This window comes from Schistocerca serialis, chromosome 2, assembly GCF_023864345.2.
Source record: "Schistocerca serialis cubense isolate TAMUIC-IGC-003099 chromosome 2, iqSchSeri2.2, whole genome shotgun sequence".
Classification (NCBI taxonomy): domain Eukaryota; kingdom Metazoa; phylum Arthropoda; class Insecta; order Orthoptera; family Acrididae; genus Schistocerca; species Schistocerca serialis.
In genome coordinates this window covers 705,565,707-705,709,885 of record NC_064639.1, presented here as the reverse complement: position 1 = coordinate 705,709,885, position 144,179 = coordinate 705,565,707, and the positions used below count along the sequence as shown (strand labels likewise).

At 40.4% G+C, this 144,179-nt stretch overlaps 1 protein-coding gene across 1 annotated transcript; it reads left to right on the top strand.

Moving 5' to 3' along the window:
• The first annotated feature begins 49,894 nt into the window (after positions 1–49,894).
• LOC126457859 (uncharacterized) lies at positions 49,895–143,335 on the top strand. The gene is made up of 8 exons (XM_050094505.1): positions 49,895–50,052; positions 77,634–79,024; positions 79,433–79,672; positions 104,688–104,819; positions 117,307–117,499; positions 125,718–125,944; positions 137,160–137,381; positions 141,520–143,335. Exons 1-8 carry the CDS (start codon positions 49,962–49,964, stop codon positions 141,811–141,813), a joined length of 2,790 nt encoding a protein of 929 aa, XP_049950462.1. The 5' UTR covers positions 49,895–49,961; the 3' UTR covers positions 141,814–143,335.
• The last annotated feature ends 844 nt before the right edge of the window (positions 143,336–144,179 follow it).

Genomic DNA, 144,179 nt, shown 5'->3' with positions numbered 1-144,179 from the left:
TGGACATGTGATATGTGCAACAGTCCTCATGTAAACAAAAAGTTATTAGGTAAAATGAAAAATGAATGCTACACTTAAGTAACTGAAGAATTTTGTGTGTCCGATAAAAAATTTTTTGAGGAGAAAAAAATCGAAAGGAGTTAAGAAATAGTTTGCAAAAACTAAAATAAGCTAACGAGATAATAAAGACTGTTCATTTAATAATACTGAACAATATGGAACTATGAATTCTATTTGAAGCAATAAAATAGGAACTTATTCTATTGCTTTTCAATGCGATAGGGTCCACAGCTGAGATTAATGTTTGTGAAAGATTTCTTGATACCTTCAGCTTCCATTCTCTTTATTTTATGTATGATTGTTCAATTTCGGCCTATGGCATTTTCAAGTATTTTATGGTCTATATTTTAATAATAGATTATATCATGTGTGTCGTTACTCCTATGACATCATGTTGCACTCATAAAATAAATCCGAGATGTTCAGGCTACTGACTTATGGTATAATAGGAGCAGAGACACACATGACATAATCTGCTACCAAAAAATCATCCATAAAATACTTGAAAATGGCCTAAGGCCGAAATTATACAATTATTGTGTTGAGGTTAATAAAAAACAATTCGTCTATGTAATGATTAAAGGTATGATTTGTACAATAATATAGGTACATTATCATATGAACAGTGCATAATTAAATAATCCACATACAGTTATAAGATTTAATGCATTTTTATTTTTATAAAATTCACATTTAATATATTTATATTTTCCATTGAAAAGTATATCAATTCTGTGTTCTTTGATTCCTGAACTATGTTTCCAGCCATAATAATCATCTTTTAAACCTGTAACATAATAAAAATTTGAAAAATTTTCGTATCACAGTTGTTGTAAGTCATTGATTTATCAAATAACACCTTTGATGTTTGTTTTAAAATATATTTAATGTTAAAATTTTCTGTCTCTTCTAAAACATTGTAGAGACCCATTAATATTGAAAAATATATTTTAATACAAAATTTTTGATACAGTAAATTAGAGAGAAGTAAAAAAACTTGTTAGTTATTTTGCGAGTTTTCTTATCCACATTTTCAAGAAAAATAAGGTGAATATGAGGAAATGATTCAACATTTTATTTCTTGATGTACTACTCGAAATTTCACACTTTTTCTTTGAAATGTATGAAACATATTTCCACTTGAAAACCCTTTGGAGAAATGATGCAAACATTCAAAATAATTGGTGAAAATACTTAACAAATAATGAAAAAACGGTTAAAATACTTGAAAACTGTTTTTAGTGCACATCATTTAACTTTTTTGTTATCAAAATCTGAATTTTGGTAAAATTGTGTTTCTTGATGGATTTTAGATATTTTTGTGAAATTTTGCTGAGATTTCGTACTTTTTAAAAATTTGTGAAAATTTCTTCTGAAACCCACATTTATATATTTTCCTATTACAAGCATTTGCATCACTGATGACTGATTTTTGAATTCCAACTTGCCCTGTGAACCTCTGCTTCTGGAGCTCCCTTAGTGTTATCTTAAGGTTCTAAGGAATCATGAATGTGACATTCAGTTCTGCAGGGACTATTGCAGCTGTTGTTCTCTTATATTTTGTCACAAATCACTTCAATGACCATCAATCATGATCACTCAACACAAACTTTCGTCTGTGTTGTGACTTAGTGGATGACGTTTTTCGACTTTTTTTGTATGCAGTATAAATCTTCGATATGGTGCCTCTTTAAATACCAAACACTTCGGCTCGCCAACTCATGGAAGCACCAACAATAAGAGCACCCAACAATTTGCCCACATTCTAATTCACTGAGCTCTGGATAATGCACTCACTAGTACACAGAACACTCTTTTGACCACAACTAATACTTGCAACGTATTGAGAACATTACATAGGTGCTGTTAATGGTCAAATATAACAGTGAAAGCAAGAACCTGCATTTATTTTTGAGTGTAAATTTCTCACAGAGTTTCCATATTTTTGCTCGACACCCCCAAATGCTTGCATTAACAGAAGAGCTGTTCTAACAGACAGGTGTACAGAGGTGTTAGGTGATAGCAATAGGTGAAACATACTGTACCAGTGGACAAAACAGTTCCTAAAGTTATAATCAATTAAGTACATGTGTGCTCAGTGCATGATCTGAAGCCACCAGATTCTGTAATTCATGTAAGTCAATTTCTGGCAGAAAATACCTTGTATTTAGAAATATCTGGATATTGTGTCATGTAATTATTTTCATAAGCAAAACAGAATGGATTTTATTGAAGAAGTAACTGGAAAAGAAGGAGACAAACAAGAATAACCAGACAAATTCAGTAGCTCTCCACTGACGTGTGTCAAGAATCTTGTAATGTAAATTCAAATCTGTTCCATTCCAGAGAAAACAAAATGCATAATTTGTGGTGGTTGCAAATATGATTATTAACTTTATACTGCACAAATGTGATTTAAAGTTTATGCATGTCCATGTATATCACAAATCCTTAAGCAGTACAAGTATAAATACCTAGAACACGTTTTTGAACGCTTAAATGGCAATGAATACTTCACGTTTTCTAATTAGTAGCCATTATTGTGTGCTTAGCTGTTATTTGTGCTTGTGAGCGCCCCCTCTGTTTTCGAAATACTACAGTACATTTGATTCGAACGTAGTCAGATATTTTGAAGAGAGACAAGTTGCAAGAACATCACACTGCGCATGTGATGAAACTATGTGCCTACTGTCCATGACATGACTGTAATTAATTGCCACACAAAATTGATAACCATGGATGACTTGGATGCCCTGCAAGGAAATACATGTAAACTGACATATTTTTTTAACCTTCAAACAAAAGAACATATACATGTCCTGTTCATTGACACTGATGTAATTCACAAACCCAAGGCCGTTTATTCATTCACTGATTGTAAATATAGTAAGCTTGCTTGCAATTTATTTCACCTGCCGTTGTCAACGTGAATGACAGGTATTTCAATGAATCGCATAAGTTGAATCTGGTCCTGTAAATTTAATTCTGCTCAACATGAAACATTCTCGAATTTACACCTTCTCATTAACCTTTATGTATCAAATAATACAAGTGCTTAAACACTTCACACTTTAACTTTTAACATGGTCATTTCCTGCAACTCTGTCCTCAGATGTTAACTCAGCCAGCCCAAAACAATAGATTCTGTAAGCTCACTATTGCAAGGATTGCTGGCGTGACACAATGCACTACCAGCCACAAAAAGATACATAACAATAAGACAGTTGAAGCTAAGACTCACAGGGAACCTGAGCTCAAAGCCTGTGCAGCTGTGAAAGGTGTAGACTCGGAAGTGATATCAAAATGACATGTACATGTCTAGCAGCACATTTCGATCAAGCTGAACGTCGATAGCAGATCCAAAGGGAGTCTATGGGACTCAAGCTGCCCTCCAAGAGTATCTGGGTCCACTCCTCACAAATTTCAAATTAAACTCGATTTTAACCTACTTCCTTAGTACTATATTACCTAAAAACAGTTTTCTTCACTTATCCTTACTCAGTCCTTTGGGAATAACTACAGCATATTTCCAAATTTTAAATTTCTATAAGAATATATAAAGGTGACGAGCTTTTAATCTGCTCACCACTCCCTCACAATGGAGCCACACCCACATCACCACCAGCTATGTGAGCGCACCACGGTCTCGCATGGTACTTGAGACCCAAATGTATGGTTTGCGAGTGCATGCATCTCGCTCCTATACATACGAGGTGCGACAATAAAGTATTGAGACTGATGTGAAAAAAGTTGCTTACCGTTTTAGTCAAGTTTGCTGTAGTCTCCTTCAAAGTAATTTCCTTCTGATTGCACACACTTCTTCCAGCGCTTCTGTCATTGATGGTAACACATCTTCTGTAATATCCTCCAAGACCCTCATCACAGCTTTTTGGGCATCTTGTGTTGTTTGAAAATGGTGTCCCTTGACCACCATTTTGACTCTTGGAAACAGAGAAAATCGCACGGAGCGATATCTGGTGAATAAGGTGGCTGTGGTAGTACTGAAATTTGTTTTGAGTTTAAAAATTTCTGTACTGACAGAACAGTATGTGATGGCACATTATCGTGATACAGAATCCAACTATCAGCAATGTTGGCATGGACACGAAGAACTCTTTTACAAAGTCTTTCTAAAATTTCTTAGTAGAAATATTGGTTAACTGTTTGTCCAGGTGGCACCCTGGTCAAGTTGACATCCATCCATGAGGTTGATGGTCGTTCAGTGCACTCTTCGTCTTCAGCATTCGTTCTGCCTTCACTAAATATTTTATGCCAATGAAAAACTTGAGCTCTTGACATAACCTCCTCTCCAAAAGCGTTTGAAGCTTACTGTAAGTTGTCGTCCCGTTTTCACCCAATTTAATGCAAAAAGAAATGGCATACCGTTGCACAATATTATGCGGTTCCATTTTCGTGATGAGAGACACAACCATGTGTTAATTTATTACAGCACAACTCATGACTGAGCAGTTGCATCTGTGTGTCGCTTGGACAACAAGCACCTTATAGACCAAGGTCAAAATATTGTGCCTACGCAAGCCTGCAGGATTGCCACATCTTGCAAAGAAAATCAGTCTCATTACTTTATTGTCACACCTCGTGTGTGCCTGTCGTGTTTGTTCTGTTGAATTGAACACAATAGAATGCGTTATTCGAGTACCTTTTTAGTTGTTATAGCACCAGGTTTTTTGTTAATGATGGGATACCAACATTACTATCACCCACCATACAGCTTGACAGCCAGGATTGATGGTCTGGGGTGCCATGTGTTTTCATAGCAGGACCCCATTGATTGTTATCCGCGGCATCCACGCAGCACAGCGACATGTTGGCGATATTCTACACCCCGTTTTATTGCACTTCATGGCAAACCATCCTTGGACAAAATTTTAGCAAAATAATGTCCTCCCTTATACGACGAGTGTTTCTACCACTTTTCTTCATGCTTGCAAATTCCTACACTGGCCAGCAAGGTCGCCAGATTTCTCCCAGAGCGAAACATTTGGAACATAATGGGCATGGGCAGCCTACCAGCACTGGGACCAGTAGTGGGACAGAATTTGGTACATCCAGCTACTCTGTCAATCAGTGCCAAGCCGAATAACTGCTTACATAAGGGTCAGAGGCGAACCAAAGTGTTACTGACTTGTTCAATTTGTGTAGATCTTTTCTCTTGAATAAATCGTGCTATTTTTCTTAAACTGTAATCATTTGTTTGTCTATATATGTACATCACATCTACCCACGTATGTTCGATTCAAATAATTACTTTGTGGTGCGTCATCTTTCTTTTTTTCTTACATTGTATATACACACGCTTTTTGCTTGATTCAGCATCTCTTTCTTTTCTTTTATGTTCTTTTAGCTCAAGATTAATGTCATGTTTGTTTCAGACTGAATGTATTACTTCCTTTCATCGAGTTTATATTGGTACGGTTGAGTAGCCGCTTTTCTAGTGCAGAGCGCCCTTCAGCTCTAGATATGTCCACCCTTATGCCAAGTGCCATGGCAAAAACAGAAAGTCTGAACTCGGTAATGGCAGCTGCACGTTTTTACAGCAGCTTCTTGCCTCATCCTCTCTCATACTTGGAGAAATAACTCTTAGAAAGCAGTTTTGGAGGGGCAGGGAACATCTCCACCAAACAGCAGCAGAGGCACATCAAGACACAGAGTTTTTTCGCAAATATAAAAAATTACTTTAGAAATTCTCTTTACGTTACCAGTGTGGTGGCAATCGACAGTGCATCGCCTATCGACCTCACCATCTCGAGCGATCTCAATGAGGCTGACAGCCTTTGGACAATGCTTCCTTGACCTGCTTTCTGTGTGCATAATGTTTACTCTCTGGCGTAAGCTATCGTCAATAAAACTTGTTATATGAACTTGCGGTATATCAGTCATGTGTAGCTTCAGAATACCCACACTGATGAGCCCGAGTAGTTCATTTCACACAATTCATTCCAATCCTGCATCCGTGTTGGTTCATGTTAACAATGGTTTATCAGCAGTGGAGTGATTGAACACACGTTTCCGAGTTTCATGCCTGGATATGACTGAGAAAACATGTGCCATCATAGACTCACCTGACAGACACACATTATGCTTTTTTTAATTCCACAAGAACTTCCTACGGCACAACCAATCTCCACGATCTCGCCATGGCACGAAACATTTCACTGGCAGCTGCCACTAATTATGAGACAACAGCCATTAACTGTGCACCAAAACTACAGATTTTAAAAACAATTAACAGTCACTGAATAAACAGCTACAGTTAACAAAAATTCACTCAACATATTTTCAGCAAATGACTTATAAACAGCTGCCATGAATTATGAATCCACTGTCATTCAGTAGACAGCAAAATAGAGATTTTTTTTTTAAAAAAACGAATTAACAACCAGTGGATAAGCAGCTACAGTTAGCCAAAATTTACGAGTCAGATTTTAACTGCATGACTTTTAAACAGCTGCTATTAATTATGAGTGGTGATTGCATAAACCCCACCGCGAAGGCGGGCGGGGGAAGAGGGAGAGTACATGGTACATGGAAGTACATAACTTTGACAGGATGGCCCCTGTCCTTCCACTCCTTAAGCGTGAAAGAGACTAAACCACCTTTACTAGTGTCAAACCAGGCAAATAACCTCCAAGTCGTTGGTGTGTTTTTCAAAATATCATGCCCACTCACAGGAATCGCTTTTCAGGGCAGGAGATAACTGACAGTCGCTCAACCACTTCACAAGAGCCGATTCATTCTCTCATGTGCAATCTACAACGCCAAACATCTTGTGGCCCCGGCTGACTCGCTCCTCATACTGCCATTCACTCTCCAAAACCTTCCTGCTTCTCGGCTTTTGTCCCCACCAATGGCTCCACCAGTGCAAATGGTTCAAATGGCTCTGAGCACAATGGGACTTAACATCTATGGTCATCAGTCCCCTAGAACTTAGAACTACTTAAACCTAACTAACCTAAGGACATCACAGACATCCATGCCCGAGGCAGGATTCGAACCTGCGACCGTAGCAGTCGCGTGGTTCCGGACTGAGCGCCTAGAACAGCTAGACCACCGCGGCCGGCCCACCAGTGCACTTCTGAAGTTATTCACACACAGATCGTCAATGGGAGGCGAAACTGATAGAAGGCCAAGTCTGCACAGCTCAACCTCCTCACTGAAACTCAAAGGCAGAAGGTAAAAATGGGGCTAGCTACCCTCCTTAACCTGGCTAACATGTGCTCTAGAGATCTTCCCATTCAATTCATTATGGACCAAAGTATTAACTGAAAGAAATCTTAAAATTTTATAGGTCTCTATAAAGTACTGAACCAGTTTACTATAAGGATTTGTTCTAGCCATGGTTCCATCGTTAAACCTAGTTACTAATACATGGTCTCTGACCTACCACTTGAATTCACATCTCCCACAGCTGCATCTGTGTGCCTGATCCCTATGTGTTTGGATTGGGGGATTTGGTCAGGGAGCAGCTTGTCAATGGTCCAAAGAATACTCAAGAGAGATTTTATTCGATAGGCCAGGATCTATGAGGCCTTGATGAGCCCATGCTGAAGAGTATTAAAAACAAGATTTATCTACAGGATAGAAAGTTCCAACCATGTTTAGGACCTAGCATGAAATATTATTAATGCAGCTTCAAATTCTTATCCTATTCACGAGCTCAGTAAAGCATGGCTGGGGGTAGTAAGCAGTAGTGGTAACATGCCTCACTCCATGACTGAAACAAAATCTGATGCCAGAATTTAGTTACTTACTAAGGTGCTTGGTGGTCCAAATACAGCAAAGATTTTGGTAAGATGCTGTACAGGTTGGCCACTAGTGACAGACAAGTGGGATTAACTATCTAAAACGGGAAAACCCATCCACCACCACCAAGAGGTAACAGTTCCCACCTGGGTACATGGAAAGAGTTCTATGTAGTCCAAAAAGCGGATGTCCATGGGTATACTCTCACTAGTAGACTCGCAAAGACCCTTGCGTGAGATATAATTGGGTTTTCCTTGTTTGCACAACTGACACCGACCCACTAACCGACACATATCCTTAGACATAGGGGGCAAACCACATGTTGTCTAATTTTGGTCAAGATGTTATAGAACCCTAGATAACCGCCCTCCATGAAGCTACGAAGATACCTAAAAACAATGGGAACTGTTGTGTCGGTAGCTGGGCCGACACCGTGAAGTTGAGATGGCTGAAAATGAACTCTAGACTAACGCTGTAGCCGATAGGGCACGCACGGCTAAAGCAGACGGGCGTGAAGTCTGGAACATGAGAACTTATAAATGAATAAGAAGAAAAGTATGTAGATGCTTATTACTTATCTTTTTATTAGTCCTTGGAATACATCTCTCTTGAATACTCGTAAGCTATAGGCACTGATACCAATGGCGCCTTGCTAGTTGTAGCCATTAACTTAGCTGATGGCTATTCTGTCTCTCGGCTAATGAGAGAGAAAGGCTTCGTACATCTGGTCGGTAGCTAGGTTCTCGTACAACTGGGCGGTAGCTAGGTTCTCGTACAACTGGTCGGTAGCTTGGTTCTCGTACAACTGGTCGGTAGCTTGGTTCTCGTACAACTGGGGCGAGTCCACACTCGTATCACGAGACCTGCCTTGGTGGTGGCGCTAGGTCTGCGATCACAGTGGCGACACGCGGGTCCGACATGTACTACATGGACCGCGGCCGATTTAAGCTACCACCTAGCCAGTGTGGTGTCTGGCGGTGACACCACATTCCTCCCCCGCAAATCGGCGAACGGTCGTGTGATAAGGCTTCCGCCCGCCGTGGGGAGGACCACATGTTGACGTATGCGATGAGGTGGGGAGCCTAACAACAGGCGAGGCTGTGCCACCCGCACCCGGCCATTCGGTCCGAGGGGAGCTAGGAAACGCCTGAAAAACTAGTCCAGGGTGCACGTCAACATGCGGTGTATGCGCCCGTAGAGAGACAGGAGGTACCGAAGGGTCGACCTCCATTGCGTCGGGGTAGCCGACGCGCGATGACGTCATGTGGTCCGGAGCGGGCGGGAGTTCCATGGCGGAGGACAGCTGGTAACGGGAAGTGATCGGCGGCGCGTGACCCTGGGAGGCGCTTGGCGGCTGCAACGAAGCGTCGAATGCGGGCGGCGCCGGCGGGAAAACAAGCGGCGGCGGCGGCGGCGGCTGCTGCTACTGCGGCGGCGGCGGCGCGTCGCCATGGGGCAAAATGGAAGGCATCGTCGGTAACACCTGGGGATGAGGCGAGCCAGTAGATGGGTCCCCAGGGCGCTGACCGGACGGCACCGTCGCTGAAAGCAGACGGGGAGCGGCAGAACCCGAGCGACGACAGAGGCGCAGCTGATTGAGATGCCGACGCACCTCACCAGAGGCCCCCAAAACCAACTACATCGCGCGGCCGAGGCAGCGAAGAATGCGCCCTGCGAGCCAACGCCGTGAACCTCGATAGTTGCGATAAAATACAACGTCGCCTGGAGCAAAAGCATGAGTCTGCCGCTGCACAGGAACCTGATGCGGCGGATGCAGCAAAGACATCAAGGTGCGATGAGGACGACCGTGGAGCAACTCAGCCGGCGAGCGACCATCTCGGGGCTGAGAGCGATACGAAGACAAAAAGAGCAACAATGCGTCCTCCCGAGAATGCGACTCTTTCAATTTCAACATCTGTGACTTGAAAGTCCGGACCAATCGTTCAGCGGCACCGTTGGACTGAGGCGAAAACGGCGCGGATGTCAGATGTTGAATACCATTGGCCTGGCAGAATGACTGAAATTCTGCGGACATGAATTGTGGGCCATTGTCGGAAACAATAGTCTGCGGAAGACCTTCAATGCAAAAGGTAGCAGACAACGCTTGGATGGTGGCGGAGGACGTCGTGGAAGACATCCGGACAACAAAAGGAAAATTACTGAAGGCGTCGACCAGAACCAACCATCGAGCATTCCAGAATGGACCAGCAAAATCAATGTGCAAGCGTTGCCAAGGGGAAGTGGCTTTTGGCCACGCAAAGACTTTCCGCGGCGGTGCGGACTGTTGTTCGGCACACGCCGGGCACGAAGAACACATATTCGTAATCGCAGCATCGATTCCGAACCAAGTACAGTGCTGACGAGCAAGTTGTTTCGTTCGCACTATGCCCCAATGTCCTTGGTGAAGAAGCCGTAAAACAGAGGACTGTAACGAACGTGGGACCACGACTCTGGACTGATCATTATCAGAACGCAACAACAAAACACCACGTCGAACAAAAAGTCTCTCCTTGTGAGCAAAAAATCGGCGAACCAACGGATCCTCGATCCGAGACTTTGACAAAGGCCATTGCGTAGCAACAAAACGTAAAACAGTAGCAAGGACAGGGTCAGCAGCTGTGGCTGTAGCGACACGACAAAAATCAATCGGAAACGATTCGACCACTTCATCGGTTTCCGAATCAATGAACATGCAAGCAAGTTCGGAAGAATCGAATGCTTTATCCTCAGCAACAGGCAAACGGGACAACGCATCGGCGTTTCCGTGCTTAGCAGTGGACCGATACAAGATATCGTAGCGGTACTGCGAGAGGAAAATAGACCAGCGAATGAATTTCTGCGCTGTACGTGGAGGTACAGGCTTGGTCGGATGAAAAAGCGATGTCAAAGGTTTGTGGTCTGTGATGATGGTAAAGTGACGACCATACAAGAAATCATGGAACTTAGTAACACCAAACACGAGAGCCAAAGCTTCTTTCTCTATCTGTGAATAATTTCTTTGCGCAGACGAGAGCAATTTGGACGCAAAGGCAATAGGGCGATCATGGGAGCCAACTTTGTGCGCAAGCACAGCACCGATCCCGAAATCCGATGCATCTACCATCAACAAAAGGGGTTTCTGGGGATCGAATGGCGTAAGGCAAGTATTAGAAAGCAACGCCGATTTCAACTGGCGAAAGGCGCGTTCACATTCCGTCGTCCAGACGAACGGAACACCTTTACGGCGTAAGCGATGAAGCGGAGCTGAAATAGAAGAGGCATTGCGCAGAAAGCGATGATAATAATTAATTTTACCCAACACACTCTGTAGCTGTTTCACATTTTGAGGGGAAGGCAATTCTTGTATGGCACGGAGGTGCTCTGGACTCGGATGTATGCCTTGGGCATTAATGACATGTCCCAGGTATGGTAAGTCACGAGCAAAAAACACACATTTGTCCTTCCTCAAGCAAAGACCATTTTGCCGCAAGACCTGAAATAATGTTCGTAAGTTCGCAAGATGATCTTCTTCTGTCTGTCCGGAGATCACTATATCGTCCAGATAGTTTGCTGCAGTAGGGACCGACGCACAAATAGTTTGTAAATATTGCTGAAACAAGGCAGGGGCGGATGCACACCCGAATGGCAGTCGTTTGAAGCGGTACAATCCAAGATGCGTGTTAACCACCAATACGCGCTGGGATTCGTCGTCCACCGGTATTTGCAAGTACGCATCGGCTAGGTCCAACTTTGAAAAATATTTTCCCGGGCACAGTTTAGCAAAAAGATCGTCCGGGCGGGGCAAAGGAAAAGTAGCAGTCACTAGCTGTGGATTCACTGTGGCCTGGAAGTCCACGCAAAGTCTCAATTTTCCGGAAGGTTGTGGCAAAATTACTAAGGGTGAGGCCCAGAGAGAAGCTTGCACACGTTCAATTACACCCTGTGATTCGAGATCGTGTAACGTTCTTGCGACCTCATCACGCAATGCGTGGGGAACATTGCGCGCCCTGAAAAATTTCGGTTGCGCGTTTACCTTCAGTTCTAAATGTGCTTCATAGTTTTTAGCGCAACCTAAGCCCGGTGCAAAAATGTCTGCAAATTCGTCACACAGCCGAGAAACACTGTCTGTAGGCACAGTCTGATTCACTGATAGGACCTGATTTACAATAGACATGTTAAACAACTGAAATAAATCGAGACCAAACAAATTCACTGCAGAAGAAGAACGAAGAACGTAAAATGACACAAGTTTTGTTTGTCCCTTGTATGTCGCAAGAAGGCTGCACTGTCCTAACACAGGAATTTTCTGTCCGGAATATGTAGTTAGCTTAACATTTGCGGAACGCAACGGAGGTTTGCCCAGTTGTTTGTACGTGTCATGATTGAGCAATGAAACTGCAGCTCCGGTATCGAGCTGGAATGGTATCACTTTGCCTTCAAAGTCTAAGTCCACAAAAAGTTTATTGTCCTGCTGACGACAAGAGCGACTGTTTTGTGCAATTGGAACAGACACTGGTACAGAATCACTTGCTAATTGACGTGACTTCCGGCGACGTCGACGCACAGTTTTTGTGGGACGAACACAGTCACTGTTAGAGAAAGTGTCACTGGACGAAGCGGAATTAACGACATGAATGTCCATAGGCGAAGGTCCACGAGCCTGAGTGTCCTTGGTTCGATTCCAGCGCGAAGCAAAGGGCCTGGAATGATTGTGATTGTCTGATCTGAGCTTTTTCTGGCAAACACTTTGAACATGTCCTTTCTTATTGCAGAAAAAGCAAATAGCTTGGCGTGACGGGCAATGTTCACGCGAATGTCTAGTAGCACACCGCGGGCATGATTTCACTGCATTTGTGGGCTGGCGCGGCACACCTGGCTTAGCACGCGGCGGTCGCTGTGTCGACGTGCGCAAGGCCCGGTTACCGGGCCGCGCAGCGCGTCCAGCGGGCCGGTTAATGTTACACACGGCTGGCGAAGTTTCAAAAGATTCCTGAGCACAGTCAAGTGTGTCCTGTCTATCCAATATGTCTATCACTTGTTGAAGGGAGGGATTAACTAGTTTCAAAATGTGCTCCCGTATGCGAACATCAGAAACGTTCTGTGCAATTGCATCACGCACCATTGTATCGGAATAAGAAAGACCACAGTCACATTCAAAGGCACAGTCTCTAGTAAGTCCTTGCAATGTTGCTACCCACTCCCTATTAGTTTGACCGGCCGTACGTTTTGTACGAAAAAACGTATACCGTTTTGCAACCACATTAACTGTTTCTTTGAAATAGACATCTAATGCAGACAAAATTTCCTCGTAGGACAGAGTTGCTACGTCGCGTCGGGGAAACAATTTCACTATCACACGGTATGTGGACACACCGACACAAGAAAGCAAAAACGGCTGCCGCTCATTACCTTGAATTCTGTAGGCAGCAAGGTGGAAGGTGAACTGGCGAGACCACTCTTGCCACGTCTCATCGGCTGCCACGTATGGTCGAAAGGGAGGTGCAACAGCGTTTAGTGGCAGCGGTAGCGAAGAAGCGGCGGCGGCCGCATCGGTTTGAATGGTACGTTGACCCTGGACGAGCTGTCCAAGGGCATCCAGTAACGCCTGCGTCTGCTGATTCTGCAAGCGATAAAATTCGGACAGTACATCTGGAGAATGTGGCGAAGCCATGACACAATTAAATGTAAGCAATCAGAACACTTTAAATCGTCGCCAATGTTGCAAACGAATTAATACAAACTCTTTTGCTCGTCGCCAATAAATGTTGTGTCGGTAGCTGGGCCGACACCGTGAAGTTGAGATGGCTGAAAATGAACTCTAGACTAACGCTGTAGCCGATAGGGCACGCACGGCTAAAGCAGACGGGCGTGAAGTCTGGAACATGAGAACTTATAAATGAATAAGAAGAAAAGTATGTAGATGCTTATTACTTATCTTTTTATTAGTCCTTGGAATACATCTCTCTTGAATACTCGTAAGCTATAGGCACTGATACCAATGGCGCCTTGCTAGTTGTAGCCATTAACTTAGCTGATGGCTATTCTGTCTCTCGGCTAAAGAGAGAGAAAGGCTTCGTACATCTGGTCGGTAGCTAGGTTCTCGTACAACTGGGCGGTAGCTAGGTTCTCGTACAACTGGTCGGTAGCTTGGTTCTCGTACAACTGGTCGGTAGCTTGGTTCTCGTACAACTGGGGCGAGTCCACACTCGTATCACGAGACCTGCCTTGGTGGTGGCGCTAGGTCTGCGATCACAGTGGCGACACGCGGGTCCGACATGTACTACATGGACCGCGGCCGATTTAAGCTACCACCTAGCCAGTGTGGTGTCTGGCGGTGACACCACAGGAACAATAACTGAGACAAACTAATTTTGAATGTGTGGACGACCTTCCCCTTTTGACACACAATGCCTTTATTGAGAACATACCTGTCTATGTGTTCGCCATTTGAAAGGTTTTCTTTGTGTGGAAAATGCGGGAATCTTCTTCCTGTCTCCCCTTGAGATCGCAAAAGAGTTAAAGAACTTCAGTCATTACAACGCCACCCAAGGCAAGTTGGCCATTTTCCTCCACACATTGCGGGGAGTTGCAAGCTTCATACATGCAACGTAAAACATCGGCCACACTGCTGTCTGGACACCTGATACAATGAACGTTAAAACGAAATGCTTGGATGCGGATTGCTCAACAAGCAACCCTACCAGATTTTCAAGGGCAAGTCAATACCCAGCTCAATGCCAGATTATCAGTCTCGAGCACAAATTCTCTTTGCTCTAGGTAGAATTTAAACTTCTCCAAGGTGAAAAGAACTGCTAAATCTTCCCCTCATACACTGAATTAATTCAATGGGGGATAAGCAGCACAATGCATAGGCGATGGGATGCCATTCTCTCTGGTGTTCTTGGAGGAGTACCGCTGCTACTGCTGCTGAGTACATGGACGAAGGGATAACCAACACAGGAGAGTTGACAAGGGCCGTTTTAATTGCCTCAAAGAAAGCTTGATGACTCCCCGCCCCCCCCCCCCCACCCCCCGTAATGAAGGCATCGCCTTTCATGCACAATTTCAACTGCGCCACCAATTGATCGAAATTGGGAACACAATTCCAAAGAAATCCGCCATTCCACATTCCAATAAATCTTTCCATTCCCTCCTTCTTGCTCTCGAGGGGGGAGGGGGGGGGCGAGGGGAGTCATGGAAGGAATGTGTCTGATCCTGATCGGTGCTAACCCCTTGAGCCAAAACCAGGTGAACCAAGAAGGAGATACAAGTATAAGCCAAGGTAATCTTAGAAGGCTTGTAAGTAAACCTGGCCCCACTAAGACATAAAAAACTTCTTTGAGGTGGTTCAAATGACCAGTGAATGTGGCACTGTAAACCAACACATCATCAAGATGAACATAAGATCTCCCAAAACATGGTCCATGGTCAAAAGACAAAACAATACGGTTGCTCCCATAGACAGTCTGAAAGAAACACGATTAAACTTGCAAAGGTTCCAATCATTACAAAAGGCAGTAACTGGTTTGGGATCTTTGATGGAGAGTATCTGATGGTAGGCTTGATTGAGGTCCAGTACAGAGAACCAATGGGCTCCTGCAAGCCAAGTGAAGCAATTGTGAAGGTCGGGCAACAAAAATGACTCCAAGATGACCTTGTGGTTGAGTGCCCTATAGTCGACAGGTGGCCAATAATTGCCACTCTGTCCTACAGGAACAAGAAAAATGGGTGAAGCGTAGGGAGGAGTTGGAGGTCTAATACACCATCCCAGAGCATGTTATTAATTATCTCTCACAAAATCTTCATCTCAGGTGGGGATAGTCTATAAGGCAGCTAATGAACAGGAATATTGTCAACCAAGCGAATCTTATACTGGATCTTACTAGTGACGCCAAATTTATTGATGAGGACATCGTGAAATTGGTATAACACCCTCAACTGTTGCCTAGCCTCTCCAGAATACAAATGGTCAGTGGCAAACACAGACGACCCTGACTGCACATTACTAAATGGTTGAGAGAGCTGACACAAACACAGTGCTATCCTTCCATTCGGGCAAAATTTGAAATAAAAGGCATGGGCTTGATAATTAAGAACCAGACTGGTACACTCGATGAAATCACAGCCAAGTACCAAGTAAACTGACAAATTCTTAGAAACGACAAGATTGACAGGCGTTACGCAATACGGAGAGGTTTATTATCGAAATTACGAGAGAGCACATTCCGGGAAGAGATGGGCAACATATTACTACCGCCCACATATATCTCGCGTAATGATCACAACGAAAAGATCCGAGAAATTAGAGCAAATACGGAGACTTACAAGCAGTCGTTCTTCCCACGCACAATTCGTGAATGGAACAGGGAAGGGGGGATCAGATAGTGGTACAATAAGTACCCTCCGCCACACACCGTAAGGTGGCTCGCGGAGTATAGATGTAGATGTAGATGTAGATGTAGACAGGCCATGTAAAATCCAGTATACCTAACTTGCCCTGAAACTCCCTTACAAAAGGTAACTCTTGTCCATTAACCACATAATATCGCTGAAAGGGGGACACAGAGGAGGCATTCTACATAAATCCCAAATGCAAGGTACAAATTACAATCAAGTAGTGAAACAGAACCCCCAGAATCCAAAAGAGAGCACATGGACTCATTATTCAAATGGGCACACACATAAGAAAGCATCAAATTTCCCACTTTTCTAATGTGGGAGCAATTCTTAACAGAAAGATGGGAACCTCTTCCCACCGGTGTCCTATGGCGCCAGATATTCAGATGTGGGCCCCGCTTCACCAGACAGGACAGTATAAACTATAAAACATCAACTACCACCACACCTGAAACAGACCTTAGCTTTAACCTTACCGAGCGCAATACCCACAGTCTCTTGCTGATTCCCCTCAGTTGGAGCAACTAGGCAACCGTTTGCCTCCCGTAGCTCATCAGCAAATCTTAATCCTTCCCTCTCAGCAACCAAGGTATCTAATTCCACGAAGGTGGTAGGTTTCCTATAAAAAGCCTCTGGTTCTCTGGGACATTCTTTTTATCGTACGCCCACTCACACTGGTTTGTACTTACCTTTTTCAAGTCGTCATCACCCATCCCAAGACATGAGGGTGCTTAAAACCCTTGTAAACAGGGCCCATTCAGTGTTGGATGCAGATAATTTGCCTAAAGATCTTGCACATTTAAGAATAGTGTTCAGAGACAATGGATACTCGGTCCGGCAAATTAATAGGGCTTTCTCAGCTAAAACCAAGAACCGGGAAGTGGACAAAGAAGAGAACATGCCAGTAAAGTTCTTAGCTTGTCTTCTCTTCGCTGAAAATATTACCTTCAAAATAGTAAGAATCCTTAGTAATTTTGCGGTGAAAGTGCTTTTCCACCCACCATTTAAGATTTCGGGCCTGCGGGGATATAAAAAGGATTATTTGTTATTGCAGTAGGAGGGAATTTATAAAATACCTCGCCAGCGTGGTATGGCCTACAGTATATAGAGCAAACAACATATGCAGTAGAAGGACGTTGCACAGAACATGAACGTTGCCTTCTGCAACCCAGCAAGTTTGCAATTGCAGACCATTGTATCTCCAATGAACATTCAATGGAGTATGACAAAACATTAATTTTTGCCACCATGATGAATGGGAAAGCCTCTGGGTTTGATGATATTTGCGTGGAACAGATTAAAACTTCGGCCTTGGCGTCAGGGACTGGATATTTGGACTTTTTAACGTGTGCCATGAAACCTTTTAAATCCCAAAACCGTGGAGGAAGTCAAAAGTGGTGGTTCTCCTTAAACCTGGTAAGGGCCCAGAGTCTCCGAAGAGGTATCGACCCATAACCCTTCTCTGCCACCTGTTTAAGCTCTATGAAAGATTGATCCTCAACAGAATAGAGAAGATCGTTGACTCGAAGGTAATTCCACACCAAGCAGGTTTTAGACCTGGAAAGTCCTGCACCAGTCAAATTCTGGCATTGATGGAACATATCGAGGATGGGTTTGAGAATAAACTAATCACCGGGCTGGCGCTAGTCGACCTAAGTTCCGCCTGTGATACAGTAGATCACCGGAGACTACTGCATGAAACCTGCGAGACTCTGAAAGACTACCACCTAGTCAAGATAATCGAATCCCTGCTCCAAAATAGACAGTTCTTTGTAATGCTTGAGGGGAAAAAGAGTCGATGGCGGAATCAGAAAAATGGGCTCGCCCAAGGGAGCGTGTTGGCGCCAATCCTATTCAACATATATACAAATGACCAACCAAACTTTTGTATAGGCAGACGACCTGGCAATAACAGTTCAAGGCAACAGGTTTGAAGCCATCGAGGAGAAACTAGAAACCGCTCTTTCTACAATGTCAACCTACTACAAAAAGATTTCTTTAAAACCCAATCCCTCCAAAACTCAAGTGAGTGCATTCCATCTGAACTCGAGGCAGGCAGAGTACAGGCTCAGTGTTACCTGGGGTGGGACACTACTAGAGCACACAGATACTCCCACCTACCTTGGCGTCGTGCTGGACAGAACACTGACATACAAATATCATTTCGAAAAAACATGCAAAAAAGTAGAAGCACGAAATTCGCTAATAAGAAAGCTGTCCAATAGCAAATGGGGTGCCAAACCTACCGTGGTCAGAGCTTCAGCCCAAGCTTTGTGCTTCTCAACTGCCAAATATGCCTGCCCGGTATGAAGCAGATCCGCCCACGTAAAAAAGGTAGATATTAGCTTGAATGAAACATGCAGGATAGTGACAAGCTGCATGAAACCAACCCCCATAGAAAATCTTCACAGGGCCGCAGGTTTCACAAACCCTGACTCACGTAGGAAAGCCCATGAACATACCGAGAAGCTAAAACAAACCTTTGATGCCCGTCACTCAATATTTGGCCTAGAGTGTGGCCCCAGCAGACTCAAATCCAGACGCCGTTTCCTACGTTGCGCCTTAGATGAGCCCCCCATCTACTATCCAGTAATAGATGACCCACTAAGCGGCGTTTCTGGTGATTGGAAAACCTGGAGAATGCTTAACCGCATCAGAACTGGCGTGGCTCCTGTGAAATCTAATCTGATCAAATGGGGTTTGTTGGACGAAAATGACGACAAATGCGACTGCGGCACTCGACAGGACATGGAACATCTCCTACAATTCCCTGCCTGCCCCCACGGATTCACTCTCGACGATCTATGGCTGGCTAAAGAAGAAGCATTGGACATTGCCCAATACTGGGCAAACAAATTGTAGTTTCCAGACACGAAAAAGAAAAAGTAGATTAATTTTTGCCACAGCACCATCTTTTCGCGACAACATTTCAAAAGGATCCGTTTAAATACGCATCGTGGAAAATCTAATGAACCGTTACAGTGGCTACCAGTTGGATAACGGGTGGAATCCCGTCACACGAAGACACCCGAATGCTCCTATGAATGTGGCGGGAGGCAACGCCTAAGACAGCTGATCTTTGCAGTTCCACTAGCGAGGGCGCAGCCGCCAGGCGGTGTAGACCTTCTGTCACCGTCACTCTGACGTATGCGCGGCAACACTCTCAGTGCGCTTTATAAGTTGGAGTGTAGAACGTCTTCCTCAGTCTTCGATGTCTCACTTGGAGATGACTAGCAGGTGTCCAGTTGAACTATCATGGAGTGAAGTTTACGACTTCCACCTGCAATCCCTAAATCTCTTCGAACATTTAATTCACCGTGAAAATTTTAAATTTTACACGAAAGGAATCTTCACTCTGCATAATTTCAGAGAAAATCTTTCTTAAAACCCCACGAGTTAACGGATAAAGAAGCTGAAGAACAATGGCATGCACAATGCACAATGCATCAGTATGAATTTAAAACTGAACTGTTAACCATAACATAAATTCAACCTGTTCAACTTGTTCGATAGAAATCTCGTCAATCCCTTGTAGCAGATGCAAAGTGGGGTCTGCAAGCCTAGCTAAAGCATTAGAGATCACACTTACTGATCCCTTGGTTTCTCTCCTGTTCTCCTGATGGTACATATTACCATCTACACCATCCCTCTCGCTTGTACTAGTTAGGTCATCTAACGCAAAAAGGCTCATATCTACCTGTAGCTCCCTAAATTAACTAATAAAGCTATCAGCGGTAGCACTTTCGTCAGGCTTCTGGGATGCCTGCTTTAAATCGCCAAGACGATTCACCCAATGTGTGGCCTGCACTTGTTTGCACGTACACTGACTGTCCTATAAGAAGTTCACCGAAAGCCACCAAAACATCTATGAGCACAGCACCTACCTCACAGGAGAGTTGAGGCTGACGTCTAAGGCTTTCCCCACGGCACAGCACAAACTAGCAGCCAATTCAGGCGCTGCACCTTCACCCAATTGCTGGCTAATTCATAATACAAAAGTGGTCTTTCTAGAGGTAACCTATCCCTGGGCACAGCCTGGCTTTCATGCTGATGATTGCTACCTGGAAAACAGTACGTAATTAACCTAATACAGTTTACAGTTAACATAAGTAAGGTAGTAACTGAAACGCTGTTGCAATAAGGAAAAGGATGGCCACTCCCCCTCTTCTGGGTCTTTCCAGAAAAGGAAAATAAGCACGCCCTGATACCAGTTGATTACTAGTAATTCAGGCGGGAAGATTTAGGATTGGATCACCGTAATGGAAGGACTGGGGTCCCCACATAACTGCTTCAGCATTCATCATCTATAATACATAACTTGCCTTCATTAAAGTCAAACGTGTTTTAAAAACAATCAACAGTGAAACTGACTGAGCAGAGTTCCGAAAAGTAACTTTTAAACAGCTGTCACTAATTATGAGCCACCAGCCTTTAACTGTACACCAAAAGTACAGAATTTTAAAAACAAGTAAAGTCACTGAATAGGCAGCTACGGTAAGCCAAATTTCAATGATCATATTTTAAGCAAATGACTCTTAAACAGCTGCTGTCAATTACGAACCCATTGTAATACAGAATTTTAGGAACAATTAAAGTCGCTAAATAAGCAGCTACAGTTAGCTAAGATGCACTGATAAGATTTTGAGCAAATGACCTATAAACAATTTCAGTCAATTATGAAGCCACCGTCAATCAGTACACACAAAGTACAGAATTATAAAAGCAAGTGACAGTCACGAACAGGCAGCTACAGTTAGCCAAAAGTCACCGATCAGTTTTTAACCAAATTACTTTTATACAGCTGCTGTTAATTATGAATGGTGGTTGCATAAGGAAGCCGGGGGGCGGGGAATAGCAAAAGAGTGAGAGGTAAGAACATACAGACCCAACTCGCCTTATTTGTTCATGAGACCCAGAAAATATTAGATACAGGCTCCCAGGTAGATGCTATTTTTCTTGACTTCCGGAAGGCGTTCGATACAGTTCCGCACTGTCGCCTGATAAACAAAGTAAGAGCCTACGGAATATCAGACCAGCTGTGTGGCTGGATTGAAGAGTTTTTAGCAAACAGAACGCAGCATGTTGTTATCAATGGAGAGACGTCTACAGACGTTAAAGTAACCTCTGGCGTGCCACAGGGGAGTGTTATGGGACCATTGCTTTTCACAATATATATAAATGACCTAGTAGATAGTGTCGGAAGTTCCATGCGGCTTTTCGCGGATGATGCTGTAGTATACAGAGAAGTTGCTGCATTAGAAAATTGTAGCGAAATACAGGAAGATCTGCTGCGGATAGGCACTTGGTGCAGGGAGTGGCAACTGACCCTTAACATAGACAAATGTAATGTATTGCGAATACATAGAAAGAAGGATCCTTTATTGTATGATTATATGATAGCGGGACAAACACTGGTAGCAGTTACTTCTGTAAAATATCTGGGAGTGTGCGTACGGAACGATTTGAAGTGGAATGATCATATAAAATTAATTGTTGGTAAGGCGGGTACCAGGTTGAGATTCATTGGGAGAGTCCTTAGAAAATGTAGTCCATCAACAAAGGAGGTGGCTTACAAAACACTCGTTCGACCTATACTTGAGTATTGCTCATCAGTGTGGGATCCGTACCAGGTCGGGTTGACGGAGGAGATAGAGAAGATCCAAAGAAGAGCGGCGCGTTTCGTCACCGGGTTATTTGGTAACCGTGATAGCGTTACGGAGATGTTTAATAAACTCAAGTGGCAGACTCTGCAAGAGAGGCGCTCTGCATCGCGGTGTAGCTTGCTCGCCAGGTTTCGAGACGGTGCGTTTCTGGATGAGGTATCGAATATATTGCTTCCCCCTACTTATACCTCCCGAGGAGATCACGAATGTAAAATTAGAGAGATTAGAGCGCGCACGGAGGCTTTCAGACAGTCGTTCTTCCCGCGAACCATACGCGACTGGAACAGGAAAGGGAGGTAATGACAGTGGCACGTAAAGTGCCCTCCGCCACACACCGTTGGGTGGCTTGCGGAGTATCAATGTAGATGTAGATGTAGACAGAGAAGCTAGAAGTTACTTAACTTGGACAGAACGACTGCCGTCCGTCCACTCCTCAAGCCTACAAGAGACTGAACCACCTTCAAACTGGCCAAATAACCTCCAAGTCAATGGTGTGTTTTCCAAAATATGACGCCCACTCACAAGAGCCACTTTGCAAGGCAGGTCATAACCGATATTCAAAACGAGGCTCGGCATCTTTACAGAGCCAATTCATGCTCTTGTGTACCGGCCAGAACGCCAAACCATTCGCACCCCCACCCAGGTCACTCTGCACACCAAACACTCGCTGCCCAAAACTTTCCTGCTTCATTGCCTTTTTCATCATCGATGGTGCCACTAGCTAACCTCCAAAGTTATCCACACGAAGATCGTTAATGAGGCGCGAAATAGTTAGAGGGCTGAGCCTGCACAGTTCAGCGTATGTTTGAGACTGCCCCTTGCCTTTCGATCATGTTCCGTTCTGCAATCAGGCAATGTCGGTCGTTTCGTCTGTGCTGGTAAATATCGCGCCAGCCCCTATTCCGTAGTGCGACTATAACCTTACACAGAGCAACGAGACGTCGGGTGACAGCCGTCACAGCCGGCCGGTGTGACCGAGCGGTTCTAGGCGCTTCAGTCTGGAACCGCGCGACTGCTACGGTCGCAGGTTCGAATCCTGCCTCGGACATGGATGTGTGTGATGTCCTTAGGTTAGTTAGGTTTACGTAGTTCTAAGTTCTAGGGGACTGATGACCTCAGATGTTAAGTCCCATAGTGCTCAGAGCCATTTGAACCATTTTGGACAGCCCTCACATCACTCCTGCTCCACACTTCCTCTTCGATCGATATCTCAAGCCTAGGGTTGCAATTTCTTCACAACAACACCCATCCACGACGCCATGCATGTGATCAAGACTATCTGCACTCCCTACGAATATTCAATAAGTACAGGCAGGCAAATTCCCCAGGCTTCTGCAATTACAAAAGTCCAACACCAAGAGCCAGTTAATTTTAGTCGACAACCTTCTCAGTTTACATGGCGTCCTGGATGACAATGCTCCGTTTATTTGCCTGATCGGTCTCCCACATGGCTTACAGATATAACCAACGATCTGAAACTATCACAGCCAGTGCATCACGAGTATGAAACGGTTAAATCAGCCAGCATAGAGCCCCTGTTGCACCCTCAGGCTGAAACCATTAACAACATCATCCAAGACGAGTACCTCAGATCCAGGACAGGCTGCCAGCTCTTGCATCAACTCTGAGCTCTCATTGATCCTGAACACATGCCAGACATTGCATTGTAAATTCTGTGGTTAGTTAAGCTCTTCCATGAACGGCAGCTCATTTGAGCCTGTCAAGATGAACCCCCGTTTGGATAAACAGGCCCTCGAGATTACATGACACCAGCAGCTTCTTGTGCGCGACAAGATCGATAGAGGCCAAAGACAGACTCGTCGCCGACTCCTTCTCGGCCACCAGTATTTAGATCGCCGCCGCGGACCGTAGCGCCCAGTTACTCAGTCATCAAGCGGATCAACGAGTTGTTTTTTCAGTCGCAGCCACAGTTAGCTCAGCCTCTAGCTCAGAATCAGGCAGCACATAGCGACCAAAGTAGTGTGCATTGCGGGCTGTGTACTTCTCCAGCAGTGAGGCTAACGTGGACTATTACAGAAGAGCTTGTACCACACCACCTGGACTATCTTATGTAACTTCTTCACCTTATGAATAAAGAACCCTGATAATAAATGTGTGCACTTGTGTTATAGAACAAGGATACCGGCCACCGAACAACACCCTCTCCTTGCTTTCCATGGCAAAAGTCTCCAGTGACAACGAGACGACTCAAAAACTGACGACGAGTATTATTCAGTGCAGGTTTTGCTTGCTTCTTTTGGGTTTTAGCTGCAGGGGTGCTCGTTTCTAATTGCTGATTCCTTGTGTTCTTGCATGTATTCCATGAGGGGAGCCGCAGAACTACTCAAAGTCTCTGTTGAGACGATTTGCTTGCTTTTTTGCTATAACGTATTTGTGTAAGCCATGGCTACCCGGGCCCCCTCAGTGCCCTGCTCCCGCGCCTATGCTGCAGACGGCCAAGGTGATGGACCTAACACAAGCTTTTCACTTTCAGAACTAACAAATTGCTGATTTTCTAACGAAGGTACAACAACTTCCGGCGGCACAAGCCGCGTCGGCCACACAACAACAACCGTTCGACCGACTAGCCAAACAAGTGTCACCGACCAGCATACCAACGTTCCACCAGTTTAACGACACCGAAGAGGAATAGCGTGAATACCTGACTCAGTTCCAAGAACATTGTCCAGCTCATCGTGTACAGGGTACTGTGACGATAGAATACCTTTATTGGATTACAGGATCCCCAGTGTTCAGATTAACACAAAAACTAATCCCAACTGCGTCTCCCAACGCACTCACCTTTGACGAAGTAATTGCTGTATTAACTCAATATTATGACCAACAGGTCCAAGTAGCTCCAGCCAGATATTAGTTCTTTCGAGTACAGAAAAAGCCGGAACAGACATACCGTCATTGGTACACAGAATTAACGCAAACGTGTAAACAGACCTATGAACTCAGTGAAGTCTTGCCCTAGATGTTTTGCTCGCCGTAAACGACAGGATTGCCCATCACGTAACGCAACGTGTTACACGTGTGGAAAAAACGACCATGTCCAAGCAGTTTGCAGCGTCACAAAAACGCCAATTTTGCCCGTTCTCAGAAAAAAACAGTCTCGTGCAAATGCAGTGAACGTTGTGTTTTCTAAACCTACAACAGGTACTGACAAAAGTAAGATTTAGATTCTGTCTCCTTCTCGCCCTGCTGCTGTGCACCGACGTTCTAACAAACTATTTGTCTCGTTACGAATTGCCGGCAGTCGTGTGAACTTCCAGTAAGACGCTTTGCTTAATCATACCACGTACGAACATTAGGCTCACCACGCCTTTATAAATCTAACAAACACACCACTGCCTACAACGGACAGGAAATTCCAGTGCTTGGACAATGTAGTTTGCCTGCCACTTACAAATCTCACATTAGGACAGTGAATTTTGCTGTGTTGCAATCCAGATACAGTGAGAACATATTCAGGCTAGACGCCTTTGATTTCTTTGGACCTAGCACCCACGAGGACGTGCTTTCCATATCGGCTTGTGATCCAGAAGACAATGTAGCTAGCTTGCTTAAATAATTTCCTGAACTATTTTCAGAAGAAATGGGAAAAGCTAATAACTTTGTAGCGCATGTTACATTGAAAGACAATGCACAACCTAAGTTTTTTTGGGCCCGCCCCGTTCCAATTGCTTTACGAGACATTGTAGCCTGTCAATTGAAAGAATTGCAAGATAATGGTGCAATAGCTACCATTCAAGCCAGTCAATGGCCAAGTCCTCTAGTTTTGTTGCCTAAGCCTTCTGATCGCATTCGCATTTGTGTTGACTTCGTCTACAGTCAACCCACAAACAGTAGTTGTCACTTATCCGTTATCTCGCCCTGAAGAACTTATGGATAGGATTAGTACAGGACGTTACTTTTCTAAGATAGATTGCGTGATGCTTACTTGAAAATTCCATTGGATGAAGAATCAAAGAAAGTGTTTGCATTTGCCCTCCGGCGGTGTTTCCGCTCACGCCATTGTTCAACGTTACTTGGAACATCTGACTGCAAAAGTGCCATTTTGTTCAAACTACCTTGACGATATTGTTGTCTCTGGCCATACACCAGAGAAACACATTACGTATTTGCGTTCTCTTTTTTTAGTGTTGTCAGAAGCAGGACTCAAGTGCCGTTTGGAAAAGTGTGACTTTTTTCAAACTGAATTACAGTACTTAGGTCATGTAATAAACAGTCAGGGTGTACACGCCCTGCAATCTGTGACCTGCCTGTTCCTCGCAATGTGTCTGAACTGCAGTCAGTACTAGACAAGATGACATACTACTTTCGGTTCATCCCGAATGCCGCCTCAGATCGCGGCTCCATTGCATCGCATGGGTCGCAAAAATGTGCCTTTTGTATGGACTAAAGACTGCCAAGACACATTTCAGAAACTCAAAACTGCTTTTCCTAGTGACAGATGTTAAGTGCGTTTTGACCCTGCCAAGCCGCTAGTTTTGCAAGTCAACGCTTCCTCCTAAGGAATCAGCGCTGTGCTTTCGCACAGAATTGGTGCACAACACAGACCTACTGCTTTTGGCTCAAAATTATTGTGCAATTATTCTCAAATAGAAAAAGAGGCTCTCGCTATTGTGCATGGTGTGACAAAATTCCATCACTATTTGTATGGTCTTAAATTCTATTTAGTGACTGATCACAAGCCTTTGCAGTCCTTGTTTCATCCGTCAAATCCGGTTCCTACACGCACTGCTCAATAGTTGCAACGCTGGGCTTTGTTGCTTTCGCAGTATCAGTATGAAGTTGTGCACAGGCCTACGGCAAAACATGTCAATGCAGATGCCCTATCTCGCCTTCCGATTGCCCCAGGCTCTGGTTTTGATGCATCGGCCGCATCTTGTTGTGAAATCGATGAGCAGGAGTCTGAATTGCTGGAATCTTTTCCCTTGCACTACAGAAAAATAGCACAGGCCACGAAAGCAGACCCCGACCTCAAGATTTTGTTGCATTACATTCGCACGTCTTGGCCTCGTTCGTTGAATGGTATCCAGAACTAAGTTGTGCACCGATATTTTGCACGTCGCTATAACCTTTCAGTTCAACAAGGTGTGATTCTAGTTCAAAATGACAGTGGACAATGACGTGTGCTTATTCCCAAAGTATTGCAGAAGGATGTGTTGCGATTGCTCCACCAAGGACATTGGGTAATTGTGCGCATTAATCAGTTAGTGCGACGGTACTGTACTTGACAGTGCATGGACGCCCACATTGAACAGATGACGTCGCAGTGTCGTGTATGCGCGGAGAATCAATCAGCTCGGCCAGAGACATTCTCAGCTTGGCCTAAGACTCAATCGCTATGGCAACGAGTGCACATAGACTTTGCAGGACCATTTTTGAACACCCGTTGGCTCATAGTGGTACGTTCTTTTAGCAAATTTCCATTTGCCGCGCCTACGGTTTCTAGCACATCACGGAGCACAATTCCTCCATATTTTGCATCGAAGGTTTGCCAGAACAACTTGTGTCAGACTACGGACCACACTTCACTTCACGAGAGTCTGAATAGTTTTGTGAACGCAATGGCGTTTGTCATCTAACAAGTGCCCCACCTCACCTGCAGTCCAATGGAGAAGCAGAACGCTTCATATGTACTTTCAGACAACTCTTTCTCGCCTCCTACCGCTCCCACCCACGAGACGGACCATCTCCGGCGGAAATTCTGCGTGGCCACCGCCATCGGACGCCGCTACACTTGCTACACCCACTGCAGCATCCGGCGCCGCCAATGGTCCGCAAGTATCGCTGTTCGCCACGTGAGCTTGTTCTTTTCAGGGTTTATGGCAACCGTGGGCGCTGAGAAAAAGGCGTGATCCAGGAACTCATTGGCTCTTCTATGTATTTGATTACAGGTCCCGATGGTTTGCAGCACCGCTACCAGAACCAAATTCGACCCTGTCATTTGCCCCGTGATTCTGCTACCTTTCTTCCCCCAGATTCACAGCTTCACGGACCGCGCGGCCTTCACAGCCGCCCGCTGGTGCCACCAGGGCACTGCAGGAGAAGCGGGTGGACGATGCGCCCCCCACCCCCCGGCCCGGCTCGCCGACCCAATGGACCTGGATCTGCCATAGATGTCGCTGTTGCCGTCATCGCCCCACAGCGCGCCCTCAGACGTGGATGTGTGCCCTCACAGCAGTTTTCTGGAGGATGTTCCTGTCGCTTCACAAGCCAGATGATGGGGTACGCTAGGGAGTATGGCGACCTCCACAGCAACCCTCCCGGCTCATCTCTATGTCCAGCGTCCTGCGTCCCTCCCTATTGTCTTTTGGAGCCTCACTACACGACAACAGTGCGGCATTTTGGGGCAGAGGAATGTGCTGGCGTAAGCTGGCCCCAGCACGCTGGGTAGGAAAGAGGTTGTGAGAAGATCGATAGAGGCCAAAGACAGACTCGCAAGAAACGCGCTGCCAATGCCCTCTCGCCAGTAATTAGATCGGCGCTGTGGACCAGGGAGCCCAGTCAGGCAGTCATCCAGTGAGTCAACGAGTTGAGTCATCAGTCGCAGCCCTGTGGGAGCCGCTGTCATGGTTAGCTCAGCCTCTACCTCAGAGTCAGGCAGCACATAGCGACCAGAGTAGTGTAAAACTTCTCCAGCAGTCAGGCTAATATGGACTATTACAGATGAGCTTGTACCACAACACCTGGACTATCTTAAGTTAAGTGACTTCTTGTTCTTATGAATAAAGAACCCTGTTAATAAATGCGTGCAGTTGTCTTACAGAAGGAGGATCCCGGCCACCAAACAACATCCCCTCCTTGCTTCCCGTGGTACAAGCCTACAGTGACAACGACACGACACGAAACTTTTACCGGCTGTCATTCTGAGGCTGGGGAGCAGGGCTGACAACAGCGAGCACCTTTTCCTCCACTCCCTTGCTCCAGTGGCAGGGGTTGTGCAAGGTCAGCCACTCAACAACAAGACAGTGCACTGCCACCTTGCAGCTGCCAGTTCACACTAACAGGGCTGGAACCCCAACCGCCATTGGTCGCTAGGAGAGGTGAGGAGAACTACACTGTGGCCACACCATGTGCTCTGCACCCATCATGTTTGTTTCACATGACGTTTGGAGACAAAACAATAAACTGTTGACTGACATATGCAAACCCAAATGGTGTGCACAAGTCGACTTAGTCGATTTAGTTGCCATAGCTCACAGTGATTCCTCAAGATGCTTTCATCATCAACAGTCTGATAATAAATCCAGCATACCCAGTGGTGGTTCAAAAAATGTTCAAATGGCTCTGAGCACTATGGGGTTTCACATCTCAGGTCATCAGTCCCCTAGAACTACTTAAATCTAACTAACCTAAGGACATCACATACATCCATTCCCGAGGCAGGATTCGAACCTGCGACCGTAGTAGTCCCGCGGTTCCGGACTGAAGCACCTGGAACCGCACGGCCACCGCGACCTGCCCCAGTGGTGGACTTTTATGTTCAGGACCTCGCATGGAGTAGGTACTTCTTCATCGATACTGTGCAGATGCAAGTGTTATTCCAACTGATCTCACACCTTCAGAACCTCTACCTGCTAGACTGTCTTTATACCTGATACAGCTCTCATCCACATGCCCAGTGCTACTGACCTTTGCGTTCACTTTGCATCTGATAAAATGTTTGAGTGGATATTCCAAGTGGCCAATGTCGAAGAACCGGACATAGGTATCGACTTCCTTAAAAACTTTGGTCTATCTGTGAATCTACGAACTGTTACCCTAGTACACCAAGACACTAGTTCCTTTACATCTGGTCCCTTTGAATACTATTCCTTCACGTTGTGACACATTCTTTTCCATGCTTTCTGAATGCTCCTCGTTGATCATCACTTGGCTTCCCTACTTGTGAAGCTACCCTATAATCTATCGGAGGTCGATGCCTTGTGAGCTCACACAGATGATTCTATTTGTGTCAGAGCTATAACTGATTGAATGCCTGCACTATTATTGATATTTACCATATGCCTCATACTCAGGATTTTGCACAAATCCTTAACAGGCCACAAGTGTTCAGTGTACTCGACTGTCAGAAGGCATTCTTACAAATCCTTGTGTATAGCAATGAAATTCCCAAAACAACGCTCATTACTCCGTTTGGAATCTTCGAATTATGTTTTATGCCATATGGTTAGAAGAACGTGACCCAAACCTGGCGACACTTCATTGATTCCATCTTGCTGAACTTTTCACACTGTTATGCCTATCTCGATGGCGTCCTTATATTCTCTTCCTCAATTGAGGAGGTTAAACAACATGTCGATTAGGTGCAAGTTGTCCTATTTGCCAAAAGAGTCGCATAAACACTGTCAAGTCTCAGCCTGGTCGCACAAGCGTTACTTTCCTTGGACACACCATAACGCCCGATTGGAGCAATTCGATCTCTGACCATGTTGATCTCATTAAGGATCTACCACTACCCATTACATATTTTAGTTGCGATCGGCAATTCTTACCATAAACAACTATTACAAGCCTCGTCCATTCAGATGTTCCTCACTGAGCAGGCAAGAACATTTCAGCAAAGCGCAAGCTGCCATGGTTCAGGCGTTCGACACTCTCAGTGCAGCACTAACAATTGCCATCACGCACGTGCAGACGTTACTGGATACGTGCAGTTCCATCAGAGCCAATTCGAGCGACGCTTTGATGAATGCTGTGGTTCAACAACACGTGGTCGACTTTATTCAGTCCCTGAACTTCTTTTTAAAGAAACTTCCTTCTTCTCAGCATAATTGGCCAGCGTAAAGCGTTATGAAAATGAATGCTCCAAACCAGCTGCAATAAGGTAATGTGTTTTTTTAATTTTTTTCACCACAGGCCTGTTTCGTAAAGTCTAATTGGAAGTGACGACTGTGTTGCATCCACGGTAAAGTCTTTCTGTCATGTTTCGGTATGTACAGCAGTTCTTCTAATTACGAAACGTAAAAATACGTTTCTGTCAGATATTTTTGACATTTTAGTTTTGACAGTTCTTTACTATGTTGCTATATCATGATACAGAATCGACCTCCGTTAGCTCACGGGATAGCTTGCCAAGCAGAGAAGCCAAGTGATGGTTCAAAGAGGAGCACTCTGAAGGTATGGACAGAAATGTGTCACAATGTGAAGGAACAGTACTCAAAAGAGCCGGATGTACAGGAATTGGCGTCATGGTGTAGTAGGATAACAGTTCATAGATCCATATCATGGTAAGAACTGTCAAAACTGAACTGTCAAAATATCTGACAAAAACGTGTTTTTACGTTTCGTAAATGCAAAAACTATTATACTTACCGAGGCATGACAGAAATACTTAACTATCGGTGCAATATGGTCGTCACCTCCGACTAGACGTCACAAGATAATGACTATAAGCCGAAACAGGTCTGTCGTACAAAATATTTAAAAAAATTATTACCTTATTGCAGCTGGTTTGGAGCATTCATTTACATAATGTCTTATACCGACGTGTTCTATGCTGCAGGCCCAGCATAACGTAAAACAAGTGGACAGTATTCGGCAGAGAGTTGCTTGCAGTACATAAGGGAGCGAGGTACTTCCGTGACGACGTTGAGGAACGTACTGTCATAATTTATATGGATAATAAGCCACTCGCCGATACAATCAAAAACCCTCCACAGTGTCTTCCTCCCCATAGATTTTTCATCTGTCAATATTCTATAGACATTAGACTTATACATGAGGCAGACAACGTGGTAATGACTTATCTCTCCAGCGTCAAGGCAATCACTAGAACACTCGAGAATGAGATTTTCACTCTGCAGCGGAGTGTGCGCTGATATGAAACTTCATGGCAGATTAAAACTGTGTGCCGGACTTTCAGGAGTGCTAGTTCTGCAAGGTTCGCAGGAGAGCTTCTGTAAAGTTTGGAAAGCAGAACATGAGATAATGGCAGAAGTAAAGCTGTGAGGACGGGGCGTGAGTCGTGCTTGGGTAGCTCAGATGGTAGGCACTTGCCCGCGAAAGGCAAAAGTCCCGCGCTCGAGTCTCGGTCCGGCACACAGTTTTAATCTCCGAGGAGGTTTCAGTAGAACACTCGACCTGGACGGGTTGCGTAAATTACAAGTTAACGACGCCGAACTTCAAACTTTACACCAAGATGTTAATTTAGCATTACGCTTCATTTCTCGTCGGCTTCCTGGCTCTGTCTCCCTGTTTGGTACCAGTAACCTCCTCCTTTTCCTCCCAGGCCCCCTACACCAGACTGTTTCTACAGCTCTATGCGACCTTGAGCACACTGGTATCAAGGCCACTATATCGCCGAACGTTTCATTTGATTTGGGGTATTTCTGTCGTCTTTGGCTAGGGCTTGCATTCCGTGCCAATGTAGTAAAGTCAGACGTCACACACAACCACCGTTGGGCACTTTTTGCATTCTGAAGGGCTGCCTACGACAGGTACACTGAAATTTAATTGGGTCACTTCCTCTTTCAGATGGCTAGAAGTACATTCTGTCAGCGATCAATCGTACTGTCAGGTGGATTGAAGCTGCTCCTCTGGCAGAAGTCACTATGGTCTCAATCGGCCAAACCTTCATTTCTAGACGGATTGTGCACTTTGGCTGTCGCTATTCCCTTATGACGGTCCAAGGATATCAATTTGAACCTCTACTCTTCTCTAAGTTGTGCACTTTATACGGCATGGACAGATTCCATACCATGGCTTATCACCCACAAAGCAACGGGCTAGTCGAAGAAGGGCATCATACACTTAAAGTAACCCTAATGTGCCATGAGGGGGTCAGAGGCTTTGTCCTGCGCTTACCAGGAATTCGCGTAGTCCATGAAGAACATTTAAATTCTTCCCTCGCCGAAATACGTTAGGCGAGCTGCTCGTTTTAAGCACCGAATTCGTTAAAGAAACCTGTAATTGAGAGGTGTGTCTGCTCTCACATTTCAAACATCTGCATGTTGGTCCTGTATGAACATAATATACTCCAATGACTGTTTCTTCATAGTGACTTAGTGCATTGCGAATATATCATGCTGTGTGGTGACACACAGCCATTCAACCTTCCTCTTAAGCTCCATACAAGGTTCTCAGCTGCTTGGGCAACACTTTGGGCTTCAAATGTTGCATTTGTGAGGATCCACTTCCTCCAGATGCTTATTAAACGTAAACATGGTCCATAGAAGGGTGTAATGCGATGTTTAACTAATCGTGTCATTAGCTACTTTCTACTAAATGTCATTGTCAAGCACATTCGTAAATGTGGTCGTAAAATGACGGAGTATGGCTACTTTTTACTAGTAATTAAGAGTGATTTGGAGATGACATGAAATACAAATGTTACAATTGTGCTTGACAATGACACTCAGTCGAAATTAGCTAATTGCATGATTAAATAAACATCGCATTGCAGCTTACTATGGACCATATTTACATTTATTAAACTTTAAACATTCTTCTAGAAGGAATGAGTAAAACTGTTTCACTCAGCAGAGTTAAACTTGTGTAGACATTGGATGATGAATCACCTCTGCCCATAGACACTGCTCTGGAGGGGCTGGCCAAAGACTATGCGAACTCTTGTGCAGTCCCATACTCTCCCAGTGATACCCCATCCAGTGCATGAGTCGAGATCGCCCATACATGTAGTACTCACCTCCCAAAGGAAGATGTACATCAGTGCGAGCGCCTTTCAACCACTTCCCCCTATAGTGCTACAATCTACATGGTTGACTTACCGGATTTCTGCCTCAAGGACATCTCGCTACGATTATGTCATGGTATGCTACTGGTGTACATCGATTCTCCTTCTGCATTGAGGGCTGTACCATCCCTCTAGGACCACCCACTGCACTCTCACCAGCTTCCTACCAACGCTGATGAAGGCAGCGCCGCAGTTCACATCACTAAGGATGGCCACCTTCACATCATCGTCTCATCACAGGCGACTGCACACACACGAGGTACCTCGATGGACTTCCCATCCTCTTACTTGGGCCGATGTTTACGTGTGCCTCTTTGGCTGCAGAATTTCGTGCTGATGGGTATACACACCCCAGACAACCTCCAGTCTCTGAGAAATGGTACAGTTGTGTCTGCAAGTGTCTACCCCAGGACGACTGGCCATACGTACCTGCGCACCGACTCATCAAGAAATGGTCGAGCCGTGCATTCCTTCAGGACTTGCCATGGCATGGCTGGTCAGGCAAACTTGCCTCACCACCTAATCAATACCGTTCCACCACCAGCTCCTTCTACATGGTCTCACTTCAGTCCAGGTGGTACATCCTTTTGCACATTCTCTGCACTACTAGGAAATGGGGTAAGTGGGGGGGAAGGTAGGTGGTGAGGAGGGAGAGCTCTGTGGCGACGATCAGCAGTGGACTGACTATCAGATCACCAGCTCTGGCCATCTTTCCAAGGCCGATGGTCTATGAACAGTGTTTCCTTGACTTTCTGTGTATGTACACACTGTTTATTCTGTTCTGTCATCTATTGTTAATAAAAACTGTTTATGTGAAGTGTGGTATTCTTGTTGTAGATCAGTCGCGTATAGTTCCAGAATACCCACATCAGTAACCATCTATAGGGTGGACTGTAGCCTCTCTTTACATAAACTATTAAAATCGTACCTTTGTACGAAAATGACAAAAGACAGGTTGAATTGCTTTGCTACCATGTATACTCACCCATATATATCTGATAGCCTACAGCCTATCAAAGTCATCGAAGAATTGGGAAAAAATTATAGAAGTAGACTAGTTATGCGTTTAGTGAGCAAAATAAAATCTTGCGTTTCAGTATTTACCTTGATACTGCCTACTTTCAGCTGAATCAGGCCCTTTCCAAACCAAAATCCTGGTTTCTCCACTGCTGTGCATGAAATTGACACTTCTTGGCATGTGAGTGCGTGGTCCCTCAGAAATCACAGAGACAACTGAAATATTTCACTCACAGCAATGTGATGTAAGAAAGAACGAATTTATTTCATTATATATGCTTGCACCAGGCAGAAATGGAATAAATAAGCACAAGATTTTATTAAAAAATAAATGCACAATAACTTTCATTGAAAGTTGAAAGTCATATATATATATATATATATATATATATATATATATATATATATATATATATATATGTGTGTGTGTGTGTGTGTGTGTGTGTGTGTGTGTGTGTGTGTGTGTGTGTGTGCGTGTGTGTGTGTGTGTGCGTGTGTGTGTGTGTGTGTGTGTGTGTGTGTGTGTGTGTATGTACATATAATACTGATTAAAATTAAAAATATACAAAAGACCTGATAATTAGAGTTACATATGTTCATGCTATTTGTAATTATATGGCTTATGTATCACTGTTACAGTAGTGATTTTTGATGAGAAATAAAAATCATTTACCCAGGATCACACTATCTGTCCTCTGATAAACTATATAGCAGATTTTATCAAGTAACCGATGTGACAGGTCATATGTGTATTTCATATTTCATTAATTATATTTTATTGATGTAAGTCATGCAGACATGCACTCATACTATCTCATACATATAGCAGTTACTGAAATACAACACAGTCACTAATGTAATGTCTGCAGGTGCTAGTAATAAGTGTCATAATGCTAGTTTTGTTTGGGTTATATTGGTCGTCAGTAACTGATATTCTGCTTTTAAATTTCCTCCTCAGTTGTAATGAGAAGCCAGCAAAAAGTGGCATCTCAAATAAATTATGTTCATTGTTAAACTGGAACTGCAGTTTGGTGCTAGGTGCATTACCTCCACGTATTTCACATTTATGTGCATTTCTTGACACAGAACAAACCATGATAAAAAATGACAAGTTTTGGAGAGATCTGTAATGCAGTGTATCACTAAAACTGCGTATTTTCGTAATATGCACATGTAAATTCGGAGACCACCAAATATGGCATTTTAGCTTACCACAGGCACAAATATAAATGTGATTCTTGGTCCCAGAATCTGTCAAAAGGGCGAAGATAAAGAAAAAAGAAAAAATTAGCTTACAGTTGGATATGAATCTACTTCCTTCGAGGTCATAACTCAACATCTCTCATCACTCAGCCATGGTGAATATGTGTGATGATAAACATTACTAGTGATCTTACGGACTCCTGAAGACATTTATTGCTGGTGTGTCATTAATTGACAATTATAAGAAATTGTGCCAATGGTGACATGTTTGTGATGCACCATTCACTCCAAATGGCATACTGCAAAGTATAATACAAAAAAGCAAAACTATAAAGAAATAAAGAATATAAAATGGTATTGATCACAAATACATTATGAAACTATTACCATACATGACATGTGGTCTATTCAATACTATTGTATTTGGGTCTGTATGTGATATTAGGAATAGGTGTACTGCAACTCACGAATTATTATTATGGAATCGTTGAATGGAATGAATAATTCTCTTCAAAATTATATACTGATTGAACTATTTATTTACTTTTGTTTATCTATAGTAATTGAAGATATTGTGGCCACAACTGTGTGATTATTTAGTAGGATCTATTGTTAGGTCACAACAAATGTCTCAGTCAAATATGTTTTGTTATTGCTTAACAAGAGCTTCCATGTCTAAAATTAACAGACTTTCATGTACTTTCGTCAGCACCATTCATACTAAATGGTTTTGTTACATGTGGATACCTGAGTCAGCTACCCAAGGAATATGAGCAGAGCAGGACTGCATTAAATAATTTCATGTACTTTCGTCAGCACCATTCATACTAAATGGTTTTGTTACATGTGGATACCTGAGTCATCTACCCAAGCAATATGAGCAGAGCAGGACTGCATTAAATAATTTCGGCCTAATACTTGTATGTCACAACTCTATGCTCTTCACACATTGCTAGTTCCTTTTACACATGTCAGTCATAAGGTGCATGATGACATATGTAAGTAGCATCGAATATTGCCAAACATAATTGTATTACATTCATAGGAAAGTCCCAGAATGTATTAAAAACATTAAGATGGAAATGAAAAGTCCACACATGGGAGGATATGAACTCACTTCCTTCCATTCAGTATTTCATGTCCTTACCCACAGTAGTGCACTGAAGTCATTATAGTTTCAACTTCAGTATTGCTGATGATAATATCTCTTGAAGACTTTTACTGCTTATGAGGTTTATTTGTAACTAATTTTACCAAGCATGACATGTTTGTGATAAATCTTCATTGCACCATTGCCTTGAAACATAATACCACCCATGGTACTACAACAACAACGAAATAGGCAAATAATCAAGCATTTTGAGTGACCCGTGATTTCAATATTACTTCCGAGTAAGATGAGCACATTGCTAGCCTCTATCTCTGGAGTGGGGGAAGAGTGGTATTCGATGGGTGAGACGAGCTGCACAGATGTTAGCAGAGTGAAGAGTGGGGGGTGGGGAAGACGGGGGAACTGGATAGGGTGGGCTGGACAGGGTTTAACGTTTGCTCTAGCTGTATGGTATAAATGTGTACTCTACGGCTCTGGTGCATGCTAAGCCAAAGAGTACAAGTGTCAAAAAACTGCATCTACAGAAAACTTCTGGAACAATTAATTGATATAAAGCTAATGTAGGAGGAAGGCTGAAAAATTATTTGCTTTACCTCATTCCATTCGGTACTGAACTATGAATTAAGTTCCTTATGAAAGCTTGGTATTTTTTATGTAACTGCACAAACATTAAATTTCTATTCTTGGAACTACCTTTAATTTTAGATAGAATGTGAGATGACTGAGTCATCTGAACACCATGTGACCACTGGTATAGGAACTAGGCCTAAGCACAATGAGAAACTCAGACAGGAGAGTACTGCAAATGTTAGAATAAGGAAAGGTTCTCATAAAAGTATAATTAAAAATAATGTAAGTATATTTCATCAAAATATTGGGAGTTTAAAGAATAAAGTAGATGAGCTTCTGGTTTGTTTAGAAGATTTAGAAGCTGAGAATGAAATAGATATACTATGCCTGTCTGAGCATCACATTGTTACTGATATGGATAAGGTAAATGTAAGTGGTTATAAGCTCTCTGCACATGTAATGAGAGAAAATATGGAGAAAGGAGGAGTTGCCATATATGTCAAAAGTTATCATTGTGCAAAAAGTACAGAAACAAAAAAGTTTTGTGTAGAGAAACATATAGAAGCATGTGCCTGTGAGCTTAAATTAAATAAAGGCACATTTATAATTGTAACTGTATATAGGTCCCCATCAGGAAATTTTCATCTATTTCTGAAAAATTTGGACTCCTTGTTGTGCTATCTGTCAGACAGGGGGAAGCAAATTATTATTTGTGGGGACTTCAATGTAGATTCTCTGAAAGAGGGTAATAGGAAAAATGACCTTGAAGTATTACTTGGTTCTTTCAATTTGACACCCGTTATTGATTTTCCTACTCGGGTGGTAAAGGATAGCAGCTCACTGATAGATAACTTCTGTATAGACCAAGATAAGTTTAACCAGATAAATGCTCAGCCTGTTGAGAATGGTCTTTCTGATCATGGTGCACAGCTGGTTACAATATATGACATAGCTCCATTCAGCAATACTAAACAGTCCTCCAAAGTAGTACGTTCAGTCAATGTTTTAACAATTGCAAATTTCAGGGAAAGCCTACAGCAGTTAGACTGGGATGAGGTGTACCGTGAACCTGATGCCAATTTAAAATATAATTTATTTCATGACATTTTTGTAAATGCATTTGAAAACTGCTTCCCCAAGAAAATAGTTAAATATACTCGTAAGAAACCTTGTAACAAACCATGGCTTACTAAGGGTATAGAAATATCTTGTAACCGGAAAAGGGAAATGTATCTGACAGCAAGAAAGAGTAGTGACCCAGAAACTATCAAAAATTATAAAAACTACTGTGTTATATTAAGAAAAGTTATTAAAAAATCCAGGAGTATGTGTGTCATGTCTGAAATCAGCAACTCTGATAATAAAATTAAAACAATTTGGAATATTATTAAAAGAGAAACAGGTCAACCAAGAGCAGAGGAAGACAGTATTACCATCAAATTGAATGAAAACTTTACGAACAAAGAGTCAGAAGTTGAAAATATTTTTAATAATCATTTTCTAAATGTTGTGGATCCAGGTGTTCATTAGAAGATGCTAGGCTGTTAATGGAAGAGGCCATACCTATGCAATTTGATACAATTGAAATCTCACCCACTTCTCCCTCTGAAATTAGGAAAATAATAAACTTGCTTAAAAGCAAAAACTCACATGGAATTGATGACATTTCCAGCAAAATACTAAAAGCTTGTTCTCAACAGATAAGTAAGATTCTCAGCCACCTGTGTAATAGCTCTCTGGAACAGGGCATTTTCCCTGATAGACTGAAATATGCTATTGTTATACCTTTGCATAAAAAGGGGGATAGATCTGATGTCAACAATTACCGTCCAATCTCCCTTCTAACAGCTTTATCCAAAATTTTTGAGAAAGTAATGTATTCAAGAGTAGCTTCACATATCTGTAAAAATGAAATACTAACAAAATGTCAGTTTGGTTTCCAGAAAGGTTTTTCAACAGAAAATGCCATATATGCTTTCACCAGTCAAATTTTGAATGATCTGAATAACCGAACACCTCCCATTGGGATTTTTTGTGATCTCTCAAAGGCTTTTGATTGTGTAAATCATGAAATTCTGCTACACAAGCTCAAGTATTGTGGCATGAGTGGGACAGTGCACAAATGGTTTAATTCATACCTAATCGGAAGAGTGCAGAAAGTTGAAATAAGTAGTTCTCGTAACATGCAAAGATCAGCACATTCCTCAAACTGGGGAACTATCAAGAATGGGGTTCCACAAGGGTCAGTCTTGGGTCCTTTGTTGTTCTTATTATATATTAATGACTTGCCATTCAATATTCATGAAGAGGCAAAGTTAGTTCTCTTTGCTGATGATACAAGTATAGTAATCACACCTGAGAAACAAGAATTAACTGATGAAATTGTCAATACTGTCTTTCAGAAAATTACTAAGTGGTTCCTTGTAAACGGACTCTCACTGAATTTTGATAAGACACAGTACATACAGTTCCGTACAGTGAATGGTATGACGCCATTAATAAATATAGACCTTAATCAGAAGCATATAGCTAAGGTAGAATATTCCAAATTTTTAGGTATGTCCATTGATGAGAGATTAAATTGGAAGAAACACATTGATGATCTTCTGAAACGTTTGAGTTCAGCTACTTATGCAATAAGGGTCATTGCAAATTTTGGTGATAAACATCTTAGTAAATTAGCTTACTACGCATATTTTCACTCATTGCTTTCATATGGCATCATATTTTGGGGTAATTCATCACTGAGGAATAAAGTATTTATTGCACAGAAGCGTGTAATCAGAATAATAGCTGGAGTCCACCCAAGATCATCCTGCAGACATTTATTTAAGGATCTAGGGATATTCACAGTAGCTTCTCAGTATATATACTCTCTTATGAAATTTGTTATTAACAACCAAACACAATTCAAAAGTAATAGCAGTGTGCATAACTACAATACTAGGAGAAAGGACGATCTTCACTATTCAAGATTAAATCTAACTTTGGCACAGAAAGGGGTGAATTATACTGCCACTAAAGTCTTTGGTCACTTACCAAATAGTATCAAAAGTCTGACAGATAACCAACAAGTATTTAAGAAGAAATTAAAAGAATTTCTGAATGACAACTCCTCCTACTCCATAGAGGAATTTTTAGATATAAATTAAGAATAAAAATATTAAAAAAAATAAAAAAAATAAAAAATAAAAATAAAAAAAACAAAAAAAAGTAGTTATATTAACTTAAGTATGTTGTTAAATTAACCTAATTATGTCATATATTGGAAAATTCGTCTCGTTCCACATCATTACGAAATATCGTATTCATGATCCATGGAACTAGTATTAATCTAATCTAATCTAATCTAGTCACAAAAAAGTTTCGCATCTGTAGAGCTACAGGACATCATGAAATTTATGTTTCTCAAGGGGAACTTTGCAAAGGCAAGGACACTCAGAATCATAAACACTAGTGATGAAATTTCATTACTATAGCACTGTCAAAACCTGATTGCCTCAATTCACATTTGAAAACGATCCTGCAGTGTGTGCGCCATGACAGAACAGCTCTGATAATAAGTGATACTTCCCATAAACTCTTCTTGAGCGCTAGTGAATAGCTACAAAAAGACGATAGCTAAGGCTCCGCACTTCTCCTGGACATGTGTTGATTTCGTTGTTAGCAATATACTATATGAGACAAATTCAGAGGAATAGGTACCGAAATGTTTGACCAGTGAGCAAAAGAATGTATGATCTTTGACACCCAAAGTTATTTGGTCCCAATTTAATGTTACAATGCACTTTTTGCCAACATTAGCGATTGAGGATGGAACCTGAAAACTACATTTACAATCCTGAAAACTTAAAACAGTAAATAAATAGCGTAACAGTCGGTCCTTCTGCCCAAAGAAGTTCAACATCCAGAAATCAGCCATGGCGTCCAGTCTTTTGGGAGAAAGATGGTATTGTGTCGGTTGAAGACCTATCTTAGGGCTGTAGTATAAATGGAAATCTGACCAAAGGGATCCTTTTTTCCAAAGACTATGTATCTTCATACACTTCCCAATTTGTTGCTGCCAAATTGAAGGCCCTGTGTTTCTAATTCATTGATTGATTGTCCCCTCCATTCATCTGATTTGCCACCTCAAACTTTCATCTGTTTCCTAACTCTCAAAACACTTCTAGAGGCGCCATTTTGACGATATTGAAGATTCCAAACATGCTTTTTATCCCATGACTGCTTTTTGAATGGTCTAAAAGAGATGTTATAGCAATGTTGAAACTGCAATAGTCTGGTAAGGAGTGGAGACTTTATTCAATAAACCTGAATTGTCAAAACCAAATTGAGGAACTTCTTAGACACCCCCTCTCCCACCCTCCCACCATCTCATACTTGGTTTTTTTCAAAAAGACTAATTGTAATTGTTTATTTGTGTCAAACACATAGCAAAATTATGAACTGAGTAATGAAAGATAATGGTAATGTAATTGCTGTTTTCAGGCAGGATGAGGGTAATTTAAAGTATATTGAGCCATTATATTAATATTTACTTTACATTTAATGATTCCTCAAAGTGTGTAAACAAGTATGTATTGTGATTGCATTCTTTTATTTTCGTTATAATTAAAGAGGATGAACCATGTAACATCATTATTAATTAATTTTGATAAGTAGATTTATATTCACATCACCACATCATAGCTGAGAGAGGCACAGAAAATGGAAATGCAAATGACCAGAATAATCATAAGCCATCATGCATTTCATATGAGCCATTTAATTATCATGTGAAATAAATACAGTCATTATTTTTGTAATCATAATTGAAAAAGCAGCAGTCTACAAACGACATATAATAAAAATTAAAAAGCAGTTTTGAATACACAAATACTAAAAATTGTGACTAGTTTCCATCTGTTTTAGACCATCATCAGACAAAACTCTGCAATAAGAGTAAATTTAGGTTTTAACTACAAAATGTATAATTCATAGTGTATTGACAACAGAATTTACTGATGTACCAAGTAGTTCACCAAAAAGGTTATTGTTAACAGAAGAAATTTCTTAAAGGTCTGAAAAAAAAGATTTTGTTTTTAGTTCAGCCTTTCCACAACAAGCTGCTTCTTGATATCGTCATCAGTAGCAGGTTTAAAACGAACTTCGAATGCTAGGAAGCCATTGCAGGTGTCCTGTTTTGTGGTGCCAAGCCTCTGATTGAATTTGGTGACGAAAAACTCAAGAAAATAAAAAAAGGTAATTAGACACTGCCTTTTAGTACGCAGTGGTTTTAACATAAATTTTGCACATAATATGAATCTAATTTTATACTGGCAGTTCATTGAACCATATCTACTAGATAATTACATTATTGCTCACTGTATAATAAACTGCATAAGTAGCTTTGTTGAAGCTCTACTGTCAGTTGCACTCTCCTCATAAAATAAATTCCATGTGTTATGTATAAGGTGCACTTAGCCCTTATGATGCAAATTAAAGAGCTACTGGATTGAGAAGTAGAAGCTCCGTCACGAAAACTGTCAATGGCTGTGAGAATGGTATGTTGAGCATATGCCCTTCCATATCTGCATCTAGTGGCGCCTATATGCTGAGAATGACAAAACAGTCAGTCAGTAACGTTGCGCCATCCAAGGCCTGTTCTGACAGAGTTTACATATAGGTAATTCTGAGACAAGTATTTTCTTAACGGCATCTTTTTCCTCCCCCACTACTGTTCTCTGCTTTTAAACTTCCGTATGTGAGTGATACTTTCAGCCTGTAGTTTCTTCATATCATCACCAAGCCTTGCACCACCTCTTCTTTCAGAAATTGCTGCTCCACTATTCATTTTCTCATCAACTGCATGCCCAACCTTCCTTCTCTGAACATTAAAAATATTGAGGAACGTAGATCTACAAATGGGGACCTTCTTCTGAAGAGCAGTTTGTATGCTGTAACTTATAGTTTTCTTTTTGCTTAAACATTCTTTCTTACTTTGATTAAACTGTCTTCTTTCAGGATAGTACACAGTAATATACCTCTTTAAAACTTTTCTTTCACTCACAGCATCTGTATTGTTCCAATATCTGTTACTTTCACTTATAATGTTGTCTCCTGATATGCTTAATGCCTTGCAAAAGCTTTCATTATGTTTACACATGATTTGAAGTTTTGCACTTGCAGAGGCATTCGGTTTTTTGTGTTCTAAACACTCCACTTCCATGTATTTACACATATTATACGTTTCCTTGGATTTTCATGTAAATTATGGCACATTAGCATATTAATTGGACATATCAGAAATCAATTAAATTGCTTAACATAAACAAACGCAACAGAAAACACAAGAATATTGCATTAAATAACACACTAACAAACTGAATGTAGCCCTTAATGAAACATAATCATGTGATCGCATAGGCACTCTATATTGCCTCACTACATTTGTGATGTCACAGCAGTCAGCCTGATCAGTGCAAGAGGATTTGATAATTCTTGCTATGAAAGTTCAAAGGGGTTTGGTACGTTTTGGTGTAAAATGCTGGATCTGACGACCTTTATGTAAGAGGTTTGGTACTTTTTGTAAGAAAATATTTACTTGTTATATCTAGAAAGCTACAAGGTAGAGACTGCCGTCTCTAACTAATTTTTTGAATATTTTGGGTTTGGTATTTTTTTGAAATAAGCGCTACAAATACTTTTGGGTTAATGAATTTAAACATGGTCGTATAAACACCAAAGACAAAGCATACTCTGCCCATCCAGCTGATACCACCACAAAGGAAACCATTGACAAAATCCATGATATGATAATGAAAGACCGCTGAATATAAATTCATGGTATTTCTGAGACTGTACACATCTTAACAGAGAGAGTGAATAATACCCTGCACAGAGAATTGACTATAAAATGACTGTGTATGATTTGGGCTCCACACTTACTCACAGCTGACCACAAGCGCTTCTGGCACAACATTTCAGCACAATCTCTCGTCATGTTTAATCGCAGTCTGCACGACTTTTTTAACCCATTTGTGACTGTTGATGAAACCCAAATCCAACATTACACACCAAAGTCAAACGGAAGTCAAATCAAGGAATAAACGCGAGTGGAATTGCACCAGTAAAGGAAAAAAACATTTTATCAGATAGTAAGCTGATATTCACTGCTTTTTGGAATTCCCAAGAAATAATTCTCACAGATTACTTAAAAAAAGGCAGGACCATAACTGGACCCTATTATGCTTCGTTGTTGGATCGTTTGAAACTTGTGTTGGCTGAAAAAAGCAAGATTAGCATGCAAAAAGTCCTCATCAGCGATAACAATGGCGAAAGTGCATGAACTGGCCTTTAATTGGTTCCTCAACCACCTTGTTCACCAGACTTACCCCAAATCACTTTTTCCTGTTCTCTAAATTCAAATTTTGGCTTGCTGGGGAGAAATTTTCACCAAACGAGGAAGTGATAGTTGAAGTCAATGACTGTTTTGTGGAGTTTGACAGCACCAAGTTTTTCGCTAGTGTGAAAAATCTGGAAGATCCCTGGAAAAAGTGTATATCTCGCAAAGGAGATAATATTGAGAAATGAGGCACATTGTTTACGAAACAGTTTTTATTGCTTTTTCATCAGACTTATCAAACAACCCTCATGTCTGCTGTATTCTTAGACCTCACAAAAGCTTTTGGTGTTAGGAAACAAAAAAATACAATCATACCTGGTAACCAAGCAACCGTACCGCAAATGAGTATAAAATTGGCAGATGGCACCAACATTCTGATGAGGATAGACTGTAAAAGGACTGGACAATTAAATCAAATTATTTGTGTCACATAGCACTGATTGGTTCTCCATACTGCTTTATCATGTATGCAAAAAAGACAGTAACCATGCACTTGCATACTGCACAAAGTCCTGCTGTAATACTATCCTGTGAAGAATTAGGAGCTCTAAACAACACTAAATTTCTTGGACTATATATCCAAGAAAACGTGAAGTAAGTTAAATATTGAAAGGTTCATCAGTAAAAAAGTAAGGACTATCTGCTACTGTATGAAATTTTGTAGTGGATGCATGGCATAGTATATGATAAAAAAGGTATATTATGCACATGTGGAATCCCTATCAAGGTACAAAGTCATTTTTGGAGCAACTCATCTACCAGCGGAAACTTCTTTATTGTCCAAGAACGAATTATACAGCCTATAGGAAGTGTAACTTCTAGAAGTTCATGCAAGCCACTATTTAAGAACTTGCAGGTTCTACCATTATATTGTTTATATATTCTGCAAGTTACAAGATGCATTAAGAAAATAATGGACACTTATGACCATGTACAGTATAAAAATGAAACACTTCATAAATATTACACATGACAGAAAATGATTATTAAAACAGAACACATAAAAACAAACAGAGACTAGATGGGCCACTGCTAGTAGGTAAAGGGTTTACAACAATTTAAGATATTACATTAAAATAGAAAAAGTTTGAAGTTTTAAATTGTCTCTAAAATCGTATCTCTTAAATAACATGTACCACAGTGTCTATGAAAATATACTACCCTAAACTGTATAATGATGAAATAGATAAGCTTTTCATCTGTAGATATTCCAATCTGCAAATTTTTTGTTACATGCTGTAACACAGCTTGGACCATCAAATACTAGACTATTGCAAAGTATGTAGCTGTTCCAGTACTGTCTTAATGTCACATTGTCTTATTATTTCATCATCTTATTCCTCTGTTGTATGTACACTGTTTATTGCTGTAATTTTGTAATGTATTTAATAGTCATATCGTCTTATTATTTTATCATCTTATTCCTCTGTTGCTGTACACTGTTTAATGCTATAATTTTGTAATGTATTTAATGGTTTTATTGTTATATTACCAGACACTGACAATATCATCTAAAACATGTTCTTATAGTGAAACGTCCCCTTAACAAACTTAATGAATTACTGTGCTGATAAACCTCTTACATTATTTGATTTTCAAACAACTGAGCAGAACTGAATGTACTCAGACATTTCTCCCTTTACTTATTCTGATCATAATTAAACTGACACACAATATTTTTAGCGCAACGCAAACTGACTACAAAAGAATGGCCCTGACTAACAATAACCTATACCTTTCATGAATCACTTACCTCACAAAAATCTTCATTACTCAAACTACTGCAATACAGCGAGCGCCAATACTGTCATCTAAATAAAAGATTCTAACCACTGAAGGCACTAACTACTGATAGGCATAGTTAGCAAATGAAAAATTTTGATAGAGAACAAACAATGTATTTACCTTAATAGTGTTCAAAAGTCATAATATATATATCAGTTCATGACCTCCAGTCTTACAAATTTACTCTCTCGGATGAACACACGTCCAGATCATCCGCTCTCAAAACTCTGCCATCTCTCTCCCAACATCCACCACTACTGGCGGCTCACCTCCAACTGCGCAACGCTACGTGCTGTTAACAGCCAACTGCCCAACACTACAATAGCAAATTCCAACAATGCCACCCAGCCACAGACTGCACACAGCACAGCCAGTGATTTTCCTACAGAGCACTACGTGGCGTTACCAACATAAGAACCTAAACAGCCTACTTCCAATAGTATCATTCAAATTGCTAGTTAACTTCATGTATATCTAATACTACTCCTGTACAGAAAAGATGACAAGGACCAATAAACAAAAAAAACCTTGGTATAGGTTAGATTTACATTTACAGTTACAATACTAAAAATTGCTGTATGTAGACTACACAGAATTATAGAGATGAAAGCTATTATTTTACTTAATTTATGAGATTATTTATGTTGATATTCAAAATGTCATAAACAGGATTTTTCTGTTAAGCCAATATTTTAACACCTTTTCTAATTTTATAATTTGCAACAGCCTCATATTATACAATAGTTTTTAAGGAATATGCTTGCAAGAGGCAAAAGGTATTTTGTGTTAAATTTAATTTACTCCATGGATTATTTAACTGATTTTTTCGTATTGATTCCATTTAATCTTAGCATGCTTAAAGGCCTGACGATACAGAGTCTTTAGATAGTCTTATCACTATTGGTGATTTGTGACCTATAGACAATCTCGTTTCTTGTTTGCATAGATTGTGGCCATTTCTTTTCTGTTGGTTAAGTAAAGTATTAATAATACCAGCCTTATCTTCATTAGCAGGCTCAGTGTTGACTTTGTATAGAGAGCTGCATGACGGAAATACTACATTCTGTGTTACTAAATGGCTAATCCAGCTCATGCCACCCCTTGCAGTTGCAGTTTGCCTAGGTAATGGCTTCCAGGAGCAATAAAATTTTGATTTTTCACTATTTCATATAATTTTTGATGGAATTAGAAAAATTAAATGCTGTTATTATCTTCTCAGTAACCATAATTTAAAAGTTTAACACAGTAAGATGTAGATTTTAGTTAGACAGTGTATATATGTCTTGACGCACAGAAGCACTCCAACTGTCTTCACCGAGTATTTGAAAACGAGCGCAATTAGTGACCAGCAACAAATTTTACAAATAACTTCTACCTTTTATGAAACTTTTTCTTGCTGACACGGTCCCGAAAATGCTGAAAGAAAAAGTTGATTGCTTGCTACATTTTCACAGTTAATGGAGTAAAACTGGCATATCTAGCACGATATTTTGATTTATTACTACTATATTCGCAATACGTTTTGCAGACAGTGTTCACATACATCACTAAATGTACCTGCAAAACAATATCACTGCAACGTACAGCACATAGTTCAGGAGATGTGGCGTCATAAGCATTGAGATTTGTGAATAACTAGCTTTTGCTTAAAAAAAGGAGCATAAATTACACAGACTATACATATGTTTGATAATGAGAGCACTTGGCGACTTTCAACCAACTTTAAACATAAAATATTTTGTCAAACTTAACTATACTTGCCAAATATTAGACCATGTACGGTGCAGTTTGACGTGTTTGTCAAGCATAGATCGTGTTTGACGTGTTTGAGAGACGTTATTGACGGGAAGTTTGACAAGATAGCAGACTTAGTTTATGTTGACGTTTCCCTGCACATTTGTAGTGGACAGTCTGTGTTGAAGTTACCCTGCACATGTGTAGTGTAAAATTATTTTATTACGGTTTATCTCATTGTATCGTGAGTTTCCACTACCATGGAACTACTGTCACGTATAAAAACAAAATTGCACTAACAGTTACCAAAAGGCATAGTTACCATATCTTTCGCAACCATATACTACGTATGACGAGATTATGAACAAAATCGATATTACACGCGTACAGTGACGTACAAGCGGATTGGAATGAAATAAAAGAAATCGAAGTTCTCCGGTTCTTCAACCGACGATGTGGGCTATATGTTGCGGTATTTAAATGACCTGTCATTAGACGACGAGTAGAAGAGAATAACTCTTCTCGTACTTGTGTCGTCTTTTTCAATGTGAGTTTGGAATAACGCTAAACAAGTTGTTAAAATTTTCACTGTCCATCCGCAGAAGGTTGATACAATCATCAGCTTCTGAGTAAAACATTTCCATTAACGGGTTTCCAGTTGCATATTTCTCATTTTAAAACATTCCCGTGACCAGCGTCTTGTTTTCTTCTTCTTTAAACACAGTTCCAGAGTCAATGTTAGAAATACTTTTTCCTACTAGTGTCAAAATACAGTATACATGAAAAGTGTCTGCTTCCGAAAAGGTTAAATTTACAAGCTTTCTTAGTAGGTGTACGGGCTTGTTTGACACATCAGTGGCTAGATAAGGGCGAATTTGACAGCCAAGTTTGCTCTTTTAGGAGGGATTTAATAAGTTCTAAAAAGGGTCATTGTCCGTTCGGAGAAAGTTGAAGTAATCATCGGGTTGTTGCAGTAATATTTCCTTTAGCATATTTTCATGGGTAAATGTCTCATTTTATGCCATTTCCTATACCATAATATTGTTTTCTTCTTCTTCTTTAAACACAATGCCAAAGTCAGTGCCAGGACTGCTTTGTCTGCATTTGCGGCGGTACTCACTACGCCCAAAATACACGTGAACACGAATAGCGCCCGCTTCATCGTGAGATTAAACTGACAAACATTGTTTGGACTTGTACGGCCTTGCTTGATAAATCCGTGGCTAGATAAGTCGATTTTGTCAAACACGTTTGATCGTTTATGGGGGGGCCTTAATTTCAAAACCTTTCTAAACCTTCTCTCCCGTACATGCTTCACGACAGATATTAAGTCATTTTTAAAGAATCAGAAGTTTGAAGCTGTTTTATAGACGAGAGTGGGAATCTTCAAAGATTCTGGGGTTTACTGGCAGAATAGAAAAGGTTATGTGAGGTCGCCTTCGTATCGTTGTGTTAGACGATGGCGCCAACAAATCTTTAAGCGGTTTGTATCTTTGCAATGTAATTTCAAACTTGAACGTCTTTGGGTCTGTACCTTATATATTTGAAAGTGTGAAGCGGGAATTTATGTAATCATAGGGAAATATGGAATTCAACGAAGATTTTGTCAATATCCAAAGAGCGCTTAATAGCGCTCAAAATAAATATGGTTCTCTGTGCGATGCATCTATCACTGGTAATTATGTTTTGCTAAACCTTCGTGCTTGTCATAGACGTATTTCATAACTTTGCCAGGCTGTAAACAATCACCTGTACGCACGTTGACACTTCTTAAACAATTTAAAACTTTAAGAAAAATTATTTACATTTTGATTTGACATGTGGAAATGTAATAAAAAGTATCGCAGGAATTTAGAGTGTATAAAATACTTCTTGACAACTGCCATTTCGGTTAATTTTTGAGACATGAAATAGTAATATTTACAGAGACTCTGTCCATTGTACAAATCCGCGAGAAAGAGCCATGCTGTGACATTGTTTTCTGACCGATTGTGGTTCCATACATACTTGCTCGTCTTTTAAAGCATCAGTCCGCCAATCCACTCTATATGCATTTGACTCACTCCTGTGCCTTGTACTGATAAATCACACTGTACGAAGGTAATTTAAGAAATATTTAGTGGCTACAGTTTTCTGAAAGCGTATACCTTAATCTTTACATTGTAACAGAGAGAGTGTAGAACGTTTTGTGTTATAAAAACATTCCAGCCTTAGTCACGCCCTTGTACAAAAACTAGTTTTTCGTATGCTATCATGTGTTTGTCACAGCATACAATTTTGGAGTATGCAGCCATCATAATGGGCTTATTATTACTTCCTAACACTGTTTGAAGTAAAACATTAAATTTATTCCTCAACTTCTGTACTTTTTGCTGACTGTTGCAAATTCTTGAACACATTTTGTCCAGCGTTTAAGAACCTGATGTATTATGTCTATCTTCCACTGTTTCTATTTCTTCCTTTCTTCTTGCATTAACATTCTGGAACATACGAATCTTTTCTGTCTTTCGTTCTTCATATATATGCCATCACTTGTCAATGATTTGGGCAATGTTAAAAGTGAGTTCACGCACTTATTTTGGAAATATTCTTGAAAGTGGCCCTTCTCCCTGAAACTAGCTGTTTTCTTGAGTGTTGTGAGTAGTTTTGTGCAATGTGCCTTTAGTTCCTCATTTATGTCAGCCTCTTCACCTCAGAGTAGCTTTAACATCCTACATCCTCATTTATTTGTTGCATGTATTCCAGTCTCTGTCTTCCCCTGCACGTTTTTACCCATTGCATCTACTTCCAGTACTCCCTGATGTCTTAACACATGTCCATCTTCCTGTCAATGTTTTCCACATGTTCCTTTCTTCATTAATTCTGTTGACAACCTTATCAGACGTATCTGGTGTCCCACAGATAAGTGATTCAATACCGTACCACTCTTTGCTCCAAACGTACATTCTCAGTAACTTCTTCCTGAGAGTAAGGCCTGTGGTTTTTTTTTTTTTTTTTTTTTTTTTTTTTTTACATGTCTAGTTCCATAGGACTGAATTGAGGAGCAAATCTCCAGTGTCTTGGAACATACCAGTACATTAAATCACAACATAAAAGCAATAACAGATAAAATAAAATATTTATATAAAAAAGCTATAAGTTTATGTAAACACAATCAACAGTATAACACTGGAATCAGTTTAATTTTTCAAAGAACTACTCCTACAAAATACTAGGAGGGACCCATGGGGAAACTCTTCAGTTCCGATTTGAAAATGTGTGGATTACTGCTAAGATCTTTGAATTCTTGTGGTATTGTATTGAAAATGGATGCAGCAGTATACTGCTCACCTTTCTGTACAAGAGTCAAGGAAGTGTGATCCAAATGCAGATTGGATTTCTTCCTAGCATTAACTGAGTGAAAGCTGCTAATTCTTGGGAATAAGCTGAGAGAGGCCAATGTCAGAACACCCAGACTAATGAACAGGGGTCGGCAAGAGGTTCTCGAATTTACGCCTGGAACCACCTGTTTGTGAGCAAAAAATATCCTTTGAGAATGGGAAGAGTTATTCCAAAATATGATAGCATATGTCGTCAGCAAATGAAACTAAGCAAAGCAGATTACTTTTCGTGTCAAACTATCATGTTTCTCGAAATTTGCAAACTGTGTGTGACACAATGGTCTACTCAATACAGCACTGAACGACAGCTAAAGGTATACAAGAATGAAACTTCCGGCAGTTAAAAGTTAAACACAGGAATTTGCAAGGATGCCAACCACATTTTGTTCCAATGCACCATTGGTGCAAAATTATGAATGGTGTGGAATTTTCTGAACAATCCTTGTATGCTTTACATGCCTCACTGGTCAGGAACAACATTTGCTGCCGGGAATGTGTGTAGTTTTTATGGTGGAATTGATAGCCATTATCGGAGTCCTACATTTTATTAAACAGAGCTCCCTTGATCCCATTTTAATTTGTAGTGAGTAAATGAGTGTCTCCAGGCCATTGATTGGTATTACTGTTATCATTCTATAAAATATGCTATTGATGATCTGGGTCATTCCATGCTAACTCACGTTACAAAGTGATGTTTGTATTATAAGTTTTGGACAATTAACAGAAGAAAATGTTTCTATTAAATATTTTTATACCTCAAAGCATAGTTTATACAGAATGCTCTGTAAACCTTTATCACAATAATTGTTACATTACTATATTCATAAAACCAAATCTTATAATTATTTTTGGTAACTCACATTACATTTCCAAGAAATGCCTTTTGCATATGATAAAGAAAATACAAAAATCTGCTCTGTTTTATGTGAACGTTTCTTATAAGTTTTACATACAATTCCAGAAGATCTGATAATTATTTTAACAAAGTTCCAAACATTTAATCTCCAATAAAATAAAGATTAAAACAATGAACAGGTAACTCGTGTTACAACATACAGTAACTCACGTTACATTGTCACAGATCGCAGTCAAACTTGAAGTAAGCACAGGAATTTACAACACTTGGAGGGTTCACTTTTCTGACAACCTTGTCTTTAGTGTAGTATATCTCATCTTTAATTTCAGGCCACTTCCAAAATTTCCCATCTTTCATCATAACATCAACTTTAAGCTCACCATTTTCAATTTTAGTAACATTACCAGGAAAATATGAATTGTCATATTTTACCACCACCCAGTCATCTACTTGTATGTCTAGTGATTTTTCTGTTCTGTTAGTGTTTTCCTCTGCAACTGATGAAGTGGTGTGTCCCACAACTTCATTATTATAGAGTTCCAAGTGATGAATTTTAGAAATGTTCAAGAAAGTCTTGCAGTTCTTGATTAAGGCTGAGAGATGTAGTTTTTTGCTTCTTTGGCTAAAGTCTTCTTCACCCATAAGAACTGCTGTCACATTAGAAGAAGAATTTAACAATGCTTTTACAAAATCTGTTGCACTGTTTACAACAAATTTCTGGCTTTTCACAAGATACCAAACTTAGCATTTGACAGCCCCACCAATTCCATCCACTGGCCCCTTCCCATGAGAAGTTGCAAAGTACTTCCATGTAATTCTTTTGGCATGACTCTTACTTAGAACTTTTATAGCCTCTGCATTATATCTGTTTTTAAACTGGGAAGCAGGACCATCTGACCAGATTGTAACTTCTCTAATATCTTTTGGTAGTTCTTCAAGAAGCCTATCAACATAGGGAACGACAGTGTTTTTTTGTGTGATCCAGATTATCAGATACCAACACGTAGGGGTGAGAAGTACCTGAATGCCAAATCATGGCAGTAAAAATACTAATTTGATTGTGCTGCCAATGTGCACTTTGAATTTCGTCTTGATTTTCACATGTAAAATTTTCAGAAAAATCGATTTGCATCATAGCAGTTAGCATCACAGAAGATAGTGATTCTTTATTGCTCTGATAGTTCTTTGATTGTTCTCTCTTAAAGTAGCAGTGCTCCAAAAATTTAGGTCCTATGGTAAGAATATGATCAATAAGATTCTGTAGTGTACCTTCTTCCTCTGCTTTCAAAATTCTGCCATCACTCTCTTGCCACACATACCATTTCACGCCGTACTCTTGTACACCAGTACATAAATAAAGAAGTTTAACTGCCAATAAATCTTTACATTTCACGCACTTTCCCAACCAACAATCAGCTGTAGGCACTGCACATAGAAAAAATTCTGGCCGGTTACTGGTGTACTTGGGTATTTGAGGTACTATGCTATGAAGAGAGTTAATAGCACAGATGAAATTCTCGTGATATCTGCAGAGACACACGTTTTGTGGAAGTTTATTGGCAAGCATCACATGTTTGGGTCATAATTTTGCGAATATATTTTTACCAATCACTTTGCCATTTTCTTCACAAAACATTGCATAGGCTTCTTTCAAAGAAAACATCAAGTGTCGCATTTGCAACTTACTCTTACCTTTCTCATCTTTTACAGTCACAACGTCTTTGTGTCCAGGGGCCTGTCTGCTAATGTTATCCCTTTCATAGAATTTGCTCACTGCAGTTATTATTTCATCACCTATTTTTTGTTTAGAGATTCTTTCTACTTCTAGAGGTTCAACATATGTATGATACAATCTCCTAATAACACATTTTTGTTTTCTGGGTGATTCTGGAAGTACGCATTTCACTTTTGATATGGCTTTTCCCAATGAAGACCTATTTTTATATGGTGGAGAGGCAGAACTACTTGGTGTAGCCGAAGATGCTTCCTTTAGCCGCTTCCTGTACTTGGCAACTCTTTCTCTAACATTCCATTTCCTGTTTGCAGCAATCCTTTCTTGTTCTCTTTTACTCAAACATTTTTCCTGTTCCTGCTTCTTTTTCCTGAATATTTTCATAGTTTCCTTGTGTTTGATTTTATACTCTTCATATCTGCCTTCATCTTTAATTTCTGCCTTCTTCGTCTCATTTTTTCAGCTGCACTTAAAGGTGTTCTCAAAAATTGCAAATTGTTATAAAATAGAAATAGATATTCCCTATGGGATTTTATGTGGCATATGGAGATAAATATACATTAAAATTGTTGAAATATATTGTTTGTTGTGTTGTATGTAATTCAGAACCAATGTGACTGATCAAAATTATAACTAATCCTACAAAAATTATGGTAACTCACATTACATAAATAATGGTAACTCACGTTACATGAATTAAATATCCTATACCAGGAGAAGGCTTCCAGGAGGAAATTTATTTGAGACACCAAATTATCAAGTACACTTATGTGAAGAACAGCATGGAATATAAGTTTCTGTACTTTAATATATTTTGTGAAAATCTTAAAAAATTGGCATTTGGTAACTCATGTTACACATTTTGGGTTAGCTTATATAAATGTTTTTGTGTTTATCATGCTTAAATTGTTTGCTTCTAAAAATATACCAAAAAGAAGTTATGCACTTTAAAGTGATGTACAAACCACAAAGAATTATTATAAATTTCATGATTTTTTTTCTTACCTTGAAATTGATCAAATCTTCTGCATGAACAAACTCAACAATATAATCTTCAAAACAATGGCTCTCACAAGTAAACAATAGGTTTTGGAGGGAAAAATCAATCTTGCCAACAAAATTCAATGCCCAACCTACATAAGTAACGGGGAGAAATATTCCCACAGAAAAATTATTTTTTTATAATGATTCCTCATTTACATGGAATGACCATCTCATTGACCTTAGTCATGCTTCCTGCTCAGTTGTCTTTCTCTGTGTCTCAAGTTGTGTAAGCATCCCAGGGAGTGAACTTACTAATCATTCAGCTAGAGGAGAGATTACTCATCCAACGTTCGCTTTATCAATCACAGGTGCTAATTTATGTTTGCAAATAACACCTCTCTTTACTCAGAGATGGAATGTCGTCTCGTGGGTTAATGTAACCTGTAACAAATTTTGCACTTTCAAGAAGACCACTGCTCTATGGCGTTCTTCCATACATCCCCCCCTCCCGCTCGAGTGGGTCCGGGGGTTAGAATGAGGTATTCCTGCCTGTTGTAAGAGGTGACTAAAAGGAATTTCACACGTTTTGGCCTTTATGTAATGGTCCCCTGTTGAGTTTGACCTCCATTCCTCTAAATTTTTGTGAAGAGCAAGCCAATTGGGGAAGGGTGCCGTACATGATGCATCGTGTCCATCACCATCATGTGCTGAGACTTCTCGCATCCATCATTGACATGGATCTGCACATCCGCTCATTCTCCAGCTGTTGGGCGAGGTCACCCTCCTGGGTGCATTTCCCTCCATCCACTGTGCGGTATCGTTTTCTGTGCTGACGATAATGGACGTGTTTGCTTGTTTGCACCTGATATCCATCACAGTAACCAGTCTGTTGTGGTGGGGCTGCCATGTACCCTGTTGGTTGTAGCCCCGTCTACACAGGGATCGCTCTGCTGATGCCTGCGCCATTAAGTCCCCATGTATGCCAAGGAGCAGATGCCCATCACCCGGGGGCATCGAGACGATGGCAATGGCCATCCTGCCAGGTGGCTTTGCTGCGGCTGGGTGGCCCCATGGGGAGGGCCCCTGGTCAGAGTGGATGGCATCAGGGTGGATGACACACAGTGAAGCATAGTACGTCATCTCTTGCTGATGGTCCAATCCAGGAGTCTCTAAGTGGTTGACGTCTAACTACAATGTGAAGAAGTATGACCCCAAATTGTTCCCTTCCCTAGCCACATCATGGGAGGAATGCCAGGCTAAGGGTGGTAGCGAAACTTACTCCCCCCGTACTTCGTATGTATGAGATCTGATGTGACACACTTCATGTTGACAAAGTGAAGCATTTAGAGTACAAGTTTGGGGAGGTGGAGGGATTGTCCAGAATGCAGTCGGGGTCAGTCTTGGTAAAAACAGCATCCGCTGCCCAATCACGGACAGTACTCAGCTGGGACAATCTGGGGGATGTTTGTGTTTCCATCACGTCCCATAAGAGCTTAAATATGGTCCAGGGTATTACATTTCACAGGGATCTTCTTTTGCAGTCTGATGATGAGCTGTGCGCCAACGTAGAGCGACGAGGAGTTAATTTCATCCGACGTGTCCATAGGAGTCCAGAGGATAATCGGGTAGCCACCGGTGCCGTCATCTTGGTCTTTGAGGGTGATACATTACCCAAGAAGGTCATTGTGATGGTATACCGGTGTAATGTCAAGCAATATATCCCTCCCCCGATGCAGTGCTAAGTGCTGGAAGTTCGGGCGTGTCTTCCTGCTGCACTTCCAGCGTCATATGTTGTGACAGTGGATGTCCATCCCAATACTTCATGTGCCCTGCCTCCCATGTGTGTCAGCTGTTGAGAGCACCATTTCCTTGCTTACCAGACTGCAGGATTCTCCAGAAGGATTGTAAAATCATGGAATACAAGACCATGGACTGACTGACCTACACTGAGGTTAAGAGGAAATTTGACTGCCTACATCCTGTACCTCTGACATCTTATGCCGCTGCTACGAGAACAGTTCTAGCCCCATCCATTCAGTCAATTCCAGTTGGCTCTCAGAGCCGTAAGACTACACCTGCCCCCTTAATGGTGGGGGGCACTTCCCTCCCTGTTGTTCCTGCACCACCTACCTTGGGAGTACTGCCCCCCCCCCCCCCCCTCTCAACCATCGGGGACATCAGTTCTTATCCAGAGAAGTGTAAGAGCAAGTCTTCTTCGGATCCTCTCGCTGGGAAGAGGTCCCTTGGGTCCCTCCCTTCCCAGGTTTCTACTAGTGGGAAAGATGACACCTGCCAGTGGCTGAAGTGCCCAAAAGCAGCTGGTCTTAGGGCTTCATGATCTCCTCAGTCCCGGAGACTGAGTCAAAGAAGCCCTCCCAGCCAGAGAAACCCAAGGAACAATAAGAGAAATCCAAAAAGAAGACCCTCACAAACAAGACCCTCAAAAACAAGGAAATTATGGTGGCACCCACACCAGTGCTACCTACAAGCTCTGCATATGAGGGTGAGGCGGAGATTCTGGTGTCCGCTGAACCCTCGGACACAATCGATATAGACTGCTCAGGAACTAAGTCGGTGGCAGCTGTGGCCCTGAGGCGTTAACTGCCTCATTGAGCATTTCATGCCTTCCCTGCCTCACGATAACGTTATCCTCCAGTGGAATTGCTGCAGTTTTTTCCTCCACCTGTCTGAACTACGGCAGCTGTTAAGCTTTATACCTACTTTCTGCATTGCCCTCCAGGAAACCTGGTTCCCGGCAATGCTGACCCCTGCCCTCCGCAGCTGTAGGGCATATTACAAGAACCGTAGTGCATATAATAGAGCGTCAGGTGGAGTTTGCATCTATGTCCTGAACTCGGTGTGTAGTGAACCTGTGCACCTTCACATACCTCTTGAAGCTGTGGCTGTCAGGATAAGGACGACACAAGAAATAACTGTCTGCAATGTATATCTCTGTCCAGATGGTGTGGTACCCTGAACGTCTTGGCTACACTGATTCATCAACTCCCTAACTCTTTCCTACTTTTGGGAGATTTTAAAGCCCATAACTCCTTGTGGGGTGGCATCATGCTTGCTGGCCGAGATAGAAAGGTCGAAAATTTACTGTCTCAGCTCAACCTCTGCCTCCTAAATACTGGGGCTCCCACACATTTCAGTGTGGTTTATGGCACCTATTTGGCCATTGATTTATCAATTTGCAGCCCAGGACTTTCCCCATCTGTCAACTGGAGAGTCCACGATGACTTGTGTAGTAGTGACCACTTCTCCATCATCCTCACTCCCCCCGGTGTCATGCCCATAGACGCCTACCCACATGGACTCTAAACAAGGCAGACTGGGAAGCTTTCATCTCTGCTGTCATTGTTGAATCACCCCCACATGGTACCATCAATGTGATGGTAGAGCGGGTCACTAGAATGATCGTTGCTGCGGCGGAAAACACGATCCTTGGTTCCTTAGTGTGCCCCCAGTGAAAGACAGTACCTTGGTGGTCACTGGAAATTGCTGAGGCCATTGAAGAGTGTAGGCGGGCTCTACAGCGGCATAAGCGGCACCCATCTCTGGAGCACCTAATAGCATTTAAATGGCTCTGTGCCTGCGTTCACCACCTTATAAACAGACTGAAACAGGAGTGTTGGGAGAGATATGTCTCGACCATTGGGTGCCATGTGTCACCTTCCCAAGTCTGGGTGAAGGTCAGACGTATTTTTGGGTACCAGACCCCAACAGGAATCCCTGGCATTACCATCAATGGCGTGTTCTCTACTGATGCAAATGCGATAGCCAAGGACTTTGTTGAGCACTATGCTCAAGCCTCTGCATCAGAGAATTATCTCCCAGCCTTTCACAGCGGATTGAAGGGAAAGTCCTCTCATTCACTACACGCCACAGTGAACACTATAACTCCCCATTTACAGAGTGGGAGCTCCTCAGCGTCCTCGCACATTGCCGTGACAAAGCTCCTGGGCCAGATCGGATCCACAGTCGGATGATTAAACAGCTCTCGTCTACAAGCGACATCTCCTCATCATCTTCAACGGGATCTGGCGTGATGGTGCTTTTCCATCGCAATGGTGGGAGAGCACAATCATTCCAGTGCTCAAAACTGGTAAAAACCCGCTTGATGTGGATAGCTATCAGCCCATCAGCCTCACCATCGTTCTTTGTAAGCTGCTGGAATGTATGGTGTGTCAGCGGTTGGGTTGGGTCCTGGAGTCACGTGGCCTACTGGCTCCATGTCAGGGCGGTTTCCGCCAGGGTTGCTCTACCATTGATAAACTTGTGTCCCTTGAGTCTGCCATCCAAACAGCCTTTTCCAGACGCCAACACCTTGTTGGTGTCTTTTTTTTTATTTACGAAAAGCTTACAACACGACCTGGCGACATCATATCCTTGCCACATTTTATGAGTGGGGTCCAGGTTGGTGTCTCCCATAGTTCCTCCCATATCCAGGCGAATGGGGTCTCGCGGGGCTCTGTATTGAGTGTATCTCTATTTTTAGTGGCCATTAATGGCCTAGCAGCAGCTGTAGGGCCGTTCATCTCATCTTCTTTGTATGCAGACAATTTCTGCATTTCGTACTGCTGCTCCGGTGCTGGTGTTGCTGAGAGGCGCCTACAGGGAGCCATTCACAAGGTGCAGTCATGAGCTCTAGACCACGGCTTCCAGTTTTCAGCCTCAGGGTTGTGTGTCATGCACTTCTGTCGGAGTCGTACTGTTCATTTGGAACCAGAACTGTACCTTAATGATGATCCACTCCCTGTAGTAGAGACACATTGATTCTTAGGACTAGTTTTTGATGCCCGATTGACATGGTTTCCTCATCTTCATCAGCTGAAGTGGAAATGCTGGCAGCAATGCCCTCTGCTGCCTGAGCAACACCAACTGGGGTGCAGATCACACTACACTGCTGCAGCTGTACAGAGCCCATGTTCAATGCCGCCTTGACTATGGGAGTCTGGTTTATGGTTTGGCGGCGCCCTCAGTGTTGTATTTACTCGACCCAGTGCACCACTGTGGCGTTCGACTAGTGACGGGCGTTTAGGACGAGTTCGGTGACCAGCGTCCTGGTAGAGGCTGGAGTCCCTCCATTGGAGGTTAGGCATGCACAACTGCTCTCCATTTACGCTGCACACATTGATTGTTCTCCTGAGCATCTGAATTACTGTCTCATTTTCCCAACCACTGTGCTCCCGGATTTGCAGCCCAGGTCAGGGCTCACAATTGTGGTTTGCATCTGATCGCTTCTGTCTGAACTGGATTCCTTCCCTTTACCACCTCTACTCGAGGTCCATTCATGTACACCTCCATGGTGTAAACCTCAGCCGAAGCTTTGCCTGGACCTTTCACATGGCCGTAAGGACTCAGTTACTCCCACGACTCTCTGCTGTCACTCCCTCTCGTTCTTGACTTATTCCAGGGCTCTGAAGTGGTTTACACCGACAGCTCGATGGCTGATGGTCACGTTGGCTTAATCTACTTTCACAGAGGCCATATTGAACAGCATTCCTTGCCCGATAGCTGCAGTATTTTCACTGCAGAGCTGGTGGCTATATCTCGTGTTCTTGAGCACATCCATTCATGCCCTGGGGAGTCGTTTCTTATGTTTACTGACTCCTTGAACAGCCTACAAGCTATCGACCAGTGCTACCCTTATCATCCTTTGGTAGTGACCATCCAGGAGTCCTTCTTTGACCTGGAACGATCCAGTTGTTCAATGATGTGTGTCTGGACCCCAGGTCACGTCGGAATCCCAGTCAACGAACATGCTGACAGGCTGGTGAAACAGGCTACACGGAAACTGCTTATGGAGATTGCCATTCCAATAGCTGACCTGCATTCATTATTATGCTGCAAGATTTTTTGGCTTTAGGAGACGGAATGGCATAGTCTCAGTACGCACTATGAACTGCATGCCATTAAGGAGACTACGAATGTGTGGAAGTCCTCCATGTGGGCCTCTCAAGGGACTCTGTGATTCTCTGCCGGTTCCGCATTGGTCATGCTTGGGTAACCCAAGGCTACCTCCTGCGCCGTGAAGACCCACCCCAGTGTCAGTGTGGTGTCCACTTGACAGTGGCCCATTTTCTTTTGCACTGTCCTAGTTTGGCTGCCCTGAGATATCATCTTCAGTTACCAGACTCATTATCATTAATTTTAGCAGACAACACCTCATTAGCTGATTTGGTTTTACGTTTGGTACGTGAAGGTGGGTTTTATTATGTGATCTAAGTTTTAGCGCATGTCCTTTGTCCCTCAGTGTCCTCCACCCTTGTGCTTTTAAGGTGGAGGTTTTAATGTGTTACAGAGTGGCTGGCTTATCCTTTTATTTTCTTGTGTCTGTGTTTTTCTTTTCCTATTTTGTTCCTAGTAGTGTTCGTTGCTCTTGTGTCATTTTTGTGGTTTTTCCTTCCTCTCAGTATTGTGCTGTATGTCTAGTTTGTTTTATTCTTTCCTTTGTTGAATTGTTACAGTAGGAACAAGGGAATGATGACTAAGCAGTTTGGTCCCTTTCTCCCCTTGTAAACCAACCAACCAACCAACCATACATTCCTCCTGGGAGAAATCCAGCATCCTGTCGCCTCCATATTGCACATACCAGATTAACACACAATTTTATTTTACATGAAACACAATCCCCACATTGTGGTTTCTGAGCAATACAAACAGTAGCTCTCATCCTGATGGAACGACGTCTCCTTCTGGCTCTCTATGAACGTGGTATTCCCAGATTCCTTGTCTCTAGTATTGGTGGATGACTGACAGATAGTTGAACTGATTCTCCATTTTTTGATGCTAGGGTAAAGTTTTTAACTAATTTCAAGGCAGGAGCAGGGACTTAGCATTAGGGCATCTCCGCCATTTGCTGGGTTTGGGGGACCATTGACACTACCTCCTATGCCAGCTCTCTTTGTCATCTCTGTTTTAAATGCTATTAGATGTGGTTAGCCCCATTTTTCTGCTGCTCCTTTTTTTCCATTTTAGGGGTAGCACTCCGATCTATAGTGTTTGCTGTTCTCTTATTTGACTGTATTTTTTTTACTTTAATGGATCGGGACAGAATGCAGTGCTCTGCAGGATGCTTGCCTGGCACCATCCCCCTACTGATCCTTTTATTTCGCTCACTTCATTACTGTCAGTCCAACTGATGTCCATCACATTTTTAGCCTTGTGACATCCTCACATATCCCTAGACTCCCTATCACACCCAAGAACCAGCTGCCCAGGAGAACCCCTCTTCCTCAGCCAGTATCATCTCAGGCTGGAACAACTAGGAAATGGGGAATGTCCTTACCTGCAACTTTTACCACACATCCCAAAGTGGTATCTGCAATATCTTGGTCTATATTTATGCCACAATCAGTCTCAATCCAATATTGCATGGGTCATATACCTGTGGAAGACCTAGGTGCAAGATTTGCCCAATACTCCCACTTGGCACATCCTACTCCAGCTCCATCATAGTCTTATTCTATCTCATCAGAGGCAGAGCCACCTGTGAAAGCAGTCACTTTATGTACTAGCTCTGCTGCAATTTCTGCACAGCATTTTATGTGGGCATGATGTCCAACCACCAGACCACCAAAGTGAATTATTGCTGCTAAATTGTGATTGAAAGCAGAGTTGACTAACCATCAGTGGAACAGACTGCTGCGCATAACATGCTGAACCTCAATGGCTGCTTCACAATATTTGCCATATGGATCCTTCATTCCATTGCCAACTTCTGTGAACTATGTAGATGGGATGTGTCCTTGCAACACATCCTCCATTCCTGTAATCTTTTTGGCCCCATTCTCCATTAGCCTCCAGCCATGTGTTCACCTCCACCCTGAACACAACTCATCCATCATCCACACTGTCTTCTGCACACTCTCTCCTCCCTCTGCTCTGTAACCCCCTCCCAGTCCACTCCTACCCCACATCATCATCATCATCATCATCATCATCATCATCATCATCATCTACTTCTTCATGCACTGCACAAGCTTACCTGTGTCAATGCTCATGTTGCATTCTTATCCTGTGCACCTGTTGCCACTCCCTCTTGCTTTCCAATCTCATGTGAGTGCAGTTGCTATCTCCCTCTCAGTCATTAGCCACCTTTCCCCAACTACCTCTTCCCCTTCCCTTCCCCCTCTCCCCCCTCCCTCCCTCCCTCCTCTCTCTCTCCCCCTCTCTCTTCACCCCTCCCCCCCCCCCCCCTCTCTCTCTCTCTCTCTCTCTCTCTCTCTCTCTCTCTCTCTCTCTCTCTCTCTCTCTCTCTCTGTGTGTGTGTGTGTGTGTGTGTGTGTGTGTGTGTGTGTGTGTGTGTGTGGGGTCACCTTTCAACTGCTCTCAATGCTTCTACTATTCAGTGAGTTGTTACCTTCATTCCATAACATATTTTTTTTTCTTTATTTTCTTCTTCCATTCCTTTCTTTCTCATCTTTGCTGTCCGTCTGTAGCCCATGTAAAAGGAGCTATAGTTTTCATACATTTAAGGTTCGTTGCCATTTTGTCCACTTCGCTGCATCTTCAATTGTGGAGCTTATGTCTGAAAGGCATTACTTTTTAACATTGTTTGCAACAGTTTATAGTCTGTAGAACAAAGAAAGGAAAGTCAGGGTTTAATGAATAATTGAAGACGAACTCATTACTAATGATTTTTTTTGTGTTTAAAGTGGAGCTTCATTTGATGATAGTATTTGGGTAAGCCAGTTAATCGGAGGTGGTCAAGTGCATTTGACTTTCTTTAAATTTATATTGAACAGATCATTGTAGTTTTTGGCTTTCAGTACCTCCTTCATTTTATTTCTCCACTAGTGACCAGCCATATTAATATGTAGTGGTGCACAGAAACTTCCCTCTTGGATTGGTGTAGATATTAATGAAAACGGTATCAAAATCACTACAGTTGTGTATGAGATTAGCCATATGAGGCAGACAAAAACTTTGCAGAGGACTTTAGTTTATAATATCAACTGATTACAGTGCTTCACTGCACCCTAGAGTTGCAGTGGTTCTTTACTTCACTGTTTTTCCCAACAGATAAGGCCTCATCTCTGACAATGGATCAATCAGTATAATTATGCATACATCAGGGGGTAGCTGGGCATGGTGCATAAGGATACATCCAAAGGTGCCAAGTCACATTGCAAATGCACACAGCTGATCTAAAGGCTGGCACAGAGGCCTTTATTGGCCAAGAGTATCCACCTCCAGAAGTTTCCTGTTTTGTGTATTTCCAGAAGAGTTAGCAACTTTTACTTTTTGTGATTTATTTGCACATAATTTGTGCTTAATAAAATCTGTGTTGTTGAAGAAGCAGATTTACAAGAATGGTGGTGATGATTTTTCTGAATTGCAACCTACCCCATGCCAGAATGGGACTGTTCAGACCATTTTACTTAGTTTTTCAACCATGATGAACAAACAAGTTTCTTGAGCTCTTGGAAACAACTCAACTGGCAGCATGAGCTTGTACAGAAGTTGACAGATCTGACATGTCTGCTTCTGACAGTCCCAACTTTCCAGCAATTTAGTGAAGTTCAAGAGGGTTGGGAAGTGTATCAAAAGCATTTGCACTTCATTTCCAGGCAAGTGACTTTAAGTGCCCTGAGCAAAAATGGGTCTTTGTATTGTCTACGAACCACAGCTCTAGTGTGCCTACATTAGCCCATTTATCTCACTCGTCACTGCTACCCCTCACCACTATTCACTCACTTTTAAGTGAACATTTTGCTACAAAAATGCATCGGTGACTGCTCATTTAGAGTTCCTTTCTAGGTAGCATCAGAAAATTCTACTTCAGAGGGGGAACGCAAATCTACAAGGACCAAATAGAAAATGCAAGTTTGCATGTTCTTGTCAATTTGAAATATGGCATCCCGGCTATTACACAAGTTGAAAATATGGTCACTATTTTTTTTATAAACTTAAATTTGCCACATTTCGTGACAGTACCTTTTCCATTAGACGTTTGCAAGCAAATATAAGTCTTGGCTTCAGTTGTCTAAGTATGATTCCACAATGCATCGTTGTCGGCTGCAGAAAATGACGTGGTTCAACGTGTTTCTCTTATTTTGGTGTTTCAAATACAGTTTCTTCAAATGTAGTTTCTTCTTTTTAGTTAATACAAAAATAATAGTAACATAATTCAAAATTATTTATGACGGCAACCTTCACATTGTTCTTCCATCAACACACACCAAGAGTTAGCTTCCGACTCGGACTGACTATAGTCAAAGACTACTCCAACGTCAAAGATATTTTACACAATCAGTTTCTTTGCTATTCTTCGATACATTTTCTAATAGTAATCAATATGCTTTTACTCTCAAAAACAGAAGTAAATTAACATATAATAAGACAAATTATAATAAATTCTGACAAAAATATAAGAAAACATTTACAATTTGGTATCGACAAATACGGTAAAAAAAAATCATCATCTCCCAGATCCATTACAACTGCTCCCCAGGGCTTTTGTTGTTATGGACATATACAACAAAATCCCGACCACACTCAGTGATGGATCTGTATTACACAATTAGTACACTAATGATGCAGTCTGATAACCTCTTCCAAATTTGGACTCTTTGAATCTGTGGACTTTTTACTGTCTGTTGTTGCAATGATACTTCCCCATCAATCTCATACACAAAAAAATTCAAGTAAAGAAATCATTTGACATGACAAATATACATGGTATAAAACATACATGAGAAATATTGTAACATACAGATTGAAAATAATAGGAAGGTAAAACTCATTTCCTAGAATAAGATTTAATTTTTTTTAAAAAAATATTAATGTTAATTTCATTATGCTTACATATTGTACACTAAAAATGATACTGGACATATATAGTGTAATGTGTTTTTCTCTATATTTGCCTTTTATATATATATATTTTTTAAATTCTGATTTTTTAAAAAAATTTTATATTTTTTTTTATTTTTTTTTTTTTGTATTTTTTTTTAATGATTTTCTTCTTTTAGTACAGCTAAAGATACATCAGTATTATCTAAATTTTTGCAATTGTTTATTGTTATACACTTGCCTCTCTACTACAATATTACTACAAGTCACATTCTTGTGAAGAGTACTTTTGCTCCCCACAACATCAGTATAAACAACAATAAACTGCTCATATATCATGAGTCTTTATCTAAAATTGGTTTTGAAACTTATACCTTTGCATGCATGTCCTCACATGCATGCCTTCACCCACAGGGAAGACTTAGCTTCCAAAATTAGAAAAATTCAGAAATGCTCACTAGGGAGACTTTTTTTGTAAAAAAGTAAAATATAAATCTTTCTCTCAATTTTTGTTATATCAGTGTTTTTTCATCAGTTTCAATTAATATGTGACTTCAAATTATTAATTTATACATGCAAATATACATACTTGGTTGTACAGGTAGTTTTGTTCTAACAAGCATATTCCAGTGGAGGACTTTTGTTTTAGATGATAATAGGTTATTTAAATTTTGAAATTATGATTTCTGTTTATACAGTTTTACTCCACCATCTTTTTTCGAAACCACTACTAGAGGATTATTATATGCTGATACTCCTTTCTATTATATTACATCCTTCCATCTTTTTCAGCTCTTTCTCAACAGCAGGTCTTTTTGATATTGCAATACTGTATGGTTTTATGAAAAATGGTTCATGAGGTTTTACCTGAAGCTCACACTGATAACCCTTTACCCTACCAGGTATGTCACTGAAAACATCACTGTATTCCCACAGCAGATTTTCTAACTGTTGTTTTTGCTCCCCAGATAAATTTTGTGTTTCTGAAATTTTCAAATTCACTAAATTCCCAAATTCAACTTCATCAGTATCAAATCTATGAATTTCAATATTCTCCAATCTATTTTCTTTTAGTAAATTGATACTGTCAAAATTTCCATTACTCTGATCACCAAGTGTGTTCACAAAATTTGTCTGAATGTATTTCCTTTCACTAGTTTCTATCAAAAGTTTTCTTCCAACCCAATCAAATGCTGTATTTACTTTTACTATCCAATTCATACCCAAAAGAAAATCCTCATTAAATTCCTGAATTACAAAACATCCATGTGTGAACAACTTGCCTTCAATTAAAAATGTCACTAAAGCCTGGCTTTTTACCAATTTACTGCTCTTCCCAGTAACACCTTTTATCTTTACCCCAACAACTGGCATTTCAACATAATCTTTCCCCACTTTCAATTTCTTGCTTAACCTTTCAGATATTCCCGAGATCTCACTTCCTGTATCAATTAAACATTTACCAATCCATGACCCAATTTGAACTTTTATATAAGGACTGCAAAATTGATCACTTTTCTCAGAACCTGTATCCTCATGTAATAAATCACTTTCAATTTCCCCGAACCTATACTTATCAGAATCATGTGGTATATCATTTCATGTATTATTTGTCACAGTTATAAAATTTGCACAAGATACAAAATTGTCATTAGTACTCTCTATTATCTCAAATAGCCAAGAATTTTCATCCAAATCACATTGTATACTATTGAAGTACTTATCCTTCAGCTTTTCAAAAATAAAATATCTCATCTTTTTCCACCACTCAGGACATACAGTTTCACATACATTAATAAGCATCTTTCTAAAGTTCTTGTCAAAAGAAATAGTTTCACTGTTCAGCCATATATTCATAAGAAATGTGTGTGTATCATTAGTATCTGTAAAAGTTTCACTTAGGTTAGAAGTTATACATGTGTCATCGTTATTTGTGTAGTCAGATTCTTTACCAGCAACATCTAAATTCACACTTTTACATACACCCAGATTGCGAGTATTATTCATCCTGGTAACATCCCTGGGAATTTCTATAATATTCTCACTATTTAATCCATTTTCAACCATGTGTATACCCAACTCCCTATTTAAACTAATGAAATACCTTTCCTCAACATCATCATCAATACCATTACCATCATTATCACCTTTATCAACAACATCATTATCATTACACATATTCAGGTCATACACATTCAAATTATCCCCCAAAATATTATTTTCCCTTTCTAATGTTACCAGATCCCTTTCACCAACATTTTCTTTCTCACAGCATGCATTCTCTCTTTCATTCACACACATCTCTGAACTACTACAAATTACATCATCCGACAAAGTGTTTTTCTTTTCTGCCCAAGTGTAAAACTCTGTTAAATTAAATGAATCACAATTGCTTTTATCTACTGTATGTTCTTGTGTACTGAAAATGTTATCTTTATCATCATTATTTTCCTCTTGAAATTTCTTCAATAAGTAACAACTAATAACCTCATGTGATAGCTTAGGTTTGGAACTGTCATGTTTGGGTTTATGATAGTCACATCCATTGGTCCTTTCATCATGCTCACCTTCTGCCTCAACCTTGCGGACCTTCAAGGGGGTGTCTACTCGTTTTTTATTTCCGGTTCCTGTTTGAACTGCTGATTATGGTTCTGCCAATGTCTCTGATCAACATTTCTGATCCCATTCCTATGCCATCCATTACCTGATTGTTGGTAGTTTCTATTGTACTGACCTCTATCAAAATTTTTGTGATTTTGATCCCTAAAGTGTTCTCTATTTTGTTGATTATTAACGCGAAAATGTTGTTCTTGTTTTGGATAAAAATTATGGTCCTTCTTTACAAAATTGTTATATCCCCCTGAATTTTGACTGACGCCATGATAATTGTTTTGTTCCCTTTTTTGAAAGTTGTCATTCCCCCAATTTTGACCATTACCTTTCTGAGTAAACCCACTGTTTGTTCTTGTTGTTACCCTATCCAACTTTTCAATGTAATTGAGAAACTGCTCTACATTACTATCAGGACAATGAACTAAACTCAACTGCATTGCTGATGGCAATCTTCTCTTTAAGGTATCAATTTTGATCAAGTCATCCAAAGGTTTTGTTAAATGAATAAGTTTTTGAAGTTCACTTTTGCAAAATTATTTCATGTTCCCATCTGATTCCCTATAGTTTCGCCCATTCAAAAATTCACTTTTGATTCTAGTTTGTTTAAGATCATCCCAAAATTTTTCCAGAAATTTTGATTCAAATTCTGAAAAGGTCATCCCCAAAGTTACAATCTGGTTTGCCCAAGTCAAAGCTTCCCCTTCCAAGAATTTTTTCACAAATTTAATTTTTATTTCATCCGGTGAGTGAGGTAAAAAACAATCCTTACAATACTGCATAAAATCAACGGGATGTAAGGGTCCATCTACCGAAAAGTGCTTCACTGGAATATTAGATACAAGATTACATGTGTTGACATTGTAATTTTTGCTTTGAAATTCAATGTCAAAACTTTCAATTTTTTCGCTAAGTTCTTTGACAGATTTTTTGTTTTCCAAATCATTGCATTCTACTTTTTCTTCTAGAGTAACCAAACGATTGTCAGTTTCTTGTTGTACATTTTTAACTAAAACTTTTGTATTCTCATCCAAATTTTTAATTTCCCCTTTTATCTCATTAAAATCAATTAAATTTCTTTCCCTATCTACCAGCAACTCATTTTTTACAGTATTAATTTCACCGCTCAATTTATCATCAATTTCATTTACTTTTGCTTCCACAGATTCAATTTTTTCCTCAACACTGCCAACTCTGTTCGAAAGCTCACCCACTTGGGTATTGACTGCTTGGATTTGCAACAAAATGTTATCAATTTTTTCATCCCAGTATGTCTTATTGTCGTCAACTGATTGTTTAATTTCTTTCGTGAAATTTACAAGAAAACTTTTTAAATCAAATTGATCGGTTCTTTCTCTTTCATTTGACCTGTCCTGATGTTCGAAGTCTATTAAATTACTACTGTCTACTTTAGGCACAATACTCTCGAAAATCTCATAAGTCATTGTGAAGAACAAAAATTTATACACAACAATACAAAACAAGATAAAATATTGTTTTAACAAAATACGAGGGTTTCGTGACTTATCTGGAACACTCTTCTGCTGTTGCAAAACCACGTTTTCCATCCATGTGATTGTTGACCAAAATTCTTGAAGTATTTTCTTCTGCCGAAAATTATATTTTTTGCCGAAACATTTCTTCTCCAAAACTTTTACTTCCCGATGAACACAAACACTGTTACACACATTCTGAAGCAACTGGTATTAACACACAAAAATTTTCTTCCTCGTAGCACTGTTGAAGATCTCGTGAACACAATATCCCGGCTACAGTCCCCAGTTGAAATATGGCATCCCGGCTATTACACAAGTTGAAAATATGGTCACTATTTTTTTATAAACTTAAATTTGCCATATTTCGTGACAGTACCTTTTCCATTAGACGTTTGCAAGCAAATATAAGTCTTGGCTTCAGTTGTCTAAGTATGATTCCACAATGCATCGTTGTCGGCTGCAGAAAATGACGTGGTTCAACGTGTTTCTCTCATTTTGGTGTTTCAAATACAGTTTCTTCAAATGTAGTTTCTTCTTTTTAGTTAATACAAAAATAATAGTAACATAATTCAAAATTATTTATGATGGCGACCTTCACATTGTTCTTCCATCAACACACACCAAGAGTTAGCTTCCGACTCGGACTGACTATAGTCAAAGACTACTCCAACGTCAAAGATATTTTACACAATCAGTTTCTTTGCTATTCTTCGATACATTTTCTAATAGTAATCAATATGCTTTTACTCTCAAAAACAGAAGTAAATTAACATATAATAAGACAAATTATAATAAATTCTGACAAAAATATAAGAAAACATTTACAATTTGGTATCGACAAATACGGTAAAAAAAAATAACATCTCCCAGATCCATTACAAATTTTATGTAGAATTGTTAACACAAGACATTGTGATTAGATTAGCACCAAGCAGTAAAATTTTGTGGCAAGCACTACAGCAATCAGATCCTTCTTTAGCTGAAGTTATACATGTTGCTAGGGCTTTAGAGTGTTCTAAGCTGCTTCGACTTCCATTTCTACAGACCGTGAGTATGAGAGCTGCCATGTCAATTGGCAAATGAGGTGTTATCTAATCCATCTGGTGGTGAAACAGCGAAAATGTCTTGCAGTCCAGGTGCTCTCCCCCAATGCCATAAAATGTTTCCCACTCTGGCTTGTCAAAATTTTTGCAAATGCCCAGTTGTCCTGATTACTTTTCTTAAATGTCAGCTTTCTTTCCCACTTTATAATGTTGTCTGTTTTTGTCAGAGTCATATAGCAGATGTTTCCCAGAGCTGGCCTTGCAGTCAACATTGAAGTGTGCTGATTCAAATTAATGAGATCACAGAGTCAAGGGTAGCCTTTTGGATATAGGGGGATCCTTCTCAATTATTAATCAACATACGTATCTCTGACTGGGCTCTCCATCCTTAAAAGTAGTTGTGGATTAGCTGTGGACATCTGCTCATCCTAAAATTCTGATACTAGGCTAGTAACAGTATTGTGAAAAGGAAAGTTGCCACTCACCATATAGTGGAGATGCTGAGTCGGATAGGCACAACAAAAAAACTGTCACAAGTAATAGCTTTCAGCCAGTAAGCCCTTCATCAGAATTAGATGGCGCGCGCGCGCACGCGCACGCACGCACACACACACACACACACACACACACACACACACACACACACACACACACACACACACACACACACACACACACGACTGCAGTCTCAGGCAACTGAGGCCACACTGCGAGCAGTGGCACCGGCATATGATGGGAGTGGTGACAGGATGGGGGGTAATGAGGAGGTTGGGGTGAGGAGGGGGAGGGGGATAGTAGGGTAGGTGTGGCGGGCAGTGACATGCTGTTGGGGAGCTTGGAGGGACGAGGTGGATAGAGGGTAGGGCAGCTATGTGCAGTCAGGAGATTAGACGGAGGGAGCGGAGAGGTGGGGAGGGAGCGTTAGCTGAAAAGGAGAGAAGTAAAAAGACTGCATGCTATGGAGGAATGGGGGCTGTGTAGTGCTGGAATGGGAGCAGAGAAGGGGCTGGATGGGAGCCCACACCAACATAGTCCTGCAAAACCATATCAACCAAGCCCAAACTACCTTGCAATACCTTCTCTCCATCTGCAATCCCAAATTCCAGGAACCCATAACAACATCGAAACTCTTGCTCTCCGGGAACTAGAGCAACATGCACAACATCATCTCAAAAAGTTCTCCACTGTGCTCACTTCCTACTCCCTCCCTGGAGTATCACTGTCCACTCCCTCTACAAAAACCTCCAAGCCGCCTCCATGTCCCCTCATAGCTGACAAACCCTTTCTCGTAGACCAACTACATTTACCCCACCCTCCAAAACTTCCTCCTACCACCACACAGAATCCAGAACCTAAACAGACCCAAAACACAATCATGAACCTTTCTTCCAAATGCCTTAGCCTCACAGAGATATCAATCCTTTCCAAAGGCCTCGCTTTTTGCCCCATTCCCAAATTCAATCATGCAGGACTTGTTAAAGACCTCTCCTTCTCCTGGTCTCTACAGTGGAAACACTTTTTTGCCACCAATCCTACCAATGAGACTCAATCAAAGACCAATGTTGAACCGTACCAACTCAGTTCCTCCATCCAATCATGACCCACCCCCACTGCCTCCAAATCACCCCCTGTTAACTGTCTAGAATTTCTTAACCTTGAACCTTGCCTCACTACCATTCCCCAAATTCCTCAACATGCAAACTAACCTTACAATCGCAGAAAGAACTGCAGTCCACCATCTTAAAAGTGATCCTGATCTTATAATCCTACCTGCAGATAAAGGCACCACCACTGTTGTTTTGAACCACAAGGATTGTGTGGCAGAAGGACTCCATCAGCTGTCAGATACATCCACCTACAAATCTTGCCACAGTGACCCCATTCCAGAAATCCAGCAGGATCTCCAGTCACTCCTCACATCCTCAGGCCCTTCTCAGAACCTCTCCCTGGATCCATGTCTCTACTCACCCCTACCACTCCCCACTCCCACCTTCTACATGCTTCCTAAAATCCATAAACCCAACCACCAAGGATGCCCCAATGTGGCCAGTTACTGTGCCCCCACTGAGAGAATCTGTGCTGTCATAGACCAACACCTTCAACCTGTTACCCAGGACCCATCCTCCTATACAAAAGATACCATCATTTCCTGCACTGACTCCCCACAGTTCGTGTCCCTTTACCACACGGTGCCCTGCTCATCACTATTGATGCCACTCCCCTTTATACTAACATCCCTAATGCCCATGGCCTTACCGTTATTGAACACTACCATCCCCAACGCTCGACAGATTCCAAACCAACTACCTCCTTCCTAGTCACCATGACCAACTATATCTTAACCCACAATTATTTCTTCTTGGAAGGCATTACCTACAAACAAATCTGTGGTACGGCTATGGGCAACTGTGTGACACCGTCCTATGCCAAACTATTCATGGGCCATCTAGAGGAATCCTTCCTAAACATCCAGAATCCTAAACCCCTCATGTGGTTTAGATTCATCCATGACATCTTTGCGACCTGGATCGAGGGTGAGGATACCGTATCCACATTCCTCCAGAACCTATCTACATTCCTTCAGAACCTCAACAACTTCTCCTCCATTGCTTCACCTGGTCCTACTCAACCCAACAGGCCACCACCAACAAACTGTGACCAAGAAACAAGTGTACCACCCTGTTGCTGAGTACACTGCTAAACATGACATCCTCCATTTCAATGATTGCTTCACACAGTCTGTACCATATGGATCCTTCCCACCAACATCAGCTTTTCTGAATTGCATAAGTGGGAACTCTCCCTGCAATATATCTTACATTCACATTACCCTCCTGACCTCAACCTTCGTTAGTCATTGTCCTCTCCAATCTGGCCCCTTTTCTGTTCCCATTCCAGCACTACACAGCCCTCCTTCCTCCATCGCATGCAGTCTTTTTACTTTTCTCCTTTTCTGCTATCCCCCACTCCCTCCCCACCTCTCTGCTCCTTTCCTCTAACTTCCTGACTGCATATATCTGCCCTACCCTCTTTCCACCTCCTCCCTCTGCACTCCCCAACAGCATGTCACTGTCCGCCATGCCTGCCCTACTATCCTCCTTACCCCCACCCAGTCGCCACTCCCATCAAGCTCTAGTGCTGCTGCTCGCAGTGTGGCCTCAGTTGCCTGAGACTGCAGTCGTGTGTTTGAGTTGCATTTGTTTATGTATGTGTGTGTTTGACATCTAAATCTGACGAAGACCTTACTGGCTGAAAGCTATTATTTGTGACAGTCTTTTTGTTATGCCTATCTGCAACTCAGCATCTCCACTATATGGTGGGTGGTAACTTTCCTTTTCACTATATTGTTGCATTCCATCCTGGATTTTGCACGTTTGGTACTAGGTTAAGTAGTTCTGGAATTATTGTGTAAGCAAGTAATCAGAACTCTCTCTCTCTCTCTCTCTCTCTCTCTCTCTCTCTCTCTCTCTCTCTCTCTCTCTCTCTCTCTCTCTTTGTTGTTGTGGAACCTACAGTGGATACAGTTTTTTGTATGGATGTGTAGTGCAGCCTATGGTTTTTTCTATCAAACTTTCTGTCCAAGAAGTTCAAAGTATACCATTCCATGTGCAGAAGTAGAGAGCTTCTGTGTCTCCAAAATGTTCCCTCGTTTTCTCCAGGCCTGGGAATGGCTTCTGGTTTCCTTTTCCATGTTACATTTTGCAAAACCCATCCAATACTGTGATTGTTTAGAGGAGTTAAAACTGCTGTCCCTAATTCCTTATATTAGATGGGCATCACCTTTAATCAGTGTTCACAGATCAGGTGGATTGTTATACCTTTATGGTTGTTTCAAAAATATGGTAAATGATCAGTCAGTTGTGGTCTCGTGCCTATCCACTTGTGATGAATCAGTTTTGAACTTGATTGGAGTTCAATATTTCTCTAAAATCGATCTTTTGGAAGCTTATTTTCAACTTATTTGAACAGAATTTCCAAACCCATACTGGTATTAAATATTCCATACAACCTGTTTCAAAATCAATTTTTAGAATGAACTATTGCCAATATTCCACAGTGCATCAATTATTTTGGTGATATAGCAGTCACAGGAAGCAGTCATGAGGAGCATGTTGAATATGTGGCAAGTACTTTTTGTCCTTTTGCATCACTACCAGAAGTGTTGCAGCAGCCACACATAAGGATCCACTCTTGAGACAGGTTTTTAGCTACCCACAGGCACTTCCTCCTGCAGTCTCTGCAGAACTTCATTGCTTCTTATCGACAAGGCCATACTCTTCATCTCTGCAAAGATGACCTGTTATTGAGTCAAGATGATGGTCAGTATTGAGTGGTGATTCTGGAAGTTCTGTTCTCCCATATATTGCAACTCCTACATCAGCACCACTGGAACATTTCTAGAATGAAGAATATGAGCTACTGACATTTATTGGCCACAGGTGAAAAAAGATATTGTGTGCACTGCCCAGCTTGTCAGATGCAGTAACCAGCACAGCCCAAGCCTACCAACTGTAGCCTACACTCAGCCAGCTGTGGGACTGAGAGCATGTGGATTTTATGGGTTCTAGTCCATGGGACCATGTGACTGACTTTAATAGCTGCATATTCTCATTTTCCTTACATCATAAAAATGCAACAGAATACAATGGAAAATTTTGCTAAGGCCCTGGTCACTGTTTTTTGTATTGAGGAGCCAAACAAGTTCTTTTCACCAATAGTCAATGGCAGTTTGCATGTACTGGTTTCAAAAGTTTTGCACCCCAAATGCAATGTTACCACACCTCCATTTGACTTGCCTCTAATTCCATGGCTGAATGTTTTGTGCAAATGTTCAAAATGCAGATTGAAAAACCAATTCTGTGCTGCTTTCTATTTTGTCCTCTTACAGGCCAACACCAATCCACTATTAAAGCCTAGTGAAGCTCTTGCGTGAACACCCTATTGTTCATTGTTAGATATGTTGCAGACTCTCTTGGTAGAAGAAGAAGAAGAAGAAGAAGAAGAAGAAGAAGAAGAAATGGCCACTTCTTTCAAGGTGGGAGTCATGGCCTTCATGTTTGGCCATATGCGTGACTTTATACGTGGCTCCATCACAGCCCAACAAGCCACCAACTGATCTTCGTGGCCACACCTTGAGGCATCCTTCGCTGGTACAGCAACCAGCTCCATTTGTTTGTGCCATCTGGGCACACTCCACCTGTGGATATGCTACTCTCATGGCACGCAGCCCTCTTTGCCCATCCCTTGGGCCAACAACAGCAGATGTGGGTTTTGATTCCAGGATGACATTCCAAGCGATGGGCACCTGGCATTCCCAGTCCTCCAGCCATCATCCACCATCTATATGATTTGTACCTGAACAACAATATGCAGGGGATCGTTCCCCTCCACCACAGTTTGCATTGGGTCTTACATCAGACCCACAGCCTTCTCTGGAACCATCAGCAAGCCAGGAGTCCAAACTGTCATCTCCTCATGCCTTTCCAGTGGCAGACCTGGGAACAGCTCCTCTACCATTGGCAGCATCCAAAGCAGCATGCCAACTTTTGCAGCAGGCCATATTGCATCCCTTCATCCCCCCCCCCCCCCCCCCCCCCCCAACAAGATGAGTTCAGTCTTATAGGCTGATCCAAGGCAGAAGGGATCTTGTAATCCACCCGACATGTCAGTGGATCAGTGGCTATAATTATGCACATGTCTGGTAAGGTTTCTAGGGAGGATACATCCTCTGGTGCCAGGTCAAGGGCTTCCGCGTACCATCACAACCATAGTTGTCAACCAGCTGACATTTATAACAAGCCTCATGGATACCTATTAATGACGACACTGTTCTACATGATTTTCTCATGGACTGTGATTTGGACTTAGTTGTTACCTACCATTGGCTAGCACATATATTTGCCTCTGTACCTAATGTGGTACTGTCTTCAGACACCTTTCTACCAATTTGTGATTTCAATAGCGAACAGAGTATCGGTGCCTCAAGAGCTTGGTTCATATTAGAATGCTTCCAGAACCTGTAAACAGTATTCTCCTGCACTAACATGTGAGATTTTCAACAAACTTCCAGATTACTATGCTAGTCAAGAGCTATCCACTTACAGAAGTTTTACATTTTGTGTATTTCCAGGGGAGTCGAGATCTGTACCTCCTGTGATATATTTTTACATAATTCGAGCTTAATAAAATGTGTGTTGCTGAAGAAGCAGACTTGAAATAAAAACATTACAGTCCAGAGAAATAGAAGAGATTTTTTCCTTGACATGCTGTTTTGCTTTTTACTATTCCTAAACTATAAAATTAGATTTTATTTCTTTTGTGTCAACTGTATGTACTGTTTCTGTTGTTTCAGGAGATAGCCTGAAGACCAAAGAGATCACTGAAAAGTTAGCAGCAGTAATTCGTGAAAAGTACAAAGATTTCTTAAATGCTAAATCAGAAAATTTGCATGATGGTTTGAAAAAAATAGTAATATTTTTATTATTGAATTCTGACATGTTTGATGAGGACCCATTAATGGCAAATGAAAACTGTGGACATCTCATTGGAAGCATCCCAACTGTCAGTAAGGATTTACTAATTTCAATATTTTGGGATATAGGTTTGCAAGCTTATGTCTATGATTTCATTGCAAATGGACCACCGTCACTTGTTATTCATGTAATAGATACACTGGCTCACAAAAAGACTTCGATGGAGCTGTATGATTCCCTGGAATTGAGCTCCAAATCAATTGTAGGTATATATACACAACTTTTGAAGATTTCCTTAGGAAGAATTACTTCAGAAAACATGAATTATTGTTGGTGCAGATTCACAGAATACTTAAAAAAATTCTTGACAATATTTTTGGACCCAGGGAAGAAACGATTTGAAGGAAGAGGAACTAAAGACTTGCATTATTTTGCAGGTTGTGCAATGAAAAAGTTATTAATTGTGTGTGAACATTGTTTAAAATATTTTGTAAATTGTCCAGAACATAATGATAATATACATACCATTTACAAGAGCATAGATTATCCCATTGAGGAATGTAAACATGAGGAACACTGTAGAACTGATTCTATTTCTGAAATTACCAATGACTTACTTACTGCTTGTTTGCATAATTTGTATGGAGTTACAGTAGATTTATGGTTGTTTTGGGTAGAATGTGATGAAAAAGATGAAAGGCATTTGCAACTGGATATTGCTGAGGCAAGCTTTCGTGTCTCTGAAGCTATAAATAGTGTTCAGGAGTTCAGTCAGAAATTTTCTTGTGTGGAAAAATTGTTGCCCTTACTACAGCGCTTTGCTACCAAACCTATAAGTGAGGAAGACATAATAATGTCTGCAGATCTTGCAACAGTAATGAAAAATATACCAAATGAAGATAAAAGACTTAATAGATGGTGGAAGGCCTTTCTTAGTTTTGATTGTCTCTGTGAGACTGAAGAAACTTTGGTGTGCTTGGAAGGGAATTTATCAGTGGTGGATAAAGATGATGTTTGTAGGATACTAGACATTGCTGCTAATAAATTGTCTTCTACTGAAAATTTAAGTGATATCCCATGTGAGAGGTTGAAACACTTGTCACTTAATGCAGTGAAAAGTCTGGAGCTACCACTGCAGTTTGAAGTGTTGAATCATTTCTTTTCGAAGCAGGGTGTGACATCTGTACTGGAAACAAAAGAATTTAATAAAGATTGTACAGAGTGTTTCAACAAATCTACAGAATTTTCTGAAGAAGCAAAACAAGAGGAGGTAATTATGCTGTTGTTACTCCTTTTAAGGAATTAGTTTGTATACATTGTTGAATTGAATTTGCTTAATACTGCTGTATGATGGAGTGGTGATTATGATTTTTGGATTTGAGGGGGGGGGGGGGGGGGGGGGGGGGCAGCAAAGTGTTGCCAGTGTACTGTCAGCCACACTTAATCTCTGCTTGTACCTACAAAATAGCCAATGCAGTGATCAGGTGGTACTTGAGAAAGAACTATGGGGGACTGGCACCTGGCCCTGCCACACATTATCAGTGTTTGCTGTTCGTAACTAATCTATAATATAATTTTTGTACACATATGTTTTAGCTGTTTTTCCACTACTTTTTACAAATTACCTTTTGGTCCATTATTAACTGAAATGTTCATATTGTGTGATACTTTTTTACAGTTTGTTAAACAGTGTGTTGCAGTCTGTTTACAATCACCTCAGAATTTTGTAACGAAGGCATTGTCAGAAGTGCTTCATAACAAGCAGCAGCTTGCTGTTGTAATTAATGCACTTAAAGAATTGAAAAGCCCATTGTCTGCATTAACAGTGAATGGAAATAACCTGATATTGCATTCCATTGAAAAAATTATATTGAACAAGTTCTCTGAAGATACTGAGGCTGACAACTACATTTGTATGGTAAGTTATATTACCTGTGTACACTATTTCTTTTAATGGTTGCCAACTCTCTTGATCCGTGATATGAGCAAATTAATTTTACGTATCTGCCAGTATGTGAACCAACATACCTGCAAAATGAGAACTTTACTGGAGTTTACCTTTGTAGGTAATACAGAATTGACTATACTTCTTAGTTGAACAACAGAAAACATTTTATTTCCATCAAAAATTAAAAATTCCTATTTAGTTGAAATTAGCTCTGGTGTTTAGTAAAATTCTTTCCTTGCAACCTTATCTTTCATTGTAGCAGTTATTGATTTGGCCTGTTAGGAAGCAGGCACTGTAATATATTATGCTGATGTTGAAATGATACTTACAACACATCTTAGAATGTTAATCCTGAATCAGATAAAAAAGGAATACCTGAGAAGTGATAGGACTTAGTTTACTGCTAAGAAATTCATGTGTTATTCAGGCAAAATATAAAACCTCTATTGGCATTAATAGTCATTCATTGTGTGCTGTGTTTTCCATCATGAAGGAAAATTTTCGTGAATGTGGAATGAATCAAGGCATACATTATGTGAAGCTCAGTTCAAAACCAAAATATATAGTTTTGAGTGTTTGTCTTTAGGTGACTCGCACTTATATCATTGAAAGTATCTAAACACGTATTTGTGGACATTAATATGGGGCATGCCCATTCTGTACCTTTATGATGGCACTGAACTATTCTGGGACATTTTCAATGAGTTACGTGAACATCTGTTGAAGAATGGCAGAAAATTTTTCCTCAAGAGTCGAAACTAGAGAAGGTAGCGATGTTGGACACAGGTGTCTGGAGTGAAATTGACATTCTGACCCATCCAAAAAGTGTTGTAATGGACCCAGGTTGGGACTCTGGGCAGGCCTGTCCATCTTCCATTTCAGGAAAGTTGTTGCCCACAAACCATTACCTCACAGACGCTACTCTATGACAGGATTGCCGTGCTGATACAATCAGTTATGATCTCCAAACTGTTCTTCTACTGTACGTAGACTCAATGCTGTCAAATTTATTCATATCCTTCTGCATTTAGTATTTTATTAAACACAATAAGGGGACCATGCTGTAATCATGGGAGCTGAGCATGCTTGGTTTTGTTGGATTTGGCTTCATGTGTTCTGTCTTTTGTATCTTTCTGTCTTTGGACCCTTCCTTTCTGGCAAAAGTAATACACTCAAAACCCAACATAGTTACCATCCCATTTTGAAGGGAGGGGGTTCATCAATAAGTACCTGCACAGTGGTAGCCCCCTGACTACATAGGGGCCGCACTATTGATGCCTGAAGTAGAAACTCCCTGTGTGTGCGGAGGAGCATATGTCCATCATGGTTGGGGCACTGGTCTCTGTCGGGAGAGCACCATTTCAGAGTGGGTGGCACGAAGATGGATGACTTGTGGATGAAGCAGCTCAAACTTTCTTCTAGTGATGGCCGTACACTTCTAGCAATCTCTTCTGAAGGAAATGATTGCTACAGTATGGTGAGAGATGACCCTGTAATGTTTCCTTTCCTGGCTATGCCTTAGGAGGAATGTTGGACTAAGATAAGGGAAGAAATACTCCCCACAATACTTAGTTTTCTCTAGGACCAGTGGGGATTCCTTTTTGGTCATAATGCTGTTATTCTTTGTTGAACCCCTATAAGACGCGTCTGGAGTAGTAGTAGATATTTTGGAAATGAAAAGTAGTTCAGTTCTGATTAAAATGACATCCTCCACTCAGCCATGGATGGTGTTGCCTGTGACAAGCTGAGTGACACTACTGTAACCACCACCTCCCATAAGTCTCAGTTTGGTGTAAGGTACTATCTTCCACCACAACTTACTTTTATGGATCAATGCCGATATATGTGCCAGTTTGGAGTGATGTGGTGTGCATTTTTTTCCGTTGTGTATAGTGGGAAGCAAAGGACAGTAGGATTAATATTGGGGCTTTCGTCTTTGCATTTGAAGGTGAGTCATTGCATGAAAAGGTCAAGGTCATGGTGTATCGATACAATGTGAAACCATTTGTTCTCTCTCCCATATGATGTTTCAAATGCGTGAGATATGAGCACATGTCTTCGCTTTGTAATGTCAGCCCCATCTGTAGGGATTGTGAATATCTGTTGCACACAGCCGCTCCTTGTGCCCGTTCCCCCATCTGTGTCTGCTGTGGAAAGCACTGATTCCCCTTATCATGGGGTTGCACCATATTCCAAAGAGTTTCGATGGTCCCTTTGCCACCAAATCCTGCTTATTCAACCTCTGTACCCAAGGCAGAGTTTGTGGTGGCCCCTGTGGCACCAAATCCCCCCCCCCCCCCCCCCCCCCTATGCAACCCACTTCAGAACCGATGTGTGGTGATACAGTATCCTCACAACCGGTGACAGCAGATGACCTTGGCACATGGTTCCTTCATGTCCCTAGGGCATACCGATAATGTGATTCGGCATTGTCCTGCATTGCAGTACAACTTTGGAGACTGTGGCTGTTCGTGTCAGGATGTCTCTGGATTACACCATATGTGATATGTGTCTCCCTCCCTATGGTAAAGTGACTCAGACTGTGTTGTCTGCACTGGTTTCTCAGCTCCCCCGTTCCTTCCTCATTTTGGGTAACTTCAATGCCCATAATCCATTGTGGGGTGGAATTTGATGATGATCCACAGTAAAGCTATCAAAACTTTGCTCACAAAGCTCAATTTTTGTCTCTTGAATTCCAGTGCCCCTGCATACTTCAGTATGATGTATTGATCTTATTCTGTCAGTGATCTTTCCATTTGCAGCGCTCGTCTTCTCGCCTCCACCCATTGCAGGGTCCATGATAACCTGTGTGAACAGTGATCATTTTCCAATTGTCATGTCCCCCCATCAACATCACACCTGGACGTCCAACCAGATGGGCTCTCAGCAGTGCTGACTGGGATGCCTTTTTCTCCACCATTGCCCTTAGCACCCTGCCACATGGAGGTATCGAGGCGGCTGTCAAGAGTGCAACTGCAGCCTATCTATTGGCAGCAGACTTGGCAATCCCCTATTCCTCCAGATCTCCCCATTGGAAGGCAGTATACCTTGGTGGACTTCAGAAATTGACATAATCATTAGGGATTACAGGCAGGCTCTCCAACACCATAAGTGACATCCATTGATGGAGCACCTCATTACCTTGAAACGGCTCCATGCCTGAGTCTCTGACTAATAAAACAATAGAAACAAGAATGCTGGGAATGGTATGTTACAATCTCTGGACTGCATACTAAGGATGGGCGATCTGCTCCTGAGCTGATTCAAATATGCAGATCCTTCTAAGGAGTGAGCGTTCAGTGACTTGGAAAAAAGGAATGTTAGCTCCTCTGATCCGAAATGTCTGTATGGTGATATTAGCGACGAGAGCAAAGATTCTGTGGCTGGCTGGAACCTTTTATAGAAAATTTAATGTCACTTGTACATTTCTCTTGAAAAACACATGCAGAAGGAAACATCTCCCAAGCAGCAAAATAATACAGCATGGATGGATTTGCGTATCTTACTGATGTGTGCCTCTATTCTCAGCAATCAAAAGTGTGGAAAATGAAGAAAGATAAGTTCTGCAGAACACTGCATTAACACTTTGTGCCATATACTGGGTATAAGCGATAATTGTTTACAAAGTATCACAGCAGTGTAGAGGAAGTAAAAAAAAAAAAAAAAAATTGATATAGGACATTTGTTGTCTATAAAATTGTGAAACTACTTCACATTGGCCTACAAAAATTACCTAACCTGCAGCATATGCATGTCACATGGGATTTCATATATTCTCTCACACACTATCAGGCCTGGAGAGAAAAAAATTAGTAGGAACCTTTAGTGGAAAATTTAGTGTCACTTATACATTTTCCTTGAAAAACTCAAAATTGCAGCATCTAGTGAAAACATATTCTAGTACAAAATCAAGCTACATTAAAAAAAGGCCCTATTCATTTTTTCTCTAGAACAAATAGTTTGAATGAAGAGAGTGAGAGAATACTGAAAATCTCATGTGACGTGCATGTGCCTTACCAAAGCAGATCCCAAAACGACCCTTCCCTATGGCTTGCCAGCCGGCCCTGTTCGCCGGCCAGCCCGATCGCCAGTCTACTGTGGAATCACTCTGCTCTGATTTAGCTTGCAGTTCACTTCCTTGACTCAGTGCCTCTCCATCCAAGTTCAGCTTTACTGGATATTGTTCTTTATCATAACACTATGTATTTACATTATTATTTATAATAGTGTATGTGTATATTGTTTTTATTTTCATTTATTTATTTATTTTTTTGATAACCTGACCAGATTGATGCTTTCAGGACACCTCTTATACTGGACGAGTGTTTTATATGTAACTTCAGAACCTATTACATCACACTTACTTAAAAAATCGTAATTTCTTTTGATAGTGTAGGAAAAGACAGATTGCTACCTACTGTAAAGAAGACATCAATCTGTCTTTTCCTACACTGTTGATATTTTGACCTGGAGTTTCCATTGTTTGATACTTTCTTTTGTCTGGATGTATCTGGCATTTGCCTGTTACATCTTCTGGATTGAAATAATTGATCTTTCCACCTTTTCCTCGGTCTTCCTAAAGACATTATGCCCACTGGGTAATAATTCATTATTATTAACTGTATTCTTCACCTTCCATTCTTGTGACATACAGTTGTTCCTACATTCCTTAATCTGCTCATTTAAGCTTTGACACTCTCTCTTCTTTGATGTCAGTAGACATCCTCGTGTCAGACAGTGTGCATCAAGCTACGCTACTTAGGAATCTTATCCAATGCAAACATTTTTTATTCATTTTGTTTTGTTACAGGTAACAATACACTCCCAAATGTCATAGTTGGCTCTGACATCACTTTGTAGAGCTTAGGTTGGGTTTCCTTTCTTACTTTAGTTCCGAAGGGTCAATACATTGTTCTGTTAACATAATTAAATCTTTCTGCTTTCTTTTGTATGTCTATTTCTGTCATGAATGAGATACTTTGTTATTATTTTGATGGGAATTGGCTTGAGGTCCTGGAAACTATAACTTCTTTTTTCTTCGAAGATAGAAACAGATATCCCTTAGCAGTTGTGGGTAAAATATTAACAGCTGTTTGGAGTGTGTTTGCAGCCCCAAGGAAGTCATGACTCGGGGTGAGTGGTGATTGTCAAACTTCTACCAGATTTTTTATTATGGAGACTCGAGTTTATCGCAAAATGAGTTGGACCACTATTTTTCTTAGTTCATTCTGCATTAGGCTGTATGAAGGAATTTGGTCTTAAAGTTCAATATATTTTTTTAAATTTTAGATTGTAGTAAGGATTGTCTGGTTTTCAGCATCTTGGCTACAACTGCTCACTTCAGAAGTATGTTGCTTGAAATGTACTTTCTCGACGTTAATGAAATTTTAATTCATTATAGGCAGATACACTGGTAGTGGAAATCTCAAGTTACAGAATTTTTCAATCACTCAAAAAGAAGTTTTGATTTTTCTAAAATAACTCTTTCTCATCGCTGGATAAACAAGACAGAAAGCATTGGTTGGTTTTGGTGGTCTCTTTTGTCATCGTGAGAAGCTACAACCACTCTATGGTAGGCCTATTGATTTGCTTGTAATTTAAACTTGAACTTGAGTCTCAATAATAAGTATCCCCTAGTAGACAAATATTTATTTGAGGCATATTTGCCTTGAAACAGGAAAATCAGAAAATTGCTGTATGTAAAACTACAACAGTTGGTTTTAAAAATATCCGAGCTACACTATGTGATCAAAAGTGTCTGGACAACTGGCTGAAAATTACTTAAAAGTTCGTAGTGGCCTCTATTGGTAATGCTGGAATTCAATATGGTGTTGGCCCACCCTTAGCCTTTATGACAGCTTCCCCTTTCGCAGGCATACGTTCAATCAGGTGGATTCCAAAACATCCCAAAGGTGTTCAATGGGATTCAGGTCAAGACTCTGTGCTGACCAGTCCATTACAGGGATGTTATTGTCGTGTAACTACTGCGCCACAGGCCATGCATTATGAACAGGTGCTCGTTCGTATTGAAAGATGCAGTTGCCATCCCCAAATTGCTCTTCAATAGTGGGAAGCAAGAAGGTGCTTAAAACATCAGTGTAGGCCTGCGCTGTGGTAGTGCCATGCAAAACAAAAAGGGGTGCAAGCCCCCTCCATGAGAACCACGACCACACCATAACACCACCTCCGAATTTTACTGTTGGCACTACACATGCTGGCAGATGCCAATCACCGATCATTCGCCATACGCATACCCTGCCATTGGCTCGCCACATTAGGCACTGTGATTCGTCACTCCATACAATGTTTTTCAACTGTTCAATCGTCCAATGTTTACGCTCCATACACCAAGTGAGGTGTTGTTTGGCACTTACCAGCATGATGTGTGGCTTATGAGCAGCCGCTTGGCCATGAAATCCAAGTTTTCTCACCTTCTGCATGACTGTCATAGTACTTGCAGTGGATCCTGATGCAGTTTGGAATTCCTGTGTGATGGTCTGGATAGATGTCAGTCTATTACACATTATGACCCTCTTCAACTGTCGGTGATCTCTGTGAGTCAACAGGAGAGGTCGGCCTGTACGCTTTTGTGCTGTGTGTGTCCCTTCACGTTTCCATTTCACTATCACATTGGAAACAGTGGGCCTATGGATGTTCAGTAGTGTAGAAATCTCATGTACAGATGTATGACACAAGTGACACCCAATCACCTGACCACGTTCGAAGTCCGTGAGTTCCATGGAGCACCCCATTCTGCTATCTCATGATGTCTAATGACTACTGAGGTCGCTGATATGGTGTACCTGGAAGTAGGTGGCAGCACAATTCACCTAATATGAAAAATATATGTTTTGGGTGTGTCAGGATACTTTTGATCACATAGTGTATGTCAGTGCCCAGTGAGCGTATTTTTTCAAAAGAAGGGCAATAATGCTTCTACAAAAGAAAGTGATGCACTTTGAATAAAATAGATCAAAGTTTATTTATGGATCACACTACTGATTAATTCGATTTTTCCTTCTTGAGTGCATATATTATCACAATGATTATAGACCATGTTTGTAGGTACTTAATAACAGTTTGGCTATATTTCTTATATTATATTTTGTCTCCGATAAAATTATTAAAATGTAACAAGAATCATTCTTACTATTAAAATTTTAGGATTTTGTGTTAATATTTTTAATTTTTACAGCAGATGAAATGCAAAACATTTAAATCTCAAAATTACTAGGAACATACCACAAACCTATTACTTATCTTCCTATGATCTTTCAAAATAGGACTAAACCAGATAAAATTACAGGCATAATGACCTGAATTAAAAAGGCAAATTTTTGTGAGTGAATAGTGAGTGATGAGTCATGAAAAAGAGCTAGCTCATTCCAGTGAATGAATGCCAGTTCTGCTCCGATCTCTGAAAAGAGTGGTTTTGCCCATCTCTCCTAAATACACATCCTTTGCAGGTTTAGGCAATGGTTCAGTGCCTCTAGGGGCAGTTTCCCCACAGGTGCAACTGGAATTTCACTGAATAGCATTGTCTACACTGACCCACATGCTGTAGCCAAACATTTGCTCTGCATTATGCTTGAGCACTTGTGTCGGAGAGTTATCAACCTGCATTTTGTGTCATCAAGCAGCATGTGGAGTGAATTCACTAACCTTTCACTGCAGATCAGGAGCTATATAATACTCTGTTTAGTGAGAGGGAATTCCTCAGTGCCCCAGTACTTTGCCCTGACATGGCAGCAGGGGCAGATCACATCCACAGCCAAATGCTCAGACAACTATTAGTGGGTTACCAAAATCATGTCCATGCCAATTTCAATTGTATCTGGACTGTGGGCGAGTTCCTATCTCAGTGGCGAGGAATCGTGATCGTTCTAGTACTAAAACTGGTTAAACACCCCCTTGAGATGGACAGCTATCGCCCAATTAGTCTCACTAATGTTCTCTGCAAGTTGAACATGTGGTGAGCCTGGTGACCGTGTTGGTACATTGAGTCTTGGTGTCTTTTGGCTACAACCCAGGGCGATTTTCGCCAAGGCTGTTCTGCAGCCTGTACTCTGCTATCCGACCAGTTTTTGCCCAGCGTCAACACCTTATTGCTGTCTTCTTCAACTTGTAAACGGTTTATGACACCACATGGCATCATCACTTTCTCGTTACTCTAAATGAGTTGGGGTCACTAGGGCCCACACCAGTTTTGTTCAGAACTTTTTGTCACACCATTCTTTCTGGGTTCAAATTGGTGCCTCCCACTTTATCCCCTGCCAGAGTACTATATGAAGTCAGTTCAAAAAACTCCGAAACTTTCATAATTTCATGCTGATGGCGTGTTGGAGCAAATGCCTGCACTCACCTGTACCTAATGTTTAACTGTCAGAAGTTTCATTCTAGTATGTCTGTTAATTGTTGTTCAGTGCTGCATTGAGTAGAATGTTGTTGCACAGTTTGCAAATTTCTAGATGGCAGAGTTAGAGCAGCGATATGTTTGCATTAAATTTTGCATGACATGTAAGAAAACCTTTATATACACACACAAAATGATGCAGAAAGTCTATGATGATGAGTGCTTAAGTCGTACTTGGTGTTACAAATGGCTGGATGGAAGTTAAAGATGACCCTTGTTCAGGGTACCCTTCGATGCCTACTGATGATGCTCATGTCAGAAACGCCAACAAAATTGTGGATGCTAATCAAAGACTGACTCTCAGAGTGATAGCAGAAGACTGTAACATTTCAGTTGGATCACGTCATGAAATCCTGACACAGCGTCTTGGAATGTCTTGTGTTGCCTCCAAGTTCGACCCACGGTTCATGAGTCAAGACCAGAAAGACCTTCACCCCACAGTCTGTGAAGAGCTTTTGGATCGCGCAAATGAGAACTAGATGTTCCTTAAGAGACTCATAATTGTTGATGAAACATGGCTCTACAGTTATGATGGTGAGACCAGGATTCAATCTTCTCAGTGGGTTGGGAAAATTTCTCCATGACCAAAAAAAAGCTCTTTGGGTCAGGTCAAATATCAAAGCCATGCTTCTAAGGACTAGTTCATTATGAATTTGTGCCACAGTGACAACTGTTATTGATGGTACTATGAGGACATGTTGCAGCGCCTGTGAGAAAATATGAGAAGGAAATGGCCTGAAACATGGCGAGACAATTCAAGGCTCTTGCATCACCACAACGTACCCAACACATTCATCCTTGTTGGTGCGTGACTATTGCACAAAAAACTAAATCGCTGTGCTGCCTCATCCTCCATAGTCTCCAGACCTGGTCCCTGCGGACTTGTTTTTATATCCAAAGTTGTTAATCCCATTGAACGGATGAAGATTTGCAACAATAGATGAGATAAAAGAAAATTTGCAGACAGAGCTTCACGTGATCCAGCAAGAGGCATACCAAGATTGCTTATGGTAGCGGAAATGGTTTTGGGAGTGGTGAATCAATTGTGGAGGAGAGTATTTTGAAGGAGACCAGGTAAGTGTAGAAAAAATCTGTGAACAAAGTTCTGGAATTTTTGGAGCAGACTTCGTGTAAGAGGCACAGTCATGAGTTCTCATTCATTGCCTCCAGTTTTCAGCCACCAAGATATGCCATGCACTTCTGTTGCCATTGTACTGCCCATCCACAACCAGAACTCTATCTCGACAACGAACTGGTCAAAGCTGTTGAGTCTTATCGCTTTTTGGGTCTGGTCTTTGATGCCCATGTGGCTTAGCTTCCCCATCTTTGACAACTTATGCGAACATGATGGTCACATGTTAATACTCTACACAGCCTCTGTAACATTAGCTGGGGCATAGACTTCTCTACATGTTTGCAGCTTTATAAAACTACCATCTTCATTATGGGAGCCTGGAGTATGGTTCAAAACTGCCTCCAGCATTGTGGATACTGGATCCGATACCACACTGTAGGGTCAAACTGGTGACAAGTGCTTTTCAGACCTGCCCTGTGAACAGCTTACTCGCAGAGGTGGGAGATCCTCCACTGCAGATCAGGCACCAACGGCTGCTGCTCAACTGTGCGAGACAGATTTGCTGCTTGCCAGATCATCCAAACTACCATGTCCTGTTTCCTAGTAGGAGATCTACCTTCCACATCAGAGACCAAGGACTGGAGTAACAATCACAGCTTGCATATAGTGTCTCTGCTCTGAAATCAAACTTCCCCCACTGTCACCTCACTGTCTGTCTCAAAATCTGGCAGAAAACCCAAAGATATTCTGGTTGTATGTAAAATATACCAGCAGTGAGACGCAGTCAATACCTTCACTGTATGATAACAGTGGCGATGTCACTGACGACAGTGCCACTAAAGGCTAATTACTAAGTATGGTTTTCTGAAATTCCTTTACCAATGATGATGAAGTAAATATTCCATAATTTGAATCAAGAACAATTGCTAACATAAGTAACTTAGAAGTAGAAAACCTTGGTGTAGCAACACAGCTTAAATGATTTAGTAAAGGCAAGGCCTCCAGTCTGTATTGTGTACCAGTCAGGTTCCTTTCAGAGTATGCTGATACAACAGCTCCGTACTTAGCAATCATATACAGCCTCTCACCTGTTAAAAGATCTGTACCTAAAGACTGGAAAGTTGCGCAAGTCACACCAATACACATGAAAGTAAATAGGAGTAATCCTCTGAATTACAGCCCCTTATCACTGATGTAGATTTGCTGAAGGATTTTCATAACATATGATGTGTTAGAACATAATGAATTACCTGGAAGAAAATGATTTATTGAAAAATTGCCATCACAGATTCAGAAAATATTGTTCTTGTGAAACACAACTAGCTCTTTAATGTCACAAACTAATGAGTGCTACCTACAAGGGGTCAAATTGAGTCAATATTTTTAGACTTGCAGAAGTCTTCGGATGTTGTTTCTTACCGACAACTTCTAATCAAATTGCGTGCCTATGGAACATTGCCTCAGTTGGGTGACTGGACTCATAATTTCCTCTCAGAAAGGTCACAGTTTGTAGTAATTGTTGGAAAGTCATAGAGTAAAACAGAAGTAATATCTGGCATTTCCAAAGGAAGTTTTATAGGCCCTCTGCTGTTCCTGACCTACACAAATAATTTAAGAGGCATCTGAGCAGTCCTCTTAGATCATTTACAGATGATGCTGTCATTCACCATCTTGTAAAGTCATCAAATGATCAAAACCAATTGCAAAATAATTTAGGCAAGATATCTGTATGGTGCGAAACATGGCAGTTGACTCTAATAATGAAAAGTGTGAAGTTGTCCACATGAGTACTAAAAGAAATCCGCTAAATTTTAGTTATGTGATAAATCACACTAATCTAAAGCCTGTAAACTCAACTAAATACTTAGGGGTTACAATTATGAATACTGTCACATATATATTATTGTGGGGAAAGCAAACCAATGAATGCAATTTATTGGCAGAATATTTAGAAAATGCAACAGATCTACTAAAAACACTGTTTACATTATACTTGTCCGCCCTCTTCTGAAGTGTTGCTGTGCAGTGTTCAATTTGCATCAGATAGGATTGACAGAGGATGTTAAGAAAATTCAAAGAAGAGCAGCTCATTTTGTCTTATCCTGAAATAGGGGAGAGAGTGCCACAGATATGATACGTGAATTGGGGTGGCAATCATTAAAACAAAGGCTTTTTCATTGTGACAGCGTCTTCTCGTGAAATTTAAATCACAACTTTCACCTCAGACTATGAAAATACTTTGGTAGTGTCCACCTAAATAGGGAGAAATGACCATCATAATAAACTAAAAGAAATCAGAGATCACAGGGAAAGATTTAAGTGCTGATTTTTCTTGCACACTGTTTGAGAGTGGAACAGTAGAGAAACATCTTGAAAGAGGTTCAAAGAAACCTCTGCCAGGCAATTGTGAATTGCAGAGTAATCATGTAGGTGTGGATGTAAATGTAAATGTGGTCAGGGAGCAGTTGCATACAGCTCCATTGCATGTACCTCATCCTCGGATCTGACACTCAACCTTTCCTTTGGAACAAAAGACTCTGTTTATCCTATGATTTTTTGCCACCTGTCCCTGTCCATCCCTGATGCATTTCCAGGTTTGGAAGTGATGTGCACTGACGGCTCTTATTATCAATGGACGAATCAGTTTGGCTTGCACCCACCCATGCAAGGTGCAGTGAACTTCGCTTCCTGTTGAACAGATAGAATTGGCTACTGCTCAAGCCCTCAGTCATGGTTGTTCTTGCACTGGTGACAAGTTCTTAATAGGCAGTGACTCCCTGAGTAGTCCCAGTGCTACCATCGACAACCATTGGTTGTGACTATCCAGGATCTCCTTTCTGATCACAGTCAAGCTGGACGGTCAGTCGTCTTTTTCTGGACCCCAGCTCACATCGGGATTCTGGGGTATGAACATGCTGACTGGTTGACAAAGTTGGTTAGCAGGATGCTGACTATGGGGACATGGATACCAAAACCAGATATTCGGTCAACTCTGTACCATCAGTTGTTGAAAACTTCAAACGCAGATTGGTGTGCTCTGGTTTCCTCAAACAAAATACGAGCAATAAAGTGGACCACGGCGATGTGACAGTCTTCTCTTGATGCTTCTTGCAAGGAATCTAACAAAGAGTTGAATTTGTATTGGCTACACTAGGCTGACTTGTGGCCACATCCTACAACACAAGAACCCATCCCACTGTCGGTGTGGTGCCCGTCTGACGGTGACCCATCATCCTAGTGGACTGCTCTTGCTAACACACTGCCTCTGATGCTAGCAGAGGACAGTAAATTGGCTGATCTGGTTTTATGTTTTACCTGTGAAGATGCTTTCTACCCCTCTCAGTGAGGTAGGGCGCAATAACCTCATCAGTTGCTTGAGATACTGAAAGGGTGTCCCATCATCTGCTCCAACCCAGAGAGCCCATGGCTACCCTTGCTCAGTGGTGTGGCCTGGCTCCAGCTCTTCCCATCTTTTTTAATTCTTCTTATACTTGTACATATGTTGTTGGTTTACTGTTTCATAATGGTTGTTCTCTTTTTTGAAATTTTATCGACTTGTCTCCTTTGCTAGTTTTCTTGTGGTAATGGAGGGTGAGGAAACATCATTCAGATGCAGAAGGTGCACCTCCCATCACATAACATGTCGTGGGGGCCTCAAGCTGTTTTTGGGGCAGACCGAGTTGCCTACCTCCACCTTCTTATCCCTCTCTCAATTCTCTTTGTTCCTGTTGTTTCTTTTACTGATCCTCAGTTACAGTTGGATTCATAAGGATTTGACTTCTGTGTCCTTCCACTCTGAGGACTCTTCCCGGCTTGACACATATAGGATGAAGGGCCTGATGACCTCATAGGTTTGTACCTTTACCCTCATCAGTATAATATGGTCAGTATCACTACCTTGCCAGTACTTCGCCATTGGTACTATAAGTGACAGGTAGCATTTTCCAGACATTTACGAAACCCACACCCTTCCATCAGATTAACACAGGGTGTAACATGATTCATCATTTGTTTCCGGTCATCCACTATGCAGTGACATTTCTCTTTACACCACTTCAAATGTTTCTTAGCACTGAATACAGAAATGTGTGGATTATAAGGAGCTGTCTGACCATTGTGCCACATTGTCATTCTGCTAGCTGGACTGCAGGTAGCACTTTGGAAGTGATACCTTCTGCTATCTCATACAATTTTTTACAACCATCCTTCACAGTGCTCGACAGTGCCTGCTCGTCAGTACATGAGGTCTGTGTTGTCTTCGTTTAGCTGTTATAGTTCCTTCGGATTTCCACTTCACAGTCACATCACCACCTACTTTGGCTGCTTTAGAAGGATTGATATATCCACGATAAATTTTGTTACTCAGGTGATATCTAGTGGTCAGTTTTCCCATTACATAGGGGTGTCCATATACTTTTGGTCAGGTAGTATATTTCACACAATTCCATCATGAATTTCATGTGGCCTACCTTTATGATGACTGGTATCATTATCATGTTAAAAGTAAAATCAGACAGTTGTACTTATGATTTCTAACAGTGGTTAGATGGAGCTCTGACATGCCTTTCATTCCAAATTGAAAGTAGTTCAAGTTGTGAATTTATGCATTTATGTTTCAGTATTCCATGTTAAAAACAGCATTCCAGAACTTGTGAGTGAGCAAGTTCATTAACATAACACAAGAACTAAGGCTTATTTTGATATAGTTAGGTGTGATATAGCTAGGAATGAATGAAAATTCTCACATAGTTGAGCAACCCAGAGTAAAGAGCACATTACTTATATGTGTCTTGCCTGTTCCATGAAAAACTTTATTTTGAAAGTTATACAGCTGCTAGAAGACTATCTATTTTACAACACTTTTAAATTAACATGACGATATTAGCCATTAACACTTCCATAGTGTGGTGTACTAAATTATTGTGCAATATATTTGTTATGCACTGTTGGGTTGCTACAAATCAGTGACATCGTATTGCAATGAAAGGGACTAAATGGCTAATAAAAGGTCTTGACAGGTGGATGATAACCTATAAAATCAAAGATTTGGTTTTTCAATCCCTTGTGGGTCCCTGGATTTTTAATGCATTTGACTTCAATTCTGGCAGTACTGTGCATATGAAAAAAATGAAAATGGAAAAAAGCTGAATTGCACGACAGTCCAGGTTCCACATTAAACTGGCGCTCACCTCCTTCACTAGCTGGATGAGATTTTTCATTGGTGTTTCTTGATGTCACTGGCCTTACTTGGGTATTTTTGCTGCACTGCTATTTTTGCTGTTTTTTCTTCAATGCCGATTTCTTCAATGTATCACTGGTTGAACAGTCATGACTGGTAAAATCAATGGAACACTCATTTGTATTAAAACCTTCACTTCTACTCATCAGAATCTAGAAAAGATAGAGGTTAGTAAGACAGTTCGTGCAGTTTTGAGTACATGGCATGACATGGCTTTCCTATGGCCCATGCCATGGTTGTTTGTAAGTGAGAATGAAAATGGAATAACCACGGACATTGTGTATGTGCGAACTATGCACTATTATCTTCTTTGGAGGGGGGGGGGGGGGGGGGGGGGGGGAGAGGCTTAAGGAAATTAAGATTAAATGTAAATTAGAAAGATACAGGATATGCAAACAACCCACCAAACAACAAATTACTGATCCTGTGAAGCAGCTCACTTGTTTTCGTAGGTGAAAATAAGTGAGCTGCTTCACAAGACCAGTAATTTGTTTACCCTGTATCTTTCCTTAACTATCTTTCTTGTGTGGCTAATATACAGTTCTCTAGCTCTAGCCTATTTTTAATCTACACAGATTCAGAAGAGTCCCACAAACACTGTCATCCACCTGTTACAACTGTCCCTGATCTTTTTATTTAATATCAAACAATGTTGTACAGATATTCACCACCATGCACTTTCTGTCACTGTGACAGTACTTTATTTTTAATAGTTTCTTTATGGTGTGTTCTTCTTTCTTCCAAATATGAGCACAATTTTTTTATATTTGATTGACATCCTACTGTCCAGACAGATCCAATGTCTTAAAATGTTTTTAGCTCTCGCGTGCTATCTTTGTTCATAAACTATGTTCAACAATTTATACCTGTAATATTCTTTATTGTTTGGTGGTTGTAATTCTTGTTACTTTAGATGACTATTTTTGTGTCTTTTACTCTTTAACAAAACTGTAATAACTAAATAAATAAAAGATGAAAATTTACACTTTAAGTTTATATGCTAAAGTGGTCTGAGGCCTTGCTTGCAACTGCTCCACTTTTTATGTTATATCTCTTGGGAAATTTAATTGAGTTATTCAATGTCAGTTTATTCTTTTATCTTGTCTTTTCAAGTTAAGATATTGATACAGTCGAAACTCATCAATTATTGCCAGCCTATACTTCACTGTCCCTTTTTATATAATTAAAACTAAATTGCATTAAAAAATGTAACTCATAATATTCAGTTTGAAAAGAAATAATAAATTATTTGAGAGCCATAAAACAGATGGAAGCAAATAATTATAAAACAGATGGAAGCAAATAATTATCACATTGTTCACAGTTTAATATTACAAGCCAATCACACCCATTTCATAGGGCAGATAGTCGAAAGGGAGGAGGGTGCTGCCAAATTACATTTTGTCGTGGCATGCTTAATAATTGTTATTTTTTCAGGGTCATTGTCAAGGACAAGACATGACGGTAAGTCAATTATTATCTGCAAAGTAGTTATAAAATTTCATTGTAATCAAATAGGAAACTTACAAGGATGTCATTTTTCGACATAGTCTCTGTGTGTTTCAATGCACTTGGTCCATTGTTATACAAGCTTCCTCATGCCCTCATAAAAGAAGGTTCTCAGTTGAGCTGTGAGCCAGGAATGGCTGGCTTCTTTCACTGCTTCATCTGAGGCAAATCGACAGCCCCTTAATGCCTAATGTGCAGATGATATGCCACTTCGTCAATAGTTAATTGTCTATCTAAGAGAATCATTTCACGTGAATGCTCAATGGTTTCTTCATTTGTGGCGGTAAATGGTCGTCCGGCTCCTTCATCGTGTGTAACCTTTGTGTGACCATTTCGGAATTTTTCAGTCCATTTGTAGACACTGCGTTGTGGCAAAACATTGTTCTCGTACTGTACCAAAAGTCTTCGATGAATTTCGGCCCTTGATACGCCTTCTGACCGTAAAAAATGGATCACTGACTGTTGCTCTTCTCGGGTGCAAATAGACAGTGGAGCAGCCATGATTAACGGCACGGCGGCGATAACGAAACTAACCTAGCAGCTTGAAAATTGCAAAGATATAACAACAAATAAACAAATCATGCGTCATCAACGTAAAATAACAGTACTACCAAAATGAACAAAAATATAACTAAATTGTGGATAATAACTGACTCACTTTCGTAGAATTCATAAATACACACATCACAAAAAGTTTAGCGCCACCTCGGTTCCAGAACCTGTGAAGCAAACTGGAATAGAGATCAACATAAACATCATTTCTGCCCTTTTTATTGCTCATGAAAACCACCATACAGCGAGACCTTCAGAGGTGGTGGTCCAGATTGCTGTACACACCGGTACCTCTAATACCCAGTAGCACATCCTCTTGCATTTATCCATGCCTGTATTCTTCGTGGCATACTATCCACAAGTTCATCAAGGTACTGTTGGTCCAGATTGTCCCACTCCTCAACGGCGATTCGGCGTAGATCCCTCAGAGTGGTTGGCAGGTCATCTCATCCATAAACAGCCCTTTTCACTCTATCCCAGACATGTTCGTAAGGGTTCAGGTCTGGAGAACATGCTGGCCACTCTAGTTGAGTGATGTCGTTATCCTGAGGGAAGTCATTCACAAGACATGCACGATGTGGGTGCGAAGTGTCGTCCAAGAAGACGAATACCTCATCAATATGCTGCCGATGTGGTTGCACTGTCGGTTGGAGGATGGCATGCACGGATCGTATACAGGCATTACGGCGCCTTCCATGACCACCTGCGGCATATGTCGGCCCCACATAATGACACCTTAAAATATCAGGGAACCTCCACCTTGCTACATTCACTGGGCAGAGTGTCTAAGGCTTTCAGCCTGACCAGGTTGCCTCAAAACATGTCTCTGACGATTGTCTGGTTGAAGGCATATGTGACACTCGTTGGTGAATGTGATGCCAGTCCTGAGCAGTCCATTCGGTGTTGTTGGACCCATCTGTACCATGCTGCTTGGTGTCGTGGTTGCAAAGATGGACCTTGCCATGGACATTGGGAGTGACGTGCATCATGCAGCCTATTGCGTACAGTTTGAATCAGAACACAACGTTGTGTGGCTGCACAAAAAGCATTATTCAACATGGTGGCGTTGCTGTCAAGGTTCCTCTGAGTCATAATCTGTAGGTAGTGGTCATCCACTGCAGTAGTAGCCCTTGGGTGGCGTGTGCGAGGCATGTCATCGACAGTTCCTGTCTCTTTGTATCTCTTCCATGTCTGAACAACATCGCTTTGGTTCACTCTTAGACGCCTGGACACTTCCTTGTTGAGAGCCTTTCCTGGCACAGAGTAACAATGCAGACACGATAGAACTGCGCTATTGGCCGTCTAGACATGGTTGAACTACAGACAACACGAGCCGTGTATCTCCTTCCTATGGAATGACTGGAACCGATTCCGTCTAATAGGCGCTGCTCATGCATGGTTGTTTCCGTCCTTGGGCAGGTTTCGTGACATCTCTGAACAGTCAAAGTGTCTGTGTCTGTGATACAATATCCACACTAAATGTTTGTCTTCAGGAGCTCTGGGAACCGGGGCAATGCAACTATGTTTTTGATGTGTGTATAATAGATGATTCCATCTGAAATTGCCTCATTTCAGTACAATTTCCTGCTCGAACCTCACTGATATTGATGATATTATTTGATCACTCCCACATGTCTCTGATGAACATCAGTAAAGGTTAACGTTCGTCGAAGCAATACCGGCCAATATATAGTCACTTATTTGACTGTATGCGCGACTTTGCGCAGAGTGAGTGTGAATTTCTGGAGACTTTGAGCTGTTATGTTTCAGGCAATATTTTGTTGAAAGTAATGAAATTTGGCTGTCTTGTATAACTTTATATGTTCTATCCCTTAGGGATTAAAGATATGACCCTAACGAAGGTGAAGCTTGCCATGTAGTAATCTGACAACACAAGGTTATCAGACGTAAAGTTTCATTTATTTAGCACTTTCCAGTACTGAACAAATTATGTGCAAAGTTGATGATTGTGTGAAAAGGTCAAAACTGCAGTATTTTCAACCTGATTTTGCCAAAATCTACACTCTGTAAAACTTCTGAAACTGGGCTCATAAGGAAATTCATGGTTTTAAGTACAAAAGATGGATTTGATTATCCAGTGCATGCTAAAGTGCTACATAATTTGAATCAATGTTTGGTGTGAATATCACAGCACGAAAAAAATTTAAACGTTGGTTTCTTATATCTTGTAGATAAACGCATGCTGAACATGAAACTTCATAAGCAATAGGGTGGCAGCATATGGAGGTGGAATACAAAATTTCATTCACCAACTATTTTCCAATATCTACAACTTTCTCAAAAATATGACTATTTTTATGAAAAGGTGAAAATATGGCATATTTGACACTTCTTTTACCAATACTGTTTTCTATTGAAGTCTTAATACCTGTCCCATTCAAAATAATGTGCTTTAGCCCCCACCCCTCCCCTGAAAAGTGGATTTGACGTCCAACATGAGTCGCAAAAACTGAATAAATCTTTTTGTATAAATATATCTAAAAAGAAAGATGATGAGACTTACCAAACAACCTGGCAGGTCGATAGACACACAAAATTCTAGCTTTCGCAACCAACGGTTGCCTCGTCAGGAAAGAGGGTAGGAGAGGGAAAGACGAAAGGATTTGCAACCGTTGGTTGCAAAAGCTAGAATTTTGTGTGTATGTTTGTGTTTGTTTGTGTGTCTATCGACCTGCCAGCGCTTTTGTTTGGTAAGTCTCATCATCTTTCTTTTTAGATATATTTTTCCCACGTGGAATGTTTCCCTCTCTTATATTCATATCATTAATTTTTGTATAAATATACACGTATATGGCAAAAGGAGATATCAAAGAAAGGAAAAGCTTTCAAGAAGAAAGATGGCAGATAAACGGCATGGTTGCCTGTACGAGGAAACATAATCAATGTGTACTGCTTGACTCAAGCTCAGTTTGTATCAGCAAAGTTTCTAATGACTCAATACATTTTGTTTCCAGAGTATCTAGTGCGGCCATGCTAAGTCTGGAACTAGTGGAGTTGTTACTAGACCATTACATTGCCTTTATGTATGATAATGAATGCTGCATTGGCTTGCCGGTATTGACATATCAAGGGAACAAAATTATACACTGATATTATTTATGCATCTCCAAGGCCTGGCTCATTCATTTATTGGCCCAAAAGACAGGATGCTTGTTGGGTACCAGAACACTACCTCATTTCCACAGTCTGTTTCTTCAGCATTGTCACTGGCTGACAATATCAATTTCTAGAAAATGAACTACCAGAAAGCAGCACAAAAATTTCAAAAAATGTGAAGTTCTAAGTCAAGAAGTTTAAAACAAAACTGACATTACATTTTGCTTGCTGCCTATGTGAGATACTCCGCAGATTTGTGAATCAGAGATAAAGTTCTTAGCAAAGGCTTTGTAAGCAGAGAGATACCAGCACAAGGCTTTGGCATCTAACTTAAGAAACCAAATTACAGGCTTGGGAACCTAGATGAAGATACCCATCTGTGGCTGTTATTGCACAGCTATCGGGCATACCCCAACGGCAGTGAGGTTGACAGTTCATGTTCTTGAACTGGTAGTGACGTTCCACCATGGACCATTGCAGTACGTTACTTGTCAGTTTAAAAATTTAAAAATGCAGACTACAAGCAACAAAACACTATCAAAACGTTGGTGCAGTGTAACTTGTTGCCGCGGTACATTCCCTCAAACTTGTCCATCATTTTCAGGTATTGTTAGTGCACATTGGAAAATCAAATGTGGTTTTCTGAATGCTTGAAAACATTCTTTTTCCAACTGTGATTAGTTTGAAATCTACTGTAGTAAACAGATTTTCTAAAAGTGAATTGAATGTGATCCATTTTGTAATTTTTACAAAAATTAAGTTTGAAGTGATGTTGTAGACATATGGAATATGAATATGTTGCATTGGAAAACCTTGCACTGCTTAGTTGTTGTATCCAGAGTTTCACGTTTATCATGCCTTTAATTAACAAAATACACATAAGAAGCCAACGTTAAAACATTATTCACAGTGTGATTTTTCCGACTATTTTGCTTCAGTTTATGTAGCATTGCTAGCTCAACGTGAAAATAAAATCCCCTATTCTAGCACGGTTTACATCTACATCTACATGGATACTCTGCAAATCACATTTAAGTGCTTGGCAGAGGGTCCATCGAACCACCTTCACAAATCTCTATTATTCCTATCTCGTATAGCGCTTGGGAAGAATGAACACCTATATCTTTCTGTACGAGGTCTGATTTCCCTTATTTTATCTTGGTGATTGTTCCTCCCTATGTAAGTTGGTGTCAACAAAATATTTTCGCATTCGGAGGAGAAAGTTGGTGATTGGAATTTCGTGAGAAGATTCCATCGCAACGAAAAACACCTTCCTTTTAATGATGTCCATCCCAAATCCTGTATCATTTCCGTGACACTCTCTCCCATATTTCACGATAATACGAAACGTGCTGCCTTTCTCTGAACTTTTTGATGTACTCAATCAGTCCTATCTGGTAAGGATCTGCGCAACAGTATTCAAAAAGAGGATGGAAAAGTGTAGTGTAGGCAGTCTCTTTAGTAGGTCTGTTACATTTTCTAAGTGTCCTGCCAATAAAACTCAGTCTTTGGTTAGCCTTCCCCACAACATTTTCTTGTGTTCCTTCCAATTTAAATTGCTCTTAATTGTAATACCTAGGTATTTAGTTGAATTTACGGCTTGTACATTAGACTGATTTATCGTGTAACCAAAGTTTAACGTATTCCTTTTAGCACTCATGTGGATGACCTCACACTTTTCATTAATTAAGGTCAACTGCCACTTTTCGCACCATTCTGATATTTCTTCTAAATTGTTTTGATCTTCTGATGACTTTATTAATCGATAAATGACAGTGTCATATGCAAACAACTGAAGACAGCTGCTCAGATTGTCTCCCAAATTGTTTATATAGACAAGGAACAGCAGAGGGCCTATAACACTACTTTGGGGAACACCAGAAATCACTTCTGTTTTACTCTACGACTTTCCGTCAATTACAACGAACTGTGACCTCTCTGACAGGAAATCACAAATCCAGTCACATAACTGAGACAATATTCCATAAGCACACAATTTCACTACGAGCTGCTTGTGTGGTACACTGAAATCCAGAAATATGGAATTGATCTGAAGTCCCTTATCAATAGCACTCAGCACTTCATGTGAATAACGAGCTAGTTGTGTTTCACAAGAACGGTGTTTTCTAAACCCATGTTGACTGTGTGTCAATAGACTGTTTTCTTTGAGGTAATTCATTATGTTCAAACACAATATATATACTTAAAACATGTACTTTCAAATGAGACTGGTTTTGAAGCTCCAGTAGAAAACAGTATTTGTGAAAGAAGTGTCAAATGTGCCCTATTTTCACCTCTTTGAAAAAAACTGTCATCTTTTCAGTAAATTTGTACATTATTAAAAAATAGCTGGTGAATGAAATTTTGTATTCAACATCCATGTCCTAACAACTTATTGCATATTAAGTTTCATGTTCAGCATGTGTTTACGGCATGAGATATAAGAATCCGAAGTTTCCATTTTTTCATGACATTATTTTGTACCCAACTTTGATTCAAATTATCTAGAATTGTTTGTGCACATTGATAATGAAATGCACTTTTTTGTACTTAAAACAATGGTCCACCTAATGAGCTCAGTTTGGCAAAATGAGGTCAAAAAATACTGGATGTTTGCCCTATTTACAAAATCGTCAACCTTGTACTTAATTTATTCAGTATTGGAAAGTATTACATAAATGAAACTTCATATTGAGGAACCTTGTATTATTAGGTTGCTAAATGCCAAATTTCACATTCATCATAGTCATACCTTTAGTCCCTGAGAGATTAAAAAGACAAACTTTGAAATTTTTTCAGACAATGTTGCCCAAAATTTCCTGCCTGTACATGGTTTGTAAAATTATTTTGTTATTATTCTTAACAGAGTGCATAACATTGTACAAGATGGCCAAATTTCATTTCTTTCAACAAAATACTACCTGAGACATAACAGCTTAAAGTTCCAGGAAATTCATGCCCAGTCTGCGCAAATTCACACATGGAGAACAAGTGACTATACCTTGCCTAGTATTCCTTTCACAAATGTTAAACTTTGCCGTTATTCATTGGGGACATGCAATTAAAGCAAATGTTAAACTTTACCGTTATTCATTGGGGACATGCAATTTCAGTGAAATCCATGATGGTCAAACAGAGACGCCTAGGTGAGTTGACATGGAATTACCCTGCAGTGTTCTTTGGTTATTGCAGCTTTTTCTGTCTCCTCAGGTAATATGACTGTTACACAGTTTTAGGACCTTGATGATATTGAGTGAGCAAGTTTTTGTTTGAAGGTTTTGCCATCATTATAAAATTATTAAAACAGTCTGAGAAGTAAAGTAGAAACAGATTGGAACGTAAACTAACAGGAAGAAATAAAGCAAAGTGGATTTCATTTCGTGACAGCATATGTTATCTTGGTGGAACTATATGTAACTCACTGGTCACATACTTCAGTGAATGTTTTCTGACAGTGATAGAAAGGGTAGGAACTAAAAATGAGCCAGCTGTTGAATATGTATTAGATTAACTTAGGAACTTATTTGAAGATTATAACCGCTCAACAAAGCACAAAATCACTGTAAACCAAGTTTTTTTTATACAAATCCATATGTGTCAAAGCTCTGCTAGGCAAATCAGACTGAATGCCACATATAAATATTACCAATTTGAGATGAAAGGTGAGTGTGTACCTGTCGGCTGGAGCAGAAAAAAATAGAGTAAGACCAATGTTCGCAGAAAAAAAAGATTTGACACCAGCTTCCAGAACTTTTAAAAAATCGTATGTTCACTGCATGCCAACTTTATTGTAACTATATATTCACAGTCAGCGTCCTCTTTGCTCTCAAAATGTCTGCATTGTGCACACAAAAGTTTTTTATTTATTTATGTATTTTTGGGTTAATGTTAGTATTTCACCAAGTCTGAACTGTATAAACTAACAATTATTTATAGCTGAAGAAGCTAAGTCTGTACAAAACAATGAGCTGCCTTAATCAGTTCTTGCATTGCACTGCATATACAGTACTATCGAAGAGAGAAATAACAAGTGATATCTAGATAGTGTCTGTAGCTGTAGCCATGGTTATCAAGAGTGTGCACAGTAGAAATCCAAATAGGATTTATAAGTGTAGTCCAGAAAAAGCCAACACTGTTGTAACCGATGCCAGCAATAAATGTGAGAACTGCGTGAAATGAGCATAAGTGAAGAATGACTGATGGTATGCTGCCTTTCCAAACAAGTTGTTATGATACTTGCATGTTATCTAGATGGTTAGCAGTTGCATATCTTGCTCTATGCCATCCTACTTGAAAGACTGTGTTTCCATTATTTTATCTGTGTCTACATGTACATCCACATCTGCAAACTACTGGGAACTCCATGGTTCTGGGTACTACTCATGGCACCACATATTTGGTTTTGTCCTATTTGATATGGATACCACATACTTCTGGGATGGATGACATAAGTGTTTTGTTGGGAACTTCCTTTGTTCCTCTTTGGCTCTGCTGTTGATAGTTGTATAACAGCGAGCTTTGGTCCAGTTGTCATATTTTTGGCATTTGGTAAGCTTGTCTTTTTGTTTGAGAACCATTGTTGAAACTTTCTGAGCCTCCAAATTTACTCAGTGTTGCCATAAGTTTCAATGTGAATTTAATGTACAAGTATGAGGAGTAGTTTTTTAAAAAAATTCTTTATCCTACACCACGAACATTTCACTTGACTGTGTTAATTCTAAACACTATCTTGTGGGCAACATTGGAAATGGTAAGCATTGTGAAAAATATATAATTCTTTGAACTATTCTTTCACTTTTATTATACTTTTATCTTTACTTCCCAGAAAACCGTACTGTAAACCAACAATTAGTACATTACACGGAAGCATGCTTACAACCCATTTATAATTGTGGGTTAAAAGCATCCTTTTGTTTGTGCCTAAATGTGATAAAATCAAGTGCAATTATATGTAGATATAGTGAATAAAGTTTAGATTTTGGTAAACTAAAAGTTGGGTAAAATCTTCTATTGACAAAAGATAGGTAAATATGCACTACTATAAGTGTTAATATCTTTAATCATTTTCATTACTTTTCAGATTGTTGCTTTAGTTAATGAACGTCTCATTAGTGGGAAACTTTACATTGAGATGTTTCTACTGCCAAGCATGCATGAAACAGCAACAACAAGAGAGTGGTCTAGCCTTTTAATTTGGCTTCAGACTTTACACGTAAGTTTTATGTTAGACGCTCCATCTTTAAGGTATTTGATTATATTTAGGCGTTTTGTGAAATTTTATTATTATTATTATTATTATTATTATTATTATTATTATTATTAGTGTCAAACCAATAACTCCCACACCGATTCCTTACATAATTGAACTCCCATGTATAAAACAGCTTCAGACATCAGATTACTGTAGAAATGAATTAACATGTTAAACATTTGATGTTAAGCTTGTAAAAGCTTTCACACATCTCAAACACTGGAAAATCCAAGATGGAATGTAAGAATATTAAAGAAGGAAAGTTGCTACTCACCATATAGCGGAGTTGCTGAGTCGCGATAGGCACAACAAAAAGATTCACAAAAGACACACACACACACACACACACACACACACACACACACACACACACACACGCATGCGCAAACACAAACACAACTTGCACACACGTCTGCAGTCTGACTGTCCTTATTGGCCGAAAGCTATTATTGCGTGAATCTTTTTGTTGTGCCTATCGCGACTCAGCATCTCCGCTATATGTTGAGTAACATCTTTCCTTCTCTAATACTTTCAACATCTCGATGTTTATGATTTACTATGAGCCGTACACTGATATAATTTTGCAGGTACATTCGGTGGTATATGTGGATACTGGAGGCAAAATGTGTTGCAAAAGTAATAAAGTAAAACATCCTGCCTGATGCTGAAGTTTTATTGGATGAACAGCGAAATGTAGTAAACAAGAAACTCTTTTCATTTCATTGTTTTGTGGGTATGTCAAAAAGGAAAAATTTTGAAAATGTTTGCAATTATGCATAAAGTTTACCAGAACTTGCTAAGTACTCTCTTTCTCAAATACTCGACGGAAATTGTGTGAGTAATTCACGTGCTGTGAATTACAGTGCCTCAAGAGACGTACACAATTTCTAACTTTTGTTGCCTCTAGAAGACATTAGACAGGCAATGTTCAACTGGTGCCAGGTGACCATTTTAGCTGTTTAGCGATATAGATTAAAGTGATTTGCAGAAAGCAATAGATACAAGTAAACTTCTGCTGCATATCTTTAACTCAAGATACTTAGGAATCATGTTTGATTGTTTTTCATATATTTGTTATTTTGTGTGTATCTGAATGTAGCTGCTCAGTGGACAAATTTATTAGTCATCTGTTTGTTGAATCACTTAGTGGTGTATAAGTAATATAGAAGAGAATAAAGGTTTAAAGTTTTGCTATGTGCCTACTGCACTGATTGCCTCCCCAGTTTGAGAATATTGAGAAAATGAAATTTGTAAAAGGGAAATAAAATTTTAGAAACAAAGTGTATTCCTTAGAATATATGATGTTAAACAGTACCTCAGCTGTTGGCAATCAATAAGTTGCTGTCATGAATGCCCAGGAAACTGTTTGTGGGATTAGGTATAATGTAAAGCAGGGCCGGCCAGAAATTCTGCACGCGTGCGGTGCTCCTGCACATGTGCAACTTCCAGGTCACAGCGAGCACGCCGCAGCCATCAGTGTTCATGTAGTGCACGTTTCTACGCACAGATGTCGCTTTATCCACTTGCTGGGATACTCGGTACCGGCGCATTCTAGTGCTCTTTCCACAGCTTGCAAGCCAACCGTGGGAAGGTATTTTGCATATTAAACATTTAAAATACTGTCACAGTCTACTCATTGAGACGTCTACTTTTATGCTAACAGTTTTTACCCAGTAAGACAAGTAATACAGTTAACAACCGTGGGTTTTTATTAAGGCAGCTTGACTGACGGCACGTAAATACACGTAATGTTTTTGATGTAGTATTTACGAAAGAGAGCACTTAGTGACTTCCAACGAACCTTATTCATGATTTCAAATAACATGAAACTAATGCAAGGTTTCCTATAACTAATTCTCGGTGCCCTCAGTTAGACCCACATAATTTCTGTCTCACTGACCTCTGAACAGAATGATAACCCCAGATCTCTCGATGATCACCTGTTATTTCTATACCGTTATTGCTATATCTTTCATCTGTTCCGTCTGAAATTTGCATAATAACTGACAATTAGATGAATGTTATGTTTTATCAAGCTGAGTGTAGCCCTTCACACATTAAAAAAAAACCCTAAATGTAAGTATACATTGGAACAATCGGTTTAATGACCAATTTTTCTGATGATAATGTAACATGGAGCAGAATGAGGCAATAATGCACAGTTAGTAAACAATAATTTTTAATTACGAAAGGAATAAATCCAAACACGTTTATCCCTGGTCATGAGAAATGATATAGTTAATATCGGGCACAAAAGCACGGCTCATTGACAAACGCAAGCAGTTGCGAAGATTTTCGTCACTTATGCTTGATGGAAAGATTGATTTATTCATTTTCATCACCAAGAAAAATCTTTCACAAACATGGACATAACTCTCGCGGCTTCTCGGTGCAGGCGTGGAAATTCTTGTTGTGAAAAATTTTCGTAGAATTTTTTTGTACTTCGCACTGCAAAGAACTTGTCCTTCAGTCTTGTATTGCACTGTAGGTCGATCAGTTCCATCTGTAGATCATTCGGAGCATCTTCAACTAACGACGAGAACGGTTGAGCAAAGAGGCGAATGACGGGAGACATACTCGTAACATCTGCAAATTGTGCTCGAAATTGTTCCTTAACTTTTACAATTATTGACACGTATTCTTGAAATCTGGCACTTTCATGGACCAGTCCAAGAGTCGGGAAATGTACAGTGTTTTATATCAATAGCTGGCTCTCCCAAAGTGCAAGCTTCCTTTCAAAGGCATTTACTTTTTCTAACATCTCAGAAATTAAATTATTTTCACCTTGCAAACTGATGTTCAGGCTGTTCATGTGAGATGTAATGTCCACGAGAAATGCAAGGTCCGATATGCAACAAGGGTCTTCCAACATAGGTTCACTTTTTCCCTTCTCATGTAAGAACGTTACTATAACCAAGCGTAAATAAAAAAATATTTTCAGCATTTTACCTCGACTGGACTTCGGTATAGTAAGGTATGTCGCCGTACTCCGCTCCTAATTCCTCCAAGAACTGCCGAAACTGGTGATGCGTAAGCCCATGTGTCTTCAGATAATTTACAGTACGCACAACAATTTGGATGATGTTTGCTAATGTTACTGATTTTGTACAAAGCGCGTCTCGATGCAGAATGCAGTGAATTCCATACGTCGTCTCATCTGTGCGCGCTAGCTTTTTGCGCATCTGTGCTATGAGTCCTCTCTGATGACCTTGCATTGATGGTGCTCCATCTGTGGTCACTGAGACTAACCGATTCCAGTCCATAGCAACACCATCATTCGCTTGCTCGACAGCTTGGAGTAAGTCCGCACCTGTAGTAGTCCCTTTCAGAGGTACTAAGGCCAAAATGTGCTCTGTTACACAAAGTGCGTCATCGATACCTCGTATGTATATCACAATCTGGGCTGTATCTGTAAGATCTGTTGTCCGCAGCTCGTGGTCGTGCAGTAGCGTTCTTGCTTCCCGCGCCCGGGTTCCCGGGTTCGATTCCCGGCGGGTTCAGGGATTTTCTCTGCCTCGTGATGACTGGGTGTTGTGTGATGTCCTTAGGTTAGTTAGGTTTAAGTAGTTCTAAGTTCTAGGGGACTGATGACCGTAGATGTTAAGTCCCATGGTGCTCAGAGCCATTTGAACCATTTTTGTAAGATCTGTTGCTTCATCGAGTGCAACAGAGAAAGCAACAAAGTCTTTAGCCTTATTTATTAGCTGCCTGTGCACATCGCCGGCAATAGCACTGATACGTCTTGTCACTGTTTGTTTGGATAGACTGATTTCTTGAAACCTGCTAATGTTCGTGGGACACACAAGTTCTGCAGCATCAATTAGACACCCTTTCACAAACTCCCCTTCGGAAAAGGGTTTCCCAGGTTGTGCAATTCTTAATGCGATTTTAAAACTTTTTGCAGTGAAGATTTAGTATGGTTGTCATTCTGGAAAATTGAAAACAGTACATTGTACAGCGTACAGTAAAATAGACATAAATGTAACACAAGAAACTAAGTGTTCAAGAAGTATCAGTTACTTTGACATACAGTAAAATCGAGTTGATGTGTCTTATCCATTTTCTTAAGGACATTTAATTTTGCTTGCCGTTCTTCACTGTCGAGTACACTACACTCATCTTTGTGATATGTATTGTAGCATCTTTTAATTGGGAACTTACGCTAGCCGCCTATTATTCGGCGGCACAACAAACACTGAGAGTTTTCGCCAACGGCTACAAAAAAAGAATTGCAGTTCCCAGTCATTTTTAAATGACTGAGAACATAGATCTCGCGTCCTTTACTTTTTCACAGTACCTGCCAGTTCTCAGTACTTCTGTGTTAAGGTAATGGTCAGCAGGGGTAAACAAGACTGGGTATGTTGCGTTCTTGCTTGTACCACATAAACAGGGAAGTGGAGCTGCCGCCGTTCATTTAGGACACATGTCGAATAACAGATGTCGCTGTCGCTCGCTGTGGCACACGTGCACACATGTGCAGCACTTCCACACGTCTGCACACTGTGCAGCTTTTGGCCTGCCCTGATGTAAAGCAATTAGACACATACGAGGTATATTCAGAAACTTCTGGAACATTCATAATTTCATGCCAATGGTGTTTTGGAGCGAAATGCAGTTGGCATCTGCACATGCCTGTGTTTAATGTGTAACTTCCAGAAGTTTCATAGTTGTATGTCCAGTAGTTATTATTCAATGCTGTGTTGACATTGTGTCACACAGTTTGTGAATTTAGAGATGGCAGAGCTAGAGGAACAATGCGTCTGCATTAAGTTTTCCATGAAACTCAAGGAAAACTTTACAGAGACACACAAAATGATTCACAAACCCTACGGTACCGAGTGCTTAAACCACACTCAGTGTTACAAATGGTTCAAACGGTTTAAAAATGGCTGGGTAAAAGTTAAAGATGACCCTCGTTCAGGACGCCCTTTGACATCTACCGCCAAAGCTCATGTTGGGAACATCAATGAAATTGTGCATGCCAATCAGAGACTGACTACCAATGAGATTGCAGAAGACTGTAACATTGCAGTTGGATTGTGTCCTGAAATTCTGATACAGCATCTTGGAATCCATTGTGTTGCTGCTAAGTTCCTGCTACGGTTCGTGAGTCAAGACCAGAAAGACCTTCACCTCCCATTCTGTGAAGAGCTTTTGGATCATGCAACTGAGAGACCTGGGCCCTGTGGACTCTTTTTCATTTTCAAAGTTGAAAATTGCATTGAAAGGACAAGTGTTTGCAACTGCAGACAGGATAAAAGAAAATTCGCAGATGGCACTTTACCTGATCCAGCAAGAGGCATACCAAGACTGCTTTGCAGAAGTGAAAATGGGATTGGAACAGTGTGTCAATTGTGGAGGTGAGTATTTTGAAGGAGACTATGCACAATGTGCAAAAGGTAAGCATAGAAAAGTTTTGTGGACAACGTTCCAGAAATTTTTTAATAGATCTCGTATTCTACATATTGAATCATAAGAGGCTTCGCAGACACCTATGGGGGAAATAGAAATGGCAAAGTGATGTAGGAAGGAGACAGACATTATAGAATCAAAGTGAAGTCCTTGAAGGAGTTCTATACATTTTGGAAAAAGATGAGAATTGCATGGGGCCAAGTTGGAACTGCAAAGAAGGCAATCAGTGGCAGTGAATCCAAGGCATCAAATTGTTGCACATATCACAGAGCTCATGTGTCGTCTGACATTTTTTCTGCACACCCTTGTATGTAATGTCACTGGCAGTATAATTTTGACTTCATGTGCCAAGAGTGCTGCTGTCATCATGTAATGAGGTGGCATGTGAGCTTAAGTAAGTATGTGAATCAATCCTGTCGGTCACCAGAGGCTGCCCACATCGTAGCTAGTGTGGGTCATTGAACAAAAGCATCCCTTTGAACACCTTCTAGCAACCCTTTGTCTTGACATTATCCTGGGACTTCCTCTGGTTTTTTCAGTAGCATACTATTTTCCCCTTTAGAAGCATAACTCATTAGCACTACACATCTAATTCTACATCTATACTCTGCAAACCACTGTGAAGCGCATGGCAAAGGACAGCCTATTGTACCAGTTATTTGGGTTTTTCCCCCGTTCCATTCATGCATGTAAGGTGGGAAGAATGATTGATTGAATCTCTCTGTGTGTGCTGTAATTATTCTAATCATATCCTCACCATACCTATGCAGGAGATAATAAGTAGGGGATACTAGTAAATTCCTAGACCCATCAGTTAAATGTAGTTCTTGAAACTATGTTAATTGGCTTTCTATGGGTACTTGACATGTATCTGCAAGAGTCAGCCAGTTCAGTTCCTTCAATATGGATCAGACAAACTTGTGACCATTCATGCTGCCCTTTTATGTGTATCTTCAATATTCCCTGTTAGTCCTGTTTGGTACAGGTCTCACACATTTGAGCAATATTCTCGAATGAGTTATATGAGTGATTTGTAAGCAATCTCCTTTATAGAGTGATTGTGCTTGTCCAGTATATTATCAAGAAACTGAAGTCTTACCACCTGCTTTACCCATGACTAAGCCTGTGTGATCATTTCTTTCCATATACCCACAAAGTTTTACACCCAGGTATTTGTACGAGTTTGCCGATTCCAAACAGTGGCTCATTGATATTATAGTCATAAGAAATGTTTTTTGAAGTGCACAATGTTACATTTTTGAACATTTAAAGCAAGTTGCCAATCTCTGCACCACATGGAAATCTTATCAAGATCTGACTTAATATTTATGCAGCTTCTTTCAGACAGTGCTTGGTTACAAATAACTGCATCATCTACAAAAAGTCTGTGATTACTGTTCAGGTCATCAATATACAACATGAACAACAAAGGTCCCAACACATTTTCCTGGGGCACACCGGAAGTTACTTCTACATCTGATGCTGACTCTCCATCCAAGATAACATGCTGTATCCTCCATTCCAAAAAGCCCTCAATCCGGTCACAAATTTCACTTTATACCTCATATAATCAAATTTTTGACAATAAGTGTGGGTGTGGCACCGAGTCAAATGCTTTTAGGAAATCAATAAATACTGCATCTACCTGACTGCCTTGATCAAAGCTATCAGTATTCATGCAAGAAAATTGTAAATTGGGTTTCTCATCATCGATGTTTTCGGGATCCATGCGAGTTGGCACTGAGGAGGTCATTCAGTTCAAGATACTTCATTATGTTTGAGCTCAGAATACTTTCTAAAATTCTGCAACAAATTGATGTCAAGGATATTGGACAGTAGTTTTGTGGATTGCCCGTACTATCCTTCTTGTAGACAGGTGTGACCTGCACGTCTTTCTAAGAACTGGACATAGTTTTTGGTCATGGGATATACAGTAGATTACAGTTACCAGAGAGGCCACTCGGCCGCAAATTCAGCATAGAGTCTGATATGGATTCCATCTGGTTCTGAAGCTTTGTTGTTTTAACGATTGCAGCTGTTTCTCAGCACTAATACTCATTTCATTCAATTTTTCAGTGGGATGAGAATTAAATTGGGACAATTCTCCTGGGGTTTCCTTTGTAAAGGTACATTTGAAAATGGAGTTAAGAATTTCAACTTTTTCTTTGTTGTCCTCTATTTCAGTTCCTGTCTTGCTCATTAGGAACTGGACACTAACTTTGGTGCCGCTAGCAGCCTTTACATACGACCAGAATTTCTTTGGGTATTGTGAAGTATCATTTGACAGTATTCTGCTATGTTGGTCATTGAAGGCAATATATCATGTGAGAAAGGTGCAAGTTGACTTTGACTGATGTTTTCGGAATCCATGCTGGCTGTCTAAAAACACTCAACTTTACCTTGCCAGATGATAGCCAGATCTTCACCTTTTTTTGGGCAGTGGTGAATCCATGTTTTGACACTCCTTGCTTGCTCCTTTGCCTCGGCATAACAGTGATACACTCAGCACTCATCCATGATTATTAGGTGACTAAAAAAGTTGCCTCAATTAGCTTGACCCAGCTGCAGCATTTCCACTATTGTCATGGTTCAGATGAATTTTTGAGCAGGTGTATACAGTCACAGAATATATTGTGCTGCGACATTTGTCATGTTCAAGGTGTAAAAAACTGATCTAAAATTGATTTTCATTTTTTCCTCTATCACTATAATTGTGATACGCTAATCTTCAAACACCATCATTTTCACTTCTCTAGTGGTTACCGGTTCTTCACGGGTCATCGTAAACTGATCTACATGAAGAGAAATACTCAGAAAAGGGGAACATGAAACATGGAGTACCATATATTTCAGTACTGAGTTTGCTTTTATTCTTAATTTAATGCTATTATGTTTGTTGATGATACAACCATATTAATCTAGGGCCCAAACACAGCCACACCAGATGTGGCCCAACAGTTATTAAATACGCATTCAAATGGATCATGGTGAGCATCTAAAGTCTTAATCTTGGAAAGATGCACATAATCCTGTTCGAACAGATAAGAGCAAATTGTTGGTATCAGAAACAGACATTAAGAGTTGCCAAGTAAGTGAAACACTGCAAAAATCCTTGGCATTCAAGTTGATGACTAGCTAAAATTGAGTCATCGCTCAGATAAATAAAACACTTCAGTTTGGTATATTTGCATACAGAAGTATCTCACATTCATAACCAGAAGACTAGGTCTTGCCTTCTTCCACTCCCTATTGTCTTTTTGGATGTGCAGCTAAAGCAGGTAATATGAAAATTGTGTAATGTATATAATAACTGTACATCTTGAAGTCCCTTCAGGGATGTGGAATGCTTCTATTCATTCCCCAAGTATCTTTACTCCTTAATGATATTGGTTTTCTCATAAGACAAGTTACTTTTAGACAAACTGTGATTGACACAACTGCAGTGTATAACACAAATATAATGTTCATATATCTTTTGTTGTCTTGTCAAGGGCTCTGAGAGGAGCTCCATATTATAGCATGTTGCTTTTTGTGTGGATCATTTATAGGTTTTGTTAAATGATATGGAACAAATCAGTTTAAGGACTACATCTAAGTGATTTGTTTGTGAATATGGCTACATGCTGGCTATTTTTAGGTTGCTAAATACAACGCGGGCTTCAATTTAATAAAAATGAACATATTAGTGTTTAATGCTACTCGTGTAAATAGCATTAAATTTTTTTTAGCTACATGTGCTAACAATTTTGGGAAAATTTTAAAATATGTGGCTAATACTACTTATGTAAATGTACACTTTACCTTAGGTACATGTGCTACAAGTTTTGAGAAAATTTTTGAGAAGTTCGCGGCTTTGAACTCTTCTTCTTTTTGACAGCTTTAGTAATGATTAAAACAAATCATTTTTTCTTCTAGTATTATACGTGTTGGCATCACTGTTTTTTCTCAAATTGTGTTGAATTATTTATGATGGAATTTATTAGTGAATAAACATATTGTGAAGGAGTGGTAAAAAGATGATAGTTGGTGAATGTGACATTCTGTTCTTACTGCTTCTTTTTAAAGAGTCAGTATGTTTTTTTTAAGTTGTATGTGAGTGTGTAAATCTATACCATAAGACACTAATAAGCAGAACTAAGCAAAATATGTTAAAGATTGTAATGTTTCCAGCTTATCTAAAGGGAATAATATTGATATGGAGATTGCCCTGTGTTTGCCATAATCTCTCCATTGCAAGGTATCACCTCTTGCCATGGGCACTAGGCCTGCATTTAAAATTAAATTGACATTTATATTGGGGGTGTGCTGGAATTATGCAAAAAAATTTCAACTTTATAACTCCATAAACAGTTAATTACACAACTTAATAAGAATGCCCAATTCTCTAAAGATTGCCTGAACTAGGTCGGAAGTAGAGTACTGCATTACATTGCTTAGCTGTGGCAGCTACCGACTGGGTCCATTGTCCAGCTCTGATCTTGACTTATTGTAGAATGTCCTAAAATTCATTTCTCATTCGTATAAAAACTTTGTTTCCCCTTCCATTCTTCATGTAGGACCACATAATCACCATTGCAGTTGATTGAGTGCATGAATTCTGCTCATCATTCTCCCCCTATTTTACCATGAGTTTCTTTCCTCTCCTTTCTCCTCTTTTTAACAGTTTTTCACTCAGCTTCCATCACCAATGTCCCTTGTGAGAGTCTCACATTCCATGTGCTTTAAAACTAACATTCCTTCCCAAGGTCTCCGATCAGCAGCGTAACAAATTGTATAAGTGTCACTTTGTTGCTCTCTGCATGTTGCACAATGCCATTAACTGCATAAGAATACATTAAAGTGCGGCCGAGAGGAACGCAGCATTGATAAAAAAAAAAAGAAAAAAAAAAAAAAGAAAAAAGAAAAAAGAAAAGGTCCCTCTGTCCGTGTGTGTTGCCGGCAGCGTAACGAAATGAGTCTGGTGACCTGGAATTTCAGCCTGTCAGCAGGGACTAGCGACCCTTGCAAACACTAGTGCTAGACATCCATGGAAGGTCGATTTCTTGTCCGTACATTGAAAGATGTTGATTTGTTTTCGCATAATTAGCAATAGTTGTTTGAGTGGCTCAGTAATATATTTCTCCTGGTTCAAGTTTTTATCTACATCACGTACAAAGAATTGCATCTTTCCACTTCATTCTTTGTCTCCTGTTCTTGTGCAGCATTATGAGGCATGTCCAGAAAGTAAGTACTGTTTCATTCTATCACCACTGTGGCACTAATATTGCAGTTCTGCACATTCACACTTGTCTCTCAGGTTCATTTGTGTTTCCAGTGTCACCATTATCGCTGGACTGTGTTGAGTTTACATTTGTTAGTGATCATTCAGAATGTTGAAGACAATCTCTGAGCCCGCCGTCTGTGAAGTGCATTCAGTAATACAGTTTTTGAACTGCCAGCTGAAATTCATCATCAGCTTGTGGAGACGTATGACGAAAATGTAAAAACTGATGGAATGGTGAGAAAGTGGGTGAGACAGTTCAATGATGGATGAACCAGTGCTCATGACAAAACACGGAGTGGATGACCTTATGTTGTAAAAAAATGGTTTGGCTGACCAAGCAAATGAAAATTCGGGAAAACGGATGGTTCACAATAAGAATGCTTTGTGATGAGTTCCCTGAAATTCAAAAATTGTTTTGTATGAGACTGTCACAAATCGCTTAAATTTTCACAAATTGTGTTCCCATTGGGTTCCAGAAATGCATATGGATGCCCCAAAACAAAGTGATTTTGCAGCGCTTTGACATTTCTTACTCGATTCAGTGATTTAGGAAATGAATTCGTAAAAAGAATTATGAAGCCCAGCATATGAAGAGAGATAGCCAGCTTACCTATGGACATGTTTCGTTATGCTGTGCAGAATGCAGTCCTGCACTTTCAGACTCCTCTGGACACTGATGGGCACCATATTGAGCTCCTTTTGTAGCAGTAATTGTACCGGTATGTAATGGTATGATGTACTGTAGCAGCACATGAAAAGTGCTTCAATTGAACTAATTCTGCATTATTTCTCTTCCCCATGCCCTTGACATTAATGCTACTGAGTTTGGTCCTCATATGGTAATTAGTTTCTGTATTATAATGTGTTAAATAGGGAAAGTTTAATTATAACCACCCAGTAGTTGGAACAATACATAAAAGGCAGTATGTGCATCGGCTATCAACACGGCAGTAAAATTACATGGACACGTGGCCATATGAACCAACAGAAATTGTAGAGTGGAGTCCATAACCACTCCCTGTGTCACAGATATCTCATCCACCGTCTAGTCTTGAAACAAGAATTTGCAAGCAATTCAGCTGTGCAGTATGTTGGTATTATGAGCTTTTCGTGACGCATGCCAGTGGTGACAGCAGGGAATGAAGAGGTAACCACTATTGCCACCACTTGATGATGAATGCTAAGGGGGGAAAATATACCACAGTGCAGATACCATACACAGACCACACTATAATCTGACTAATTGTTGGGGTGCTTGCATTAATAACATACAGAAGTAACATTGTGTAATGAAAGTGTGTTACAGTGGCCTTCAAGAGTGGTATTTATTTGTAACACTGTATATTACATTAAATTAAGACCACAGGTCAAGGTCAAACACTTCACTTTATAATGACTACTGCAGCGCCACTCAGTGTCGGCTCGTGAAGACTGTCATCAATGGTAAGTGTCATGAAAATTTCTGAATTGCACCAGGGAGTTGAAAGCAGTACTATGGTATCAGGCCTCAAGAACACTTAGACTATAGCTAGGTATTGGCCCTTGGGACTTAGTGGAAACATCAGTGTGGCCCTTAGGCTAAAATGTTTGGAGGCCCCTGATTTAGATTCAAGTACTGAAGATTCCCATTTGCACCTGCAGCAGGTAGAAATGTTTATTGCCTGGGGTGCAATCATGTAGCCTAAATGTTAGCTAACAGCATTACGTATTTATTTATTTTTACTGTGAACTTTATTTGTTTGAAAGCATAATTATGACTGTTGTGTGTTATAGGTGTTTGTAGATGGCACAGTGAATGAAGGGAAGTCATTCAGTATTCCTGCTGTGCTCATTATGTTAGCACAGTTACTTGAAACTGCCAGGTGGAATATTTCAACTTACACACCGCAGTTGGCAACTGTTCGACAAGAAACTATTGCCATCATTAATGTACTTTTGAATGAAAATTCCACTGACATTGAAGAGGGTAAGGTCCTTTCTGTATTCTGGTTTTAATAGGTATATTTTATTTAATCTTGCATAAAAGGGACATAAAATTGAAATTATTGATTTCAGTATTATGAAAAGGCTAAATTGCTGCTCACCATTTAGTGGAGATGTTGAATAACATACAGGCAGAACAAAAAGACTGCTAAACTAGTATGCTTTTGGCCAAAAGGCCTTCTTCTGAATTAGGCAACATACACACAAGCATTCACACGTAAACAACTTACACACGCATGACTACTGTCCCTGGCCAGATTGTGAGCAACAGTGCGTGATGGGAGAAGCAATCTGGGCGGTGGACGTAAGGAGGGGCCTGGGATGGGAAAGGAGGAGATATGGCAGTGTTGGGGGGAGTAAAGTGCTGCTTGTGGGAGCATGCAGGGATGGTGGTGACAGGACTGGGCAGCTAAGTGCAGTCGGGAGGGTAGAGAAGTAGAGGAGGAGAAAAAAGGCTAGTCTGTGGCTGCATTTGTGGAATAGAAGTCTGTGTAGTGCTGGAGTGGGAGCTGGGAAGGGAATATGTGGGTGAAGGAAAGGGAGTAAGGAAGGTTTGTGGCCAGGGGGGTTATGGGAATGTAGGATACATCACATAATGGATCTGTGCCCTATCCATCTGCACCTGTACAGAAAAGTTTCCTTATCTCTAACCAGAACTCAGCCCCACATAATATTCCAACATTGTTGCCTGGCTCATAGGACACCCCCAAATGGCTTACCATCAAACTACCTATCTCCGGCTGCAACCTCTCCTTCCACAGTGACCTCAATCTGAACATATTCTGCCAAATATGGGCTGACCAATTTAGTACTGCAAGATCATGTAAAGCAGGTCTGAACCTCTTTGAAATACCTCCTCTTCATGCATCAAATCCTGCACTGCAATCCCAATTCCTGTATCCCATCTCTCGCACAGAAACTCTTGCCCTCAGAAAACTAGAGCTGCATGCAAATTGCCACCTCAAAAAACCTCTCCAACCTCTTCAGTTCCTAGCCCCATCTTGAACTACAACTATTCACCACCTCTACAGCAGCCTCCAAACCTCCCCACATCCCCTCATATCAGACAAATGCTGCCTTGCAGGCCTGATACATTTACCACACCCCCAGAAACTCCATCCCACACCCACACAAAATACAGAACCTAAACAGACCCGAAACACAGTCCTGAACCTTGCCTCCAATAGCCTTAGTGTCATAGAAGTATCAGTCATTTCCAAAGGCCATACATTTTCCCCATTTCCAATTCAATCATGCTGGCCTGTTAAAGATCTTATCTCCTTCTCCCTGTCCCTACAGCAGAAACACATTTTTGTCATCATCCCTATCAATCAGACTCAACCCTAAACCAATGCTGAACCCTGCCTGACTCATTTCACACCTCCACCCAAGCGTGATCCACCATCACTGCCTCTAAACCATCCCCTGTTAACATTACAGAATTCATTAGCCTCAAACCTTGCCTCACCGTCAATCCCAAAATTTCTCAACATGCAAGCTAACCTTACATCCGCAGAAAGAACCACAATTCACCACCTAAAAACTGATCCTGACCTTATAATCCTACCTGCTGACAAAGACTCTACCATTGTGCTTTTGAACCACAGGGATTCCCTGGAGGAAGGGCACTGCCAGCATCCACATACAAACTCTGCCAAGTGATCTCTTTCCAGAAATCCAGCAGGATCTCCAGTCTCTCCTCAAATTCTTAGGCCCATCCCAGAACAGAGTCTCTCCCCTAAGCAGCTTATCTTCCTCTCCCTCCCTTCCCCCCTCCCCCCCCCCCCCTCTCTCTCTCTCTCTCTCTCTCTCTCTCTCTCTCTCTCTATCTATCTCTATCTATCTCTATCTCTCCATCCCTCCTTCCCTCCCCCCCCCCCCCTCTAACTCTTAACTCCATTCCTTCCTCCATAACCCCCCTTTCCCCCCTACCGCTCCCTGCACCCCTACCTTCTACATGCTTCCTGAAGACCATCAACCCAGACAACGAAGACACCCCATTGTGGCCAGTTACTGTGTCCCCCACTGAGAGATTTCTGCTCTCGTAAACCAACACCTTCATCATATTACCCATAGCCTATCCTCCTATAAAAAAGACGTCAACCATTTCCTCCACAGTTCCTGTTCCTTTGCACATATGCACTGTTTGTCACCATTGATGCCATCTCCCTTTACATAACATCCATGATGCCCAGGTCCTTGCCAGTATTGAATACTGCCTTTCCCAATGCACATTGGATTACAAATCTGCAAACTCCTTCCTGGTCACCATGACCAACTATAACCTCACTCACTTCACTTTGAAGGCATCACCTACAAACAAACCCATGGCACAGCAATAGGCACTCGCATGGCACCATTCTATGCCCAGAATCCCAAATGCCCCCCCCCCTGCTTCAAATTCACTGATGACATCTTCATGGTCTGGATCGAGAGTGAGGACACCCTATCCACTTTTTTCCAGAATTTCAACACCTTCCCCGACTTTTGCTTCACCTGGTCCTCCTCAAACCAACAACCACCTTCCTCATTGTTCACCTCCACCTCAAAGATGGCTACAGGAGTACTTCCATCCATATTAAGCCTACCAACCACCAGAGATACCTCCACTTTGACAGCTACCGCCCATTCAATATCAAAAAAGTCCCTTCCATACAGCTTAGCTACCCATGGCCATCACATCTGTAGAGATGAGCAGTCCCTCTCCATCTCCAAATATACTAAACATCTCACTAAGGCTTTCATAGACTGAAATTAACCCACTGACCTTCCAGAAACAGATCTCCAATGCCTTATCCAGAGTGTATACGACCCGGGAAATCCGGGAAAAACCCGGGAATTTTTTCATCCAGGAGAAAACCGGGAAAAACCCGGGAATTTTTCGGAATTCCGGGAATTTTTCGGAATTCCGGGAATTTTTCATTGTTTTAGCTTTCAGTTAAATTTTTGTAATTTTGACTGCAGAATAGATTCTCTAGCAAAGGATGTTGTTATATCCTGCTACTGGAGAATGATACTGCAACAATAAAATATAAACGAGAGGGAAAAAAATAAAACTTTAGTGGCAAAGGAAATGTGCAATTTACAACAACAAAAAACCGTGCACGCACAAGCAAAAATGTCAAATGCCGTAGGGCGCAGACTGTAATTCTTCGTAACAATAAACTGCTTGCTACGAGCATGACGTCACAACTGTTCACATTAGGTTCGTTTGACCAATTGCCAGCGGTCTGTTGCACATGCGCATTTGACTCGCGTATTAAGCAGTACCTTCTCCCGCTACTTGAAGTTTGGCTGTTAGCTGTATCGGTAGTAGCAGCAAGCAGCAAACGAGAAAAATTTTTCTCGCGCGCCCTAGCTGCCAGATTCACGCTTGCACAGAGTTGTCACCATTGATGCCATCTCCCTTTACATAACATCCATGATGCCCAGGTCCTTGCCAGTATTGAATACTGCCTTTCCCAATGCACATTGGATTACAAATCTGCAAACTCCTTCCTGGTCACCATGACCAACTATATAAGTAGTGGGGAGGGGGTTAACCTCCAGGTTAGCCGTGTTAACGTTAAGTGATTTCTCTGCTTCTCTTCATGTACAGCTCCCATGTAAAATGAAAACAAAACGAATTTCTGTGGCCGGGAGCTATCAAGCGAATTAAAATACAGTCACATAATTATGGAGGGCAAAAATATATTATTAATTTCAGTTTTCTGATTTTATTTTGTTTCCAAGTTAGTAGCAGTCAAGCATTTGCAGAACAGTGAAGTTATTTTTGCAAGTTTGCTAAAGAAATTTGGCTTTATTAATCTTTCCGCCGAGGCAATCATTTTATTTGAAACGAAGTGTTTCATTCTACAGTATTGGCTAGTTCCAACTGTTCGCTGAATTCAAGTGCAATTTCAAGTGCACGTTATCATCTTCTCCCATATATGGCATTATGCCGTAATAAAGAACCAAAAATGAGATCGTAGTGTACTGGTACTCCAAGAAAATTTACATCCCAAAAACCACACTGAAAAGCTTAATATCAGATGGGACCCTACTTCATTGTGAATCTGGGAAAAGCCAATTTGCACTTCAAGCCGAATTATGCATTTTAGTATGGTTTACGAAATTCCGATGCTCTTTGGAGTATCCTCTGATGCACTGTTTCTTTTATGGTGTAATGTAAGCTCTCTTAGTGCTTTATACACACGAACATACGGGCTTCCTACACCACTGCAGTTGCACATGCGCGATAATGCCTGTTTTCTGGCGCTCTCTGGCAACTGGTAAATCGAACCTATTTCTAACAGTCTCCGGATAGTATTACGAACGGTAGTTAGAAAAGTAAATTTCTTTTTGCGCAAGATGAATTGTGTTACGTGTGAGAAAGTGGGATGGATATCTAAATCACAGAGCGTTCGAAACTGAACAGTTTGAGGACCAGCCACTTACAAGAATTTGGAGCCGAAACATTTATGTCATAATTTTAAATTTTTCTGGCACATTTGTGTGATGTGTCTTAAAGTATAACACACGCAGAAAAAGATCAATATTACATGTGAAAGCTTAGGTTCTGTTGTAGCGTGTTAATCTTAGAGACTAACGTTATATGTGAAAGCTTAGCTTTTCTTGTAGATATACGGTACTGTGTACATTAATGTAAACCGTTAACTTTTCCTCTTGCGTGTTCGCGCTATGTAACCAGTGATCTTGCTATTGGCTGACTATAACATGTGTCATACGCTCTGAATAGCCGCTGTCATCGGCTGACGAGATCTCGTGGCTTGAGATATGACTCGCTTAGAAAAGAACATCGCAACCTCGGTTTCAACGCTCCGGAAACTTACGCCCTGTGTTTGGCGCAATTCGCATTTATACTTTCGTAATACGAAAATATGCAACGTATATTTTGCTGCAAATCAAAGGTCTTTCCAAAACTTCTCTCCCTTTATTTTTTTTTTTTTTTTTTTTATTAAAAGTCTCTCCAAAACTTCTTTGCCCTGTCTTTTCTCTCTCTCTCTCTCTCTCTCTCTCACTCCCCCCCCCGGGAAGTTCTATGCGATTGTATAAAACGTTAACCATTCAAAGGATTGATAAGTTTTACAGTTCCGAGGGAAAATCTATGGAAAACCTACTGTCACTTAGAACAGAAAAAGTGTATTTTCGCCCGGGAAAAAGCATATTTTTTAAACGGGATATCCGGGAGAAATCCGGGAATAATCCGGGAATTGTTTTTCCTTGTCCCCGTATACACCCTGTTATCTCTCCAGCCACACACCACCCACGAGAGCCCCACCATACGGGTACAAAGGAGCATTCCACGTATGACTTTACACCCCCCAGGACTGCGGCAACTGGATCACATTCTGCACCAGGGCTTAGACTACCTCTCACTATGCCCTAGAATGAGGAATGCTCGACTAAGCTGCAATTTATGTGCTGCATTGTATGTGGGCATGATAACCAATAAGTTTGCTGCATGAATGGCTACTGAGAAATTGTGGCCAGGAGACAGCTGGACCACCCACTTGTTGAGCATGCTGCCCAATGTAATGTTCTTCGCTTCAGTGACTGCTTCACGCCTCTGCCATCTGGATTCTTCATACCAGCACTGGCTTTTCTGAATTGTTCAGGTGAGAAGTCTCACTGCAATACATTGTAATTCCACCGATGCCCCCGCAGTCTTCTTCCCCTCCTCTACTTCTCTTCGTTCTGACTCCGCTCCTGTAACCCTCACCCCCTCCCCTCCCCTCTGGTCTAGCTCCTAACATGCTTTCACAAGCAACACTTTACCATCCCCATCAACCCCCTACCCTAGTATTTCTCCCCAACCTCGCCTCAGGCTCCTCCTTACCTCCACCATGCAGATTGCTTCTCCCAACATGTACAGTTGCTCGCATCACAGCCTTTCCTCAGTGTCAGAGACAATATTCATGTGTGTGTGAGTTGTGCTTATGTGAATGTGTGTGTGTGTGTGTGTGTGTGTGTGTGTGTGTGTGTGTGTGTGTGTGTGTGGGTGTGTTTGTGTAATTTAGAAGAAGGTCTTATGGCCAAAAGATCGCATGTTTAGCAGTTTGTATGTTGTGCCTGTCTGCTACTCAGCATCTTCTCTACATGGTATGTAGCAATCTATCCTTTTCATAATACTGTTGTTATTCTGTCCTGAATTTTCCATTGTTTAAATTATTGATTCCAGTAGGTCAAATTGAAAATGTCAGTATTGAATTTAGACTACTGTGTAAGCTGGCTTTTAGAATTCCTGCCATTATTAAAATTTTGAATAGAAATAAAATTTTGAGTTGACTAATTGATGATTATCCTGATACAATATTTGATAGACGATTGATGATTTAAGGGGGGTAGAACATCAAACGGGCTGGCTTGCTGCAGAAGAGGCACCACAGAACATTTTAATTTCCACTGTCAACACTTTTACAAAGAAATTCATAAAACTTTGTCAGCAAGACCAGGAAGGAGTCAGGATTAATATTCATAGCAATGGAAGTGTAAAAACATAATAAAATAATTCTTTTTAAATTTCATCATTTTTTTTTCACTTACTATTGGCTGCATTTGTTGCTATAGCTACATTTTTCTTCATAAGTAAGAGAGATTCTTCGATGAATTTTGCACAGAATACAAACCATACTTACAGGTGTATGAAACTCTAGAATTTATTTAATTTATGAAAAAATGACTGAGCTGTTACATTTTAAACTTCATGTTCAGAAAAACCTCAAATTTTATAGTTAATTATCCCAATTTTTACCACAGTTTTTAATAGATTTGGAAAATTCTTGAGTTTCGTACACTTGTAAGTATGGTTTGTAGGCTGTGCAAAATGCATCGAAGAATCTCTCTTACTTATGAAGAAAAGTGTACCTATAGCAACAAATCCAGCCAAATAGTAAGTGAAAAAATGATGACACTTCACATGTATGAGTGTGAATCCCTGAATCTTTCCTGGTCACACTGACAAAGTTTTATTAATTTATTTGTAAAAGTATAGACAGTGGAAAGTAAAATGTCCTGTAGTGCCTCCCTTGCTCCAAATCGGCCCGTTTGACATCCAACCCCCCTTAAAGGAGAGCTCTTTCCTTGATGGCATGTCTTATTATTCCACAGTGGAGAAGTAGTTATAGGAGGATTGTTCAGTTGTGAGTAATGGAATGGTTAGCTTTAATGATGTGTAAACTATTTGAATCTCATTGTACTTAAGTACTGTAGAAATATATGTTCGGGCAAAAAACTGTAGTGTGAATGACAGGTTAATATCTTATTATATCATTTCTAATGTTCAGTATATCGTCACAATAATAATTCACTTGCAGTATGTAAGAGGATTGTATGTTGCACTCACTAGCAGATCAGATATTAGTATGACTGCAGACCAGCTGTCCACCAGGGTTAATGGCCACTGTCAAACTATGGCAAAGAGCGAAGGAGACCACCTTGTGGCACAATATGCAGCTGAACATAACATGATTGATTTCAATGGCTGCTTCACTACCAGAGCCATCTGGATCCTCCCCTGCACCATCAGCTTTTCCGAACTGCGCAGATGGGAGTTATCCTTACAACACATTCTCCACTCCTGAAATTATCCCGGCCTCAACCTTCAGTAACTTACTGTTCCCACAGTTTCCACCCCTCTGTCATGTCACCTCCTCCCTATTGTCAACTCCCACCCTCTGCCAGTGCTCCCACTCATCTTTCCCTGCTCCATTTCTTTTCTGCTCCCTGCCTCCCTCTCTCACTCACTGTCCCACAGTCTCCCAACGCTGCGCCTGTTGGCAGTCTAGTCTCTACACACGCTGCCAGACAACGCTCTTCTCTCCCCCTTCCCCACTCCCTCCAAATTTCTGCCTCCATTCCATGTGACAGTTGCATTCTTGTCCAAGCTGCTGGAAATGGTGGTCATGTGTGCTTGCTTGTATAAATGAATGTGTGTATGTTTCACTTTCTTTTTCTGATGAAGGCTGTGGCCAAAAGCTAACATTTACGTGACTGTCTGCAACTTAATGTGTCATCTTTATGGTAAGTACAATCTATCCTTTACTTTCATGGTTGATATTCCAGACTGGAATTTCCATTGTTCAATTTTGACGGAAAGGTTACTTTTTTAATTGACAAGTTTGATGAGATATTTTCACTATTGCATTAATGTCAGGTGAATATTTTCATTGATTGTAACATATATTGCACTGATGTTCCAGAAATTTTAAAAAGCTGGCTTTCTCCAAAGCTAAAATCAATATTAAGACCAATAAATATCCCATATTTTAAGAAGTTGTTGGTGGAAGATGAATTTGTGGCTTGTGAGAGAAACCTGAGTTCAGCTCTTGTGGCAGCAATGCATGGAAAGATGGAACATAGTTCATTAGTGGACATAATCAGAAAAAGCCCACAAAAAGATGTATTACTCAAGGCGGCAGTGCTACAGGTAATGAATAAATCAATATACCTATTCCTTACTCTTTGCCTATAATTTTAGAACTTTTGCTTTTCTCAAAAATATTTTGGAGAAAAAGGTAAAGGTTTGCTGTAAAATTTGTCAGAACCTATGTTTTCTATACACAAATAAATAGATGTTATAAATTCACTACTTTTCAATGATTCATTCGTTATTTGAACCTCGCTGTGGAGGAGTACCTTCTGGAATATGTAAAAAGTTGAATACTTCTACAAACCGAAACATCTATTAGCACCTATGTTAATTATTAGACTGTTATTAAATTGTTGTAAGGTATTTGTGCATAGTCAGGCTACATTTATCAAACCAAAATTAAACAGTGTGCCCCCACTTTGAATAAAATTATTGCTTCCTCACTTACATAGAATAGCTGCTGTTTGTCTACTCTTGCTAGCTCAGTTTATTATTGACCACTTCAGTGTCTATCATAGAAAATCAGTTATGTATGTACCATAAGACTATAGATCAGTTTGCAATGAACTTTGCTAATTGTTAGGCAGCTAACAGGAATCTGCAAACCTAGAATCTATATAATGTGATCATTTGTAAAATGAGTAGCTAATAATATAATTTTTTACTCTTATTCAAAATTTATAGAGTTTCTCAATTTGTTGCTCTGTATCAATGGAAACTTGCTGAAGACATTTGCACCAGAATACATACCGCTCTGAATTGTAGGCAAGGAGGCAAAGTCTCTATGAATATTATTTTTCGGTCCTGTATTGCGGTTGTGTAAATCTCAGTTCAGCTGTAATTCATTTTTACACTGAGGTGACAAAAGTCATGGAATAGCGGTATGCACATATACAGGTGATGGTAGGATTGTGTATATAAGGTATAAGAGCGTAGTGCATTGGTGTAGCTGTCGTTTGTACTCAAGTGATTCATGTGAAAGGTTTCAGATGTGATTATCGCCACACGATGAGAATTAACAGGCTTTGAATGCGGAATGGTGGTAGGAGCTAGACGTATGGGACATTCCATTTTGGAAATCATTAGAGAATTCAGTATTCAGATCCACAGTGTCAAGAGTGTGCTGAGAATACCAAATTTCAGGCATTACTTCTCACCATGGACAACACAGTGGCCGATAGCCTTCACTTAATGACGGAGAGCAGCAGCGTTTGCATTGAGCTGTTGGTGCAATGGGCAATGGCAGCAGATGATTGATGTGAGAGCCTTTGCTAACGGCACAACATCGCCTGCAGTGCCTCTTCTGGGATCGTGACCTTATCAGTTGGACCCTAGACGACTGTAACACTGTGGCCTTGTCAGACTAGTCCCAATTTCAGTTGGTAAGAGCTAATGGTAGGGTTAGAGTGTGGTGCAGACCCCAGGAAGCCATGGATCAAAGTTGTGAATGAGGCACTGTGCAAGCTGGTGATGGCTCCATAATGGTGTGGGCAGTGTTCACATGGAATGGACGGAGTCCCCTGGTCCAACTGAACTGATTATTTACTGAAAACGGTTATGTTTGGCTGCTTGGAGAATATTCGCAACCTTTCATTCATCACCTGCATGTATGTGAATGTGTGTGGGCTTAGATTCAAGGGGAGAAAGGAGTGAAATCATAAGCCTTATGGAACTAAAAAAATAAAATAAATGAAAAATGGAAAAAATATAGCTTTACCGTGAAATAAAAACAAAACAATAGTCAGTCTGTTCGAAAGTGCACATATGTGAACTCAACATCTGCTGCTGGGTAACACTGAGTAATGTGTTCCTTTAGTTTCTTTACTGCAAAAATTGTAACATGCTTGGATCCTCCTTGACATGCTGTCTAGTTGGTGGCCAATACATGTTCAATGTGTTTCACTCTTCAATAATGGCTCTCTTGAACTCTGCTACTGTTTGAGGAGGTTCCCTGCAAGTTTGAACTAGTCTAGAGCATAGTGAATTGGGCTTACATCAGCATATGCCACAGGCCACTTCGTTCCATCGATTCCAGCATGTGGAGGAAAGTGTTCACGAAGTAAGTGCAGGGTGTTTGTGTATTGTCATCTTGAAAGATGGACAAATCACCAAAAGGTTGGAGATTTCTGTCTTGACACTTCACAGCCTCGAAATTACCCTCAGCAGTGTTGAGAAGTGTCTGATATGTGTAAGTATGGTAAAAAAGAAGAAAAAATGTTTTGACATAGTCTCTTTTGGGGGGGGGGGGGGCAACTATAATTTCCTCACGTGATGCAAATGTCTTCCCAGCAAGCCAAAGTTTCAAGTTAGGTACAGGAGAGAATCATTAGAGGATAAGTCTGGTGAATAGGGTGGGTGGGGACACATTCGCCATTGCTCTCACTGATGTGTGGCATGATGCATTATTTTGGTGAAAGAGCACTTTTTTGTATGCCAACCTTGGTCAGTCAATGCAAGTTTCACATGATCCAACATTGAAGCAGAATAGAATCCAGTTATGTTCCTGCCTTTCTCCACGTGAGGTTTATTCCTTTGGAATCCCAGAAAACAGTGGCCATCAGCTTACCAACTGACTGAGATACCTAGAGTTCCAGCAATCTCACAAATTTTTACTCAGCAATCTTGCATTACCATAGCATGGATTTTGTCAGTGCTGCCCTTTGTAGTGACCTCAGCTGGACAGCCAGACTCTGCTTTGTCTTCGGTGTTTGAAAGTCAATGTTTAATCCAAAAGAAAAAGGCTTCAGTGAAGGTGCAGAGTCCACATGAACTTAATCTAATTCTGTTTTGATTTGTGTGGCATTTCAACCCTTCAAATTAAAATGTTTAATAATGGCAAGAAACTTGGTTTTTTTCCATTTTCAGTAGCAGTCAACACACTGAAAGTCAGAAGGCTGTCAACAATGAACTGTATGGTATATACTGATGAAATTTTATACAATCTTTGGAATAATCAAGCTTGCCAATCATGATGGTGCAACAAAAATGTTCCATTCTTTCATGGAAATTTACCAGACTTATCAAACTACCCTCATATTATACTGACCCAAAACATGATTGATACACATGCCTGCTGAACCTGTGGGGCTGTACACCTGAGGTCGGCATTGGAACCTGGCCATACGAGTGCTCTTCTAAAAGGCAGATTGTGAATGCTTTGTCTCTCCTGACAGGAGCTGTTTAATGTTCAAACAACATTGCTGTGCTGTACGCCATTTCCTCAAGAAATTAGTTTGGCTTGACGACCCCCCTTGCCATCCAAAGACTCTTTGAGGCATGCTTATGGGCTGAACAGTGTACAAAAAGCACATTGTCCCACTCACTATGGGGGGCACAGTATGATCTACTAAACTGCACTGAGAATGTAGGTTTACTTTTACTTCCTTTACACAATTGGTTATGCACAGCAGTTTTCTTTCAGCAAAAAAGTACTACCTTAAAGCTTGCAGTTAATTTTTACAAAGAAAAACTACCAGCTCTACTATTCTCTGTAATGGTGCAAAGGTGATTAAACTCTCAAACTGCCTGTTCTTGCAGTGAGTGAACAGTGTGGGGTAATACTATATATCCTATAACTTCCATACCATCTAGATCAAAGATGATTATTACAGTTAAATCTGACCTTTTATAAAATGGCAATTAGCAAAATTGGCTGTAATTTAAGATTAGTGAGTGTCATAATAAAACTGAGAAAACAAGTTGTCATTTAAATTTATTAAAAGTAGAACATTGTACCGAGCGAGGTGGCGCAGTGGTTAGACACTGGACTTGCATTCGGGAGGACGACGGTTCAATCCCGCGTCCAGCCATCCTGATTTAGGTTTTCTGTGATTTCCCTAAATCGCTCCAGGCAAATGCCGGGATGGTTCCTTTGAAAGGGCACGGCCGACTTCCTTCCCCGTCCTTCCCTAATCCGATGAGACCTCGCTGTCTGGTCTCCTTCCCCAAACAACCCAAACCCAGAACATTGTATATGATGCCAAAATAATCATTGTGGTAATACACATCTGTAAATGTATGTACGCACTTATTATTGTAATATTTGAATGATTGACCATATTGCACTTCAAGGAAAACACAACTGTTGGACTATAGAGGGGTTGCCACTAGCAGACAAATATTAGTGGACAGTTCATGTTGACCCCTCTGTTTTACACATCTTTGGTCAAAGAATTTGAGGCAACAGAAAAAATTTTGTCTTACTTTCTGACTGGCTAGATAATGATCACTATCAGGATGTGATGAGATTCATAGAAAGTGCTCACAATAGTCAGGACTCAGTTCTGGAATTCCACTGTGATGAACACTACTGTTTTCAGCAAATTGCAAAGCAGAATATGTGTTAGTGAGTTGCAATTTTCGAATTTGCTTTCTGTGCAGCAAAAGGGCCCTACTTTCTAGGGGCATACCAAAATTTTTGAGGAGAGCTTTTGACACCCATAATTTTGTGGAAATCTACTGTGTGGCCGTGACTCAGTTGGAATACAAGTAAAGTACTGACATTTCAACATTGTATAAAACTCTTGAATTTCAGGTAGTTATGTACTGGTGTTTGTTACTATGTGATTTAGCCAGATGGAACTTCGAATTTTAGTTATGCGATGCAATTATAACATTAAGTGAACTTTGTTAGTCCAATGTTTGGTTTATTTATAAGGATCTTATTTAATGGATAAATCATAATTTATTACAAGGTATTAACTTCATGGAGTTGGCAATTATTAAATAAGTCACATCCCAACCATTTATTTATTTATATCATTGTAACTGAGCTTTGTTTATTTTATAGTGTCATGTGCTGCTCAGTCATGGCAGTCCAGTTTGCTAGTTGAACTGATGAGAAGGGTGTGACAAGTGAAAATAGCCACAATTACTTACATAGTGCTGCCAGACACTGGGGTAGACATTGATTTTTCCATAGGTAGGGGGCAAACTTAACAGCCTTCTGCTTCCTGTTATAAATACACAACGTTATGCATGCTAGAGAGTTATAATTTATTCTGTAACATTCTTAACTGTGCAGTGACAATATGTGACCACCTGTCAAAAGACGGAATAACCACCTTTCACAGCGCGGACCACAGCAAGACATGCAGAAAAAGAGCCAGTGCAGTTCTGGAAGGTACCAACAGAGATGTGGAGCATGATGACTCTAGTGCCGTGGCCAGCTATGCTAGGTTTTTCGGTTGAGGAACCATGGTGGAAATAGCCCAATCAAGATGGTCCCATTGATTCTTGATTGGGTTTAAATCCAGGGAGTTTGGTGACCAAAGGAGTTTAGTAAACTCGTCTTGCTGCTCCTCAAAGCACACACATTGCATTGTCCTACCCGTAGATGCCATCATGCTGAGGGAAAACAAACTACATGTAGGGGTGGACGTGGTCCCTAAGGATAAATGAATACATGTATTGATCCATTGTGCCATCTAGAATTCCAAGATCACCCTGGGAATGCCATGGAAACATTTTCCAGACCATAACGTCCTCTTCTCCTGCTAGAACCCTTCTGACGATTGTTGCAGGATGTTTGCTTTCAGTCTGATGGAGCATAAAAGGTGACTCATCTGAAAAGGCCACCTGTCACCACTCAGTTGACATTCAGTTGCAGTACTATCATGGAAATTCCAGACTTTGTTGCTGATGAACAGTACTCAGCATTGGTTAATGAACCAGGTGCCTGCTGCAGAGGTCCATACACAGTGATGTTCTCTGCACTGTCATTGAGGAGACACTGTTGATAGTCCCTTGGTTCATCTGGGCAGTCAGTTACACAACAGTTGCACATCTATTTGCCCACACACATCTCCGCTGCTTGACACTCACCCCTGTGATCTATGGTCCAAGGTCCACCACAATTGCCTCGGCACTGGGGTTTGGATAGAGTCACTTTGCTTACGTTATATACTTTAACCAGGGTAGCACGTAAACAGTTTATGAACTTAGCTGTTTGGGTAATGTTTCTAGCCTTGGCGCAATTTTTTTTTTCTCTCTTAGACTGTTTACAGTCAGGGTTGGTTCAACCCTCAGTACTCGATACATGCAAGAAAATGGAGTCCTACAAGGATCAGTTTTAAGTATAATAAATGGCGTAGTAGACTCAGTGGGACATAAGTGCACCAGCATAATATTGTAGCTCCATATCATTGTGTACAGCAGAACACAAACTACAGACAGCTATACAGCAGTCATTAAAATGGGCACAAAACCATTGATACTGTTTCTCACCTACCAATCTGAATCTTCAGCTATACCCTGCAAATGGATGTGAAGTGCATCATGTGCTTTTGTAGAATATGGTCTGCCCATTCTTATCCAGAACTATACCTCAAAACCCAACAACTGGAAGTAGTAGACCAGTACCATGTTTTAAGACTTTTTGATAATAAATGTACATGATTACCACCTATATGCCATCTCAGGACCTCCTTCACAAAGATACCCAGTACTTTCCATTTCCGATGGCTGTTCAAACCCGTATCCAGCCATCCTGATTTACATTTTCCTTGATTTCCATAAATTGCTTCAGATAAATGCCAGGATGGTTCCTTTGAAAGGGCACAGCCAACTTCCTTCCATAATCCGATGAGGCTGAAGACCTCGCTATGTGGTCCTTTGCCCCAACTAAACCGACCAGTCTCCATTTCCATGCTAACAGCTCTTGGGGTGTGGATTGAAAAGTTCCATTAACATTTTATAAAGCATTTATTTTATCCCATTTGTGGAAGCATTGTTTGTGGATCAGAAGCACTGTCCATCCTAGAAATATTAGACCCTATCCACCACAATGGGTCCATTTGACAACTGGAGTTTTTTGAATGAGCCCACTTGATAGCATTCTTGCAGACGCAGGAGTACAACCACTGAAAATATAATGCCAACAAAATTTATTTAGCTATACAATCACAATTAATCAAATGCCAAACCACCCCCAGGATCCTTTTTTTTCTTGTTGTTGTTGTTGTTGTGGTCTTCAGTCCTGAGACTGGTTTGATGCAGCTCTCCATGCTACTCTATCCTGTGCAAGCTTCTTCATCTCCCAGTACTTACTGCAACCTACATCCTTTTGAATCTGCGTAGTGTATTCATCTCTTGGTCTCCCTCTGTGATTTTTACCCTCCACGCTGCCCTCCAATGCTAAATTGGTGATCCCTTGATGCCTCAGAACATGTCCTACCAACCGGTCCCTTCTTCTTATCAAGTTGTGCCACAAACTCCTCTTCTCCCCAATTCTTTTCAATACCTCCTCACTAGTTACGTGATCTACCCATCGAATCTTCAGCATTCTTCTGTAGCACCACATTTCGAAAGCTTCTATTCTCTTCTTGTCCAAACTATTTATCGTCCATGTTTCACTTCCATACATGGCTACACTCCATACAATACTTTCAGAAACAACTTCCTGACACTTAAATCTATACTTGATGTTAACAAATTTCTCTTCTTCAGAACTTTTTTCCTTACAACCCAACAATCCAGTTACTCATGAAGTGCCTTAGAGCAGGACAACCAACTCCAAAGTGAACTTCAGCTGCCTCAGATTACCCGTATGCAATATTCTCAATCGCAAACACCTCCAAAGTAGGTTTCCCAAGCAGTAGTAAGGATGCACATAAGGTGTGACACAAAAGAGGATACAACTCCCAATTTTTACAACTGTGCACTTCATTCAGTCATCCACCAGTATCCACATTTTAATCTCTTTTACACATGTGGCTCCAAAGATAATAGAAAAGTCTGCTATGCATATGTACATAACCTGAATCAGCAACAACATTCTTTACCAAAAACGTCCAGTATTTATACTGCAGAGTTAATAGCCATACATCAAGCACTACAAAACATAATGTTTTTCCCATGACAGAATTTCATTTTAGTGACTCCGTGAGTGTGTTGCAAACAGTAGACAAGTGCTGTATGCGAATTTAGACTTTCTCTGCAAATCTCGATGAAAACGTCTCTGGTTATCAGTTGAGTCAAGGCATCATTCTGTGGCAATGTTTCAACACGTTTTCTACTTGTCATCTGCAGGTGAAGTATCGGGTTCATGTCCTGTCCAGTTCTTTCTAGCCTCTGGACCTCATGCTCCTCTGCCTCATCTGCATCGGCAGCACCAATCGTGTGCCTCCAGAAGGGGTGTTGTAACATGTGGTGGTGGGGGAGTCATGGCCAGTGGCGTGGCGGCTCCCTGCGCTGGCAGTTGCTGGTGTCGCATAACCATTCTTTCTTCGCAGGTTTCGCATCGGAGTGTTCTTGTCATATTTTTATTATCACTGCATCCCATGCTGTGCTGAGTTGGTTACCGCTCTCTCAGTTGACAAGGTTATTGTGGAGATATGAGTTCATGATAACCTTGTCAACCGGTCAACCAAGATAGTTGTATCCAACTTAGCACCACATGGGATGCAGTGATAACAAAAACACCACAAGAACACTCCAATGCGAATCTGGCGAAGGCAGTGGACAGAATGGACAGGCCTCAACAGGGTGCGACACTCACACACGTCAGCACACAGGGAGTCGCCGCCGCCACCACCACCACCACCACCACCACCACCACCACCACCAGTCATGACTTCTCCCCCACCATGCATGATGACACCCCTTCCAGAGGCACGCAGTTGGCACTGCCAACACAGACGAGGCACAAGAGCCTGCAGTCCAGTGGCTATGACGAACTGGACAGGACACAAACCCTACATTTTGCCTGAAAATGACAAGTATGAAACTTGTTGAAATGTTACCACAGAACGATGCCTTGACACAACTGATAATGTGAGAAGACTTCATCAATAGTCAAGTGCTATCCAAAACATCCATTGGTCTCTGTTATCCATGACAAACTGTATGCTTTCAACAGTAAATTTATATCCATTGTACGTATGTGAATATTGAGTTACATTGGGATTCTAGGTAATGATCTGGCGGACAAATTAACCAGAGAAGTAGTGAGGATGGAAATACTCAAACTAGACTTAAGGGCATACATTAGACACTGCAACCTGGCGAAACAGGAAGACAAATGGCAAGATAGTACCCAATACAATAAACTGCGGTCCATCAGACACATGATTAAGTTCTGGCAGATTTCACTACAGAGTTCAAAGAGACCATTGAAAAATGAGCATATAGACAAGGTCAGCGATGTCAAACTCTACCAATGAATGAATTTTACAAGAAGATTTAAAGACAACACTGTCGTAAGTAGGGAGCAGAGCTTGGAGGATGGGCATCTCTCTGAAGATTGAGCCCCGCAGTGCCACCCATCCGCATATTCACATCTCAACATCCACCCTAGTGAAAAATACATTTCTCCCAAGGTGAGACCAGTTTGTTGATACTGTCACTGTAGGATGCTTGACTTTCTCGACTGAACCATAACCTGACCCCTGCTTGCACCGCTCCACCATTTTCAAAGTGAAATCCTCAAAAGTGTTCATTAAGTGTTTGAAACACATGAAAATCCGATGAGGCCAAGTCAGGACTCTGTCGAGGATGAGTCATGACAATGAACCCAAGGTGATAGGTTGTGTTGCAGATGTTGCAGTGCTCATGTGTGGTCTGGCACTGTCATACTGAAGGAGAGCGTGCTCCTTGTGAGGACAGAAACTTTGAATTCAAAACTGGATTACAGCATGCTGTTTCTCACACACTGACGTAGTTACGTTACACATCGCCATATTATACACTAAAACTTGGAGCCCTCTAGTGATAGAGAGCTGCAAATATGTAGACATGAAGAATGAAGATTTAGAATGTTAATAAGATTTGTTCTATTTATAAAGCTTTAAAAATTTTCACTTAAAAATTCAGAGCATTACATTTAAACACATTCTAGTACATTCACATTCCACTGTTTCATAATGAGAGCACTTAGTGACTTCCTAAAAACTTCAAGCATAATAGTACACGTTTCCCGAACTATTTCTTGCCTGCATACTTACAGTCAAATATTTAAAAAATTAACTCATTTGTAAAGTAATGAGGTGTTTGAAGCTGTTTTATACATGGGAGTTAAGTTCTTTAAACAAACAGAGGTTTACTGGTTTTTCTTGAAAAAGATCATTTGGTTTTGTGGATTCAAAAATTGAGTCTGTTACGACTGCTTTGCATTGTTAGAAAGTGCGTTGAAGTCCCACTCTTTTTTCCATTTCATTTTACTACTGTCCTAATCATCTTTCATTTTTATTATAGCAATGAAAATAATCAATTTTATACAATATAATGTAGTTGGGTAGGTAAAAAATCTACTTACCAAGCAGCAGCAGGAGACACACATGTAGTAAAAGTTTTACTTATGCAAGCTTTCCTTCTTCCGTCAGAAGAGTTGAGGGGGAAAGAAAAGGGGTGAAGGGAAAGGAACTCCTGTCCAGTAAGTCTTCCCTGACCTGGAGCTCTGGGTGTCTTTTTCTGAATGCTAACTCTTTTTCTTATTGCTCTCCAGTTCCTTTCCCCTTTAACCCTTCTGCCAGGAGGAGGAGCCACTGGCTCCAAAAGCTTGCATAAGTAAAACCTTTTTTAACATACGTGTTCTCCTGCCGCCACTTTGTGCATAGATTTTTTATCAGTTTTGTTAAATTATATTTTCTTCTTATTATTACTACTGCTACTACTATTTTACCTCGTAGTTGTTTTTATTTTGTAGTCTTCTTTTACCTCATATTGTTGTCATTGATATGTTTTACTGCTTTTGTTCATCTCTGTTGTGCAGTATTCTGCATAAATATAGCAGGTAGGTAGTAATAAAAACAGCAGATAAGTTCAATGAAATATGATGATCTGTTATTCGATCAAAGGTTTGAATAGGCTAATGTCCAACTTACTTCATCTGAATGATTACTCCAATGATTTTAATTTAGGGTGAAGTAACTGCATGAAAAAATGAGTATGTCTATCTGTGTGGTTAATGATATCAAAAGTAAAATTCACTTGTTACATGAGAAAACTATAAAATTAAAAGTTGACTGAATGGAACTAATAATTATAAAAGCTGGCATAATTCTCTTGTTCTTCTCTGTGCATTTGCGAGTGTGCATATGTGCATGTGTCCTTCTAGTCAGAATTTCCCCTCTTGGAGGTAAATACTGCTCTGATTTTACCTCCTTGTAATTGCGTAGTTAATGAGTCAAATAAGTAAAGGGGAAAAAGTTATAATCCCTTTCAGAATATTTCTATTGTCTGCTCACTGTTTTGTGCAGTTATGCAAGGTCAGTGTAACGTATTTATCAAAAGGTACAGATTTTTTGTCAGATAATCAGTGTCTGATGTATTTCAGGTGCTGACAGAACTCACATCTACGGAATGGAAATTATTATCAGCCTGTGTTGAGAAGCTGTTCCAGATCTTAAAACCAGAATCAAATGCTGCCATCGAATCATTTCACATTTTTATGGATGTAATTGTTGTTATAACAGCTGTTATCAACAGGAAAAATGCAATAGAAAATTTTGCAGCTTTCTTAGATTTCTCCCTGCAAAATCTTGGACTACTTATAATGGTTTGTATGACATCTACTTGTATATCTAAATCTATACTCTGAAAACCACTATGAAGTGCATGGCAGAGGGTATGTCGCACTGTACCGGTCATTGGCACTTTTTTTATTCACTCAAGTTTAGAGTGTGGGAAAAAAGATTGTTTAAATGCCTCAGTTTGTATTGTAATAAACGTAATGTTATCCTCACGATCCCTATGGGAGCAATCTGTTGGAGGTTCTAATATATTCCTAGAGACTTTATTTAAAACTGGTCCTTGAAACTTTGTTAGAGACTTTCACCGGGTAGTTTCCATCTATCTTCAAGAGTGTGCCAATTCAGTTCTTTCAACATTTCAGTGACACTCTCCCATGGGTCAAATAAACTGTTACCATTCATGCTACTCTTCTCTATATACTTTCAATATCCTCTACCCATCCTATTTGGTACAGGTCCCACACACCTTAGCAATATTTTAGGATGGGTTGGACAAGTGATTTTTTAAGCAATCTCCTTCATAGAATGAATGCATATCCCTAGTATTTTACCAATAACCCGAAGTGTGCTACCTGCTTTACCCACGACTGAGACTGGGTGATCTTTCCACTTCATGTATCTATTAAGTGTTTCATCCAAGTATTGTATGAGTTTGTAGATTACAGCTATGACTGATTAATGCTATTCATAGGATACTATGTTTCTCTATTTTGCAAAGTGCACAATTTTAGGTTTTTGAACATTTAAAGCAAACTGGCAATCATTGCACCGCTTTGAAGTCTTATCAAGGACTGACTGAATATTTGTACAGCTTCGTTCAGACTGAAGTTCATTCTAGATAACTGCATCACCTGCAAAAGTCTGAGGTTACTATTAACATTGTCCACAAGATCATTAATATACAACATGAAGAGTAAGGGACTCAACATACTTCTATGGGCTACATCTAAAGTTACTTCTACACCTGACAATGACTCTCCATCAAAAATAACATGCTACATCCCCCCTACCAAGAAATCCTCAGTCTAGTCACTCATGTCATCCAATATCCCATATGATCGTACTTTTGATAATAAGAGTACGAGTGGTACAGAGTGAAATGCTTTTTGGAAATCAAGAAATGCTGCGTCTACCTGACTGCCTTGATCCCTGGCTTTCAGGATGTCATTTGAGAAAAGGGCAACATGGGTTTGATGTGATCTATGTCTTCGAAATTCATGCTACATGGCATGGAAGAGGGCATTCTGTACGAGATACATCATTATGTTTGAGCTCAGAATATGTTCTAAGATTCTACAAGAAATGAGTGGTGAAGATATTGGACAGTAATTTTTTTGGATCTCTTCTGCTACCCGTCTTGTAGACAGGAGTGACCTGTGCTTTCTTCCAACCTTGACCCTTAATTAGAGGTGATTTCCTTTCATTATTTTTATATGTGGGTGGTGCTACTACATTGTTAAGTTAATCAGGAAATATTCCTGTAAGTCCTTATTTGGCACTTCGTTACGAATGTATATGAAGGACGGGCTCTTCAAGTTAGCAAGCAATTTTAGTATAGTGCTAGAAATGCTATTGTAATGAGAAACATTGTTGGGACATCATATTTATAGACGGAGAGGACAGAGATATGTTGATATAAGTGAAGACTTACCAGAAAAAATTTCATTTTTACTTGCATTTGATCTATAGTAATATTTGAAAGCACTGATTGTCTGATTGATTACCTCTGGGCAACATCAACAATCTCTGCAACAGCAGCAAATTGTTGGCATCCAAAACTAAGTTAGATAGGCTTGTAAATTTACCCTCCCACATATCACGATTAAAATTCTGTTAGAGTCTTCATTAGTTTCAAAAAACTTCGAGAGCCGTAAGATATACAAACGAAAAACTTTTTACTTATCTTCATTTTCTCCTCTTGTTGTTGTTGTTGTTGTTGGCTCCACTTATTGTGTCTAGGGGTACATTCTTGCTGCTTAAATTTTGATTTAACATTGCCAGTTTCTGATGACTAAATAACTGATGAAGATTTTCCTGTATATTTCTTGAATTTTATTCTTTGTCACGATATTACATTCTGCTGTACTCACAATATTACAAAGAGTTTACAAAGCAAAAAAGTGTACAAACTTTCTTATAAAAAAAAAGAAGCATCACCAAGATATAACATTATTTTATAAATGAATCCAGAAATAAATTTAATATTTAGTGTTATATTGTGGAATTAATAATATGAATTTTAAGTATGCCAGAAATTTCGTAGTTTCAAATATTTTTAAAACAAGAAGAATTTTAACCATTGGTAAATATCAATTGTAACAAATTAATTTCTTTTTATACATTTTAGCCTGAAATATAATACTTTGTATTCAAAATCATATGAAATTCATTCAGTTAAACAGCATATATATATATATATAATGTTCACCTATACATGAATCGATAGTATACATGGTATTGGTTATTTCTGTAAAAAATTGAACACACATCGTGCAAGGAAACTTGGTAAAAATCCCTATACTTCTACTTGGTAGTCATTCTCAGTCAAAATTTTAGAAATACATCCATTATGTCTCTGTTTTATGCTATGATGTAGAAGCGTTTTACTGCCAGAGCATCTGATTTTAGATCAGAAACATTACTTTATTGTCCCAGAATTGTAACTATTTATTTTTGTTACTCTCAAACAAAACTTTATGAATTACATCTATTATAAATGATACCCCCTCATTTATTTTCTTAGCTAATTGTATGACCATAAAGCTCTGAGGTTTTCATTTAAGTAATTTCATAATAAATATGTGACTTTTTCATAAGACTCTTTCTTCATTTTGCAAAGAAGATGGTGAGAGTAAATTTTGTTAGAGTGCTATTTATTTTGGCTTAAAACTGAAGAGCTGTAAATTATAAAGGAAAAGCATGTGTCATCAGTCACTGTCTTGATTTTTAGTAAACAGCATGATACATTTTGAGCCCTGAAAGCCCACTGTCAGGTGCTTAACATAATACCTCATCATTACTTTTATCTGTTATTTCTCTCTGGCCCTATTGCAAAAATGAAGTTTAGTTTTAGTATGAAACAATCATGACTAAAATAAACATTTGTGAAAACAATACTTAACTGCTTTTGTTATCAGTTGCACAGAGTTTCAGTAAATTTCACTTATACTGTAAAAGCATAAATTTTGTATCTGACACTTTTTGTGTGTGTGTGTGTGTGTGTGTGTGTGTGTGTGTGTGTGCTAACATTGTGATTATCGACATGTGATACAAAAATATAAACATACGAAAAACTACATACAAAGATCCGATTGCTCAGGTTTTCTCACTGCGATTATTAATGGTGTGCTTCAGAGTGTTCAGCAGAGTGGTTGTTTCTGTTTCATGCACAATATTTCAACTATCGACCCAGACTCCTTCAAGTGCAACATCATACTCAACTGCCTCCCCCGCCTCCCCTCTCTTCCACTTCTACCTTTGCCCTCCTCTCTCCTAACACACACACACACACACACACACACACACACACACACACACACACACACACACACACCAAATAAATTGTAATGGTATGTGAGCCACATACATCAAAAAATACAAAACTATCATTATATTAAAAGAATTTTTCAATGCTTAATCTGTGTTCATATTCAAGCACCATCTCCAATTGCTTTTGTTCAGATTGTGGCAGTTAGGAGTGCAAGAAGCAGGAGTTGACTTGTAAGACAGGTTCTTTAGTATTATTCTGTAGTCTGAGACCCACATGAAGGTGATGTTAACAGAAGAGATCCAATGATGAGTTTCTTTATCTTCCCGTGAGCTGGCAACAGATTGAACAATACACCAAAATGCCACAATGAGACAATGTAACTATTTGAATGTCGATATGAGAAGATGTCATCGACAGTTCACCAATAACAACGCATTTGCCTTGTTGAGAGGGTAGAGTGGACACACACACACACACACACACACACACACACACACATGCGAGAGAGAGAGAGAGATATTTTTCTTTTTTCATATTATCTTATCAGAGGGAGAATGATGATGACAGTATATCTGTAAGTGTATGTTTAGCTGTGTATGCATATAACTTTATCTCACTTAATCTATTATCTGTGTTAATAAGAACAAACACTAATTACACATTCTCTTTCACAGGAAAACACTTGTCAAGCCATACTATCAGAAAATGTACAGTCATCTCTGCAAATCTTCCAGAAAGTGCTTTATCTCTTTAATTGCCTTCCACAATCTGTGAAGCATACATCGTGCTCAATATGGGTCAACGTTTGTGCATCTCTAATGGGAAGCATTTTGGATGGCAGAGAGACTGCAGAAAAATTACTTACGGAAAAAAATATAGCAGTCAGTCTATCCATTGTTCCAACTGAGGACCTCAGACAACCTCTTGCAAAAAAGTTACTGGACATTATGCGCTCTGACGTCAACTAATATTATAACTGCTGTTTGTGTTTGTGTAACGGTTGCCTGCACCGTTATTTTAAAAAGGCTGTGAAATATATATGCATAATAACCTTTATGCATTATTGATATTTATATTGAAACTATTTATTATTGTAGTTTAGAGCACTACTTCAGTAGAAAATGTAAAGCCAAAAAATACATAATGAATTTAATAATATAGTGAAATCAAATGGATATACATTGTTTTATTAGTTCTTGTTATATTTTGCAATTTTGTTCTTAGGGATTCCCAAATTTTTTCATGAGGAAATGAACACCTCTCTCTCTCTCTCTCTCTCTCTCTCTCTCTCTCTCTCTCTCTCTCTCTCTCAGAAATATGTCACATCTACTGTCTAATCTAATTTTTTTCTGAGAACTCAAATTCCCAGTGCAACTAAAACATATTACTAATTATTCTATTGCATATGATGTACCTAGTGAAATTAATGCATAGTATATTTTTGTCATCATTTTTGGATTTCTATCCAGAAGTTGTAAAAGGTGTTCACAATCTTGCACACTTAAATGAAAAAAAAAAGTTCCAAACAGGATATAAACATTGACTTTAATAAATATCATTATGATTGTCAATTTTTACACCAACTCCATGTATTCCAGCATCCCCCATGCCCAAGGTCTTCCTACCATTCAGTTCTACTTCTCCCAAAATTCAGCTGACTCCAAACCCACTGTATCATTCTGTACACACATGACCAACTATATCCCTGCTCACAGCTACATCTCCTTAGAGATAACACAAGCCAATTCATGGTGCAGGGATGGGCACCCACACATGCCCTCATATGCCAAGGTGTTTATGGGTCATTCATTTGCCTGCTCATGTTAATTGATGATATCTTCAAGGTCTAGAGCAAGGGCAGACCATTATTATCACTCTGTCAAAAATTTTGAAACCAGCTCTTTTATCAATTTCACATGGGTGTATTCAGCTCTGCATACCACCTTCCACCTCTCCAATGGCTCCATATAAACCATCACCGGTATAAAGACCACCAACCATCAAGAATGCTTCCAGTTTGATAGCTGCCACTTGAAGAGCATTTATGAAAACTTATATAATTCCCTCTCCTTAATAATCTATATAACTTTCCCTTTATTCAGTTTATGAAGGATCCATATTTCATTATCTGTTTGATGTTTCATTCCTGTGTAGTGTAATGTACATGCTAAAAAGTGGGTTTTTACTATTGCTTGCAGCTGTGCTTTCCCGAAGACTGTTGCTAAGCATTCTGCCCATCCAACATACGTAAAACTTGCTGCACGTTTATAGGTTTTCAAACAAGAAAATTTTTATTTATTTAAGTGCTGTGCTGCAATCTCTTTCTCCAGGGGTTCTCTGTACAGAAACCTACTTTCACCTTCATGCTATGGAATACTCTAATGACCGTACATGAGATGTTACCAAGAAAAAGTAAAACACTGTTCTTAGGCTTTCCCATCTTTGATTTCTTTAATAGTGTTAACCTATCATCTGTTTTCCCTTTCTTTCCTTGACATTTATTATTATTCAATGTTTGTATCATATCAGGCTCTTATCCATTAGTCTTCATGATGTGTTCGAGTATCCAAAGTTCATCAAATTCCTTTTGTTCTAGAGGAACATTTATTACTAAGCTTACCATAGAATAAAAAATTGACTTTTATATGCATCAAACGATGGCTAGGTAAATTGTGAACAATAACGTCTACTGTAGATTTTCAAAAAATTTCGAATTAATGCCTGTGCTCATTATTTATTGTCTTGACGTAAAGTAAGCTTGTACTTTGTTCCTTCTCTAGATCCATCATGAATTTTATCTTATAGTGCATGCTGTTCAGTTGGAGCAACAATGTGTTCTCGTTGTCTGTAGAACCACCACCAAAATCAGTTAGTTGTCTATGTAACATTTTTAGTTCATCACTTGTCAGCTGTTTGTTTAAACTTCTGGAAAAGTTTTCGTTCAATATAATCAATAAAAATACCCGTGAGGTTACCTGCCATGCAACTACCCATCAGTAAACCATGTGACTGTGTGTATTTGTTATCCTAAAATGCAAAATAATTATAAGAGGATCAGCCATAGTATTTCTTCATAATTTTAAGCATGTCAGCATGTATAATATTGATAGTTCGTACAACCCAAATGTGGAAAGGATAGAGTTACTTGCCACACATTGGAGGTGTTGAGCTGTAGAAATGCACAATGAGCAAGAATTCTAAAAATATTTCAGTCAGGCCTTAGCACCTGGAGACAGCAGGCATGTTATGTGAGTTGTGTGAGTGTTTCCTACTTCTGAAGGACTTTGTCTGAAAGCTGAAATATTTCTACCATTCCTTTGATTGTGTCTGTCTG

Bases quoted from the DNA above. Each gene is read 5' to 3' on its own strand.
- LOC126457859 (XM_050094505.1), top strand. From the start codon at position 49,962: ATGGAATTCAACGAAGATTTTGTCAATATCCAAAGAGCGCTTAATAGC. The intron at 104,820-117,306 runs GTAAGTTTTATG...TGTGTGTTATAG, and splicing joins TTTGGCTTCAGACTTTACAC to GTGTTTGTAGATGGCACAGT. The intron at 125,945-137,159 runs GTAATGAATAAA...GATGTATTTCAG, and splicing joins TCAAGGCGGCAGTGCTACAG to GTGCTGACAGAACTCACATC.